At 43.0% G+C, this 111,443-nt stretch overlaps 2 protein-coding genes and 1 non-coding gene across 5 annotated transcripts; 2 read left to right on the top strand and 1 right to left on the bottom strand.

Moving 5' to 3' along the window:
- The first annotated feature begins 11,280 nt into the window (after positions 1–11,280).
- On the top strand, positions 11,281–36,513 carry SLC7A9 (solute carrier family 7 member 9). 3 transcript variants are annotated; one of them, XM_010989102.3, is made up of 13 exons: positions 11,281–11,359; positions 11,974–12,084; positions 14,094–14,241; positions 14,533–14,775; positions 15,241–15,366; positions 15,603–15,702; positions 16,455–16,499; positions 16,998–17,121; positions 17,928–18,031; positions 26,248–26,344; positions 27,335–27,484; positions 34,258–34,432; positions 36,215–36,513. In XM_010989102.3, the coding sequence occupies exons 2-13, from the start codon at positions 11,998–12,000 to the stop codon at positions 36,277–36,279; spliced, it is 1,464 nt and encodes a 487-aa protein (XP_010987404.3). In that variant the 5' UTR covers positions 11,281–11,359; positions 11,974–11,997; the 3' UTR covers positions 36,280–36,513. The 3 variants fall into 3 exon arrangements, with proteins under 3 accessions (XP_010987404.3, XP_031314421.2, XP_031314424.2); XM_031458561.2 differs by lacking the exon at positions 36,215–36,513 and adding an exon at positions 35,363–35,551; XM_031458564.2 differs by lacking the exons at positions 11,281–11,359; positions 36,215–36,513 and adding exons at positions 11,367–11,626; positions 35,363–35,551.
- A 322-nt stretch (positions 36,514–36,835) lies between these two features.
- On the bottom strand, positions 36,836–107,741 carry TDRD12 (tudor domain containing 12). Its single transcript, XM_064489209.1, has 33 exons — positions 107,613–107,741; positions 107,339–107,471; positions 98,970–99,128; positions 96,665–96,801; positions 95,052–95,171; positions 92,158–92,213; positions 90,962–91,047; positions 85,635–85,824; positions 84,999–85,088; positions 71,313–71,407; positions 70,672–70,748; positions 67,299–67,379; positions 65,885–65,945; positions 65,423–65,530; positions 63,123–63,308; positions 61,357–61,513; positions 60,736–60,863; positions 59,117–59,308; positions 58,752–58,880; positions 57,730–57,847; positions 56,974–57,113; positions 56,620–56,840; positions 54,253–54,352; positions 49,849–50,036; positions 48,886–49,096; positions 47,439–47,531; positions 45,488–45,660; positions 41,096–41,205; positions 40,006–40,066; positions 39,809–39,922; positions 39,569–39,722; positions 39,412–39,484; positions 36,836–38,969 (listed from the first exon to the last, which is right to left on the bottom strand). Exons 2-33 carry the CDS (start codon positions 107,405–107,407, stop codon positions 38,878–38,880), a joined length of 3,969 nt encoding a protein of 1,322 aa, XP_064345279.1. The 5' UTR covers positions 107,408–107,471; positions 107,613–107,741; the 3' UTR covers positions 36,836–38,877.
- Positions 81,444–81,547, top strand: LOC116155053 (U6 spliceosomal RNA). Its single transcript, XR_004139082.1, has one exon. It is a non-coding gene; the product is annotated as a U6 spliceosomal RNA (small nuclear RNA).
- Positions 107,742–111,443: the final 3,702 nt, after the last annotated feature.

The following is a 111,443-nucleotide window of genomic DNA, read 5'->3' as shown; positions in this document are numbered from 1 at the left end:
GATCACTCTGGGCAACTTCTCTGTCTCTACAAGGCTTTCCCGTCAGCAGTGAAGACTCCTCGGGGTGAGACACTTCTGGACCCCACGTTCTCTCCTCTCCGTGGAGAGCCCAGCCCCTGACGCGCTGCCCGCCTCCAGACTGGCTGCCACCCCATCTGCTATAGCGCCCGGTCTGGTGCTGCACACCCTGGCAGCTCCCAGCTCGGCAGAGCCACTGTCCCTGTGGGTTCAGGGATGCTGTGCTCTCCTGGCTCCGTCCATTCCTTAAATACTGGGTCCTCGGACCCTGTCTCGTCTCACCCCGTGCTCCCCTTGGATGTGCCCAAAATTCACACACCCAAGTTCCCTCCACAGCCCTGGTGTGCTTCAGTCCTGGGACCACTGGCCCTGATTAAATAAGAAATTTAATCAAAGATAGAAGCTGTTATGTAGACACTGAGAAAGTGTATAAGCAGCTCATGATAGAATGGACCATTCACAAAGCATTTGACAGATCTGAGCAGGGTCACCCCGTGAGGTTGCGTGATTCATGTACTGTGCAAAGGCACCCAGCCAACCAGTGAGGGGGTTGGAATCTCGCCCAGACTCCTCTCACCAAATGTGTCCTGGAGGAAGAGGCCTCTTGTTCCTCATACCTCCCCACACCATGAGCCCATGGCACTATGTCCCCTTAGAGAAGGCTCCCTTTATTTTTTTATTTTGATTTTTCAGGGGGGTGGTAATTAGATTTATTTAATGTAGGTACTGGGGGTTGAACCCAGAACCTTGTGCATGCTAAGCACCCACTCTACCACCGAGCTGTACCTTCCGCCTCAGAGAAGTTTTTTAAAAGCTGCAGAGAAATGGACCTCTTGAGATCCTGTGTCTTCCTAATCCTGAGCTGTCATATTTATTATTGTTATTTACTGTTGAAGGGAAGCAAAATTTGCCATCCCAACATATCTCTTTGGCATGAGGATTATTTCAGGCTGATTATTTATAAGAAACCGAGACTCGGGGGGGGGGGGTCTTTCTTTTTACCTTCCCCTTAGCTGCTTAAAGACTTTAGATCAAGGGCCTGTTCCAGGCACAGAGCTCTCACCAGAGATAGCTGCAAAGAGTGTGGGCCAGGTGGTGGGGGAAGCTCAGCAGGGCCTGGAGATCAGAGTCCACTGTGGCTCCCATTGTCCCAGTAAGGCACAGAAAATATTTATTTACCAAACATTTGCTTTTCCATCCCCCTGTGAATTGCCTTCCTCCCCCTTGAAGTCCTAAACCACTGCCCCCAACATCCTCTCCTGTCTTTAGCTGAAGATGTGATTTAAGGCGAGGGCTTTGAACATTCTGGTGAGTTGCTCATTTTTTCCTGGGTCTCTCCAGGTATACATGTTATTAAAATTTTGTGTGATTTTCTCCTGTTAACCTGCCTCATATCAACTTCATTCCCAGACCAGCCAGAAGAACCTAGAGGGGCAGAGGGAGATTTCTCCCTTCCTGACAGTTGGCGTAGTCGGCAGGATTCAGCGTTCCTGTCTGGACAGTAACCCAGCCTGAAACTACTGTAGCTAAGATCCTGGACACCTGACAAAAGCCGGCAGAAGGTGAGAATTCTTACCGTGTCAGTCAGTCTCCCGGATCTCTGCCCCCAGGATCCGCTGGAAAAGAGAGTGTTAGGAGTCTTTTATCTCTTTTCTAGAATTAGATTCGCAGGAGAAAACATTCATGGAGCTAGTTCCTTGGACTCAGCAACTCTTGGGAAATTTGGAAGGGTATTCATGGTGTGTTGACCCTTTTCCTCCCAGCAATGGTCCCTGTTCTTCTTTGTGTTCTGCCTTTTGTGTCCTTCGTCATAAGCAGGAAAACCATTGGTCTGATCAGGTTTTCCTTTTGTCTTGCTCTGTGTCTTGAGAGCTTGGCTTGTTGACCAGTGAGAAAACGCTCCCTGGTCTCTGCCATCCGGGAGGTGCACATAATGGTGCGCCTTTGGCAAGACTCTGAGCGGTCTCTTCCCTTGGCCGTGCTCTCAGGGCAGTTTGTCAGAAGGGGTCCAAGTCCATAAGAGGCCTTTGTCATCTCCAGCTTCCTTGCTTTGTTAGTGTTGACAGCACACCACCCTTACCACCTGTGCAACAAAGGTCTTTGTTTTCTTAGACTATTTTCGGGTATAAGTTTTCTGGATCTTGTGGGGGCTGAATCCTTTGCATTCTCTTGTGGGGCACTTCTTCACCCATGGTCAAGTCATAACAAGGCTTCCTGGTTTGAGTCACTGTTAAGATTCTACTCATCACTGGCCACACAATGGATCCTTTGAATTGGAAAAACTTAGAAATTGGTAAATTTTTTAAAGACCTCATCATAAACAGCTGTTTTATTGGTCCCTATGGAAAGACCAAATTAAAAGAAATATAATGGTTTACCTTAAGAACTCCCTGAATGAGAAAAAAAAAATCGGGAAGCCCTGTTCGGGGTTTGGTCTGGGCGAACCGTTATGGGTCTTACAAGACACTAATAAAAAAGTTAGGTTAATTAAGAGAATGGGAAGAAGCCAAGGAGAAAGGCAAAGAGACTCATCCCAGCAAGGTGGAAATTTTTTAAGAGTTGTTAAGAAATAAGGTAAATAAAGCAAATATTAAAAGTGGTAGAATAAAGAGGAATCAGAAAGGGAAGAGTTGCAGGACTTGTCCCAGCAGGATGAAAATCTTTAGATGGTTATTTTAAAATGGGATAAATAAAACAGACATTGATGGGATTAAAACAAAGGTTTTATTTTATTATCTATTTGTTTATTTATTTGTTTGTTTGTTTAAAGTATAGTCAGTTACAATGTGTCCATTTCTGGTGTACAGCACAATGTCCCAGTCATGCATATACATACATGGATTCATTTTCATATTTTTTTCATCAAAGGTTGTTACAAGATATTGAACATAGTTCCCTGTGCTATAGAGAAGAAACTTTTTTAAATCTATTTTTATATATAGTGGCTAACATTTGTAAATCTTCATCTCCCAAATTTATCCCTTCCCACCCCCTCTCCCCAGTAACTCTAAGATTGTTTACTATAAGTGTGAGTCTGTTTCTTCTTCGTAGATGAGTTTACTAGTGTCCTTTTTTTTTTTGGATTCTGCATATGAGTGTATCATATGGTATTTTTCTTTCTCTTTCTGGCTTGCTTCACTTAGAATAATGATTTCTAGGTCCATCCATGTTGCTGGAAATGGCATTATTTTATTATGTTTTATGGCTGAGTAGTATTCCATTGTATAAATATACTACAACTTCTTTATCCAGTCATCTGCTGATGGACATTTAGGTTGCTTCTACATCTTGGCTATTGTATATAGTGCTGCTATGAACATTGGGGTGCATGTATCTTTCCAAATTAGAGTTCCCTCCAGATATATACCCAGAAGTGGGATTGCTGGATATATGGTAAGTCTATTTTTAGTTTTTTGAGAAATCTCCATACTATTTTCCATAATGTCTTCACCAAACTACATTCCCACCAACAGTGTAGGAGGGTTCCCTTTTCTCCACACCCTCTCCAGCATTTATTGTTCATGGACTTTTGAATAATGGCCATTCTGACTGGTGTGAGGTGATACCTCATTGTAGTTTTGATTTGAATTTCTCTGATAATTAGTGATACTGAGCATTTTTTCATGTGCCTATTGGTCATTTGTCTTCATTGGAGAATTACTTGTTTAGGTCCTCTGTCCATTTTTGGATTGGGTTGTTTGGTTTTTTTGTTATTAAGTTGTACAAGCTGTTTTATATATTCTGGAAATTAAGCCTTTGTCAGTCACATCATTTGCAAATATTTTCTCCCATTCTGTAGATTGTCATTTTGCTTTGCTTATAGTTTCCTTTCCTGTGCAAAAGTTTACAAGTTTAATTAGGTCCCATTTGTAAATAAACAATAATTGCTCTTATTTCTATTGCCCGGGTAGACTGCCCTAGGAGAACATTGCTAAGATTTATGTCAGAGAATGTTTTGCCCATGTTCTCTTCTGGGAGATTTATCGTGTCTTGTCTTATATTTAAGTCTTAAAAAAACAAAGGGTTTAAAACAGCACTGCCTAAGGCTGGATGAGCCAAAAGGACCCCCTGTTGGTCCCCCAACATTAAAGGACCCCAAACAAGTCTGCTGTATTTACCCCAGTTTGGTGAAATTTTAAAAGCCAGAAGGAAAAAAATTATAGTGAGAAACCTGACCAGCAATTGCTTGAGGCAACAGTTAAGCCAATTAAATTAAAAATTGAAAAAGGACCTGGGTCCCTTGGCTCCATCCCTCACTGGGGAATGAAAGCCTTTTACACAAAAGTGAGTAAAATGACTATGCGATGGAGAGAAGTTTCCAGTTTCCCTTGATGCAGGAGTCCCACAACTGTGGTACCAAGGCCCACTGGTGGAAACCTGACTTTGGCTACACTTCGACTGAGAAAATGTAAAAATGTAAGGATTGAAAGGATTATTAAGGTGGGAATGTTTGAGTGGATGTTACGTGAAGAGGTTATACCGAACTGCCTAAATGTTTTATGGGAATGGATGTTCTGGCTGGCTGGGAACACTTCCCCTACCTAGTATTGTAAGGCCAAGACTTGTTGATGGGGTTCTGGTGGAAACTGTGGTTAGCGGTATTAGAGGTGATGGAATTGAGGTGACAGTTTGTAAGAGAATTAGTGTATCTGAACAGGCAGTGTGTAAGGTGTTTGTGTCTCCTTTGCCTGAATGTATTGTGGGGAAGGACATTGTGTCTCACTGGAGAATGTTTCCCCTGCCTAATGTTGTAAGATAAGGCATGTAAACCCACCCCTCAGGCAATGTTAATTGAACAAAGGAAACCTATAGAGTTGCCTGAACCCACACAGTGTGAGGTGGAAGCTAGTGACTGTTTCGATATGATAATTTTTCTACCTCTGAATGGAATTACCAAAACTAACTTGTAAAAGAGCTCTATTTAATTTAGGCTTAAAAGTAAATGCTTATCTATTCTACAATTTTGAAATCCCGTCTATCCCTTCCCACCCTCCACCCCCTTGGCAACCTGATTATAAATCAATAAAAAATGTTAAAAAAAATTTTTTTTTTAAAAAGTAAATGCTTATGAATTTCAAATAATTCTAAATCGCAGACGTATAATAGAAAGTAACCCAAATGTTTTTCAAGTTCATACGATCTAAGATTAACCTTTAGTAAATAAAAACAAATTTAAAGTTATTGGTTTAATTAAAATAGGCATGTCTTTAGAGTTATCAGTATTAAATGTAAAACTTTTATTCTACCTATGTTTACCAAAAGTCAAATAAGTTCATGTTATCTCTGTTACAAAATTTGTCAGCAAGAAAAATAGCCTGGTTGACTTTGTCTAATGTCTCACGATGTTTTCATAGATAATCTTCACGTAATTATTGGCAACAAATGACTTTGATGGATGTGAGTGAGATAAAACTTAAAGTTAGCTTACAAAATCTTTTGGTAACTAAAAACTAGAGTTTTGCTAAGTTAAATGATGGGAATTCATTGAATGTCTAGATAATTTCCAAATAAGATAAAATACTGAGACATTACTTGCTAATTAAGTATACCTACTTTTGTCTTATTATAGAAAAACTAAAGATGTTTGGGTCCATTAGAAACATATCTTGTACCACACTGAAAAAAAATTACACTATGAGGAAATATGTTTCTAGAAACTATAAAATGTATTCATAAGTTTGCCAATCAAAAAAATACTGGTATAGCGAACAGTTCATAATTGCTTCCTTTTTAGTTTTCACTAGAAATGAAGGTTTCTAAGGGTTAATAATTCTAATTATTATATGTAACTAAAACCACTAAAACTAATTCTAATCTTTATATGTAAATAAAACTATGAAAATAAATAGGAAAAATATCTTCATATGCAAGAAAATTTTTTAAGAGTATAAGGAATGGAAATGCATGTTGTGAAGGGAAAAGAAAGTAATTTTGTCCTAGAGAGGTCTTAAAAAAAAGAGAGGGAAAGCTTGGGACAAACTCTGAATGTAAACAAGGAAGTTATAGAAGGTTTATGGGAAAGGAACTCTGAGAAGTTTTGTGCATGGTCAGGACTGGTTGACTTGGAATAGAATGAATTTAATTGAGCAAATAAATTTTAATATTGAAAGTAAGCTGAGGTAAAAGTAGAATTTGGTTTTGTTTCTCTGTTAGAAAGATAAAAGTCTGCTAATGATAAGGAAGTTGTAAAAGGTTTTTCTTTACCTCTGAGTAATCTGTCTAAAAAGCAGAGATTTTGTTTTATTAAAATAATTTCTTCTGTGTGTTTTTTTAATCAGGTCTTTGATTGCTTAAACTGGGTCTTTTTTAATATTATAAGGGTTAAGTTTTTTTTAAAGAACTATTTAATTTTCTGTATGTGCCTGTGAACTCTTGTCACTTTGATTAAGTGAATAAGTATTATTTCACAGTGACTTTATTTGACCAAGTATTTTAAAACCTTCTGATATCTTTGATAAACTTCCCCAAATCAAATTCTAAGTGAAGTCATTTTGACCTCCATTGAACTTCGGGATTTTTCAGAGGACCCCTTAAACATCTCAATGGTTAGTTAAGATTAAACTAACTAGGGTTAGTTGGCATATTACATTACATGGAAGACACTGTCAAATAAATGATGATAAATCTTCTTAGGATATATTGCATGACTGAAGAATGTTATTAACATAAGTGTTCTAAAAATTATATGAAATTCAAAAAAATCTGATGTGTCCTGATAAAATGCTATCAGTCATAATTCTAGCTGTTATTTCAAAATGTTGTATGTCATAGAAATAACCACATTTCCTTGTCAACTGCATCGTAGTCAGGTCTCTAACCATACCATTTTGTCTTTTTGTCATTTATAGACAGTTATTAGTTTACGTTGATGCTTTTGCAAAACTGCTTCACCTTCAAGAAGATTTATAGAAAGGACTTTTTGACAAATATAGGTTTCTGATAATTTTCAGATTATACCACTGAACTGGGTAATATTACAGAACTCTGATGGAAACCTGATGACTTCGTAACACTGCTAACAAATGATCAAGATTAACCAGAATTAATTACATAGGACTGAATGAGCTGAGGAATATGATTATAATTTTCATGGTTTTATGGTCTGAAATATTACTGGCTTTTTAATGTTTGTTTTCCAGATTAAGAAAACCATTCCTCTTATGCTAACTATGAATCACAGCAATTTGGTGAGTTCCACCTTTGTAAGCAGAATTGAAACATTTACCTTTCTCCATGCCTCATCCCTCCAGAATTTGGAAACCCTTAGAAGGCATTCTTGTTTCCATGGCAATATAGTTATTTCTATAAATTCACTAAGAATCTGTTCTCTTTGTAACAGGGCACAATTAGAGACATTAGTTATATTACCAGTACTTTGACTGGACTGTCACATTTGAGAATTGCATAGAATCAGATATAACCAGACAATTTTAAAGAACTAAGATTGACAATGGAGCCGTAAAGCTCCTTGGAAAAATACCCTGGTTCCCTGCTTACACGGTTCCCAGCAGTCTTACCAGGTAGGTAAGGAAAGTCACTTTCTGGCAGGCAGAGGAACCTCAGGATATTTGGGGGACCTTCAAGAAGAGAAGAATTCATTCAAAGCTGTAGCTGTTATGGGCGAGTCCGATGGCAAGTCCTTGACATAGCTTCTTATCCTCAAGAAGCTATTAAAAGTTCTGGATTCTGGAGATTCCTATGAAAAGTTCCAGCAAAGCAGATTTAAAATAGGTCAATTGCTATCCTTGCTGAACTTAAATAAGTAATCAGGCCAAATGTAATGAAACTAAAGTTATTTCGCAAACAAATTAGTGTGAATTTGGCTATCTTTGGTAGAAATGAGGATGATTTTAGAGAAAAAAACTATATTTTAATTAGAAACTATAATATCCAATGAAGAACACACACAACTCAAGAGCAAAAAAAAAAATGATCTGATTAAAAAATAGGCAGAGGAATCTAAATAGATATTTTTTCAAAGAAGACATACAGATGACCAACAGGCACATGGAAAGATGCTTGGCAACACTAATCATCAGGGAAAAGCAAAATCATGAGATCCCATCTAACACCTGTCAGAATGGATGCTATCAAAAAGTCTAGAATTAACAAGTGCTTTCAAGGATATGGAGAAAAAAGAATACTTGTGTGCTAGTATTGGTGGGATATAAATTGGTACAGCCACTATGGAATAGAAAAACTACCATATGATCTAAAAATTCCACTTCTGGGTAAAAACACTAACTTGAAAAGCTATCTGCACCCCCATGTTCAATGAAGCATTATTTATAATGGCCAAGATGTGGAAACAACCAAAGTGTCTATCAATGGATGAATGGATAAAGAAGATGTGAGACATATATAATGGAATATTATTCAGCCATAAAAAGAAGGAAAAATCTTTCCATTTGTGACAACATGGTTGGATGTGAAATAAAAAAGTCACAGGAAAACAAATATGAATGCTCTCTCTTGCATCCGTGATCAAAAAAAAAAAAAAAAAACCCAAATACCAAAAAATTAAGAAAAAAAAACTTGTAGAGACAGAGAACAACAGATTGGTGGTTGCCACAGGTGAGGGATGGGCAAAATGGGTGAAGGTGGTCAAAAGGTACAACTTCCAGTTATAAAATAAATAAGTCTTAGAGAGGTAATACACTGCATGGCAACTATAGTTAATAATACTGTATTGTTTGAGAGTTGCTAAAAGAGTAGATCTTAAAAGTTCTCATCACAAGAAAAAAAAATTTGTAACTGTGTGTGGTGAGAGGTGTTCACTAGATTTATTCCGGTAATTATTTTGCAATATGTACAAATATCAAATCATTTTATTGTACACCTGAAACTAATATAGTGCTGTATGTCAATTATGTCAAAATCTGATGGACAAAGTTCTGAAGTAGAATTGCACTATTCCAATAGCTCTTGTATGTATACATACGGATTGTTCCCCAGATAAGAGTTTTTAAATTGTGCTTTCCTTGCTAATTGTTTTACAGTCAGACTGTAAATCCTTGACATTTAAAGACTTTGCACATTCCATTCACTCATTATGAGTCCTCCTGGTTGGAATTCAGGTAGGTAAGAGAACACATCTTCAAACAGCAAGCATCTTTGCAACTGGAAAAAGCACAGTTTGAAAGTGAAGGTCAAGATCTTAAGCAGAAACTTAAGACATAATGGAGTTGTCTGAAAAAAAGAAAGAAAGAAACTTCCTAGGAAATTAACTGTAAGACGGAATTGACTGCAATGAGGTAAAACTTCAGGCATGTGGTGGAAAAGCAGGATATACAATGAGCCAAAGGTCTTGAAGAAGTGGGGGAAAATTTGTGTTACTAAGACAAATCCGCATTATTTTTCTTGAGGAGGGGGGCACAGGAAAAACCTTGAGATAATTGGTTGAGCACTCACTCTGCTGGGGAACAAAACAAAAACAACAGCTTTAAGAAGAGAAACGTTTGCCATGGAACGAAAATGAACTGAAGCAGATTTCTGACGCTCAGCAAGGATCCTCATGCCCAGATGTTCCAAAGGCAGCACTTGGCAGAGGCCCAAGAAGACCAGGGTCTCCTTTGCATGAACAGAGCATGGAAACCCAATGCATCACCTTCTGTAGCCCTCAGAGTTCCGTGAAGGGGGTGTGCCAGTACTGGCCCATTTTACAGATCCTTGGAGAAAGCCTGAGTAACCCTGAGGCTGTGTGGCTGGTGTGGGCTCAGCAGGGCCTTCCCCCTCACCACCACACACTGCCCCACCCTGCTGTCCTCAGGGATTTCCATTAGAACATCAGCCACTGGGGCGACCTTGACCCAGGGAGCATTTTGTAGGGCCCTGCAAGTTCAGATGGGCCTGGCACTACCTCTGAGTGTTGCAGTGTTGACAAATACCTTAGGGGTGACTCAGACAAGCCTGTGCACAGGTCCTGTCTGGGGTGCTGTGTCCTGCCCTGGCCTCTGGCCTCCACACTCCGGAGAGACAGCCCACGAGTGAGCACTTTGCTCGGGTTCTGGCTCCAGTGGGCGAGAGGAGCAGGTGCCCTGATGAGGAGGCGTGGCCCCACTAAGGGGTCAGGTAACAGACTTCAACATCAGGACCCTGACTCTGGGACAGCAAAGGTCCTCCACATTCTCCAGAAGGCTGTAAGAGATGACCCCAAGAAATCTATGCTCCTCTCATGTCTGCCTGCCCCAACGTGCTCCCAAAGTGACCCTCAGTGACTCACCAGCTCTGTCCGGTGACCTTCGGTCTCAACCGGATATCTGGGATGCTGTTAAATCTACCCCAGTGCAAAACTGCTGGAGAAGGCAGGCAATAAAGCAACAGTGCTTCAGGATGGGTGGGCTTTTCTGTCCCAGGCCTTGATCTGAGATTAAGGATTAGAGCAGCCAGGAGGTGGCCTTGGTGGGGAGGGGTGGGTCTGCCCCCACCCTCACATCTGAGCACAACTGCAGCCCCTCTGCTCCACCTCTGACAGGAGAGGTCTCCAGACCCCCCTCTGAGGGGCTTCCTCCCCTCTGGGGCCTGTTGCCCCATCAGGTAAGTGACAGTAAGGAACTGATGGTGTTTGTGCCCCTTTTCACTCTACAGTCCGACCAGCACAGGCCTAGGCCACGTGAGCAGCAACAGCAGCAAGTCAAAGGGGCGGGTGGCCAGGGCTGCAGGTGTGGACGGAGCAGGGCCCTGTGCGGGCCTCACTGCTGGGTCTCCATCTGCCAAATTCTCTGGGTCCAGGCGGTGCCAAAACCCAGTCACTGGCAATGGTGAGTGGGAAGGATTCACTCATCATCCCTCAGACTTGGTCAGAAGCAGGTGGAAGGCGGACCAAGGACCCTGGAGGAAATTGCTCAGTGGAGAGCGAAACGTCCGCCCTGACCTGCAAGTTCCACGTGCAGTTAGTTGTTAGTTTCCATGCACAGCGGTTCCTGTTTATGCTGCCTGCCAGGAGTTGTAAATAGAGCCTATTAAGATAATAAAAGAGTAGGTTTCAAAGTTTATCTCCTCTGGTCCCAGTCTTAAGAGAGAGATTTCTCCTTCCAGGAGACAGCTGATTGTGGGAGGAATCTGGTTAATTTAAAGACAAACTGATCTGAACACAAATGAACAAAACAAAAATATTTGGGAGAGAAACTGGCTTGCCCGACCCTCCCCTTTTTGTGTGGTGTATCCAAGCTTCATTGCTTTAAAAGAAAGGTGTTTAATAATTACCTTCGTTGACCTCTGTACCTTCTGGCTTCCTTCTCTTCTGGGCATGAGACATGGCCATTCCTAGGGCGTGACTGTGCAGAGGCAGGTGGTCAGCCACACCGGGCAGCTCCCTGCGCTCTGCGAGGTCAAAGAGGAGGTAAGGCCTCTGGGTGATGGGAAGGCTGGACACTCTCCCGGCCAGGGACCCTAGCGGGACTTGATTTGGAGGAAGGGCACAGGAAAAGACCGCTACCTAGTTCATCCTTGAACTGGTTTTCCTCAGCAATGCTGTTCATTCTTTGCATCACTCAACGAAAAGAATATCTATATCATGAATCCACTGTGTGCGAGGTGACTTCAGCCTGGGAAGTAATTCTGAGAAAAACCTTCCTGCCTCGGGCTTGATTCCACTAAGTATATCCCAGTATGTTTTAATGTAGTTCTTTTTACTTTTGGAAAAAAAAAAAAAGTAGAGGTAGAATGACTTTCAGGTGTGTCATTGCTGAGGCTTAGGAGACAGAGGGCGGGTGTGGGAGGGCGGGGTGGGGGAGCCCAGGGTCTCACGGGGCAGGTCGGAAAAGAGCTCAGAAGCCCAGCTGCCCAGGGCCTGAACGGCTGTCAAAATTTTGCTGAGACTGAGCAAAAGTGCAATTGACAGCTGCACGTTCCCCAAACAGTAGCTAATCATCTGTCCGCAAAGGCAGCGCCCGCTGAACCACAGGTGCCTCTGCTGGAGCACTTGCCGAGCGGACGCCCGTGCCCTCCTTGCAGCCTCCAGGACTGGCAGGAGGGGAAATGGAGGAGGCCAACCTGAGAAAGAGGAGAGAGGAGGAGAAGTCGATCCAGAGCAACGAACCCAAGACCACAAACCTCCAAAAGGAGGTAAGGCGGTCCCCGGGGCCAGGCCCTTCCCAGGTCCAGCGGTGGCGGGACGGTGGTGGGGGCTTGAACTATTCTCCCACCCCCATCCCTGATGGAACAATTCTTTGCACCTACCTCTTTCCCTCTTGCCCATGAACTCAGCATGTTCTCATGAAGTTAATACATGTGTGCTTCTGTGTGCTGGGTAAGCACTCAAGGGGCTGGCGTTTGCCCAGACCAATAGCCTGTTCTCGGATGGTCAGAGGGGACTTCTGATGTCTGAGTCCCCTCTATGGCACCTTCACCAAATATCTGTTCCTCATGGTTGAATACCTTCCCCCAAGAGAAACTGCCATTCCTTCTTAGTGAGTCTAGCTGGGGTGGCAACTCTGACATGGGTGTGACATAGGTGATCCCTCTGGGCTGGGCTATAGGAAGGGTGGGACTTGGAGGTGCCTGCGGCCTGGAGGGGCCTGAGTGTGTGGCAGATGGAGCTGGGCCTGCAAGGAGGGGGGTGTGGGGGGAGCAGGGCAGTGCAGGTGGGATGGAGCTCTGAGTTCCACGCTGTGCAGTGATAGTCCCAGGGGGATGGGAGCAGCAGGCGATGGGAGTGGAAGGACAAGCTTCAGGCTCACAGGATGAGGAGCGAGGGCCCCAGAGCAAGGTCAGGATGGTGTCGAGGGCAGGACCTGTGGGCTGGGCTCTGGGCAGAGCCTCCGGGAGCTCCCATGCCTGGCAACAGAGGAGATGGGGGAGGGACTAGGGGCTTAACCAGGGGAACGACATGGCTTGACTGTGTGTTGGCCTGGGATCCTGGGTCCCTAGGAGTCGGCTGATGGGCAGCAATACCCTCCTTTTGGCCATGAAAACAGCCCAGCTGAGCTAACCCCCAGCATGCCCTAAACTCAGCTGGGCAGCTTCAGGCCGAATGCAGACCTCAGCAAGGAAGGATTCTGGAGAGCCTGAGGCGTTGGTGAGCCAACCTGGCCGATAGAGGAGGGAAGCGGAGATGGCCCAGAGGAATGGAAGTCGACACTGCTCCCTAGGACCCCTCCTCTGACTGTGTGTGTCCCTTGGTGGCAAGTTACAGCTGGGGTCTTCCACATCCTCTGGGCTCTAACCCCGGGTGCAGCCTCTAGCCAGACAGACAAGCACATACACGTTTCACCTCGGGCTCCAGAAATCAGGCTTCCCAGGGCTAATGTTGTAAGTAGGGGCCTGCATCAGACATTTCCTTCCTTAACAGTGTTATTTCTTGATTCATGTATAATTTACAAGCAGTGAAGTGAGATCTTCAGTGTTCAGACTGATGAGCTTGACAAATGGATCACCCCAGAAAGTTCCCTCTTGCCCCTTTGCAGGTGGGCCCCCCGCCCTGAGTGCTGTCCCTGCGGTTAGCTTTGCCCGCTCTGGATCTGCATAGGAATGGGTCATACGTGTATGTCTTGTTGGTAGCATGTTCATACTCTGCAAAATGACATCCGAGAAAGTTCACAGCCCCCGAGGGTTTCTGTCCCTGAGGCCTCGTTGCTCACCACCTACAGCCCCGCTCCCCTATGATGCCTCAGGCCAGGCCCCCAAAGCCCTGACTTCACTCTTAGTTTTGGAGGAGAAGCCCCATTCGGCCCTGCCCAACTAAGAGGCTTGTCCCGGGGGCCCTTCTCGTTGGTGATTGACGCCTTTACCATCTGGTCCCCTTTGTCGAGGGCCGTAAGGGTTGGCGCATGGAACCTGAGCCAGGTGTACCCCGCACTGGCTGTGAATCCTGGGGAGTAATGTAACCTTTCTGTTCCTCTGTTTCCCCCTGTAAAATGGGTATGGTAATGGCAGACCGGCCTCATGAGGATTAATCGACTTAATCCATACAAGTAAAGCCCCAAGAGCGTCGCCCTGGGGCTTTCCTCCACTTGGGGCCGGCCCGGCCACATCGAGGGCAGGAGGGAGGGTGGGAGAAAGACGGCTGCGTCTGGGCGTCTGAGCCCCATCCGGGCGGCAGCACTAACTCTCCTCTCCCCTTCTCCACATCCAAGCTGGGCCTGTTCAGTGGCATCTGCATCATCGTGGGCACCATCATCGGCTCCGGGATCTTCATTTCCCCCAAATCTGTGCTCAGCAACACGGAGGCTGTGGGGCCCAGTCTCATCGTATGGGCGGCTTGTGGGATTCTTGCGACACTGGGTAACGAAGGCCCCCCTCCCTGGCGAACACCCCCTGTTGAGCGTGGGACAGGCTATCAGACCTCTCTCTGCTGCTGCTGGGATCCCCTTCAACGCTTGTGAGCAAATAGCCGTAAATTGGGCTTCGCAGAAACGTCCAATGGTCACAGCTCAGGACAAGAGACACGGTGGTGGGCCCCGGGAGCACAGTTCCCACGTGGGGAGCGGGGTTCCCACGTGGGGAGCGGGGTTCCCTCAGTCAGGGCGAAGCCTCACGAGGGGCCCGGGGTCCCCGCTCCTCTCTGTGTTCCAGGGGCTCTGTGCTTCGCGGAGCTTGGCACAATGATCACCAAGTCGGGGGGCGAGTACCCTTACCTGATGGAGGCCTTTGGCCCCATTCCTGCCTATCTCTTTTCCTGGACCAGCCTGTTCGTCACAAAGCCCTCGTCCTTTGCCATCATCTGTCTGAGCTTCTCTGAGTACGTTTCTGCACCCTTCTACTCAGGCTGCAGCCCTCCTCAAATTGTCGTTAAATGCCTGGCTGCTGCTGCCATCTGTGAGTACCCGTGTGAAACCCTGGGCAGGGTCAGAAAAGTCCTGGCACAGATGATGTGGGGAGACTGGCTTGGGCTCCTGCATATGCAGAAAGAGGCCGAGTGGGCCTGGATGTGCTGGTGAGGAGCAGGGCCGGGACTGGTCTTGGCCCAAAGCCTGGTGCCCTTTGCTATCCCACCCCTGTGCTGCAGGGCCATCAGAGCTGTCAGGGGTGGAGGGTGGCAGTGACTGCAGGCTGTCCCACAAGGCAGCACTTGGCTGGGGCCTGGCTGTTTCTCCACTGTTCTTGGAGGGAGGCAGCCCCGGCTGGATTTCCAAGGTGCATTTGATGGGTGTGGTGGTGAATGGAGGAGGACGCAGGGGAGCCTGGGAGTGGAAAGGAGACTCCTTCCTGGGCCTTTAGAAAGGAGGAAGATGCTAAGCCCATAGACCCAGAACATTGCCCACTTCTGCCTCTTCCTCCCAGTGCTCATCACCATAGTGAACGCGCTGAGCGTGCGGCTGGGGAGCTACGTCCAGAACGTGTTCACAGCAGCTAAGCTGGTGATCGTGGCCATCATCATCATCAGTGGACTTGTCCTCCTGGCCCAAGGTGACCTTTGGCTGGAGGGCTGGGTGGGCTCCACACAGCACAGACCGTCTGGAGGTCTTGCTCCTAAGTATACCTGTAAGGCAGGAATTCAACAGAAGCAACCTCAGTTTCCCAACTTTTCAGAGTCTGTTTAATAACCTGAGGTCATAAGCCACCCCCTTCTTTTACCTGGAGATGATGCCAAGTCCCAGTCTGGTCGGCTGACACCCACTATTCACTGTCTGGCTTAATTACAGGAAATACAAGGAATTTTGAAAATTCTTTTGAGGGCCCAAAACTGTCTGTGGGAGCCATCAGTCTGGCATTTTATAATGGACTCTGGGCGTATGATGGATGGTAAGGCACTCTTAAGACGGCACATGCCTGGTTGTGGGTTTCTTGAAGCTATCTTACTGAAAACGTGTGAAAAGCAATGCCATCTCCTTTTGGGGTTTTTGCGGGACCCTAATATCTCCCTTTTGTCAAGCACCCCACCCCTCACCCTTCTGCTCGCCTCGGACCCCAGAGACACCGGGGTACCTGCCCCTTTCCCAGTCACGCATGTGGCACCAGCCCTGGGCACAGGGGTCTGTGGGCCCGCAGTGGTGGGGCCCTGTGCTGGAAGCATCACCAGACACAGACAGGCTCAGCCGGACTGGAGGCAGTGAGGGCTGCCAGGCACTGGACAAGGCAAGAATATTCAGTGGCACTTCTATTTCAACCTTGCAAATACTAGTGTGGTCGATGAAATTCTACTTACGTCTAGTGGCCATCCAGGACGCTAGTCTTTCCCTCATGCAAGGCATTTGCAGGTTCATTCTCTTTTCAGACAAAGAATCTTCCGCTTTTTTTCAAAGCACTCAAATTACTCCCAGTAATTGTTGAAAATTCACATGATTCCCCCGGAGGGCAAAGACTTACCAGCTGACGATGTGCAGTTTAGTCATCCCACCATCCCCAGGGCTTCCTCCAAAAGAAATTACCCTGGAATTCCTACAGGGGAATTTTCTCTATGAAGCGTAATGAGGCCAACCTTTATTATTTTGTCTTTCATAATCTTCGCAAAGAAATTCCAAGTTATGTTACTCATGTTACTTTTCTTTCTCTAGGAATCAACTCAACTATATAACAGAAGAACTTAAAAACCCTTTCAGGTAGGAAAGCTGAGTCCAGCCAGAAGGCAGTGGACAGGCGAGCGTATTTCTCTCTCCCAAGCAAAAAGTGGAACTGCGTCCTCCCGGCACTCCACCCCCGCCTTCCACACGGATGGGTTCTTACAAGCTCATTTGCACTCACGGGAGCTCGGTTTTGGATAGTGGGATGGTTGCTGAGAGGAAGGAAGAACTCTAACTTTAGATTATCTTGCTTTATAGACAAGTCAATTTTACTGCTCTGGAGTCTAAAAAGGGAGAGTTCTTTCTCATTTGAAAATGTCACATGTCCCCGCAGGTGGCTCTGCTGTTCCACAAATTCCCTGCTTCTGGGTGGGCCTCAGGGAGGGCAGCTGTGACCCAGCTGTGAGCCCACCACAGGGGGCAGGGGGAGGGCTGGCCGGGGCAGGTGGGAGAAAGATCGAGACGAAGACCAACTTGTGAGTCTCTCATGGGATGCTCTGGTCTGCCTCTGAGCACCTGGGTCCCCGCCCCTCCCAGAAACCTGCCCCTGGCCATCATCATTGGGATCCTGCTGGTGACAGGGTGCTACATCCTCATGAACGTCTCCTACTTCACTGTGATGACAGCCACCGAGCTCCTGCAGTCCCAGGCTGTGGCCGTGGTGAGTCCCAGGGTCGGGGACAGGCCAGGGATCCACGCTCACCATGAAGGAACCTCATGGAAGCGGGGGAGGGAGATAATCGTCTAGGAAATGGGGAGTGTGAACAGGTTAGAGCAACACCAGAGACCAGCACAGAGATCCAGGCCACCAATAGGTGGCAGGTGCTGCTTTCCCAGCCTGCCCGGCCCCAGGCAGGGGTGGAATGCACTTACAGGAGGGCTGGACTTAGCAGGCTTGGGGCTTTGACGGACAAGTATGAGCGAGAGAAAGCGCAAGGGAGTCGCTGAAGGACGGAGTTATAATAACAGATTGTGGAATTTAAGCCAGGTGAGGAGGGAAGCGAGGACAGAAGGATGGGTGTGAGGGACAGTGGGAAAGGTGGGTGCGGTCCACGCGCTACAGGAGGCCTGGAAATGAAACTAGAAACAGGCAGTTGACTAAGATGGGGAGCGTGGAGAGATGCAGTCTTGGTGATGAGGTCACTGAAGGGAGAACAGGCGGCTCAGGTGGGAGGGAGACCAGGTCATTCCAGGTGAGGGAGAGGCAGGGGTGTCAGGGGATGTAGCACCCCAGTGAGGTACGACAGGGGGCGGTGGAGAAGAGGTTTCCATCACCGTCAGTATTGGCATAGGAGCAAGGCCATCATATCCCCAGCTGGCTCTCCACCTTTCCTCTCGCTCTGGAGGCAGCGTCTTGGAGCCCATCCCTGGGGCCCGGGCCATCGGGGGGTCAGGGGCGTAGCTGCTTGCAGGGTCCATGGATCCTGGGGCGCGCTCAGTCTCATGACTCACCGGCTTCTCTCGCAGACGTTTGGTGACCGCGTCCTGTACCCCGCTTCCTGGGTCGTTCCACTCTTCGTGGCAATTTCGACCATCGGAGCTGCTAATGGGACCTGCTTTACTTCGGGCAGGTAGGGCCCGGCACCCACCCACGGCTACGAGGTCCTCGGGGCTTCGCCAGACTAAGTCCTCAGCACCCACAGGGACCAGAAAGCCTGCACGGACTGGCACGGGCGCTGGGCCTGGTGGGGTCCCGGGGCAAGGCGGGGCTCAGTGACCGACGGGGGACCGGGGGTGGGGGCGGGGGTGCTGGGAGGGAGAGAGAGGTTTGCCTATGGGAATCTTCACCTAATGAGCTTCCTTGAACATCTTCTCATGTTGATACACACACAGTCTAGATCAGGCATTGGCAAACTCTCCTTAAAGGGCAGATAGGACAGATTTGAGGCTTGCAGGCCATGTAAGTCTGTCACAACCACACAGCTCTGTCTTTGCAGCATGAAAGGAAACCAGCCATGGTCATGTTCCACTGGAACTTTACTTACGTAGACAGGCACAGTTTGCCAGCCCCGGCCAAGCCTCTGGCCCCTACCGGTCTGGAGGCAGCAACTGTGTTGGATTCCACTTCATGATGTAGCATAATTTCACATCACCTCCACTCATGGGCTGAGTGCGGGTGGTTTTCATAAGCACTGCGGCAGCGAACACTTGTGAACTGGTCTTTGCCCACCTGTCCAGTGTTCTGAGTAGATAGAGTTCTGAGAGTGAAACTGCCAAATGTTTACACTTGAAAAATGAAATATATACGACAAAATCATCCCTTAGTGCTAGTCCTCTCACTTCTTTAAAAGTGTTTCAGCTATTCTAGGTTCTTTGCATTTCTATCTGAATTTTAGAATCAGCTTGTCGATTTCTACCAAAAAAAAGCCTTCTGGGATTTTGATCAGAAGCGCATTGAATCTATAGATCAACTCGGAGAGGACCAGCATCTTGAAAGTATCAATTCTTCCAATCTATGGGTGTGGTCTATCTCCCCGTTTATTTAGATTTTCTTTAATTTTTTTAAAGTGCTTTTTTTAGTAGCAATTTTCAGTATACAGTTCTTGCACATAGTTTGTCAGATATACCCTGAAATATTTCATACTTTTTCATGCTATTATAAATGGTATGTTCAAAAAATGTAAAAACTTTTCAGTTTCTGATAGTTTGTTGCAGGTATCTAGAAACACAATTTAAACAACCCTATTGAGATATAAATACCATAAAACTCACTTTGTAATTCTGCAATTTAGTGATTTTCGTAAATTTATAAAGCTGTGCAAACACCACAATCCAATTCTAGAACATTTCCATCACTCCAAAAATTTCCCTCACACCTGCTTTTATTAATCTCTCCTCCCACCTCCAGTTCTAGGCAACCACTGATCTGCTTCTATGTCTATGGCTTTGCTTTTTCTAGACATTTCATCTAAATGGAATGATGTAATATGTCATTTACCTCTGGCTTCTTTCACTTAGTGTATTATTTTTGAGGTTCATCGATGTCATAGGGGGTATCAGTTCATTCATTTTAATTGCTGGATAGCATTCCATTTTGTAGATGGACGCTTCATTTTCTCATTGACCAGCCAATGGCCATTTGGATTGTTTCTAGTTTGGGCTACTGTGAATAATGCTGCTGTGAGCATTCCTGTGTATGTCTTTGTGTGGACATATGTCTTCATTTCTCTCAGGTAGATTCCAAAGAATAGAATTGCTGGGTCATATAGTAACTTTGTTACTAACTTTTAGAGAACAGCTTACCTGCTTTCTAAGTGGTTACTCCATTTTAATTTCTATAAGCGATGCATGAGAGTTCCAGTTTCTCCAATTCCTCACCGACACTTGGTATTATCTTTTTGATTAAAGTCATTCTACTTTAGTGCCTTCTTACCGCAGCAGGCAGTGCGTCAGCCTCATAAAGTCATTCTACTGGGTATGTCATTGTGGTTTTAATTCACATGTCCCTAATGACTGATGATACTGAGTATCTTTTCGTGTGCTTATTAGCCATTCACATATATTCTGGTAAAACAGCTATTCAAGTCTGTTGTTCATTTTAAAAAGTGGGCTTCTTGTTATCCTATTACTGAGTTGTACACATTCATCATATATTCTGGATGCAAGTCCTTTATCAGGTATCTGATTTGCACATAATATCTCCTAATCTATGGCTCATCTTCTCATTTTCTTAATGGTGTTTTGAACTCCAGTGTTTTTAACTTTGACAAAGTCCTGTTTCTCAGTTTTATTTTTCATGTGTCATGCTTTCATTGCCATATCTAAGAACCTTTGCCCAATGCAAGGTTACAAAGATGTTCTCTTCTGTTTTATCCTAGAAGTTAATTAGGTTTAGCTCTTACATTTACTTATATGATCCATTTTTGAGTTAATTTTGTATAATATACCTGTTCAGCTTGGGGGTTGGCCAGTGGCTTGAACTATATTGAATTATGTTGGATATCATTTTGATGAGGTCAAATCTAAGATTTTTACTTACTGGTTTCTGAGTTTTCTGTCTCACATAGACAAACTTTCCTCTCTACTTTCAATAATACCCACCTATGTTTTCTTCTAGCATTTTACTTTAGCTCTTTGATCAATCTGGAAATCATCTTGATGTGAGGCATAAATCTCACTTTTTTCCTCCCAAACCTTCACCTGTTGTCCTAATATTATTTATAGAATAGTCCACCCTTTCCCCTACTGGTCTGAAATGCCATCATTATCATTCCAATCTGATTGGTCCACTTGGTTTCACTGATAGGTCCTTTCCTGTGCTATTACCATACTTACGACATGTTTCACAGTTTGAGCAATGTAAAACCTGGTAGGACTCACTTACAGTAATTTTGTCAAGTTCCAGAAGTCCTGCTTGCATTTTGAGTGCCTGGAATTTATATATTGGTTAGACTGATGGAGCTGAAACAGTGAATTCACAGCATCATCTTGGGTCTAAGTATCCCCTCCGTGTAGCAACTCCTTTCCTCCCAGTTGCACTGACTTGTTCTGGGAATTGACTTAATACCAGGCTTATGTCTTTTCAAAGTTCAAATATGTAGTTTTAAAAAACTGGCCTTTTGGCCTTTGTATTCATGGCTCCTAATGTCACTGTATTGTCCTCAGAGCATGTGACCTTTACCATATTACTTCAGAAGTTTTAAGACTTCCCTCGTGACTTACTGCCATTTGTATAAATGTTTCCCATGGTCTTGAAAATAACATGTATTCTATTAACTTCTTATAGATTTTTATGTTATCTTTAAGCTTCTACCTTGACAGTTCAAATTTTATGCTTACAGTGGATTTGTCAAGTTTTGCCTTCTGTATTTCAAGAGCTCCATTTTTTAAAAAATTTATTTAGGTATAGTTGATTTACAATATTATATAAGTTTGAGGTATACAATGTTGTGATTCATAATTTTTAAAGATTACAGTCCACTTATAGTTATAATAAAATATTGGGTATATCCTCTATGTTGTACAATATATCCTTGAAGTTTATATTATACATAGTAGTTTGTACCTCTTAACCCCCTAGCCCTTCCTTACCCTTTCCCCCTTCCTTCTCCCCACTGATAACCAGCAGTTTGTTCTCTTAATTTGTGAGTCTGTTTCTTTTTTGTTATATTCACTAGTTTGTTTCTTAGATTTGTCATATAAGTAAAAATGTACAGTATTTGTCTTTCTCTGTATGATTTATTTCACTAAGCATAGTACCTTCCAGGTATATCCACATTGTTTCAAATAGCAAACTTTTATTCTTTTTTATGGCTGAGTAGTATTCCTTTGTATATCTATACCACACCTTCTTTACTATTCATCTGTTGATGGACACTTAGATTGCTTCTATATCTTGGCTATTGTATATAATTCTGCTATGAACATTGGGATGCATGTATCTTTTTGAATTACTATTTTTTTTTCAGATATATACCCAGGAGTGGAATTGCTGAATCGTATGGTAGTTCTATTTTTAGTTTTTTGAGGAACTGCCATACTGTTTTCCACAGTGGCTGCACCAATTTACATTCCCACTAACAGTGTATAAGGGTTCCCTTTTCTCCACATCCTTGCCAACATTTGTTATTTGTGGTCTTTTTGATGCTAGCCATTCTGACAGCTATGAGGTGATATCTCACTGTAATTTTGATTTGCATTTCTCTGATGATTAGCAATGTTGAGCATCTTTCCATGTGCCTGTTGGCCATCTGTACATCTTCTTTAGAAAAAAAATGCCACCCATTTTTTAATCAGGTTGTTTTTCTGATGTTGAATTGTATGAGCTGTTTATATATTTTGGATATTAACCCCTTATTGGTCATACCATTTGCAAATATTTTCTCCCATTCAGTGGGTTGTCTTTTTGTTTTGTCAGTGGTTTCCTTTGCTGTGCAAAAGCTTGCAAGTTTAATTAGGTCCCATTTGTTTATTTTTGCTTTTGTTTCTTTTGCCTTAGGAAACAAATCCAAAAGCATATTGCTACAATTTTATGTCAAAGAGTGTTCTGCCTATGTCTTCTTCTAGGATTTTTATAGTCTCTGGTCATACATTTAGGACTTTAATCTACTGTGAGTTTATTTTTATATATGATGTGAGAAAATGTTCTAATTTCATTCTTTTACAGTCTTCCCATCACCACTTATTGAAGAGACTGTCTTTTCTCTGTTTTATATTCTCACCTCCTTTGTTGTAGATTAATTGACCATAAGTATGTGAGTTTATTTCTGGGCTCTCTTTTCTGTTCCATTGATCTATGTGTCTGTTTCTGTGCCAGTGCCATGCTGCTTTGATTACTGTAGCTTTAGTATAGTCTGAAGTCAGGGAGCATAGGTATCTCCAGCTTTGTTCTTCTTTCTCAAGATTGTTTTGGTATTCAGGGTCTTTTGTGTTTCCATACAAATTTTAAAATTATTTGTTCTAATCCTATGAAAAATGCTATTGGTATTTTGATAGGAATTGCACTGAATCTGTAGATTGCCTTGAGTAGTATGGTCATTCTAACAATGTTAGTTCTTCCAATCCATGAACATGGTATATCTTTCCATCTATTTGTGGCATCTTCAATTTATTTCATCAGTGTCTTACAGTTTTCTAAGTACAGGTCTTTTATCTCCTTAGGTAATTTTATTCCTAGGAATCTTATTCTTTTTGATGCAATTATAAGTGCTATTGTTTCCTTAATTTCTCTTTCTGACAGCTCATTGTTGGTGTATAGAAATGCAACAAATTTTTGTGTATTAATTTTGTATCCTGCAACTTTACTGAATTCATTGATGAGCTTTAGTAGTTTTGTTGTAGGGTATTTAGGATTTTCCGTGTATATCACATCTGCAAAAAGTGACAGTTTTACTTCTTCTTTTCCAATTTGGATTCCTCATTTCTTTTTCTTGTCTGATGTCTGTGGCTAAGACTTCCAATACTATGTTGAATTAAAGTGGTGAGAGTGGGCATCCTTGTCTTGTTCTTGATCTTAGAGAAAATGTTTTCAGCTTTTCACCGCTGAGTATGATGTTAGCTGTGGGTTTGTCATATATGGCCTTTATTATGTTGATACCCATTTTCTGTAGATTTTTTTTTAATCATAAATGAATATTGCATTTTGTCAGAAGATTTTTCTGCATCTACTGAGATGATCGTATAGCTTTGATTCTTCAATTTGTTAATGTGATGAATTATACTGATTTGTGGATATTGAACCATCCCTGCATCCCTGAGATGAATTCCTCTTGATCATGGAATGTGTTGTTGGATTCAGTTTGCTAATATTTTGTTGAGAATTTTTGTATTTATGTTCATTAATGAAATTGACCTGTAATTTTTTGTGTGGATGCTACCTTTGTCTGGTTTTGGTATCAGGGTAATGCTGGCTTCACAGAATGAGTTCAGAAGCATTCCTCTGCAATTTTATGGAACAGTTTAAGGATAAGTGTTAATTCTTCTCTAAATGTTTGGTAGAATTCACCTGTGAAGCCATCTGGTCCTGGACTTTTGTTTGTTGGGAGTTTTTAAAATTACTGATTCAATTTCATTATTGGTAATTAGTCTGTTCATATTTTCTATTTCTTCCTGGTTCTGTCTTGGGAGAGTGTATATTTCTACTAGATTGTCCATTTTAATGGCATAAAATTATTCATAATAATCTTTTATAATCCTTTGTATTTCTGTGGTGTTGGTTGTAACTTTTCTTTTTTCAATTCTGATGGTATTGATTTGGGTCCTCCCTTTTTCTTGATGAGTCTGGCTAAAGGTTTATTGATTTTATCTTTTCAAAGAATCAGCTCTCAGTTTCATTGTCTTTTCTATTTCTTTTTTCTTTTTTTAGTCTCTGTTTCACTTAATTTTGCTCTGATCTTTCAGTTCTTTCCTTCTTACTAATTTTGGTTTTTTTTTTTTTTCTAGTTCCTTTAGGTGTAAGTTTCAGTTGTTTTGAGATTTTTCTTGTTTCCTGAGGTAAGCTTGTATCACTATGAACTTCTTAGAACTGCTTTTGCTGCATCCCATAGATTTTGGATCATTGTGTTTTCAGTTTCATTTGTCTCCAGGTATTTTTAAAATTTCCTCTTTGATTTATTCTGTGCTGATACAAATGTTTGTACTACGTTCGTCTTTTAACCTTCCTATTAGCTTTGATAAAGGTTGATTTTCCACCTCTACTGTATAATCACAAGGGCTCCTGTTATGTATATCTTCTTGTAGACTGTCCCCTTTTTCAGTAGGAACTCTCCTTCTTTTTGCTGTAAATTGTATTCTGATATTGATATTGCCGTCTTTTAGACTGCTGCTCTTGGTTACATGTCCCTTCCCTTTTATCATCTACTTCTCAGTGTCATGGGCTTTGGCTTGTGTCTCTTCCAATAAACCAGACCTGAAAGTCTCTAGCTGGGCAAGTGGAATCTGATCACAACTGATGTGATTACTGCTACAGCTAGATTAATTTCTAACATATTCCTTTGTGTTATGTTGGCTTAAAAAAATCTTACCCTGATTTATTAACCATCAAATTGCCTTTATCCCTGTTTTTCTTCTGCTGATGTGGGTGGAAGTTATATTTCTATTCTTTTAGCAGTTACCTTTAAATTTTAACATGAATACCTAATACAGTCTATAACTGTCTCAGTTCTCTTCCATCTCTTGAGGACTCTCCCCTTCATATCATCTTGTATATCAGCTACTTCTTGTTTGCAAACCAAACCAATTCTCCTAAAAAAAAAAAAAGTCTGTCATGACAGAAATTTAAAAATCCAATACTTATATACATACCAACTTGTTTTATTGGTCTTTCCTTAGCATTGCTTCTTCAGTCAACTCCTTCTGAATTCCAACTTTTGTCTGAGTCCTTTTTTCTTGGAGTACACTTTTTAATAGTTTTCCATGAGGACTAAAGAACAGTAAATGTCTGTAGTTATTATCTAAAAATGTATTTTGCCAGTAGTTTTGAATGATAGTTTAGCTATGCAGAATTCTAATCTGAAAACCAATTTCCTTCCATCACTTTGAAAATGTTAATTCTCATTCTGATTAGTCCTAATTTTGCAGTTAATGTTTTAAATTTGGTATCTTAAAGTTTTGTTTTGTTTTTTACTTTCCACTATAATGTTTATATCTGGGCATGTTTTTATTCATCTAGAACTGGATTCAGTTTGAAGGCTCAGGGTTTTTCAGTTCTGTGAAGTCTCTCTGCTCTTCTTTGAACTTGTCTTACGCCATTCAATGTATTTGAACGTCTTCCTCTGTTTCTTCTCTTAATTTCCTCTCTACACTTTCCATTTCTCTATGTGTCATACCCAGATCTAGCTTTCTTTTCATTTGTATCTAATTTATCTGTTCTTAATTAAAATTTTAATTATAGTAACTTTTTGTTTTTTAGGAATTCTGTTTAACTCCCCTTCCCTTTTTCTTTAATATTTTAAATATAGCCTTTCAGATTCCTGAATAATCAGAAGTTCTTAGGGGAGGTGGTGAGGTAAGCACTGGGGTCCATAGACCCTGGACTAGTTTTTACATTTGCTTTTTGCATAACTTTCAGGACACAGATCAGGTATCTCCTCTTTGAAATTGCCTCCCCAGTCCCCTCAGGTGACCCCACTGCAACAGGCTGCATTCCTCTAAGATGCATTTAACCATCTCACTTACTTCTGTAAAACTCAGTCACCTCAGGAGGCTGGACTCCTACCTGATGACAGCAGGGTCACAACTCAGTCCCTTTCTCTGTGGCCTCAGCAGCAACGCTCAGGACACACTTGCTGGGTGATGGTACTGCAGCCTGCACTCACATCGACTAACTTCCTTATTCCTGCCTTTTCAGACTTGTTTACGTTGCAAGCCGGGAAGGCCACATGCTTAAAGTCCTCTCTTACGTTAGCGTCAAGCACCTCACTCCAGCCCCGGCCATCATCTTTTATGTAAGTATGAATTCTGCCATGAAAACACCCCCTTAAGGCAGAGGTTCCTCAGTTTGGATGATGGAATAAACCTGATCACTAAGCCCAGTGATTTTCAAATGACCCAGGTCCCCCTAGTCCTCAGGTATATAAACAGGTACATTAAAAAGTTCAAGACAATTCAAATAACTTACAACTTTTGCTCCTTGTTCTGAATTTATCCATGAAACTCACTGAATCTTCCAAGCTTATACCCTCTACATGTCCTTCATGCACATTTGTATGTTCTTGATCTGTGGTAACAGACCATACAAGAACCCACTAGCTTATGGGGAAGGAGGAGAAGGCATTTTTCAAGGTGGCTACTGACAACAGCGTCTCATTATGGTCCACTAATTCAGAAGTCTGTGGGATCCTTGTGAAGTAAAGGCCCTTTGACACCTTCTGATTGGGTTTTTTTGTGGGCCATGACCCTTGATTGTGCCTTGGGCACCTATGGACCGTCCTCAGGGCCAGACTCTTCCTCCCATCCCCAGAGGAAAGCCCCTTAGTCTCTGTCAACCTTCTCCCTTTGAAGATCAGTAAAACAGACCCAGAATTATAAGGCTCTTGGAATTACAAGTCCGGAGCCATGCAGATAATGCAGTCAAGACCAGACCGAGACAGCCCAGGTTTTATAGAGCAAGGCCCTTTCCTGTGATGAAAACTCTCTGGAAGGAAAATTCATAATTAGGAAGCTGGTGCAGTAGACGTACACATTTTGTTTCTCCCCTGCTTAAAACCGCAACTTCAAAGAGCCACAGATTTCCCAAGCCCTTTCCATCCCGCCTCAAAGAGAACACCTGTCACAGCCAAAGTCTGGGTCAACCCCAAATATAATGGGACACATTGGAGGTTTCCTTCACACGAAGGTGTTTGGCCACAGGAAAAACTACTTCTTCCGTCTTTTGTGAAGTGGTAAGTACAATGTTTTCAGGTACTAATGACCTAAGAATTCCTTCTTTCTTCTAGGGCATCATAACAACCATTTATATCATCCCTGGGGACATAAACTCATTAGTCAATTACTTCAGTTTTGCTGCATGGCTGTTTTATGGCCTGACGATCTTTGGACTGATTGTGATGAGGTTTACAAGGAAAGAACTGGAAAGGCCTATCAAGGTAGGTCTAGCGCCCCAGGGGTCACAGGTGGCTTTGAGTTCTTGCAATGAATTAGGTAGAGGTAACTTTTAAATTCTAGGAGCAAGTTTTCTAGTCCCAACCCGATTCTTCTCTTGAATATCACATTTTAGAGTGGAGTTTGCCCTTCAGTTCACTTTATATTATAGTTTTTGATCCAGTCAGCCATCTCATTATTAATTTATTAAGGTTATCAAGAATACCTGTGACCTGTCTCTCTAACTGAAGCGAGATGTCCCATTCTGAGATCTCTCATGCACGCACTTTCTGTGGGCTGGTGGGGACCTCTGATTCTGGCCCAGGCCCACTCCTGTGCACATAACCACTAACAGTCCACCTCTGCAGTCTGTTTGGGGTCCTTCCCACCCCTCTCCGTGGCTGCTGTGGGTCCATATACCAGTGAGGAAGAAGAATGTATTTTGTTTCGTTGACGTTAGGGGCTTTTTTTGCTTTAAAAACATGCTATTTATTCTTATGATAATGACAAGTACAGATGTAAGAAAAAGGTAGGCAAGTGGAGGGCTTCAGCAATTAGGACAAAAATAATGTCTTCAGCTTTAGAATTTTGTTTCATAAATTTGGTTAGAAGTATTTCTGGCACGACTATCCCCAAGTCCCCAAACTCAGCTGAGACCTGGAGCAGACTGCTGGCATTAGGCGGCTCCACCTCAGTCAAGCATCCAGCAGGCAAAATCATGATGATCGTAGCATAGATATTTAAACCTGCACACAGTTTCCCAGACAGAAATTAAAAGGATTTGAGAGGAAATAACTGAGACTGAGAAAAAGAGATTAACATGTGTATAATTGGAGTCCCTGAAGACAAAAATGAAAGTAACAGAATCCTTAAAAGTTATGACTCAAGAGACATTTCCTGAGGTAGGAGAGGGGACCACAAAGGGAGGGGGAACTTGAACCAACACACTGAAAGGCATACAGTGTAACTGAGAAATCTGAGCCAGGATGGGCAACAGAGAAACATATTCTGATAAAACTGTGGAGCTTAAAAAAAATGCTTTGGGTATCCATCTCCTCTTTCCTGTCTTCCTCCACCCCCGTTCACTTATAATGGAAAGAAAATAATATAATCAGCAACACTTCACATCACAAGGCAGTGGGTAACATGCTTAAGATATTCAAGGAAAAAATGTAAGTTAAATATTTTATATCCAGTCAAACTGACCCTGAAGAATAAAGTTACCAATGAAAGAACTCAAGGGCATGTATCATTGTATGAGAACTTCCGTCCTAGGGAATCACTAGAGAATGAACTTCAGAAACCAGAAAGTCATCAGCGCAAGGTGAATATATTCAGTCAAAAGACTAAGACTGAATGATGAGAGATAAAGGTAGCAAAACAGGGTATAAACGTTAAGGACTGACAACGTCATACAAGGAAAATGGAAGAGAAGGCGGGTGAGAGTATGCCGGACAAGGAAAATATGCCCGAGAAGCTGTCTTACGAATCCATTAAAGGCAGATGCGGGGGAAAGAGAAGAATTCCTAGCTAATTTCATTGCTGCTTATTACGGACAATCTGAAAAAGAGAAGCCCAGGGTATTATATCTACTGTAACTCTCAGGATAAAACCAGTATTTATAGATACCAAAAAACGTATCCAAAACAAGTAAGTGCACACACACATACACACAAAAGGCCAGTTCATAAAAGAACCTGCATATAAACACTTCAATAGGAAGACAAATCAGCATATTTTCCTGGGTGATATTTTCTTGGTAGAATGCTTATTAGGGTTTTTTCTTATTACTGCTGTTTTTTGATTATTCGTTTTTAACATCCTGAAACTTTATAGAATCTACAAATCATTTAATACTCTCATTTCTAGCTGATAATCACATAGGGGAAAAAATGAATATTTGAATTCCCAAAATGCAACACTATTTTTAATACATGTGTGAGAAAGGTTTCAAATGGCATTCCAAATCCAACCCAAGTCAGGATCACGTGTAGGCATACTAACAAGTGTGAGGCATGTGTGTCTCAGATATTGGGAAACATGTTATTGCATTAAAGGTAACCATTTACTAAAAATCATACTAATTGATCACAAGGAAATCATTTTTTAAGCAGTTTACTTCCAGGTATAGTACAGGTTGGAGATAACATATACACTTATTAGCTTTTCGTTATATTTGAAAACACTGGTTGGAAATCTGGAGTTTCATTTGATATGTAAATTTTCCCACTTAAAATAAAGGAAGTAGCCCCTGGCCAAAGTCTTCCCATAGAATGTCATTCTTTAAGGGCAGAAAACTGACAGTAAGTAAAAGATGCCTATATATGGAAATATAAAACTACAGAGACCAGACTTACCAGTTATATAAGTAAATTGGCTTATGCAGTTTAAATGGGTTTAAATCAGCCATTAAATATTTTTTTCAGGCATGTTTACAAAGCTGTGAATTCAAAATAAAAGGATAGGCAAAGAAATGCCAAGCAAATGAAAATACACAGAAAATAGGGGTTGTGACCTTATCAGACAAGCACTCAGGCCCCAGCACAAGACAAAGACCATCTAGTAATGCTAAAGGCTAAAATTCACAATAAAGAGTTAACAGTTATGAAAACCTATTCACCAAACCACATAGTAATCATTTTTACGAAGCAGAAACGATAGGAAATACAAGGAGAAACAGACATGCACACTAATAGGAGATTTTAAAACACCTCTCTCAGTCCAAGACAGATCGAGGCACATCACTAGTAAAAGTGACAGAAAATCTAGAAAAATATATGTAACAAGGTACATCTTAGAGATTCGTATCAAACTCTGAATCCCCAAAATATCAAACACACTTTTTCAAGTGCATATGGGACATGCCTGAAATTGACAATCTTTGATGCCACAAAGGAAAACCTTGATAAAAAATTAGAAATAATATAGATCACATTCTCTATAATGCAATAAAACAGGAAATTTTAAAAATTAAACTTCTCAATCCAAAAGGAAACAGGAAATGAAAGTACATAAATTCCTAAAAATAACAATAAAACAAGACATAATCTATGATCGGTGCTTTAAAGAAATTCCACTACATTAAACACTTATATCAATAAAAATGAAAACAAGTAAACAGGCAACTCAAAAGGCCAGAGAAAGAACAAAGAAAACCAAAAGAATGTAGAAGGAATTAATAAACATAAAGAAAGAACTTAAGGTCCTTAATTGGATTATCTGATTTTTAGAATTTCTCCATGAGTTCTGATTCTGCTGGGGCTAGTTTTAGTAAACTATATTTTTGTAGAAAACTGTCCATTTCATCTAGGGGTTTGCATTTATTTGTATAGAGTTGTATAAAATAGTTTATGATTTTAAAAAACTTTGTACTGGAGATTATTTCCCATTTTTGTTTCTTATTTGTGTGTTTGTACTTTCTTTGTTTTTAGGTTAGTTACAGGTTGTTTTACTGATTTTTTCAAGTTATTTTTATGGACTATAACACTGATACCAAACTTCACAAAGATAGCACAAAAAAAGGGAAAAGAGAAAAAAGAGCAATCTCACTTTTGAATATTAATATAAAAATCTTCAATAAAATTATTTAACAAATAGAATCCAATTACATCAAAAACATATAATGATTAAGTGAAGTGTATGTAAGGATGGCTAAAGATTAGAAATTCATTAATTATGAATTTAATTCATGGTGGATATAATTCATCATATTACTAGACCTATGGTGAAAACCCCTATAATTACCTCCCACAGATTCCAAAGACAACCAGATAAAATTCAAGATACATTACTGGTGAGGATACAAGTAGGAATTTATAACAATTTCCTTGGCATGATCACACACACACACACACACACATACCCTACAGCAAAAAGCAATTAAATTGATAAGGTAACACTAGAGAGATCTGTACTAAGATGAAGACAAGAATACCTTCCTTCTATTTCTATTTAACACTGTCCTGAAGATAGTAGCAAGGCAGTTAGACAGGAGAAAGCAATGTGGAGCATGAAGGTTAGAAAAGACGTTCAAAAATCTCTCAAGCCTTCTCCTTTCAAAGAAAATAGAATTGTACATCTGGAAAACCCGAAAGGATCAAAGAAAAAAAATCTATAATGAAGTAATGATGTGAAATTAACACACTGAAATCGATAGCCTATTTATAAAATGAAATCCAGTGAAAAGACAGTGAAAGAGAACACCTGATCCCAAAAACAAAAAATTAAAAAGACCCCTAGCCATAAACTTAACAAGAGGTTAGACCTCTCAGTGGAGCTCACTAGGTCTGTTTATTTATTATTATTATTTTTTTTAGTGGGGGTACTGGGGGGATTGAAGCCAGGACCTCACGCATGCTAAGCATGCACTGTACCACTTGAGCTATACCCTCCCCCCTAGACTCTCAGTGGAAAAGTAAAACTCTCTTCAAAGACAGAAAAGGTAACTTGAACAGATGGAAATCTGTACATGTTTTTGGACAGGCAGACTCAACATCACAAGTGTCACTATTCCTTAATTTAGACATTTAATGTGATTGCAATAAAAAACACCATCTAATTTTTTTTCTGGAGTTAGATGAATTGATTATAAAGTTCATACTGAAGAAACTAATAAGAATAGCCAGTAAAAAAAAAAACTAAATAATGAGAAAAATATTAAAATCTAAAGGTTCTAAAATTTAAGTATGGTGTTGATGCATGAACATAAATTACTTAGTAATCCAAGAATGGGGAAGACCCTTCCTATGACTTAAAATCCAGAAGTAATAAAAAAGGGGGCAACCATAACCCCAGTCAAGTAAAAATTTATGCATTAAAAAAAAGTTGAAAACACATGAATATAATATAATGGGGAAAATATGTGCAGTAATATCACAAAAAAGGACCAAGATCCCTAATTTAAAGAGTTCCTAAAAATTGAGATGGAAGTTACTAACATTTGAAATGGACAATAAATATAAATGGACAAAAGATATTAAAAAAAGACAGTTCAAAGGAAAAATGCACTGACACTTCAACATGAAACAAATGAACCCCAGCAAACTCGCTTTTGTTCCTAACAAGACAGTGCATATCAAAATTCGAATTAGGTATCATTTCTTGCCTATCAGATGGGCAGAAATCCCAGTTTGGCCACACTCCCCGGGTGATGCTCTGGGGAAACAGCCTTCTCACATACCGCTAGAGGATTACAAATGGGATGGCCCTATGGAGGTACACCTGGGGCACCCAGCAAAACTAGACATGCATTTATCTTTTGACCCAGCCACACCCCATTTGAGGCAATCTAGCCCAAAGTGAAATGGACCAAAATATAAAATATACAAAGTTATTTATTGCAGCATTGATTGTAATAGCTCAACACAACCCAAACGTCAATTAATGGGAGATGAGTTGGATAAATTGTGGCACAACCACAAAGTAGAGTGGTATGCAGCAGTAAAAAAAAAAAAAAATGGCTGAGTAACTTTATATAGAACTATGACGTTGTCTCTGGAATATATTAATGGAAAGAAACAAAACTGATGCAAAACTTTTATGCATTTGCTACCTTTTGTATGAGGGAGAGGGAGATGAACAGTTCTATGCACATTTGTGCACAGAGGTGTGTTTATTCTCAAAAAGAAGGGAAGAATGAAAGCAAAAATCAAGAAAAAAGTTAAATAACAGTATTTTAAAAAATTAAATATAAAATGGAAAAATCAAATCTCTAAAAACTGAAAACAAGTGGAGATAAAGAAACCTTAGTTTATGACAAGTACGTGACATAACCACACAGGGAACATAATTACTACAACTGATATTAAAGTGTGGGGATTTGGATGGATCTCCCTAGTGGCTTATACTCTGTGGTTTAAAAAGAACTGCAAAAAAACCTTGAACTTGACACTATTGCTGATAGTAGCAGTATCGGTATGGTTATTTTCAAGTTCATTATAGGTACATTGTAAGATAAAGAAAATAATTATGTTGAAGCCATGGAGATTTTCAGAAGCATAAGGAAAAAAAACGTAAGTCTAAATAAAGAAAAGGAAGGAAGCACAACCTCACATTTAAGTCAGAACTATCAGTATAAAATTGATGAATGTTTTTCCCTTCTTAAAAAAAAAAACTATCTCTGTCCTTGCAAAAAGAACACTGAGTACTCCAATCCCGTGGATTATGGATTATAAAAACCATTTCCTACCAAAAGGGAACAACTCCCTAGAGGAATGGGGGAATCCAGATCTGGTGGCATTGGATTCCTCCCCTGAAACCATGATTGAGTTTAGAGGTTCAGGTGACGATCAGACCTCACACGCCTCATGACGTGTTACAAGAGGAAGTGCACTGCTCCAGCTACAAAGTACTCCTGCCTCCGATCTAACCACCAGCTGACAGGAAGCAGGGGGGACAGAGAAGCAAGTTGTCAGGCAAAGCTAGAATGAAGACCTTGTATAGGTAAACCGTCCAATTCATACAACAAATTAACGGCAAGATAAAGAGAAGAGGGAACAAACATGTTATAAACAGAAAGTCCTCATCTGTTAGAGGTGCAAACTGACTTTTACACATAAAATGACAGGATGGCATTTAAAAAAAAATATTCTAGAGAAAAGAAAAAAATAGATGAACTAAGTGGTAATTTTACTTACAAATGACTGAGACTGGAGGAGGGGGCACACGGCGTTCATTATATTCTTCTTTCTGTATCGGTGTTTTGTTCTGAATGAAAATTTACAAAAAGACAACAAATGCATGTGGCCAAATCATGACACCATGTTGTTTTTGCCTGCAGGTGCCCATTTTCATCCCCATCTTGGTGACTCTCTTATCCGTGTTTTTGGTTTTGGCTCCAATCATCACCCAGCCTGCATGGGAGTATCTCTACTGTGTGTTATTCATACTCAGTGGCCTTCTGTTTTACTTCCTTTTCGTCCACTATAAGTTTCGATGGGCTCAGAAGATCTCAAGTAAGTATGGGCGGAGGGATGGCTTTGCAGCAAGTCAGGCCCAGCCCCCCGCAGCCTCACCTGTCCTGACCCCTCCAGGGCCGGCTTATCACAGGAGCTCACGCAGCTAACAAATTTCACTTCCTCTTTGGGAGGACCTGTGACCCATTCCCCTCAGTGTGATACCTCTGGGTCCACTGTGGCCTCTTTTTTTGTTCCCGTCAATCCCAGTAACAAATAGGAAGAGAAAGCACCATTTTTCTACTTTCTTTAAATGTAATTTACACATAACCATCGTAACCATCTTTAAGTGTACAGTTCAGTAGTGATAATACACATTCGTGTCAGTGTCCATCCCATCTCCAGAGCACCGCCTGCCTTTGCCTGATACACAGGCGTCGTCTGAGGGGCCCAGCAGCATCCCAGAGACACCCAAACACAGAGCTGGCACAAGGGCCTGAGCCTTCCAACAAGGCTGCAGCTCTTGCCTTTTGCTCAGCAGTGCTGGTCCCTCAACTATTTTAGGACAAAAGTGTAAAAGTTTAGTTACGTTAGCCACTTTCCATTCTGAAAAAGCAAGCAGGGATGGCAAAGTACAGCAGAGGCTCAGAAGTCCCCAAGTGTGTGTCATAGTCACAGCGTGTCCCCCCCCACGGCACAGCCGACTGCAGGGCGCTTGCTCTCAAGGCCTGCCAGGCTCCCGCGCCCCTCCCCAGGCCCACAATGACCCACGGCCTTGCCTGGTCTCCCTACCTTAACTTTGAGTTCCCCGGAGGCAGGAACTGGGCTGTCCAACAGCCACTTACTACTGAGTAAATGTGATTCAAAAATCTGCCTCATCCTTTCTCCTTCGGCTTGTCTGAACAGGGAAGTACAGGCGTCCCTTTAGGCAAGCCTCTGTCGGGCATTTTTTGGTTTGGGGGGTTTTGTTTTTTTTTACATGCACCTCAGAGGGGCATACAAGGCACCAAAGAGCGAAACCCAACTGCAAGGTGGAGAAGCTGGGCCCCGCGACTGAGCCAGCTCCCTCCTCCGTGTCCTCACCTGTGCAATCTGGTACCACCCCTCACCTGACAGTGGTGTTACAAACAAGAACGAATCTGTTTCCTGCTGATTAACAAAGTGAAACCAAAACCAAAATATGGCTTTATTATTTCCCAAGGACTTTTCTCCTTTCTTGAACTAGCCCCCCCTACCCACAACCTCTTTAAGCCCTAAACTGAGGGAGGGCTTGCAGGGACGCGACTGTAGAAAGGAAAGAAAATGTATTACTATTAGAAAAGCTGCCACTTTTCCCCATGCGTCTGACAATGAATTTGGATTTGATCACACTGACAGACACTCTAGCCCGGATTACTTACAACCTAAAGTTCCAAAACACGTCTTCTTTAGAATATTTAGGCAAGCTGTTCCCTACAAGAACTGGTAAGAAGTTGGAATTCAGGATGTTAAAAGAATGAACAATGTGCATTTTAAACAAAACAGGTTTAGTGACTTCAGATTAAATACCCAACCCTGGTCAGTGGTAGTTAAAGACACGCATATAATCAAGTCATCCATTGTTTTCCTTTGGAGCAAATGGTTTGGTGGCAATAAAAATAATTAGTAGGTTCCTAATGCTTTAATGGGAAATAACGTCTCTCCCAAGAACCACCGTGGCTCCCAGGGATGCTCTGCCTCCCTCTGCCCAGCAGGGTCCCCTGAGTGTGGGCCGTTGGCAGAGACACTCGGCCAAGGAGGAAGGATGAGAGCGGCAAAGCCAGCCGTCGGGGGCGGTCTTCTCACTGCACTTTTCCGCTCCAGGGCCCCTCACCATGCACCTCCAGATGCTGATGGAAGTCGTCCCCCCGGAGGAAGCTCCAGAGTAGCGTGCTCAGCCTCCTGTGGCCAAGTCCACGCTGTGGTTAATTTATTTTTATAAGCAGTATCTGTGGTATGATTTAGCTCTCCTTAGTTCTCTGGGTGGGTGTCTGCTGAAGTCAGCAGGCGAGGCTGGGACCTGGCGGCCAGGGAAGGGCTGAATTAGAATGGCCACTACCACGCGGTGACTTTAACAAGGGGCACATCACAGCGACTTCAATAAAGGGTATTCTTTAAACTCAGTGACCAGTAAGGTGTACATATATATATGTATTTTTTTATAAAATTGGTGAAACTTGCTTTGATTGAAATAGATTCTTTAAATACTAAAGTACAAATGTTTTACTGCCATCCCCCCTCCCCCCGCCACCCCTCCTGTATTTCATCGGGGATGCACAGGGCAGGTCTTCCCCAGGCTGGATGCCGAGGCCCCGACTGCAAAGCTGACCGTCCAGGACCATCCGCAGCCTGTGTCCATGAGGGGCTCAGCGTCACAAGTGTCCCGACAGCCTTCTCTGGCATTTTGGTCAAACCAGAAAGTGTGGTGTATGAAATTCTATTTTGCATTTGGCACTCAGGGAAAATACTGTCTAAAAAAAATGGAAAAGTAACATTTCTGTGCGAACAGTGGAATTTTATTGATATGCTGCAAAGACATTCACACCACAATTAAGTATGTGAGCAATTTTAGAAGCATAGAGACAAAAGTACTTTTATCCTGCATTTCAGAAGTTTTCCCAAAACATGGAATCAGTACATATTAATAGTAGGGAACAAAAGACAATTAGTAATTGTTTACATCTCACAAGTCAGTGTCCTATGTCCTACAAAATGTTATTCAGAACCTCAAATTGCAGTAAATTTTAATGTCTGGAAAAAAGAAATTGAGATTTAAATGTGTGGCCCTCCTCTGCCCAATACTTTCATTCAGCTGTCAGTGAACCGCACGAGAATCAGCATTACATCTCTGAGAGCGGGGACCCCCCCCCCAACTTAACATGGGAAACACACACTTGTGCAGCTCTGTTACCCGCTACTATCATTTGCTCCGGCTTACGAAGGAGACAACACAACCCAGCACACACTGCAGGTGGCCAACAGCCTCAGGGGAAGCCAGTGCAGCTCAGGAGGCCTAGTCGCCAACCCAAAGGCCTCCCCAGCGGGAGCAAAGCTGTGTCTACAGAAACGGACCCGTGACGAGGATGTCAAAAGAGCTTCGCAGAGTCAGAACCTTTGCCAGCAAAAGACACCAGAACTTCGCGCTTCCCAAGAGCCTGCCCAGTTTAGCCAAGAGGAAGGTGAGTCACTCCCCGTCCACCTCACGTGCCAGTCGGACACCTGCCAGTCCACTCGCGGGAGTCCCAGGGCAGCAAGGATGCACTCCCGGCAGTGGTCCAGGCTGGACGCTGCATCATCCCACCAGAGGACAGTGGCCTGACCTGCCCCGCAGTGCCCTGGGGGCCCCCCAGAGGCCAGGCAAGACCCCACAAGTAGCAGAGTATCTTATTTTACAGATGAGGAAACTGAGAGCCAGAGGGTGACCCACACCTGCTCACAGGACACGACAGCTTGATGACAGCATTCACCTCTCGCTCAGGTGGTGGTTTACACCCGAGACAGACACAAACGTGGGCACCTGTGCCTTCTGATGTATAAAATGACTACAGATCTTGGGGACAGTCACAGCAGTCACGTCCTATTGACGTTCTCCCACTTCTGGGCACGGCTGCCGGGCCCACGGACGCAGTGCTGGGGCGTCCGTATCCCAGCAGCTCTCCTGGCCTCTTCAGTTCACGGGAGGCGGTGCTGACAACACACATGCCTCTTGATAAACCTGGTGCCCCTGGGCGCCGCAGCCTCACCCCAGGATGGGGCCGTTGAGTGTCTGCGGGGCTCACCACACACCGGTGTTCTGAGGGTTACCTCCAGGCACCCCGCACGGCCTCTCAGTCTGCCCAGGACGCTGCAGGTGCCAGGCTTCCTCAGAAGCACCGGCTTTTCCCCCAGGTGCCCGGGGTGGGGCTGGTTTTGCTGAGGCCACCCCCCCGTCTCATCCTTGGACCGCCTTGTCACGAGAAGTGAACCTACCCTGGGTAAGTGTCAGTATCTAGAGATTATCAGGTGTACTAGCACACAGACAGTTACGTGGAAACCCAACTAACCAAGCCGCGGTTGAAAAGGTCTGTTAAGCAGTGCAGGGTATGACCTGTAAGACAGAAACCTCCACTTACATGCACAGGACCAGGTTTTAGGGAATGCACCACACACAGGTCTCAATGAAAAAAATGAAACAAACTGACTCCAGATGGAACAACTCGTTGCCCACGTACACGGCGTGCCGTCCCTCCGCTTGAATATGCCGAGGAGGGCTTCGCGGGAGAGGCGGTGCGAGCGCGGCTGCCAGTCTTGCACCGCGTGTCTGCTTCCACCTTCCCTCCACAGTCTCCTCGTCAGCCCACGTGCAAATCAGTTAAGAATTTTTTTTGCCATTATTTACCCTTGAGATGAAAAAATTGTGAACATGACTGCCTGTTTTCTTAGCTTTCAGTCACGTGTTCGATTCTGTTCGGAGGCCCCTGGCCGCCCCGCAGGTCTTCATTCACATCTCATTCACTCTCACTCTCGTCTTCCTCCGAAGACTCGTCACTGGTGTCAATCAACTGTGCCGCTTTGCGGGGCAGGTTTTTAGAATTTACAACTAAGAGTTAGATATTATTTTAAAATATGTTAATAATTATAGACTAATTAGCAAATCTTTTTCCCCCATTATCTGGTCATTGCAGAAAAAGTCCCTTGGGTTCTAGCTCTATATTTTGCGGCTTATTTTATATTTTCATTATTTTAAGCAAAAAATGAGCAGGTAAAATTTTCCTGCTTACAAATAAATTATCTTCCTAGGAGAGATATTTGTAAAAGTGTTATAAGAAGGTATGTTTATAAACCAAGCATTGATGTCTCCTCAAACCAGAACATTTGGCACCGAGATCAACCCCAAGGAGAAAACGAATTCCCAAGGGCTTCACAGTAACAGACCCATTTCCACAAAGGCCTCATTTCTAAAGTCAGCTGAGTGAGGTGTCCACCCCCAGGGGGTGCCCGGGACCTACAAGTCTGCCAGGAAGTGGGGGCCCCCGTCTCACCCTTGGAGAAGTGGCTATCCTTATCCTCTTCACAGTCTTCCCAGTGGTCAAAGTCAAAAGCCACATTGGGGTTCTGTTCAATATAACAACTGACATTAAGTGAGAGAGTCAGACGCACTCAGGGTGTTCAGACCAGGCACAGCCGACTTCCACTCACCCGCTGTCTGAGCAGGCCACGCCAGGGTTCCCTCCTCTCTTTGGCAAGAGTGATGACGGGTTCATCATGCTCGATGACGCATTTGCAGTCATCTTTTATGATGTTGGCCTGCAGCTCCATATCAGCCAGGTAAAATTTCTCTCCCACCCAGGCACTAGATTTACAGAAAGAAGCAGAGTCAGCCTCCTACAAGGTTAGAAATTACTTCTATTTTACTTTATAAGATACACATAAACCCACCTGAAAACAACTCTGTCTCTAAAATATTTACATTTGTAATCTTTTACATTCCTTATTTTTATCTTCAGTATGACCGCGTCCTCCTTTTGGAACCACTTTATCTGTGGGTGGAAGCTAGAAGCAAAGGAAGAGGGTCACACACTCCTCACCGTTTGCTCACCCACAGGGAGGGGAGGCGGGGTGCGGTGACGGCTTACCTTTTCAGAGGCGCTGTGGTTTTGTTAATGGAAGCATCTCCAGTGTTTTCAGATGAAGTTTCTGTACAAAAAGCCAAATTTTACAATAGGTTATTTATATGTGACTCCATAATATATGTGTATATATATATGTATTTTTTGCATTTTATGCAACTTTTAGCTGAGGAACTACTGAGAGTATAAATTTCACAGTAACCAAAGTATCCAGCTGCAAAAAATAATTAGAAAAATTAAAATGCACATCACTTAGCAAAACTAATAAGACAAATATTACATTAATAAAACAAGTATTTGCTTGACAAATATTACAGTTAAACAACCGGGAAGGTACATCCTCTGATTAGGAAGGGCGTCATAGTCGTTGGCCACAGGATACAGATGTGCAGGCATGTCTGCTGTCTTAACCTGCTCGGACCCCAGTAAAGAGGACTTCCAGAACAGTATCCAATACATATAAGGAACCAACGCTGAACAGAACATTTTCTAAAACAATGCAATTTAAACTTCTCAGTCTGAAATGTCTGAAGCCTCCATCCGAAGACTGTAAAGATGTATCAATAGGTGACTGGATAAATAACTTGTAATACATTCATATCAGAATATAACCTGGTAATAGGAAAGTACCACTGCTACTTGCAACAATCGGGATGAACTTCACAGAAACACTGAGTGAAAGAAGCCGCAAGACTGTGTATCATGTGCTTCCAGTGCCAGCAAAACTGACGGTGGCAGACGTCGGGACAGGGGTTTCTGGGAAGGGTTACAGGTGGGGAGGGTGTGTGAGGGAGACAACGGGGGTTCTGGAAACGTTCAACAGTTTGATCTGGACACATGTTAAAAAAATTCTGACAAGCTATATACTTAAGATCTGTGCCCTGTAACTGCATAAACATCATACCTCAAATAGACATAAGGGAAAAAAAGTTACAAAAAAGAAAAAGCACTGAAAGCTGAATTGTGGAAAATAAGAAATGAGGCAGTATCGGTTTACATTACCTTCTCTATAGTTCATCTAAAGGTGGAAAGCCTAAACGTTAGAAACTTTCCAAGCATTAATGATTTTAAATTGACCAACTTTTAAATAACCAACCATGCTTTTCATTTTCTGAGTTTGTCTCGGAGTCAGCGCCTCTCTCTGAGCCCGTGTCCTCCTGCCGCGTGCTCTGCAGACAAGCACCATCTTCTGCTGAAGAAGGCATCCTGGAACGAAGAGGTGGAGGTAACTCTGAGGCGGGGAGGCAGCCAAAGTCCGGCTCTCTACAGAGACTTCCCAGCAAGAAGAGGGAGGGAGGCCGGCGACACAGGGCCTCGAAGTGCCTCCCACCACGAGTCAGACCTGCCCAGAGCTCGTGACCCATCTGTGACGGCAGGCAGGCCAGCCAGCTCTGGGCCCCGCAGTGCCCCCGGCTTCCAGCGCAGAGCAGAGGATCCACCCACATTACCCCATAAATGCCAAGAACTCATTTAACAAAACATGATTTTCAAATCACTTAACTTTGAGGTTACCCACTTCAAAAAGTATAAAAGGGCAGAAAGTTAAAGCCATCTCCCTTCCTGCCCTGGCTTCCCGGAGACACCCCTCATACCAGTGGGGGACTACTTCTGAAACATGCTTTGCGTGAAAAGTAAATACTGCCATCTGTATCTTTCTATCTCTCTCTCACATACACACACACACACGTTTAAACACGTGGGAACCTACTCTGTTCACTTTACCGCCCCTTGTTTTATTGTGCTTAATAACAAGAGATTACTCTGTATCAGTACGTAGAGAACCACCTCATTCTTGTAAAAATTCTGGGCTGTGTTTTTCTTTTGGTTGTTTGAGCAGGTAACCACATTCATTTGGTCCAATATTTTAAAATTAAAAAAAAAAAAGGTCTACATGCAAAAAAACTCCCTCTCACCCTGGTCCCCAATTTCCTTCCTCATGGGTGACAATGTAATTCATTTTTTGTGCATCTTTCCTTTTGTGAAACTCATTCAAGCCTAAAGGAGCCCACCCTTACAAACACATGTGCATGTGTACACACACACACCTGTGGGGCAGGGAGAGTGCATGTATGTCCCCAAGGGGACTTCTGACTGACACGCATGCAGCCTGGGGCGTGGAGGGCAGTGTCCCAGGGAGAGTCCCTCATCACTGCTGTGCAGCCCCAGACCCTCCATCACCCACCCTCTTCCCCCACCGTGGCTCTGACCTCACTAGACCCTTATCTTCTGGGGTTCCATTCCTTCCTCTTCTCACACTTAATTTAAACCAAGTTTCAACTCTTCAGATACCAGTAAACCAGAGCCTTCTCCAATCATTTTTCTGAGCTCTAGGCTTGTACTTTCAATAACCTACAAGTTATGTCCAAAACCCACTGAGTATCTCCCCCTCTCTGAGCTGGCTGCTGTCCGGGAAACAGCCTGGAACTATCAACCAGGCCAGTGTCCTCTCAGTCGTGAGGGCTCAGAATTATACAATCACACTCCCTTGTGCCTGTCAACCACTAGGGCCCTGTGGCTTCCAGATCTTTCAAGTCCCCAGGCTCTGCCTCCCTCCCAGTCTACTGTAAGAATGGCACCGTTCTCCTCAATTCTGATGCAGACACTAACACCGCCTTCTCATCCATCTCCTGAAATGGAGCCTTGTCTTCGAGGCTGGCTCCCTCTGCAGAATCTCACGGCCTCTGCACATCTCTACACTCCTGCACGACCGCAAAATCACGCATGCAAAGGACCGAGCAGAGTGCTTTGTACAGAGCTGAGGCTCAACAGTAGTTGTGCTTTGTTTTGATTAAACCTACTGAAATGGAAAAAAACCTCAAAAATCTACTGAACTGTAATGGCATCTTCATTTTTGAAAGAATATCTTATAAGTAAGTATGGAGTAATCTGTGTTTCCTGAAAGCGTGCAGAAACCAAAATGTGTCCTAACCCCGCGGGTACGCAACTCGATTAAGATAGAAAAGTCTAAAAACTTCAGACTATAAAGTATTTTAATCTTTGCCATATTCTTTGAAACTCCCTACTTTCAGGAGTAACTTGGGACCCTCTCGAGGTCTCCGACCATCAGTCACTGAGTCCGCTGGGCAGCCTGGCAGCACCTGGCAGCTTGTGGCTCCCAGCTGCGTGAAACCGTTTCCACGTCTGCCGTCCGGGTTGTCCCCCCTCCCAGGCTGCTCCTTCTCAGGCTCCTCTCAGGCGTCCCCACCGCCCCTACCTCTCAACGCCGAGGCCCAGGGCACAGTCCTCTGGGGCCTCATCCAGCAGCCCAGCTTTCAGCACCAGGACCTGCTGACGGGCCCCCAGGGCCACAGGCTCACGACGGTCAGCTGCTCCTCGCGCCCGGGCCCCAGCCTCTGTCACCCTGTCCCGAACTCTCGGCACAGGCTTCGCCCCCATCTCCAGTCCATTCTCAACACAGGAGCCCAGGATGTTCTGATTAAGCCATTCTCTGCTCAGAACCCTCTCACGGCTCCACGTCCTCAGGGCAGGAGCCCACCCCTTGCAGTGGCCACAGGGTCCAACCAGACCTGACCCCGGGGCTGCTCCGACCTTCACATCCAGACTCCCCTCGTTTGCTGCTCGGGTCAGCGTGCCTTCCTCCCTGTTCCTGGAACCAGGGAACAACCGAGCCTCCCCTGTGCCCACAGGAGTCTTCTCGATGCCTGCCTGGGTCAGGCCTCACCTCTGCATCCCTGCTCAGGGCTCACCGTCCCTGCCCAGAACCGCCCTCTCTTCCCCCGGCCTTAAGGGGCTCCATCTCACATACCACCCTCTGACCCGCTGTGTACTTCTGGGACCCGGTTATAGCCTCTCTGTGAGCTGGCCCTTCACCTTTCTTGTTCGCTGCTGCATCCCCAGAAGATACTCAGTAAATATTTGCTGAATAAATGAATTTTAAAACTTCAACGTTACCTAATAGCACCTTCAATTAAAAGCAACTGTTAATTAGGTCCACTGAAACAAAGTTAGATTGAAGAAATATTCCAGCATCTTGCTACCGAAACACACAGAGCAGAATGGAGGACTAGGGAGCTCCGAGTTCCCATTTCCCCGCAGGTTCACTGGAAGAGCCTCCAGGAGCTGTCGCAACCAACCTCCTGCTCCCCCAGCCCCACCCCCAAACCACAGAGGGACAGAGCAGACTGCACTTGCGAATTACTGTGTGGTCCTCTCTGTGCCGCCTGCGGATACCTGAGGGCTTGATGCAAGATGCTTGTCTCTGTTTCATAAAACCCAGAACACAGGCAAGAAAGCTGTGGGCACTGCTCGGAAAAGGGACTCCCGACCCACAGAAGCCTGGGGCAAGGGGGACACAAGGAGACACACAACAGGCCATCCAAGGCCTGGGGGAGAAGCTGGGGTAAGGCTCACTGGACACTAGGACATTCCAAAGCAGCGCGCTTGGGGGCATTTAGAAAGCTGCGTGCAAGCCAGGGCAAGACACACACTCAGAAAAGTCCTGAGAAGGCCTGAAGCTCTCACCTTGGTGATTTCTAGGTGAGGATGTGGAGAAAACAGGAACCTTGTGCACTGCTGGTGGGAATGAAACGGTGCAGCTGCTGTGGAAAAGTTAGGCAGTTCAAAACAGTAACCGCAGAAGCGCCTTATGATCCAGCAGTTCCAAAAAGACCTGAAAGCAGGAACGTGAACGGGTACCTGTGCACCCACGTTCACAGTAGCGCCATTCACAACAGCCTGATGCCCACTTGCAGCGGTTTTCGTAGGCTCTCATATATTGCTTGTGGACGTGTAAACTGGCACAATCAACCTGGAAAACTGTCGGGCAGTTGCTCTAATTATGGCTCAGCAATTCCATTCCGCCAGAAATACACTGGGAAGTGCACCAAAGCACATGCAGGAGAATGTTTAACGCGCCACCTGCAGTAGCCCAGAACCTGACAGTTCTCCCATCTCCCATCGACAGCAGAGGGGTAGACAAATCACAGCACATTCACTCAGTGAAACAGGACGCAGCAATGAGAGTTTATGTTCTAAAGCTGAGAGCACAATACGGATGAATTTCAGAAATAATGCCGAGTGAAAGCAGCCAGACATGAACTGTGTGATTCCACCCAAACAAAGTGTGAAGCAGGGAAGAGCCTGCTGCTCTGTGTTGGGAAAGGGGCTCCCTCTGGGAGGAAGCCGGAGGCGGCTCTGAGTCCCGCCCTGATTCTGATCTGGAGCTGGTTTCTGTGCTGAGGATGTGTGCACTTTTCTGGAAGTGTGCTGCCAATAAAAAGCTAATAAAATTCATTCTTTCAGAGATACAGATGAAGTAATACACTTGGAATTTGTTTCATACTACTCGATCAAAACCAAAAATGTGGGCTGAGGTTTGGATAACACAAGACTCGGTAATTAATGAAGCGGAGAGATGGGAACATGGAGACGCGTTAAACTGCTCTGCTTTCAGAAAAATGCCTCTAACACCGATGCATTCTATTTCCACAAAACCACTCTTCCGAAAGGAAGACAAAAATCCACTTACAGGGTCTGCCTTGGGCCGTCTTCGAAAGCTGGCATGTTAGCTCCTTTGCATAATTTTTTCAGTTGTTCTATGTGCTCTGAGTTATCAATGCCCATTCCCGTTGACAAAATTTCAGCCCGGATGTTGTAATCAATGACAGAAGTTTTCAAGTTTGAAAGTTTTGTAATGTGCACCTTGAATCAAAGAAAAAATAAAACGTTTGCAACAATCGCACTTTGAACTTCAAATGAATCACTCTCACATGGCGTCGCGGTCTCGCTGTGCGACGTGCGATGCTCCGGGGCCTACACACCACCACGTGCGAGGGCCTCACCCTGCAGCGTTCGCATCATTCCATAACTGAGGGAGCACCAGAACCTTCCAGAACCCAGCCCCCCACTGCAGAGCTGTGATCAGGTCTGGAGATGGGGCCAAGACGGAGTCCTGGAACAAAGCTCCAGACGAGACCGATGCGTGGTGCGGTGACCACACGCACAATTCTTACATGGCTCTGGTTTTCCCTCCGGTGCTTTCCCCTCTCCTAACAACGAGGCTCTGGGCCTTCAGGTGCCCCAAAAGGGGTCTCTGCCAAGGCCCGAAATCCTGCATCCTGGATAGTTTCCTCCACTTGTTTTTTTTCTGTAACCAAAACATTCTCATCCATTTCAACTTACATACAATTAAGTAAAACATGAACACGTGCAACAAGCTGAGTCCTATGGGCGGGAGGTGTGGCCCCAGGCCTGGACATGGGGGGTGGGGGTCGGGGTGAGGGTGGGGAGGGGCCAGGCTGGGGCCGCTGGGGCGCCTTCCCCGTGAACGTGGGACGCGCTCCCGTCCAGGACGGCAGAAGAGCCTGTCTCCACTCGGCCTGGGGACCGAGCTGGGCTGGGGGCGAAGGCAGCAGGTGGGGGATCTGGCTTCCCTCCAGTGCACCATGGACCCTGCTACACTTCGGAGCTGCGGAAGCGTGCTTGCCAGGTGGGTTTTCTTTTTCTGCTCCATCCTCTTAGCTCTAGTTTTAAAAATCCTTGCCTAATAAAGTTTCCATTTCTCTCCTCTGATAAAGAACCACCACAATACTGACAATGCAACATCAACTAAGGCCCCAAATCTCTCCATTTACCTGCGTTGTCGGTCTCTACCTTCTCTTCTACAAACTGTTTTTTCTCCTTTTACTCTTAAATCTTACACCCAAACTCCTCTTTTCCAGTGTCAAGGATTTTCTACTCATAAAAACAACTTTCAGCAAAACAGTTTTTATGAATTCCTCTCAATCTTACCGATTATCGTAACAATTAAGATTTAAGTCTAACAGAGCAAAACTCTGAATCCGAGTTCCTGGGGTGCAAGCAGAGCAGGGACAGTGTGGCACCGGAGGGGAGGCACCGAGCCACGTGTCCTGGCCTCACACTCAGCCCCGCCCACCCCGCGCCAGCCCCGAGGACTGGAGTCCTCCCCGTTACCGGCCACGTGCCGGGACTGGAAGATTATTTACAGCCAGACCCATGCACGCCTTGCTGTGAAGGGCCGTCCCGAGCCAGGGCTTCCCACCCGCGTGGACAGAGGGCTGTGGAATCAGTTTAACAGTGCACAACCGTCACTTGAAAAAGTGGACAAGAACAGAACTGTAAATGTTGGAGACCGTCGCATGTCCTAAGGATACTTTCACGAAGCTTCTATCTCAGCTCTATGTGCGAGTGGGTGTGATTTATACACATGCCCGGGGGTGCTGGGTTTCAATGTAAAAGATTCTCTTAAACAAAAAAAACCCCACAACCAATTTCAGGACCCAAATAACATTAAAAAAAACCAAAAACTAAAAACACAACTCTCCCTAACACAGAGCCCTCAACAAATTAGCCTCCATTTATGTGAGGCAAACAGTTATTCAAGCAACAGGTTCGAGTAATGGGTTCTTTTAGGGGCTGATTCAAACACAGGTTTCTCTTAAAGAGATCTGTATACTTACCATTGGATCAACCCAAACTGTATTTCCTAAGGCCAACATCACTTTTGCATCGTGCAGTTTTCCAGTAATTTTATGATGAATGTACCTAGTAACCTGAAAAACACAAGTCATTTCTCTGAAGCTTTAAGAAAATACCTTGTTCTGCTCTATAGTTGTGCAAGCAGCTTTTCTGTGCATTTCATCTGAGCCTCATAGCCGCCCCATGAGGAGGTAAGGGAGGCCATCGTGCCCCCCACCAACAAGGGAACTAGGGATGGAAGTGAATAAGAACATGCAACGGGGAGTCCCGAGCACAGGTCAGGCTGCGGACTCTGAACATCACCTGTTTCCCACTGTGGACGCGCGTCCCTCACCTCCTCCGTCCACCTGTCTTTGAAGGATGGATATCTATTTCTTCAGAGGCTCAACGAGAGTGAAGTTGAGGGTGTTTCTGCTGCTCCGAGGAGGTCACACAACAGAGCTGCTCAGCAGCAGGGACACTGGGGTTGCGGGGCCCTGGGATCCACCAACAGTGGAATTCTCTCACCTCCATCCTCTGAAGACAGGCTGACAGTGCACAGGGGCGGTGGGGACATGCGTCCATAATGGGAAACACGCGGTGTTCAGAGTCCACGCACAGGCCTGTGCTCGGGACTCCCCCTTGTATCTGTCCTTACTCATCTCCACCGTTTACAACCCAAACTTTTTACTCTGCCAACTGCAATGGCTTCTCTCACGCCTGATTAATCAGATTATACAAAATTTAGCCTTCCACTGAAGAATCGGGGCATCATTATAATCAGGACTCACTGGTCTGCGGACAAGCAGGGCTGTGTGTCTGGCCTCTCCACCCCCGCCCGGGGACAGCCACGTGAGCCCACACGGGACCACTGTTCTGGGCTGTGTCTTCGCACACGTAGGTTTCTGTGCCTTCAGTGCCTTATCTGGTCTACTTGGTGACACCCTAGGTACCCATCCTGAAGGGCCCAGAGGAAATGTCCCTTCCTTTGGAAGCTTCTCTGGTCTCTCTCTTTCCTTGTCCATCCCCCCAACCCCAATGGAATCACCTGGTCTCTCCGGACAGTGTCCATCACCTACGTTTCCCCTTTGACGGGGCGCCCGCTTTTGCAGGTGCGTACACTGTCTATTCTCCTTAAGTGAGAGCCTAGTTATTTTCAGCACAGTGCATATTTTACAGCGAGTCTAAGTCCGTGAGCACGCTAATGATAATGATGGCAAACCGAGCCCGGCCCCCAGGGGCTCCGAGCCAGGCCTACGCACCGCGGCCCCACGCACCCCTGTGCCGCAGGGATGCGAGCAGACTGTGTCTTATCCTCCCAGGAACACGGAGCATTTTACCCGAACCCAATAATCCAAATTCAAATACACCTCACTTCTGGGTATATTCCGGGTTAAACGCATCCTAAAAGGCTTATATTTGCCAAATATAAAAGCCAAAGTAACTCACCTTTGGATTCCATTCAATTTCATTGTCAGCGGGTTTCACTCTACAAACAATAAACTCCACAGCCTGCGGGGGCAGAGTGTGGAAGCGTTCCGGGAGCTGCAGCAGCTGGTCTCCTGTGACCAGTCCAGTCCTGCCTTCATCTATAAACTTCACCAGAACGTTATCCGGGGCCCATGTGTCTTCTTTTTGGCTCACCTCCAGCACCTGAACCCTGCAGGACAACACCAGCCTCAGTCTAACACAAAGACCCAACAGGGAGGTAATCACTGCCTCGATTTACTCGTTAAAAGCAAAGCATGTGAAATTCAACTGCGAAGATTTACTCCAAACCAGAAATAAAATAACTACAGTCGTCAGAAGCATTTAGCCGTGATTTATTTAATTCAAACATACCTGAGTATAAAAAGCAGTGCAGTACGTTGACTGGAGTAAACCCCTCTATCTGACAACACGGTGGAAATGAACATGGTTCAGTTTCTCAGCCTGGGCCATTACCACGCGGGGACGGCTGCAGCATTGGAGGGACGTTGGTGCAAACTGGCATGTGAGGCAGGCTGGAGCACTGACCATGCCACGTATTGAGCTGACCTTTGAAAACTCACATAAACCACCAGGGCTCCGTCCGCTTGTATGTAAAAGAGGAACGGTGCCCATTTTAAAGGAAGTTTTAAAAATTAAGTGAGTTAAAGTTGTACGTGTGTGCTGCACACAATGACAGCTCAATGGTTGTCCACAGATGAATGTCACACTGTCATCCGTGCTCTGTGCCCAGCAGCCCCGGGGGCAGGCGAGCCTCTGGTGTACAGTCGTGCTGGGCGTGAGGAGACGCCTGCCACCGCCCCCTGGAGGCAGCCAGGCTCAGTACACGCACAGTGGTCAGAGATGAAAACAGGGACCCAAGACCACTTAGTTAGTTACCTTGTGCATCACAACTTTTAGAGATGAAATAAACAGACATTTTACCTGTGAAAAACTGTTTTTTCTGCTAATCCATATAATCCAAATTTCTCCACCTTTTCAACAGTTGTTTTATCAGTGGAATCCTCAAAATACTCCTTCATTTCAGCATTAAGAGTTGCATAAAGATCCACATGCTTACCAACTATACGACCAAAGTAATTCGTTGCATTCAAAATATAAAAGGGTATTATCTGAAACATAAACAGTAAACATATCCAGAAAACAAACTCAGCCTAAAGCAAAGAGGTATCTGACCTAAGAGCCCAAAGCACCCCAACAGGGATTTAAAAATAAACTAGGAGACAAAACAAAGAAAAACCTTAGCATACTCACAAATAATTATAGTTTCACTTTAAATCTAATGGAAGATGTTTGGGGTAAATATTTTAAAACTTCATTATTAGTTGTAAGTGTTAACTTATTTTTTACCTGTATTTTATTTTTAAAAACCCTTTAATAAATAGCCTCCTTGCCTCCTGAGCTCCTTCTGATCTGTTCATGTAACACGGTGTATTTTATTAACAGCCTGCGGTGCAGGAGGCACAGGGACACAGGAAGCATGTGCTCCAGGGCCCTTCTGTAATCACGGGTGCACAGACGTGCCACAGCCAGCGTGTGGTTGAGAAAACAACTCTCCACAGACTCATGTATGCAGGGTTCCTGGTGTGTGAGGGGTGTCGGCACAGGTGTGCAAGGGTATGGAGAAGACATTCCAGACGGGGTGGGGATGGGAGGGCAAAAATAAAAATGTGCATTAGAGCAGTGAGCCCTGGCTCTGGAGCAGATGCCAGGAGTGAGAAGTGGTTACCTGGTGGGATGGCAGAGAAGGCAGTGCCAACTGGGAGGCAAGGCAGCCAAGGATGAGGTCACCCTTCGTGGCCAAAAGAGGCTTTGATCTGACAAGGCTGACAGCCATGGCTCTCCTCTGTGGCTCCCTCCAACTTCACTGAAGCTGGCTCCTGTCACACCCCACAAACATTCCACACAACTCCTGCCTCAGGACCTTTGCACTTGCTGGTTCCTATGCTTGGAATATTCGTCCCCAGATAGTCTCATGGCTGGATCCTTCTAATCATTTGGTCTTCAGTGCAGCTGACCCATCCTCAGGCAGCCCTTCCCTGCCTGTAACCCCTGTCCTCACAGCACACACCCTAGTACTTCACTGAATTTCCTCCTCTCCCTTTGTCACACTTGCACTCACTGCCAACCATCCCCACTGAAGTGGTACCATGGACAGCTACCAAGTCTGTCATGGTTCCCAAGCCAGTCATTCCCCAGCACCGTGGAGAAACTGCCTCAGTAAACCCTTGGTGCTCCCTCAGGCCCGTCCTCATCTCAGGCGGACAGTTCAGTATTCCTTCCAGCCTGACAGACGGGCTCCCCCGGGGGGTCTTCTCCCCTGTGATTCAGGGCCTCTGACAACCTGGTGGTATTCAGACAGTAGCCCACTCCGTGATGGCATCAGTGGACACGAGGTGCAGAGAATGAGAAAAACTCTCACTGCAATGCTACGAGCACCCACGACAAATAAACTTTTTTAAAAAGATGCACAAAGAAAAACGACAGAGAACATACACTAAGATGCCAACGGTGGCTGTTTTAGGAAGACAATAAAGGGGAGAGTTTCTTTACCCATATTTCCCGTGGTGGAAGGCTCTGTGTCGAGCCCAGGGGCCCAGCACACACCCACACACCAGTGAGCAAAACCCAGGCCCGAGCAGGCATCAGTCAGGACGTGCAAGTCCCCGCCGCACGGTGTCAGCACATCTACAGACATGTAAAGCTGGCAGGATGGAGGCGGAAAGCAGCAGCTTGGGGCCCAGACCCTCCTAACTGAGGGGGAGAGCATGAGGCCTCCCGACAGGTGACCAACTCGCCCTGTTCCAACACCCAACGTCTCTCATGGTGGGAAGCCCCTCAGTCCTGGGCACATGGGAGGGTCCCTTCCGGTCACACGAGACCTCCCCACTGGGTTTGGTACCACTCTCCCCAGTCATCCTGCATGTAACTAGTTCAGTCTGTTATGGCTGCAGGACACAAGGTAAGGATATGAAAATCTAGTGCATTTCTTTTATTTATTTAGGTGGGGGGAAGTAATTAGGTTTGTTTATTTATCCTTATAGGAGGTACTGGGGATTGATGCCCAGGACCTCATGCATGCTAAGCATGTGCTTTATCACTTGAGCTACACCCTCCCCACCAAAAATCAACTGCATTTCTAAAACAACTAGAAAATGAAGTTGAAGAAAAAAACAGCATTAAGAATGACATCCCAAACCATGAAATACTAGGGATAAGTTTAACACAGTAAGTAAAAGATCCACATACTGTACGATTACAACTAATGACATTTGGAAAAAGGCAAAAAACTACAGAGACAGTAAAAGGATGGGTGATTGCTGGGGGTTCTGGGGAAGAGGGAAAGGGGTGGATGGGGGAGCACAGGGGGTGTCAGGGCAGTGAAGGTGCTCTGTGTGACATTGTAATGGTGCGTATGTGTCATTACCCATTTGGCAAAATCCACAGCCTGTACACTACAAGGAGGGAACCTTAATTTAGGTAATAACAACGTCTCCATATTGGCTCATCAGTTACCACACGTGCACTGCACTAACGCAAGATGTTAATAGGGAAAACTGGTGGTGGGTGGATGTGAAGAATACAAGGGGAACTGTGTTTTCTGCTCAGTTTTTTCTGTAAAACTGAAAATATGCTAAAAAATAAAATTATTAACTTGAACAACAACAGAAATAGCAGGTGAGTAAAACCACCCATCATGAGACCTGGGCGGCACTGGTGCCTGTGCAGGACGCAGCACGGGGAGGCAAGAGCGTGAACGAGGGACCAAGGACAGGAGGTTCCACGGCGGTGGCAGGTGATCCCCGGGCACGGCGGGCCCGCGTGACCCGGCAGCTCAAAGTGGAGGGCTCCCACCCACTCTGATGGGGGGTGAAGGCTGGGCCCCTGTGAAATCCCCACACTGTCCACCCGGGGACAAGAGAGACGAAGGAAGCCAAGGGCCAGATACACGTCGGGGAAGGGCACAGAGCCCGGGAATCGCACAAGTCTCAGAAACTGCCTCTCCACATTTTTTTTTAAATAAGACATGGAAACAACAGAAACAGAAACTCTGTGAGATTAGAAAAGTTACCCTGCCCCACACCTCCCTCTTAAATTTAAGGAAAAGGAATTTTGTCTAAAAATGAGTAACAGCAAAGTATCAAGGTCAAATCCCACATTAAGCCATAAAAATAAAAAAGAGGAGAATGACAGCCGCTACAGACAATGAAAGCACCAGAAAGATGCGGCCACAAAACTAGCTGCCCTTGTAGCTTGTTAATTAAGAAAATGACATATGATATAAAAGAACAACATAAATCAGAATTTTTAAATGTAGAAATTAGGTAAAAGAACTTGGGAAAGAATCAGAAATTAAAAAATAATTTCGCTAATGAAAACTGTATTGGGTTGAATGGTGCTCCCTTTTACCCCAAAGAAAACTATGTCTCTGCTAGCTCCCAGGATCTGTGACTGTGACCTCTTGCAGATGTAACTAAGTCTCTCAGGATGGGGAGATGACTCTGGATTATCTGGGCGGGCTCCCTGTGGAAATGGCAGGGAGAGCGAGGGGAGGGGAGCGTGAGGACGCAGGAAGGGGCTGGAGTGATGGGGCTTCACGCTAAGACAGGCCGCGGAGCGCCTGGAGCCGAGGGAAGGAGGCGGCGGCAGGGAGAGGACTGTCCTCCAGAGTCCTCAGAGGGAGCACAGCCCTGCTGACACCAGGCTTTCGGACTCTGGCTTCCAGGACTGTGAGAGAATCAGTGTGTGTTGGTTTTAAGTCACCCAGGCTGTGGCATCTGTACAACAGCCCCAGGACCCCTGTACAGCGCAGCCACACAAGAAGGGGCACAAGCCCGAATGAATGTAACAGGGAAAGGGCAGGTGAAAGCAGAACACTCAAGCCCAAAAGGAAAGGAACAGAGTAATAAAAAAAATTCCAAGGGAAGTGACAAACGCTTAGCACTCAGACAGACAGCAACTCCAACTATAGCTCATAATCTCCCCCAAAGGAATGATCATGAATGTTATGAAAAGATTCGTGTAGTCACCGTCTTATTTTAACAGTTCCCAAAGGGAAACAACTTTCTTTCTCAAAATAGAACTTTAAAAAATCTCTAAATTGTTTAAGGAGTTTATTTTCCCAATTTGACCTTGGTTTTCTAAACAAGCTGGCACCTTAGAATAAGGCACATCCTATGAACTTGTGTCTATTGCCAGATTAACGGCGGTACATTAATACTGTCATGTCATAATGACGTTCTATTAAATTCTACCACTTAAAAAATGAAAAACGTTCATTAACAATGACATTAATCTTTGGACAAAGCGGCCTTTAACAGAACTTACTTTTATGTATCCTAACATTGGAAGAGCTTGGTTGGATAATCTCCTCGGCATGTCTACTTCGGGATTAACATGGTGTCGATCAGGACAGATCCTTTCGTTCCTGAAAAAAACAGTAACAAGATTTTAAAATCAGAAAAAAACATTTTTTTGAACATAGCTTTTAAAGTATTCTTCAGGAAAATTAATCTATAATCAAAATCAGAGAATTTGTATTTCAAATGCTTTAAAGTTAAGTAACCATTTAAAATCCCTTAGATGACACTAACCACGTGTGAGTACGTGGAAAGGGGTCCTAAAATTTGACACTGTGTAAACTTAAAGGACAAAGTTACTGCATTATTTCTCTAGACATTCTTAAATGCAGTATGTAAATGAACACAAAGTACTTCCCAAATAAAGATCTTGAATCAGAAACACATCACCATAACCCACAACAGAGGCCAATTAACCTCTAAACCAGGAGCCATTCTGTGACCCAAACTGAGAAACAGTTAAAGCTTCAGTTTTAAAGGTCCGTATTTTACTTAAAGGCATAGTGGAAATTGCTGCTGATAACCTATTTAATGTACCATAATTCAAAATAGTTAATGTCAACAGTTATCTTAAAATTAAGTTCAATCCAGTAGACATCTATCAGACATCCACCCAGTCCCAGAGGCACACCCATCAAGTAGAGTGATCGTGTCTGGATCCCCGGGAAGGCGCATGACTGTTACAATATCCATGCCTCCCAAATTGATTCACAGAATCAATGCAGTTGTCATTAAAATTCCAGCAATGTTTTTGAAGAAACTGATAAGCCTATTTTAAAATGAATATGGAGATGCGGTAGATTCAAAATAGCCGAAACAATCACAAAGAAGAGCAGAGGTGGAGGACTTATGTACCACTTCCCAAGACTCACTACCCGCTACTGTACTTAAGAACGTGTAGTGCTGGTGAGAGAACAGACGAACAGACCAGTGTAACAGAGAGAGTCCACAAACGGACATTGTACTGTCATCTGGTTACGTCAAAGGCACCAACTCAGTTTGAACACAATGATGTTTTAAATACAGAATGCTGGAGCACGAGATTATTCATATAGAAAAAAGTAAACCTTGCCCCACATCAAACACTGTATACAAACATTAAGTCAAAATAGATTATATGTATAATCTAAATGTAAAATGCAAATGTAAAATGTAAATAGCTAAATGTAAAAGGTAACTCGATAAAGCTTCTAGAAGAAAATACAGAAGAATGTCTTCATGACCTGGAGATAGACAAGGATGCTTGGAAACAGCAACCATAAAACACGTCATCAAAATTAAAAACATCTGTTCAGTGAAAGACTCTTAATAGAGTAAAAAGGCAAACCACGGGCTGGGAGAAGATATTCTCAACGCAGTTATATCTAGAATAGACAAATCACTCCTACAAACCAAGACACAACCCATTTTAAAAATGGGCAGAAGACCTGAACAGGCACTTCACAAAAAGAGGATGGTCAAGTGTCCCACGATCATATAAAAAGACATTCAGCATCATTAATCATCAGGGAAACACAAATGAAAACCACGACGGCTTACTCCCACACTGTCATGAATACTGAGTGTTGGTGAGGATACGGAGCCATTCAAACTCTCTCACGCACTACTGAGGGGTCGTGAAGTGGCCAACCACCTCGGCAAAGCTAAACACACGTCTAGCCCATGACCCGGCAATCCCATTCCAAAGTAAATACCCAAGAGAAATGGGTGCGTATTTCCACAAAAAGCCACGTACAAGAACCCACGGCAGCTTTGTACATAACACACCTCACAGGCCCATCAACAGGCGTGTGGATACACACCTTGTGACATACTCACACAATGGAATTCTGAGCCACAAGATAAATAAATAAAACACCAATATGTGCAACAACATAGATGAACGCCACAGACAGTAGGTTGAATGTACTGCAACTGCATTTATAGAAAGTTCAAAAACAAGCAAAATTAGTCCATGTTGATAGACATCATGAGGGTGGTTACTTCTGGAGGAAGGGAAAATTGGGAAGGGCAGGAGGGGTCTCTGAGGGGCTCCCGCAGAGCCTGGTGGAGGTTTACACGGCTGCATACGTATGGAACAAGCACCAAGCTGTCAATTTATCATCTGTGCATTTTCCTGTATGCCGTATTTCAATTAAAAAAAAAAGATGACTTGGGAGGGAGGGTACAGCTCAATGGTAGAGTGTGTGCTTAGAATGCACGAGGTCCTGGGAAACAAAAAGAAAGAAAGAGGGAGGGAGGGAAGGAAGGAGGGAGGAAGGAATAAATCTAGTTATCTCCCCCTCCAAAAAAAAAAAAACACATTAAAAAGATTTTCAAAAGATGACTGGCTTACTTGCAAAAACCAAAAGCCTTAAGATACGGACAAAGAGGCCTTCTGGCTTTTTTATCTTCTTTGGCTTCCAGAATCCCCGCAGTAAACTCATACAGCTCTGAAGGGATCTTGGCATCTGCTCGCTCCAAGTAGTGCAGGACACCAACTGCGTGGCATGCGTTTCTCTCCGTCAGCAGCAAGACAGATTTGGTTTTTTTATCTCCCTGTTCTGCAGGAGAACCCTTAAAAAAGGGGGTAAATAAAGGAAATGGATCATCCATCCCACTCTAAACAATGAAACTTTGTGGACTCTGAATTTGTCACGACATGGAAAATGACAATGGAATGTTAAAAGGTAGTAAAAATCAATCAAACCTGTTCCGTTAAACTCTGAAAATGATCGGACATGCAATACAGGCGTCCACCAAAAATTCTGGGCGAGGAAGGAAAGCTGAAGTGGATCACACAGGTGGCATCAGTGATGGCCAGAAGTGGTACACAGTCATCTGTTAAGGCTGGAGAAAAGGATTCCGACAATTTCCAACAGGGCTGGACTCTTACTTACTGCACGTGTTTTACAGAGCAATTCCAGGAGCCACATCTCAACACATTTCTTTATTGCATTTTGCTTGTTAGATGCAAAGAAACTTCTTTCCCATTTTTTTCTTTCACAAAATTCCAAAGCCCAATAGTTAAAATTCCAGAGAAAAGTGGTCCCCTTTTTAACTTGAAAAAATGCCTCTATTACAAATTAAGGCTGTCCATGTAGTTTTCACTTATTTTACACATTTTGACTTTTATATTTCCAATATTAAGTCTAACAATCACTTAGGACAAGTTTCATCATAGGCATACATACATATGTGACAGTGGTCCTTAAGCTGGAACTCCAGGGAGCATGTCTACGCTAAGGGTTCTGCCTACTGCCCTGAGACCCGGCAGACACCTGGATCCACCTCAACGTCAGAATCTCAGTCGAGGTGAAACTTTCACTTTGAAATTAACTTTACTAATAGATTCTCAATAAATCTGGGAAATGGTGAGAAATTTGGGGAGGGGATAAGTAAATGAAGACATTAATTCCTACTAGCTCAGCCTTCTCAAAATACAAGTAGAAATTAAGACACTTACCTAAAACAATGTGAGAGCCATAACTTAACTTCTTCTTCCACTGTTCTAAAACACTTTTAAAATTAAAAGCCATTTCTTTATGCATCTTCAAGCAAAATATGGAACTGCTCTCTACTACCTAAAGACGAAGCCAAAGAGGCTGGTTCACACTCCGGAACACATTGCTTGGAGACAATTTTCCATCAATACTTATCAATATAAACCATTTAAAATTATCTGTGAGGGTATTACCACTAACTCTCAGACTGAGGTGATTGCAAATTTAAATAAATGTATTTTCAAAATTCTATAGTTTCAACCTAAAAACTTGCTCCAGTGAAACAAACATTATTTTGCTAAAACCATTTTCCTTCCTTTTACAATAACGGGTACATACATATATGTACACATATATATGCCTGCATGTATGCACGCTTACCTACACAGGTGTCTGCAGGCATATGTACGTGTATACACCACATTTATGGCGCCACTGTCAAGAGTGGCTTTTCCAGTACACCTGCTAGTTTATTACTGCGGAAAGTTGGATGCACAACCGTGCCTTTTATTTTGTATCTGGCCTCGTTTCTCCGTGCTAGTATTAATTTACACACAATTAGATTAAATACACCTTTAACCAATTCATTTGGCTTTTCTGGCTACATGATGATCTATTTTAGTGTTACTGTCTCTATTTTCTTAAACAGAAGTACGGTACAGAAGATGTTGCCACTTCTTCATGAATCGACTTCTCTTAATGCTCCAGCAGGACAAGGTATAAAGCACTGTTCCCCTAGGGGACCGCTCTCCTGGATGCGGAGGCTGGCCCCACCCACCCACCTGGTCCCTCCTCTCAGCCAGGCCCCCTGCTGTCCCTTGTCACTGCCACCACTACTCTGTGCCACAGCCCGTTCTGATGGTTGCTGAACTCATAAAAGTTTATTTCCCTGTCAAATATTTAACTACCCTGGTAACTCTCTAATGATAAGATTCCACATAGTTTAAACAAACAATAAGAATGTTTAATGTGTGGAAGGGCTCACCTTACACACTACTTCTGTTTCAGCTACAGAACAGGTGAAGATCAAGGTCTTTTGTGCCTGACTTGGAATGAAATCAAGAGTTTGGAGCAAAGTAGAGGTTTTTTCGCATTCCAGGCAAAGGTGTACTACCTGGTAATAAAATGTAGTCACAGTGTGATTTTTTAAAAATGTTCAATGTGCCCCAGTTTTACTTTTCATAGGTAAGTCATAATTTTAATAGAAGATAAGGTACAGGAAACCGATATAAATACACAATTACGTTTCTGCGTATGAAATTAACACTATATCCTTTTAATATGAGGCCATGAACAAAGGTCACGGGCTCGTGTTCCTCAGCCCCTGCCGCCCATGCCCACGCCCACCACCTGCTGCACATCGCCGTAGAGGGCAGCCTCCTCCATGGCCGTGATCACGACGTAGGGGTCATTCATGAACTCTCTGATTAACTGCTCTGTATGTCGATCCCAGTGAACTCCAACTGCAACAATCTGATGTGGAGCAGATTCCCTTTCTTCAATGTCAATATTTTTTTTGAAGTTATCTAATATAGCAAACATCTGAAAAATTAGTACAATTAATTTCATTTTTATTTCAAAGTAGACTAGTAATCAGTTGGACAGAACATAAAAGGTAAAGAATGTATGGTTTCTGTTCTCAGAATGGGGAAGGAAGGCCTTTAAACATAAAGGCAAAGAAAAAAACTAAAAAGGAAAAAATGTTAAGTACAGACAAAATGAAAACAAACAACATCTGGGTAAGTATGTGTAACACAGATAACAAAGGATTAACATCCTTATCTAAAAACTTCTACAAACCAATGAGAAAAAGACGATCCCAGAGAAAGAAAATCAGCCAGGGAAATGAACGAACAGCTCACAAAGGAACGGGCACAAGCAGACAGTATGAGTTAATGCTCAGTTCAACAAAGTAATCAAGGAAACAGAGATTAAGCAAATCAGATGCCACGTTTAAATCCTAGCCTGGAAAAGAAAGCTGGACTAAGGTCCCCTACTACCAGGGGTGCTCAGAGGGTGGCCTGGCAGCCCATGGCTTAAGGGAGTGCCCATCGGTCTATGCTTTCAGAAAGGCCACTGCACAAGGCACTGGTTCCAGATATTACTTTTGCAAATAAGAACTGAGACTTTCGAGGAGCTCAGAAGCTCTGCACAGGCCCACACGGTCAGTAAGCAACAAGGCTGGGACGTGAACCTGGGGCTATCACCGCTCCCAAATGAATGCTGTGGGCCATCATGTTACACTGCTTCCAACAAATGCCTTAGAAGAATTCATAGCCGTTGATCCATTGATCCCCTTCCTAGGAATTTATTCTAAGAAAAACATGTACAAAAAAGATGTGTTTCTTCAGACACACACATATACACACAAATGATGCTAAATGTCCAAATATAAGACAATTATAAAATAAATTATGCTATGCCCAAAGGATTCACTACTATGGCTGGTAACAATCGTGCTGGAGAACCATTAGTAGCAACACTCAAAATGCTATTTACTGAAAAATGCAAGTTGCAAACTAACACATAAAATAAGTTCCTGACATTATTAATTATATGTATCAACAGACACAAGAATTACAAAAAAAAATTCTAAAATAGTAACAGTGAAAATAAAACAAAATAGTAACAGTGTAAGATTATGGATGACGGGGGTTTTTCAAGTGGTGTTCTCGATTTCTCAAATTTTCTAAAATAAAAATGATTGCTTCCATAACCAGAAAAATATTAAGAATTTTAGAAAATCTTCCTAGGAAAAGAATTTTTGCTCTTCAAAGAGAACTTTAACGTTGGGAAGAAAATTCAGATAAATGTTCTTTCTTCTTAATTATAGAAGTTAAAGGGAAAAAATTTTCAGATTAACCGGCTTCTTCCCAACTCGACAAATTTCCTACTTCCTAAAAGCAGCGAAGATTTTAGTTATGCATATATCTGAGTGGTAACAACATCTCAGTGAATGCCATACTCACTTGCTCGTTGGCTTCAGAGAACAGTACTTCCACCTCATCCAAAACGAGGTGACAGAGTCTAAGGAATAACAAGCTTTGATACTGGAGAAGCCTCAGGAGGCTGTGGGGTGTAGTAATAATCACATCGCCTACATTTGAAAAGAAAAAGCAATTAACATTTTAGGTTTCCCACAGGTTTTCCTAACATTGCCTTTGCTAAGGTTCCGCAGACTTTCTAGAAATGCTTTCTAACGAAATAAAAACCTGTTTTTCTTGCTTGGGTGGGTGAGACAGGAGGCCTGCCCGGGCTAACCCTGTCACTGTCTGATTGAACACCTGGGCTCCCACAAGACTTTCAGGTTCTGAAAGGCAGGGGGACAGTTTTAGTCAACATCTAACAAACAGAAGGTCTGTAAATGAATAAATAGTTGATAAACGAATAGACAGTTTTTTCAGTGAAACAGATGTGAGCCAAGACCAAAGCTTCACCACCCTCAGGGATCGGGACTTGGAAAGTGAGGTCTGGACTAGTGACGGCTGGCTGATCGCACATGGGCCCCGTGTCGGCGGCAGCTCCAGGCCTGCCTGAGCGGGGCCCACGGTGTCCTTCAGGGGAAACCAAACACCCTGGAGAGTGCTTACACCCTCTTGGAAGCTTCAGATTTTTGGCTTCGTCTTTGTGGAGTCCGACTGTCAGCAACATAGGATGCAGCGGCCTGGAGGATGTGCTGTAGTCTCCCAGTAATGCAAAAATAAACTGGGCCTTTTTCCAGCCGGGGCATACGATGACTGCCAGAGGCTGCAAAGACACAGAGATTCATGTAATTCTGGACAAAAGTTAGGAATCAAAGACAGTATATGCACAGCACGCATGAATATCTCCTCGCACGCAGGAAGCAAAATGCACGTTTTTGCTAACATCACTGTCATACAGGTCAGGGAGGCTCAGCAGAATGGACATAAGCACGCTGGCTCGCATTTTGCTAGGACAAGTTTAACGACGCACAAGTATTAAGTCATTTAGTCCTTAGAGTTCCCTTATAGAGTGAGGCTGATTACCACCTCGTTTCACAGATGAGGAACCTAAAGCACAGAGAGGTGAAGTCAGTTGCTCAAGGCTGCACAGCTATGTATGGTATAGCAACAGGATTTACAGCCAGGTAATCTGGCTCCAGAGCACCTACTCCCAAGCACAAGGATGAACTAACAGCCTCCTAAAAGGGGACTTTAAAAAGGTTAACCTCTCTTCCTTAGGAGATGAGGGTTCCTACTGCACCACCTGAACCCTGCTCTCCACTATCCCACGCGTATCACCTGAAGGTGCACTGCCTGCCCAACACCTTCCTGGACACACGGCCTCAATTAACTCAAGACAAGAACGAGTCTCCTCTTTCTTTGATGCAGATCCAGGCAGCTACCAGCTTCAAGGGCTCACACCTAAATGCAGGTTGACTGCGGAGAATCAGAAAAAGCAAGATGGACACAAGGGGCAAAACCCAGACATCCCCTTCTGGCCCCGCCAGGGTTCTACCTCAGCACAAGCTGCGGCTCACCAGCAGCGTTCAGCTGCTAACTTACTGAGCAATAGAAATGAATCCATCATAACACAGCCGATGCAGATTTCCAGAGGGAACTCATTAAACTACATGGCATAATTAGAAAAATAAACCAGTATCTTTCCTAAAATGAAATTCTAAGTGTCTTTTAGTACTTCCATTTTTCACCTAATAACGAGTGGCAGAACTATCTGTATGTAGTGTATCTTTCGAGATAAGCCCAAGACAAGGGTCTCACACACGAGTTCACACGTGAGTTCACCTAGCAGCCGAAGCCCAGCAAAGCAGACGTCACTCCCCCACCACCATTTGATCCTCACACCCGGTTTCTCTCCTTTCCATCACCCTTCTCAGCTATTTTCCAATTCTTACACGTGGGAAGAATAAAGCAGGATTATAAAACAGTGTGGGGTGCTGTGAAAATAATTTATAGAGGACAAGATGGCAAAAAACTGAAATTTGAATCCCATTTCTTGTCACACTCGTCAGCTTTTAAGAACTTTTACCAGTGACTTCTCATGAGCTTAACGCTCTCATCTATCAAACACTGAAAACAATACTGTGGCCTGACCATCTTAAAGGGCTGCCATGACAATTAGATGAATCCAATCAATGAAATAATTCTATAAACTGTATATTCATCCCCCAAAAGCCAGGATTCTCCTGTCCCAGCCGATGGCCCATAACTAGGGGCTCTCGACAAGAACCAGTGACTGTGTTAAGAGTTTCTCATAGGACAATTTCTGCCCTGCCAGTTTTAATGTAACGTATGCTTTACCAAAGGTTAGGTGTCAAGATATAAAGTAAAAATGTAATCCATTTTATTGCAAAACAAAATTGTCTTCAACTTACTCCGTTTCTGCTTGGTAGTGACTTGTAGCAGGCCCCAGTTTGCAAAATTGTAAGCAATGGTGGAAGGTACAACAGAGGATCATTTCCACAATGAGAAACGACCACCACATCACAGCCACGTGCTATGGGAGGCCAAGAGTAAGACTCAGTGTGGCTGGGTCCCGGAAACTTATTCCTTTGAAGAGCCTACAAAACAGCAATCACAACCAAAACCACAATAAAGCACAGAAAACCAACAAACGCCTGCTCAGCGTTCACTTGACCCCAGTGATGAGTACACACTGCTCAATCTGGTATTTCCCAAGACCTAACTTAAGTCCCCCTGAATCTTTTCTAGCACCGGACTCCTGCTCAAAGGCTCTTGCTTTTCTGGGCTTCAAACTTAAAGGATCTAACAAGCAGCCTGTTGATGGACCAGGTGCTTAAAGCTCACCAGAGCAAGGATGCAGCTTCTCCTCTTTCTTCTGATAATCCGCTGATGCATCAGCTCCACTCATAAAGCTTTTTAAAAACCTGCCTTCGCTTGCTTATTTTTCTGTGTAATTTGTCACCGAAACCTCCCAAATGTTCCACAGAGGAGAGCTGTCCATCCTCACTAGCTTCCAAAGGGCTGGAGCCGTCAGCACCGTTCTCTCTGGGGAGGCCCTGGACCCAGCTGCCATCCTGGGATCCTCCTTCATCACCCTTTTCTCTGCAACTTTCTCGGTTGACTTCCTTGGTTTGGTGGAGAACAAGTTTTGGCAGCTTCTTGACAAAAGGGTACAGAGGGAAAAAAAAAAAAAAACTGAGACTAGAGCATGTCTGAAAATGTTTCCGCTCTACCCTCACATGTCACTGATGGTCTGAGTTTAGACCTCTATGTTGAAAATAACTTATCACCAGAATTTCGGAGCCAGGGTTTCTCTGAAAAACTGTGGAGAAGCTTGAAGTCATTCTGATTCCTGACCCTGCTGCGGGACCAGTTTCTTCTTCCTGGAAGCTTTCATGCTCCCAGAATCCCAAGTTTTAGATGCTTCACAGCAACACGTCTATTCGCTCGTGCTCCTTCCTCCGTTGTGCTGGATCTGCGGTCGGCAAACTTCTAATTTTACAAAGTCATATCCACTAAGTCTAGGAAGTGTTCATGTGTTATTCTTCTCAGAATTTTCTGCCCTCTTTCGTTGTTCTTTCTGGAAATCCCATTGAGACGTGAGACCTCAAACTGACCCTCAAATTCTCCCCCCCACCCCATTTCCATCTCTTTGTCTTTTTGTTCTACTTTCTGATAGTTAGCTTCTATCTTACCTCTCACATCTTATGTTTTTTTATTCCTATAGCATTTTGAATTTCTAACAACCCTTTTTCTGGCTGTTCCTTTTTTACAGGACCTTGTTATTATTGCTAAATCCACGCAGTATCTTCTCTTATCTCTGAGGATATTTGTTTTCTTTTGCTCCTTACATTGTTTCTTTCAGAGTTTGTTCTGGTCTTTGCTTTGTTTTGTTTTTAAGGGGAAGGTTTTCTTCCAGTGTGCAACAATCCCAGATGTCTGTTCACATTGAGGAGGACCCTAAAAAGCGGTCTAGATCTGCAGGCAGAGCAAAGCTCGCCACCACGTGGGAGTCACATCACTGCAGGAAAACAGGCGGCAAGCAGGCATTTTTATTTGCTGGGAGGATTCAAAACAGCATCACCTGAACGTCATCCTCCAGGGCCATTCAGTTTCTCTGAACAGAGCCCCCAGCCCCCCTTCTGAGAACCTGGCTGTGGATGTGCAGGAAGCAGGCTGAACAAGTTCACGCCCTTCCGCACATCACTCCTCCCTCAATGTGGTCAGCCATCTCGGATGCCTGTTTCCATCTTCTAAGAGCCTGCAGGAATTTCCTGTCCACTAAAGACTTTGCGCTCATTCTATTCATCCTTGTGGTTTTATTTTCCTTTATTAAAAAAAAATACTTGTTTTTATATCAAGAGGGAAGTAGATCTAAGTGAAACCACAGGGCTATAATAAAGCAATTTTGAAAAGAATGCTAAGTACACTCTAACTGCCCTGACAATTTTCTGTTCTTTCTAAGCCCCCTTCCAGAGGCACACCAGAAAACCCATTGCAGAAAAGCACTTAGGTTTCTCTGCAAAAGAATTACACACTTATATAAGAGGTTAACCTGGACTTACGAATAAATGAGGAATTAACACAAGCTTAAAAGAGAACTCCAAAAGCAAAGAAATTATACAAATGTAACCTCGGAACCGTTTATTAAAATCTTTCTACGTTAAGACAGGTCAGCACTCCTCCACGAGTCTGGTCTGAGCACCTTCACCTTTCTCAGGTCTGCAGAGAGTGGCGCCGTGTCAATGGATAAGCAGGGCTGGATCTTGTTCCGCAGCACCACCAAGGGCTGCCGGGAGCCCGACTTCAGCTTCTGCAACTAAGATCGCAGGCGTTAGACACCTCTGCCCTGCGGTGTTAGCACAGCACACCAAGAGCGATATGGAGGTTTGATACAAGAAGATACAAGAGCTTGATTCCAATGTAAAAACCTAGGTTTATATGATTATCAAAGAAACCACCAAAGCTACCAAAATGAAAGCAAGAGCATCCATCACCCAAACAGAAGAAGGGCCACGTCTCTAAAGCCATTAATTCACTAGATAATTTCCAGAAGGATGGCATCAGGAAAAGTCCTCCACGTAAGAAATTTCTCATCTAGTGGGAGGAAGATGAGGAGTTTAAAGAGTAAACAGTTTTCTCTCTTTTTTGGGGGGAGGGGGAGCTACAATACCTGCTGCAGATCAGAGATTCCATCAGCTCTCAAAGGATCAGGATTTAGAAACTGCAATAATCTGTAAAATAGTTAAAAGGGTAATTTGACTTTTGAAAAAAAAAAAACGGTTCATTTTAGTTCTTCCTTGACAGAGGCAAAATGAACTATCTATCCCAAGACATGGCTGCGACATTACTGCTCGATCTGTTTGGCCTTGTCTATTGCAGCACAAGGACCGTGGTGGTCTTGCCAGTCCCGTGCTGCCCCTTCCCCCTCTGAGCCCAAGCTGTGGACAGAGCATCACCAATCCCAGGACCACCTTCTCTGGACAAGGAGAAAGGCTGCATGATCACGAGGTCATCTCACGTTTCTTCAAACAAACCCATTGTCTCCTTCCTTTTCTGCTGTTTAATTCTGAACACCTTCCAGGTTTCCTGGAACCCACAGAATGATACAGCAACTGATGTCGCTTAATCAGGGAGTTCTAAGTCAAGGGTATTTAGCTGAAAGAAATGAGCTGCATGGATAATGCAAGGTCTTTTACTCCTAGGAAAATAACCTCTTGTAGTACCACAACTTTCAGGTACTAGGGGGACAGATGCCCAGGGAGGAGGATGTCAACTCTGGTGCATTAACAGCCACTCCCAGACCCATAGGCTCCATGGCAGCATTCAGAGCCCTCAGCCCTGGATATGGTGAGGAGCTCCTGCTCGGGGAGAGGATGGCACAGGGCCACAGAGTGGCTGCAAGGTTAATACCACCTCCCCAGTCATCCCAGGCCAGCTGGTGGATACAGCAGGCCTAAACCACTTATGAACTGTCTTAAACACACTGTCACTCTGTGGCTTCTGAGCAGCCGTAGTTACTCGGAATGTAAGAGTGTTTTTAGGTTGGAAGGGAAAGAAATCATAAAAACTGGTATGAAAATATTTTGTGTATTAAACAAGTATAAATTGAAGTTATCATCCTATTATTAATAACCTGTAAGTGAATACTTTGTGAATCTGGCAGGACAAAACCAAACCAAACCCCCCCACTTCCACACTGCAAATAATTAAATAGTTTCTCCAGCAGGAGGCAGACCTATTTAACATCGGAAACTGGGAAGCAAGCTAGCACCAGCCCATATAAAACCAACAGCCTCAAAAGATCAACTGTATCTAATTTGTTTCATAAAACTGCTCAGGCTACCAAGAGAAGCGGGAGGGGGAGGATGACTGTTTACAGCGGAACAAAGCTTCAAACAGGAAAATCAGTGAATGGAAAAGAAGAAGCTTCAAAGCCTACAGAAGACACTGTGTATGAATATATTTACTTACTTTATGGGAATGCAGGTTTGAAATTAATAATAAAGTCATACATAAATTCTTCCTGCTTATAATTTTATTACAATTATTTCAATAGAACATTTAGGCCAAGAAAAACCCCATACTTCACACAGCCATTCTTCTCATTGTGCTCCCTCTTCTCAGCCAGCCTCAGCGGCTTTGCAGGTGGCTTCTGATAGGAAGCACTAGAAAGAAATCAAAAACCACTTATTAAAGCCTTTAGAGCCCATTCACCCCAATCCTGAAAATATGTTTACTTTCTGGGAGAAAATTTAAGAAGTACCACTGAGGAACAAGTTGATTAACTGAAGCACATTTTGCGAGAAGTGAAGCGGAGCCCGAGTACGAAAACCGTTCTGCAGGTCCTGGTGCTGCCAAGAGGAAACAAGCCCACTACAGCCTCCCTCTACGAGCAACGCAGGACGAGGAACAAAACTACAGGGAGAGAAGTCAAAGCACGAAAGACCAGAACCGTGGAGCGTTTCCTGGCTGCCACTGTCTTCTATTCCTCGGTGTTCACCTGAGGGTGGCCCGAGTCGCAAATCTGTGTAGCGAATGTAGACTTCAAAACCCCACAGTCGCCGCCCTCAGTATCTGCAGGGGATTGGTTCCAGGAGCCCCTCGGGTACCAAAATCCGAGGATGCTCCAGTCCTTTGGTAACACAAAAGAACAGCTCTGACTCCGTATTAGATCTGTTCCTTTGGCTTTAACCCTGTGCCCTGTTTTCTAGGCTTAGTCTTGCTAGCTCTGCACCTTTTGTAAAAAGAACATTGCCTTTAGCCTGAAATATACAGGAGAGCCTATTCTCAAGGCTCTGACCATTAAGGATGTTAACACTTTTGCGCTTATATAAAGATAACAAGTTGCAGAATGGAAAATAACATTTGTTTTCTTAGAGGTTTACAGGGACACCACAATCTGACCCTCGTGGACAGCTGCAAGAACAAAGAACTCCAAGAACAAAGAATTCCTACACCAAGAAGTCTGCAACAACCAAGCACACCCCCCACCCCCTTTTTAGTATAAAAGGAACCTGAATTCTGACTTGAGTAGGATGGTTCTCCAAGACAGCAGTTGGCCATCCTCTCAGTCCACTGGCTTTCCGAGTAAAGTCATTATTCCTTGCCCCAACACCTCGTCTCCCGATTTACTGGCCTGCTGTACGGCGAGAGAGTAAGTTTGGACTCCGTAACACTTTGTAAGATGGTGCAGTACAGTCGGCCCTCTGTACCCGAGGGATCTGTGTCAGTGTGGATGCGTAGCCAGCGGACAGGGAGAGCTGACTGTATTTCAAGCCAGAGAACCAGGAAGAGAAGCCTTAGACCAGGGTGTAAGAAATTCTACTTTCCTCTTTCTGTCTCCTGGCCCTGCCCCCCAAGACCAGCTCTGAACTCGAGAGAAAACCTCTCCCTCCCTCTAGGGGAAGCAGGTAATGGGGACTGTATGAGAAAAATGTCCATCTTCTTCTCTGATTTCTCTGGCTGTTTTGCTCCACAAGCAGCCCCAATCACACAGAACTGCATGGCAGCTTCTCCACAAGAAACCATCTATCTGATCAGAGGAACAAGGAGAGGGAGCATCTAGAAAATGGTGAATGTGGGGAATATCAAGGGGGGAAAAAAACAGCTGGAGGGGAGGGGGACCCTCTATTTCTGTTTATGACCCAACATAAACCCCTAAACCCCCTGGGGCTCAACCCAAGTCGAGCACGTGCAGGACAGACCTGAAGCAGCGTACCGAAGATGGGGAAACGGCACTGCAATCACCACCCACAGCAGGGGAGACCGAACTTGAGGTCTGAACCTTCAGGGGGTGATGACCTCCTGCTAAAACTAACAGCAAAAACAACAGAAGCAGCGCTCTCCAGAGGATTCTAACAGAAACAAGAGTCGCACACCATAATATTCAAAACATTCAGAATACAATCCAGAAGTACTTGTTCATACAAAGAACCAGAAAAACTAGATGGACTGTAGAGGGAAAAGGCAATGGACAGGTGCCAACCCCGAGATGGCTGTGAAGTGGGGATTATCCAACACCGTGAAGTAGGCATTATAACCATGCTCCGTAAGACAAGGGAAGGTGAGCACTGCTGAATGGAGCAATGAAAGCTCTCAACAAAGGAATATTAAAAAAACACATGAAAATTTCAGAACTGAAAAATAAATAAGAAATTCACTAGATGGGCTCAACAGCAGAACAGAGATGACAGAAGAGACAGATTAAAGATAAATTAGAATTATTAATCTGCAGAATAGCAAGAAAAAAAGAGGTGAAAAAGTGAACAGAACCTCAGGGACATTTGTCTCATCGGAGTCTCAAAAGGAAAGGAGAAAGAGAGGGATGCAGAAAAAATATTTGCAGAAAGACAGCTAAATGTCACGTACCAAATGTGATGAAAGACAGAAACCTACAAATGAAGAACTCCAAAGAACCCCAAGCATAAGAAACATGAGAGAACCTACAGCAAGGCATATGATATTTATGTTGCTCAAACCAGCAATAAAGAGAAATTCCTGAAAGCAGAGGAAAAAGCCATGTTGCAAACAGAGGAACAAAGCAAAAAGACAATGACAGATGTGGCACTGGGAGCAACATGAGCAGGCAACGGTGGACTGACATCTTTAAAACACAAGGGAAAAAGAACTTTCAACCTAGAATTCCATACCTGGCAAAGTTGTTTTTTTTTTTAAATGAAGCTAAAATAATTTTTCAGACATACAAAAGCTGAAAGAATCACCAGCAGACCCACATACAAGAAACAGTAAATGAAGTCCTGCAGGTAGAAGGCAAATGATACCAGATGGAAATATGGATCTACACAGAAAGTGAAAGCATTGATGGTAATAACTACATAGGTAAAAATATAAGGTATCTTTTCCTGTTATTTATTTAAGTCCCTCTAAAAGAAAGCCAACTGTTTAAATACAAATGATAATAGAGTCCCGCATTTATAACAAATGTATAAATAAAATGTATGACAACACTAGCATAAGGTCCTGGAGGGGAAAAACAGAAGCATCCTAATTTTAAGGTCTTACACTGCACGTGAAGTATGAAATAGTACACCCTTTCTGTGGTTTCGTTAATATCACTGACATGTCTTGATGAGGACAGGGTTACAGTCAAAGTCTTTGATGCTCATCTTCAAGCATGTAACAAATGATTCTCTGCTTTTTACTAACTTGTACTGCCAGCTGACCCACATTTACCTGTTCTTTACATCAAGACAACTTCATGGGACCTTACAGAAACAGCTTTGTCCGACAACATCACCGGAAGACTCTAGAACCACTACCAGCTTTTGGTCAACATGTGCTACTTAGCCAGTTGTCACAATATTTTTCTTTTAAATTAATATACGTTAAATCAAAACTCCCAGGGCCACTCTTTTTTTGAAACTGAATATTTTCCTGTCATCAATCTTACAGAACACGCTGTAAGACAATGTATTACGCTGACTTTTCACATCATACCTTGCTGCTGGTGTATCTGGATCAGCATATATGGTTATGCCTCTTTTTGACGGCCAGTACACTGAAGATTTCACATACTGTAAAAAAAAAAATTGCAGAAAGCATATGCATTCTAACAAGATACATATTCTTGAGGAATCGAAATTCCATTAGAGTTAGTCTCACAGACAACCATCCCAGATAATGTTCCGGCAACACGGATACAGAGAGACAAAGAACTGGGTGATCATGCCACTGCTGTAACCACTGGGTTGTGTCTGTCCAAATAACAGGCAGCCGGCATTTCAGATAACCAGTATTTAAAACGTCCTCCAATTACTTTTACCTGTCTTGTCGAAGGGACTGGAGGAACAGGTTAAAACTTGAACTATCAGAGTGTCCCATAATCTCCGATTTTTACACCCTTGTTAAAATGCGAATATATACCCAATTGTGTGGAGAGGCCAGCAGGCCAAGAACAAAGTCTTGACAAGAGGGGAGCTGGAGTTACTCTGTTATTCTGAAAGCGATTTAACGTGCAAACTTATATTTTCGTGAATGAAATCATCGTAGCCATATGGTTCCTAGTAGATTTTAAAGGAGAATATTCTAAAATGAACATTATATGAACTTTATATTTAATGAACATTTACAAATACAACCTTATTTACATCTTTTAAAGAGATGCACTGCTGGTTCTTTTCAGGTGTTTTTTTAGGTGAACTCAGTGAATCCGCATTACATTTTATAGTTTTACCTGCAAAATAAAAAAAGTAATAAAAACTATCTTAGAAAACATTATTAACTAGAAAATAGGACAAAGAGGATTATATGAAAAAAGTACTACCATAAAAATTTTTTTTAATCTCAAACTCCCAATTCACCATAAAATCTTAATACATAAAATTAGGGAATAGGGCTTTGTATTAAACTTTACTTGAGGTGATTAAATTTTAAAATCTTATTTCAACCCTCATTATTTAAAAAAGTTGAAAAAAATTCCTTTACTGGCTTAGTAAGAATTAAACATAATTCCCAGTTTGGCAGACTCTACTTTTCAACACCCACGCTCTTCTTACAATGTGACTTTCACACGTCTCCCACTGAGAGATCGGCTCATATTCCGTTCTCAGAAACCTGGATGGAGTTATAAACAAAGAAGTGGTGCTCTGTGACTTCTAAAGCTAGACTGCAAAAACATCATATATTTATGACCTGCTCTCTTTGATGCTCACTCCTGAAACCCAGCCAGCACGCTGTGAGGAAGCCCAGGCAACCACAGGGAAAGGCACAGGTGTTTCAGATGACAGCCCCACCTGAAGTTCCAGACAAAGCCAGCATCAACTGCCAGACATGACCATCCTACAGGCTTAAATCTGACTTTTGAAAAGTGACAAGTTTTTTTAGTGAATAACATGGATAATCAAGCTGGGTAGTTACACTTGGATAAAAATTGAGGTATGACCTCAAAGAAAAGAACAACAAAAAAAGCTCAGTCCAGCTATCATTTATTAGGGAACAACATAGGCAATCCTGGAAAGGTGCTCCCTGTAAGTCTCAATTAAAGAAACACAAATTGAAATGACGGGGAATACTTTTCACCTATTAAATCACTGAAATAAATAGCTGAAGCTGCAAATGTATGATGATATTGTAAACTGGTCTAATCCTTCTTTACAGTAGTTTGGAGCCTAAGTAATTTGCACCTGTGTGACCTGGGGTCTGGAATTATGTCATCTCTTCAGGGGAGGACCTTACAGCCAAAAATACAAACCCTCATCTGGAGCCAGGAGTGCAGGCAGTAGATGAAATTCACCAACGGAAAATGTCCATACAACACGAGCTTTCAAACAGTATCTCAAGTAGTTCAGCGCAGTTGTAAATGTTTTTATTTAAAAAAAAAAAAAAACCCACAAAGGTTTGTGAAGGGGCGGAGATTCACATTTGTGGATATGGAGATAAAAACAGGAGTCTGAAAAGAAGCCTAAAATAAAACCATTTAAAATACCCAAGAGATAAAGAAGGAATAGTATTCATGAAACAAAACAGGTAAATATGAAAAGAAAGGCAGACATAAATAAAAAGAACCAACGAGAACACTAAGCAGTAAGAAACAGCCACCATCAAATTGAAAACTCAAAAGATGAGGTAGTATTGGGCTAGAAGCAAAGAGGAAAATGGCAGTGTAACGAGTTAAAGTAAAGAAAACCTCTCAGAAATCAACTTAGAGAAATAAAAAGAAAATGCAAAAAAGCAGCTAAAAAAAATGGGTGATAAGTAACGAAATGACTTAGCTATGTCTAATAGATTCGGGAGGAGGGAGAAAAAAAAAATCTCTGAAAGCATTAACATCTAATACTTTTCAGAAACTCAAGTTAGACCTGAATTCTGTAATTGAAAAACTCCCAAGTGTTAACAGAATAAATTTTGAACCACTCACTCTTAGACACACTGTAAGGAAATGGCAGAATATCAAGAATAAAGAGAACATCTAAAAAGTCATATCAACAGAACACATCAATTACTTAACAAAAGAATAACCAACAGATTGACCGACAAGAAGAAAATGAAGTACCATCTTCAATGTTGAAGGAAAACAACTAAGAACCTAGAATACTGTATCTATTTTAAATAGCACCATATTTTAACATACACTACCCCTTGCCCCACAGTGAAAGAACTACTAAAATATGTACTTAAGAAGAAAAATAAACCAGCAGTGCAATAATAATCCTAATTAACCAACACTTTCTTAGTGCTTATTATGTATCAAGAACTCTTCCAAATGCTTTGCATGAATTAACTAATTGAATTCTATGTGACAGGTACCAGAATTACTTTATTGACTCCTCTATGGTTCCTGTGTGGTATAATTATTTCTTCCTTTTTCAGAAGAGGAAAATGAAGCACAGAGAAGTCAAATAACTTACTAATGTTTATTCGGCTAATAAAGAGCAGATCTGGAATTCAAACCAAGTAGCTCAGTTCCAAAAAACTTAAGAACTGAATGCAAAATATTTATGTACAACAAGTTAAAACTAAAATTCTAGACAACAGTGAGAATAGAAATGGAAGGGAAGGTTTAGAAAAGAAAAGGTAAGGTTCCTGACGTAAGAAGGATAAATATTGATTACCTTGAAACTTTGTTAGAAAGTCTAAGCATATAAAAAAAATTAAGACTAAGAGGAATGAAATGTGATATATAAAAGCATCAAGGAGAACAAGGAAAAAATGCTCAATTCAAGAGGACAGGGAAAAAGGGCCCAAGAAAAATCACGGTGAACTGAAAGACAAAATGAGATGATAAAAATAAGTCCAAATACATAATCACAATAAACGTACCTTATTTGCTAAAAAACAAAATCATAGGTGGCACTTAAGAGTAAGAGAAATGGAAACTACCCTCAGATACTATTTCTCACTTGCAAACAAGAAAATCCAAAAACTTGAAACACTCTCTGTTGGTGAGGCTGTGGGCAAACAGGCACAGTGTCTTAGATTCCTGGTGGGACACCAGGATGATATGGCTCCTATGGACAGGTACCTGGCAACATATTTCAACATCATCATTTGACCCAGAAATCCTTCTCCCAGGAAATCTACCCAAGAGATGGATCACCACAAATGCAAAATAACACAGTGGGAACAACAGTACACTCACACGGAAAAAAATGACAAAGCTGGATATTACCTCACATCGTTAACTTCAATGGATCATGGAAAACTAAATGTAAAAACCAAATGTACAAAACACAAGGATAACAAAGATTTCCTAGACTGGACACAAAATCGTAACAGAAAAAAGCTGATGAATCGAATTTAATCAAACTTAGAAACTTTTGCCCTTACAAATATACCAGTAAGAAAATGAAAGGCAAGCCACAGACTGGGAGAAAATTTACTCATGATACATACACCTGACAAATGGCTTGTATCCAGAACATATTTTTAAAAACTCTCAAAACTTCTAATAACAAAAAACAATTTAAAAAAATGGCAAAATATAGACTAGTAGGAATTTTACAAAAGAAAAAACACAAACTGCTAATAAGCACATGAAAACAGGCGAAACATCATAAGCAATCAGGAAAATGATTTTCAATCCAGAAGTCAATCTCTGCTAACGCACCGAGAACATAAGAGGGCAGAACACTCGAGAGGCATCTCAGGCATACACAAACCAACACACCTTCTCCTTAAGAAGTAAACTGAAGCTGTGCTCTAGCTGAACAAGTAAACCAAGAAAGATGATGGCACGGGACTGGGCGCACAGGCTGCAACCCCAGAGAGCAGTGAAGAGTTACATGGGAACAAGCGCTAAGAGGGAGACAGAACAACATCATGTACCAGAGAGATTCGGAAAAAATCTGAGTACCCAAGTCACCCATAACATTTGAAGAAATAAATGAAATAAGGGTAGGGAAAAATGTTTATGTTCTTAACACCGCAAAGGCAAAGGTGGCATTTAAACAAATGGAGCAAAAACTCCAACGGGGGCTGAACTGTGCACGTCCCACTCTAGAGGGAGAACAATTAGCACATGCAGTGCAAGTCAACATTACTTCAAAGGAGAAGCACTTAGGAGGAAGGGCTGGGGGAAGGCTGGGATGGGACTGGTCTGAGCTCCAGAAGACTTTGCCTGCTGGAGGAAGTGTCTGCACACTGCCGACTGCTGCTTCCTGCACTGACCAGACAGGTCAGATCGTGCAGGTTATAAACCAGCTGTCTGCACCTGACAGAAGAAAGATGTACTGAGAAAAAGGGACAATTTTAGAGATACGGTAGCACAGACACTGCTGCTTCCAGCCAAGACAAAGTCACAGGGACTGAACTTAAACCCTTTCAAATTGAAACAAGTATGAAACCAGACGAAACATATAAAACAGTGCTTTTCAGATCCTAGGTATCACACAGTGCAGGACAGTGGTCTCTAAGAGGGGGGAAAATGAGATGAGTACTATGATTGTCCGGGCTTACTGTGTAGACAGAGCTTCCAGGATGCAGGGACGGGGGGGCCCAGATGGAGCCTGGCAGTCTTCCTGAATCAAGGACTCAGACATGACAGTCCGAAAAGGCCAAGGTGGCCTGAGTACAAGAGAGGACAGAGCAGCAAGGAGAGCGAGCCGTGACAGTTCCCAGGGTCACTCAGTCCACCCTCTACTGAAGGGGCCAGCACACTACTTCCATAAAGGGTCAGAAAGGAGGCACTCACTGCAGGCTTCGTGGGCAGGATGCTCTCTGCTAAACTACTCAACTGTGCCACTGCAGCACGAGCACAGCCACAGACAGCACATAGATGAACCGGCACGGGTGTGCTCAGGAAGACTTTATTTGTGGACACTGAAATCTGAAACTCCATGTAATTTTCAAATGTCACAAACTATTCTCATTCTTTAGATTTAGACCATTGAGAAATGGACAAACCATTTTTAGCCTATGGATTGTACAGAAACAGGTGACAGGCCAGATTTAGCCCTTAGGTTGCAATGTACTGACTCCTACTCTAAGATAATAAAAGCCCTGATTTTTAGCTGGGTACGCAGCAGTCCAAAAGAAGGATGTCTCCCCGACCGACCTTCCTCCCCACTGACATGGCCACATGAGAAAGCTCTGGTCGAAGAAATGAGAGCAGAAGCACTGTGTGTAACCGCTGGGTCTTGTCTCCCTTTCCTCTTCCTTCCAACTGGCTGGACTGGAGACAAAGTGATAGATCATCGTGGACACGAGTGTAGCAGCAAAACCCGAAGGAAGCAGGGTCAACAAGACAGAAAGAGCCGGACCCCAAAGACCTTCCTGTGCTTGTAGGACACACTGGGGAATTAAACTTCTCTGTTGTTTCAAAAAGGGACTGGGGAGGGAGAGGGGGAAAGAGAGGGAGAACTGACTCATCAAAACTGGTAATGTATTGTGGGATTTATTACACGCAGAATTAAAACACGTGGCAACAACAGAACAAAGGTGGGCAGGGAGAGAGGAGATGGAGGTACACAGCGTAAAGCTCTCATACTCCCCAGGAAGTGCCCCGAGAGCACTCAAAGGCAGAATGTATTGGGTTAACATATATACTACAAACCCTAAGGCAACCACTAAAAGTACAACATAAAAAGGTTTTGCTTATAAGCCAACAAATGATGTAAAATAGAAGTGCAAAAGGTACTTAATCTAAAAGAAGTCAGAAAAATCAGCAAAGGGAACAAAGAACAGATGGGACAAATAGAAAACTAATAGTAAAATGGTACTTTTAAACCCAACCACATCAATATATTACATTAAATATAAATTACAGAGATTAACAGGTTGGATAAAAAACGCAAGACCCAGCTTATATGCTGCCCACAAGAAACCTCCCTGAACTATAAAGAGACAAAAAGGTTAAAAGTAAAAGGATGGAGGGGGAGGATATCACTCAGTGGTGGGTATCATTCAGAGTGCATGAAGGACATGCTGGGTTCAATCCCTAGTACCTCCATTAAAAAAAAAGAGAAAGAAATTTTTTAGAAATGCCTTTAAAAAAAAGTAAAAGGACAGAAAAATACACACAATGCTAACATTAATCAAGAAATCTGGGGTGGCTACATTAATATCAGACAAAGAAGACTTCAGATCAAAGAATATTAACTGAGATAAAAGGGTCATTTAATAATGACACAGATCAATTCATCAAGAGTACAAAAAATTCTAAACTTCTGTGTACCTACGTAACAGCTTCAAAATATACGGAGTAAAAACTGATAGAACTGAAATAAAACAATTGTACAGTGGGAAATCTCAACACCTGTCTTTTAGTAGTTGATAGACTAATTACCAAAAAAAAAAAAAAAGAAATCAACAAAGCGAAGAGCTGCACCACACTAGCAACATGACCTAACTGACATTTACAGAACATTCTATGCAACAACAGCACAATACACAGTCTTCTCAAGTACACACAGAACCTTTTCCAAGGGACCATGTTCTGGGTCATAATACAAGTCTCAATACATTTTAAAAGGTTCAAGTCATACAGATACAAGATACCAAATTGAGAATCTGGAACAACTTAAGGAGCCAATAAAAATAGACAACATAGGTAGAAAAAAGAAAAGCGATTAGAATCACCAAGAAGAAATAAATGCTATATAGTCTTATATTTACCAATTTTACATATTAAAACTCAATTTAACTTCCAGTGTCTATTCCAGCAGGTAAGGAGGCTGGAAGTCACCACTTCATCCTAACACCAAGGAGAAAGCTAATCAAACTGAAAATTACCACCTCTTCTTAGATCTGACATAATAATGAGGTCACAGCAAACCACTTCCCCTACATTTAGAGAGACAGACGGTGGGGGAAGACGGTGAATCACAACTGATGTGAGCAGGAGTCTCCATGGGAACCAGCAGTGGAGCAGGAAAATCTCAACTATAATTGACTGACTGCTGGAGGCTCAGTGTGGAAAAGTAAGTTAACAATTTCAGGGGCCCTGTATACTTTGAGTGAATTTTATCTACTGCAATTCTACCAGGTTCTCACAATAAAGAGCATAAAGATCCCCTTGGGGCTTCCGGTTAGGGGAAGGGAAAGTTAACCACTTTGAAATGTGCCAGAGCATTCTGTTCTTTACAAGGCTCGCCCTCAGGAGAAACTAACCAGAGCCTAAACTTACTATTGGGGTTTCATCAGAAAATAACCACCTTGGGGTAAGGGAAATACCCAAATCTACCTACCTCCTTCAGCCATCCTGTTCTTCCTAAGGCAGTAGAGGTGGAGGACTAGAGGTCCCAGCCCAGGGCGCAGGCTTGCGAAGACAGAGAACTAATCAGAGCACCACAGGGAGCTTCCCCACCCTCTACACCTTACCACCATGTCACTAAGGCCTATCTACTGGAGTTCCTTTCACCCAGTGTATCATGTCTGGCTTTAAAGAAAAAAAGGCAGACTGAAAAGCAAAAAACAAAAAAAAAAACAAAAAAAACAAAACAGGATAGTCTGAAGAGACAGGGCAAGAATCAGAACCAGAGTCAGACTTACTGTATAACCCAGGAATCCCGCTCCTGGGCTTATATCCAGAAGGAACCCTACTTCAGGATGACACCTGCACCCCAATGTTCATAGCAGCACTATTTACAATAGCCAAAACATGGAAACAGCCTAAATGTCCATCAACAGGTGACTGGATAAAGAAGATGTGGTATATTTATACAATGGAATACTATTCAGCCATAAAAACTGACAACGTAACGCCATTTGCAGCAACATGGATGCTCCTGGAGAATGTTATTCTAAGTGAAGTAAGCCAGAAAGAGAAAGAAAAATACCATATGAGGTCACTCATATGTGGAATCTAAAAAACAAAAACAAAAAAACAAAGCATAAATACAAAACAGAAACAGACTCATAGACATAGAATACAAACTTGTGGTTGCCAAGGGGGCGGAGGGTGGGAAGGGATAGACAGGATTTCAAAATTGTAGAAGAGATTAACAAGATTATACTGTAAAGCACAGGAAAATATACAAAAGATCTTATGGTAGCTCACAGAGAAAAAAATGTGACAATGAATATATATATGTTCATGTATAACTGAAAAATTGTGCTCTACACTGGAATTTGTCACAACATTGTAAAATGATTATAAACCAATAAAAAATGTTTAAAAAAAAAAAGAACCAGAGTGATATATGGCAGGGATGTTGGAATTACCACACCAGAAATTTAATATAACTATGATTAATATGCTAAGGGCTCTATTAAAAAAAGCAGACAATATGCAAGAACAGATGGGTAAAATAAGCAAGACATGGAAATTCTAAGAAAGAATCAAGAAAAAAATACTAGAGACCAAAAATACTAATGGAAATGAAGAATGCCTTTGATGGGCTTATTAGCAGACTGGACTCATCTGTGGAAAGAATCTTAAGCCTGAGGATGTGCCCATTAGAGAAGGAATAACTGAAGGTAAATTAAAACTTTAAAACTTTTTCTTTTTTTAAATAGATGTAACAGACAACAGTTTGTTCAAAATAACAGTGACAATGTATTTACTTATACTCATGCATGCTTGCACATAAGTCAAACAAATGACAACAGTGATACAAGGGACAGGAGGGAGGAATTATGAACACGTCATTATTATAAGAGATTAGCACTACCTGTGAAGTGGTACAGTGTTATTTGAAAGTGGACTTGGCGTGGTTGTAAATGTATATTGCAAAATTTAAGGCAACCATTTAAAACAGTGAAAAAAGAAGTATAGCTAATATGCTAAGAAAGAAAATGGAATCATAAAAAATGCTTAATTAAAGCTACAAATGGCAAAAAGTCAGAAGACAAAATAGGAACAAAAAACAAGGGCAATGAATAGAAAACAATAACCAGTATGGCAGATATTAATCCAACTAAATCAACAATCACTTTAACTAGTAATGGTCTAAATAAATCAACTAAAAGACTGAGATTGTCAGAGGGGATCAAAAAAGAAAACTCAACTATAAGAAATCTACTTTAAAGACACATACAGATTAAGTGAATGGAGAAAAGATACACTATGCTACTAACGCTAATCAAAGAAAGCTAAAGTATAAAATTTGTATGGAAACACAAAACACCCTGAATAGCCAAGACAATCTTGGGAAAGAACAGGGCTGAAAGTATCACCCTCCCTGACCTGACTGTACTACAAAGCTACAGTAATCAAAACAGTGTGGCACTGGCACAGAAACAGACACATAGATCAAGGGAACAGGACAGAGCGCCTAGAAAGAAACCCCCACACATAGGGTCAATTAATCTATCACAAAGGAGGCAAAATATACAACGGAGAAAAGATAGTTTCTTCAATACGTGGTGCTGGGGAACCTGGACAGCTACCTATAAAAGACTGAAATTAGAACATTCTCTAACATCATGTACAAAAATAAACTGTAAATGGATTAAAGTCCTAAATGTAAGACCAGAAATCATAAAATTCCTAAAGGAAACATGGCTCACTCTTTGACATAAATCGTGGCAATATTTTTTGGATCTGTCTCCTAACGCAAAGGGAACGAAAGCAAAAAATAAGCAAATGGGACCTAATTAAACTTAAAAAGTTTTTGCACAGCAAAGGTAACCACCAACAGAACAAAGAGGAACTACTGAATGAGAGAAAGTATTTGCAAATGACATGACTAGTAAGGGATTAAAACAATATAAACTCAACATTAAAAAAAACAAACAAGCCAATTAAACAATGGGCATAGGACCAGGATAGACTTCTCAAAAAGAGACATCTAGATGGCCAGCAGGCACATGAAAAGATTAGCAACATTGCTAATCATCAGAGAAATGCAAATCAAAACCACACTGAAGTATCACTTCACACCCATCAGAACGGCTATCATCAAAAAGACCACAAATAGCAAATGGCGAGGATGTGGAGAAAAGGGAACCCTCATACACTGTTGGTGGGAATGTAAATTGGTGCAGCCACTGTGGAAAACAGTATGGAGGTTCCCCAAAAAACTAAAAATAGAACTACCACAGGAGTCAGCAATTCCACTCCTGGGTATATACCCAAAGAAAACAAAAACACTAATTCTAAAAGATATGTGCATCCCAATATTCATAGCAGCATTATATACAATAGCCAAGATACAGAAGCAATGTAAGTGTCCATCAGCAGATGAATGAATAAAGAAGATGTATATACATGTATATATATATATGTGTGTGTGTGTGAGTATATATAAATACGTATCTATATGTGTGTGTGTATACACACACACACACACACACAAATGGAACACTATTTGGCCATAAAAATAAAATTTTATGTGCTCACTTTGGCAGCACATATACTAAAACTGGAACGATACAGAGATTAGCATGGCCCCTGTGCAAGGATGACACATAAATTCGTGAAGCATTGAAAAAAAGTGAAAATTGCCATTTACAATACCGTGGATGAACCTGGAGGATATTATACTTAGTGAAATAAGTCAGACAATGGAAGACAAATACTGTATGCTATCCCTTATATGTGGAATCTAAAAAAGAAAACAAACTAGTGAATATAACAAAAAAGAAACAGACTCGCAGATATAGAGAACCAACTAGTGGTTACTAGTGGGGAGAGGGAGGGGGAAGATTAACAGGTACAAACTACTATGTATAAAATAAACAAGCTACATAGATTATCTATATTGTACAGCACAGGGAATATAGCCAATATTTTACAATAACTATAAATAGACTATAACCTTTAAAAATTGTGAATCACTACACTGCACACCTAAAACTTATATATTGTAAATCAACTGTATCTCTATGAAAAAAAATTTATAGCTTAAAAAAAGTTGAAGTAGCTATATTAATTTCACACAGAGCAGACTTCAGAACAAGGAAAATTATGAAGGACAGAGGCATTAAATAACAATAAAGGAGCAATTCTACATGAAGACGTAATAGTCCTTAATATGTATGTGCTTAACAAGAGAGCATCAAGATACCTGAGGCAAGAAGTTGTAGAATTTCTAGGAGAAATAGATGAGCCCTTTATTATAGTTGGGAGTCGTCAATACCATTCTATCAAAAATGAACAGATTCAGCAGGAAGAAAATCAGTAAGGATACAGCCAAATTCAAGAGCATCACCAATCCACTGGACATACATGCTGTCTACAGACTACTTCATCCTACAGCAGAATATATCTTCTTCTTAAGCTCAAATGGAACCTACACCAAGACAGACCACATTTTGGGCCATAAAACACACCTAAACAAACTTGAAAGAACAGAAACTACACAATGGCTCTCATACCACGATGGAATGAAACCAACTTAGTAACAAAAAGACAGCTGGAAAATCCCAAAGTATTTGAAGATTAAACAACATACTTCTAAATAATACATGGGTCAAGAAGAAATCTCAAGAGAAATTTTAAAATATTTTTAACTAAATGAGAACAAAAATACAACTTATCAAAATTTGGGGGATGCTGCAAAAGCAGTACTTAAAGGGCAACTGATAGCATTAAGTGTTTTTATCAGAAAAGAAGAAAAATCTAAAATTAATAATATAAGCTCCCACTTCAGGAAACTAGAGTAATCTAAAGTAAGCAAGAAAAAAAGGAAACAACAAAAATCAGAGCGAAAATCAACGAAACTGAAAACAGGAAATCAGTTGAGCACGTTCTACAAGAGAACTGGTGCACAAGGTTCAACAGCGTCGAGGTCAGCGAGGTCAGGGACGACTGGCGGCTGCTGCAGGCGGAGGGGACTGAAGGGGCACGATGAGACATGCTGAGCTGCGTCTGCCTGCCGCTGTCCCTCCTTTATTAGTGGGACAATTGGCAAAATTTGAGCGGTGTCTGAGGGTTAGATGCTCCCATGCATCCATGTTAATTTTGAGTCTGACGGCTGTATTGTGCACATTTCTGAGAACACCCTTGTTTCTAGGAAAAACACACTCAAGTAGTGGGGAGAGATGGGGCATTCCAGGCAAATGGTTTAGGAAAAAATTTTTTTTGTTATGCTCGCCAACTTTTCTGGAAGTTTGTGACTATTCTAAAATAAAAATTTTATTGAGAAAATAGAAGTAAACTCCAGGAAAACAGAGGCTTTGATTCTGTTTCTGATGAATCCCTAGAACTGTGCCCAACACTGAGCAGGTGCTTCCTGAGTACCTGATGACTAACAGTGTGTGGACTAGGGGCACACGAGCTAGTCAGGACAGGGTCTAGAATGGACAAGCCAAGAAATAGTGAATAATCATAATTATTTTAAGATTTAAAGATGACTGCCAAAACAAACAGCTAAGAAAACAGGTTCACCTCTAGGGAGTAGCCTGGGGTAAGAAGAGGCTGAACAAGAGAAAATTATTTTTCATTACAGCCTTTCTGTAGTATTCAATTGTTTAACCAAATATTTAAAAAGCACTACACTTTGATACAGCAACTTCAAAGTACCAAAAATTTATAAAAATATAGTTGAAATAGCTTCTCACAAAATGAACGAAAAAAGGATATCTTTGCTCAAATATGTAGCATCTAGTAATTCTGCTTCTTACGTGATAATCCCGTCACATCTCACACATTAGTTTTCTTTTGTTTACCACCAACCTTTTCCTTTTCAAAGATACGCACAGCTCATTCCATCACTGATTGTCATAAAGAAAAGTAGGAAACAATGACTGCCCAGCAACTTGGAGCTACTTAAAATAATGATGACAGATTCCAAACACTAGAAAGCTGTGCAGTGATTAAACACGACGTAAATGCATGGCATTTTTCCTGCTCCAATGGAAACGGAAGAGATACAAGTGGAAATAACACATTCCCATCAATAATGGGAAGTCCTATCTGGGACCCCTACAGGAGGTGCATCAGAACACGGGTGGGGGCCCCACACGTGCCCCAGGAAGTCTCTGACCTGGAAAGATGTTCAGCCATGTATTACGTGAAAAACATCACACAGAGGTATGTATAGTAGGATCTCATTTTTGTAAAACAGAAATTATATACACACCCTCACATCTAGAAAGCTCTGGGGAAAAAAAAAGACTTAAAATTCTAACAAGTATGTGTACTAAAGATGACAGGCTTTTAAAATTCTGATTATCTGTATTTTTCTATGATAAACAATATTACCAAAGTAATTAAACAATTTAAAGTACAGGGAATATTTTAGCTAACTAAAGCTTTACTTTCTTGCTAGGTTCCAGTCTTTTTTTCCGATGGCTGTTTCAGCAGTCAGTTGTGGTTCTGTTGAGGTCCCGAGAAGAGATGAGCTCGTGGTCCTACTACTCTGCCACCTTGACTGGAAATCCTAGCATTAGAGGTTACTTGTGGTTTACTCTGGGTATATGTGAAGTATTATATCCCCAGGTATACACACATTCAATGTAGGAGTGAATCCTGGGGAACCACCACAGAGGGTGAGCCAAGTATCAAAGTGGCTGGTACATTTCACCCCTGCCAACAATTCCAAGTCATTAAATAACCTGGAGATATGGAATTAAAGACTGAGTATTTCTAACTTCATAAATGCCTCTTTCTTATTTTTGTGCATCCTACTGCTTAAAGTAAAAATCAATCATAAATCCATATGCATATTCTGAGAACAAATAATAATCACTGGCCTACGGCTGGGCTGAAATAAATCAGTCCTACCCATGAAAAAGTGCCTGATATGTTCTTTACATTGTGGTAAAAGCCTGAGGACCGCAACACAAATTATGTTTGTCAGCATCTACATCATAAATTGGTGCCACCAAATTAACGGAAAAATAGAGAATTATCCCAGTCCTTCTAAGCAGTCCTCATAATGTTTAGGCAGTGAAGAGTGTCCTTTTACGTGGCCTATGAAGTGAAGCAAGAGAACAGAACTCACCCAGGAGACCAGCAGTTGGCCTGAGGTCACCAACACCGTTGGGCCACGGATGCTGGAGAGACTTCGCCAGCAAAGTTAAATCATGTGAATCTGAGAGAGAGAATACATTTCAGGATCAGTGCATGAAATAAAACCCAAAATACAGCTGAGAGCTTGCTGGTACGCCTCTGCTCTCATTTAGGCTGTAAGGTACAGGATACCTAACTCGGGGCAGGGGAGCAACACGAGGGCACTAAAGAAGAGTGGATGGAGAGCGATTTAAAGCTGTTCCGTGACTGACTCTTCTCATATTTTCATGCTAATAAATGGCTCTTTTAAACACCAAGCAAACAAAAGTTTGTTTTCATAGTATCTTTTGATTATGAATATATGGACTCTTGAAAATATAACTCCATGTTAGTAAGAAATTCACAATAGTTTATCTTCTCTTCTCGTAAAAACAGACAGAGGCAGCTCTTTTAGAATCTCAAAACTTGTCACAAACTCATTAGGATTAAAAGTAAAATATTAAATTCATAGCCCAAGTCTCTGCCTCCATAAAAGGAAAAGTTTGTACAACAATTCGTATCCATTCACTAAGATTTCCCATAAATAAGGCGGTTTAAAGGCAACATACACTGATGAGAATCCACTCACTTTCCATCCCTTGAGAATCTTTTCTTTGCAAAAACATTGGCCAGAGAGTAAGTGCTGGATTGAGTTTATTGGAAAAGGATGCTGACTTCATATTCAATCTTGGTTTCTCTAGAGCGTCAAGGTTTTTATTTTCCATAGGTGATATGTAATATGCGAAGTTCTTTGCAACCAGATCATCATTAACACAAACCTGTGTAATTTTAAACATTTCATGAATAAGGCAAACATAGAGAAGTGACTATTAAGAAAATATTCCAAACTTAACCCCAAATTTCAATCTTCATAAAAATTATTTTATAGAACATAATCTGACAGAAATTGATCTCTTGACTTCTGCTCCAGTAATGGTGAACCAGAGCCCTTTGTCCAACCTTCCTGATAAGAAAAACAGTAAGAAACTGTATGAAATTAAAGAAAACATCTTCTTGAAAGCACTAAAGAGCTAATATGACTTTGCCAGACAAAGACCTGGGGGGAGGGCGAAGACAAAACAATCATGAAAGGAAAAACTGATAAATTAGACTTTACCAAAATTTTAAATTTCTGCTTTTCAAAAGATACTATTAAGGGCAATCACAGAAAGGGAGAAAATATTTTCAAATAGTATCTCTGAATGGACATGTATCCAGAATAAACAAAGAATTCTCAAAACTCAATAAAAAGAAAACAAAATCAATTTTTAAATGGGCAAAAAATAGTAAAGAAAACAGTATGGTATTGGCATAAAAACAGATTTATAGATCAACTGAATAGAATAGGGAGTCCAGAAATAAACCCACCCATATATGGTCAATTAAATTCTGAAAAACGAGCCAAGAATATATGGGGAAAGGACAATTACTGCAATAAATGGTTCTGGGAAAACTGGACAGCCATATGCAAAAGAATGAAACTGGACCACTTTCTTTCATCATACGTACACAGAAAGAAACACAAAAATAAACACAAAGTGGATTAAAAACTTGAATATAAGATCTGAAACTATAAAGTTCCTGGAAGAAAACACAGGTAGCAAGCTCCTTGACATTGGTCTTGGAGATGATTTGTCGGCTTTGACACCAAAAGCCAAAGGCAACAAAAGCAAAAATAAAGCAGCAGCACTCCATCAAACCAAAAAGCTTCTGCAGAGCAAAGGCAAGCACCAACAAAATGAGACGATTCTGATTAAGAGAAAATGTGTGTATCATGTATCTGATCTGATAAGGGATTAATATCCAAAATATACAATGAACTCATACAACTCAATAGCAAAAAACAAAAACAAAAGCAAACTCCCTAAATAGTCCAATTAAAAAATGGGGTGAGGATCTGAGGATCTGAATAGACATTTTTCCAAAGAAGACATTCCGATAACCAACAGGTAACATGGAAAGATGCTCTAATCCACAAAAATGTATCACTTCACATCCGTTACAATGGCTACTGTTAAAAAGGCAAGATACACCAAGTGTTGGCAAGGATGCAGAGAAAAAGGAACCCTCATGCAATGTTGGTGGGAATGTAAATTGGTGCAGCCACTATGGAAAACAGTATAGAGGCTCCTCTAGAAATTAAAAATAGCGCCACTACATGATCCAGCAATTCCACCTCTATGTATTTATCTGAAGAAAATAAAAACATTAACTTGAGCTTTTCAGGGCAGCGACGGGTCTGTGGAGCTGCCCCAGGAGCTGAAGCTGTCATGTCCCCTCTACTTCAGCTTCCCACTGCACACAATAAAGGCCGTTTGTACCACAAAACAAAACAAAACAAAACAAACACTAACTTGGAAAGATATATGCATCCCCATGTTCACTCCAACATTATTTACAACAGCCAAGATATAGAAACAATCTAAGCATCGATTGGTGGATGAAAGGATAAAGAAAATTAAGATGCATATACACACATACAATGGTATATTACTTGACCACAAAAAATAATAAAATCTTTCCATTTGTGACAACATGTATTGACCTTAAGGACATTATGCTAAGTGAAGGAAATCAGAGAAAGACAAATGCCATATAATTTCCACTTATATATGGAATTTTAAAAAAAACCCAACCAAGCTCATAGATACAGAGAACAAACTGATGGTCGCTAGAGGCAGGGTAGGGGGCAATGTGTGGGGAAGGTGGTGAGATGGGTGAAGGCAGTCAAAAGGTAAAAAATTCCAATATAAAACAAGTAAGTCATGGGCATATAATGCACAGCATGGTGACGATGGCTAGTTATACCGTACTGCACATTTATTTGCAAGTTGCTAAGAGTAAATATTAAAAGTTCTCATGACACAAAAAAATTTTTAATTATGTGTGGTGATGGATGTTAACTAGACTCACTGTGGCGGTCATTTTGTAATATGTATATACAAATATTAAATAATTGCACTTCACGCTTGAAATCAGTATGTTGTAAGCCAAACTTCAAAACAACAGTAAAATGAAAAAAATGGGTAGAAGATCCGAATACTTCATCAAAGACATACGGACAGCAAATAGCACATGAAAGATACTCAACGCTGTAAGCCATTAGGGAAATGCAAATTTAAACCGCAGTGAGACAGCACTACACCCCAGTGAGAATGACCACACAAGCATTGAGGATGCGGAGGAACTGGAACTCTCATTGTTGGCGGGACTGTACAACGGTCAACCTCTTTTGAAAACAAGTCGGTAGTCTCTTAATACCTACAATACGACCCAAAAGTGTGACTCCAAAGTATTTACCCAAGAAAAATGAAAGCTCAGGTCCAAGGGAAGACTTGTACATGAATATTCATAGCAGTTGCATTCATAGCTGCCCCAACGGCTACAACTCAAATGGCCATCAACAAGTGAATAAACACACTGTAGTATATCCAGACTACTGACAATAATAGGAGCAACATGGGTGCAACTTAGAATAATTCTGAGGGGAAAAAAACCAGGCAAAAAATAAAAGCAAACACCCTAGGACACATCCTTGTGCTTCCTTTGGAACTTCTGGCCCCATTTTTTTTTCCTGGCAATTATGACCTCATGTATTCACTAGGAGTTCTCTCTGCTAAGCATGCCTTCTGTACTTCACCGCCTTGAAGTAAGAGCAAGCTGTCATCCACAGACAGCCATGTACGCAGAGACAGACCGACCTGTGAAAAGCAGGAAGAAGCAGGTCAGCAGAGAACTTGTTTAAAAGATGTTTCACAAGATGCGTCCAATAGCCAACATTTTGGCATTTTTACCAAGTTGTAAAATAAGCAATGAAAGGTCATAGGGGAAATCAACAAGGTTGTGGGGGATCCCCAAATGCAATACAAAGAGTAACAAACGAACCCGATTACAAATGAACAACATAATGACACCGAACGGGGTAGGGAAGAGAAGAACTAGTCTACGTAACTTTGCATCTAGGGCTGCATGATGCAATACGGCTAAAGACAAATTTCTTTTTCACAGGAATGTGAGTTAGCAATTCGGAAATTACCCTCTGTGAATACTAGGATTAATCACTTAAACATACTGTAAACCAGGTTTCTTACTGTCAGAGACAGGTATTAAGAATGAGGAGAAGGGAGGGCTAGCATGAACTCTGTGGCCCTGGACTGAAATTAGAGGTACCAGAGCTCTTAATATACATACAGAAGAACAGATCTAGGCATGCATGCAGACGTGTGTGCACGGGGCAGTGTACACACATGCATTTCCTGTCTGTCTGCTGGCAGGGCCTGTAATCGATGACACCCCAACAGTAATGAGCACACCCAGGGCCCTCATCTTGGTATCTGAATACCATTCTTCAATAAAAGGAACCAGTTCTTGGAGAAGTAGCTGACTCCAGGGCTGAGGCTGGAAAATGACAAAATTAGCCTGGAGCATCTTGTGGTACCAGAAAGTAGGGAGTTTTCAACAACGACGGGGCACACTGAAAGGACACACGAGCCACTCTAATATCCAAATCTGCAACAATCTGAGCAAGAAAATACTGACAATAATGGATTGTATCTCCCAGAGTAAAATAAATATTCGAGTCTATATGAAGATAAATTACCAAATCAATCAATAAACGAGGAAGAAGCATCAGTTCTTCCTCGTAGAATTCCAATTAAAAATGTAGGAGGCATGACAGAAACGGGCCAACACCACAGAAGTATGTTTTGCAGACAAGCATCACTGATGCACATCTGCACAGTCTCAAAGGATCTCCCCGTATGATACTTAATAATTTCAGAAATGAAGAAACAGTAACTCTGTTGAGGAACAAATCTAGCAGACACCAGCTTAACCAGGTGATCAGGTTTAACATGACTACGAATCAGCATGGGGAACCCGAGCCATGATGTGTGAGAAGGGCAGAGTACCACTCCCGGAGCGTTCCTGCTAAAGTGCTCAACACCTCAAGCTAATCAGATAAGGCCAAACTGAGCAGCAGTCCACAGATAACTGGCTGGTACTCTTCAGAAGTGTCAGGGTCTTAAAAGATGAGGAAAGACAGGAGCTGTCACAGATTGGAGGAGACTTGACAATCAGATGCAACGTGGGATCTGGGATCAGATCCAAGAACAAAGGGAGGTAATTAGTGAGAAAGGTGGCAAAATTCAAATAAGACCTGTAGATTTTTTAAAACAGTATTTTAGCAGTGTTAATTTTCTGGTTTTAATCATTGTACTGCTTGTCTGTACAGTTAACATTAGGGGAACCCAGATAAAGCACATGCGAAAATCTCTGTACTATTCTGGCATCTCTTTCATAAATGTAAATTGCTCCAAAATAAAGTTGTAAAATAAATCCATGGTTCAGATGCCCTCCGTGGGCCCCAAGCAGGCCTGGATCTGCATCTCCACCCACCTCCACACAAGGTACAGAGCTGCACCCTCTTGCCACTCTTCATAAAGGGCAGCCAGCCAACAGTGAACAGGCAATAACTGGGGTGGGGTCGGGGAGGAGGGCTGTGAGGCCCACTTTCTTTCTACCTATGTTATCTGAATTCTTCACAATGAGCTCGTATTACATACAATGAAAAACTTCTGGGGGTAAAAAGCAGGGAACTAAAACCGCACCAAATGTGTGTACTCAAAATTACGTCCTCTTATAAGAAAGTAACTTTTCATACTCAGCACTACAGGAATAATTTCTTGTTTTTTACTAAATAGAAGAGTGTCTAAATAACATACTAAAGGAATTTTTTTTTCAGTAATTAAAAGAAGAAAAACAGTCCTGGCTAACTTCTGATCTAAGCCAGACCTTGAAAGATTAAGAAAATTTCTATACTACGTGAATGACACCGTTCCCCTTGGTGTTTACTGTTTTATTAAAAAATGTTTAATAATGATAAAGCATTTTTAAAAATACAATTCTTTCACTTACCTTTTCATTTTTTATAGTTACATAGAGGTAAACCTCAAAAGTATCTTCTTCCACAGCACACAATTTGGCTTCCACCTGGGTAGCTGCTGAACAGCATAAATGAAAACATAAATTAGCTGATATTAAAAGTACACTGGATGTGAAGTGACTATACGTCAATAAAAAAAAAGTACACTTGAAACAACTACAACCATTTCTCACCCATTAATCTCTGCTACGTACTTTCGATTACCAGCGCCACAACGTTCCCCCTGCAAAAGGGGCCTGGCGTGGGTGAAGGCTCTCCGGCACGGTCAGTCACGTGGCCCCCCACGTGCAACCCCCCCACAGCATCCTCCTCTCCTACCACCCTGTGACACCATCTCCAGCACAGTTCCTGGCCCTCTCTTCTCTTCCAGTGACCCACCAGAGTCCATGCCACCATGGACTTAATCACCCAAAGAGCATCTCCACGTACAGGTACCAACAGGCGCTCTGCCCGGTCCTCTACAGACATACTTCACCGCACTCTGACCACAACCCTGGAGGTAGTGCCTGTGTCACCTTACAGGTGAGAAGCCAGGCTCAGAGAAGGCAACACAGAGCGGCAGGGCAGGTAGTGCAACCGGGGCACTCTGCCTCCCAAACCTGAGTCTCCCAGGCCCCAAACTCCAAAACGCGAGGCTCTCTCGACCTCCCATTTCTCCCAGGTGCAATGCATCTGGCAGCAGAGGAGAGGGGCCAGGAGGTGTCAGGCAGCACTCCTCAGAACAGCCCCAGTGGTCAGCACAGTTATCTGGCTCAGACTCCAGTGGTTAGGACAGATGCCATAAATCAGAGCGTTTTACAGTCAACAATATAAAATTAAAAAGAGCACACTAATTAGGTGCTAAGACATTCTACACAGCTTAATTAGCAGCGATGGTGATCACACAGCAAGCATCCATTTACTACCCCTTGTTTGCTTAAAAACTGTAACAACTAGGCTTTCCTTAGTTATTGGTTCAATGAAATGCACGTAAGTTTATTCACCCTCAAAATTCCAAGGGTGCAGTCACTGTGACACTTGGGGTGGAAGAAGTGCCAGGTAACTTATGAACACACACGAGGGGGTCAAACAGCTAAGCGTGCATGCCTCAAACTCCCTGATTCACAGAAGGCGAACCCACCTTGGGCGTTAGTTCAAAGTGGCTGCAGCGATCACGCGCCTGCCTTACCTTTCAGAAGGTTCTGAAAGTACTGGACAGCTGCACTGTCCCACTTCTTGGCGGGTCTAGAACAGTGAACAGATGCAACTTCATTATACCTTTTGGCTGAGGCTAGTATGCTAACATCATGTTGTAAATTACACGCTGGATGTTTCTGTTACATGAGGAACGTACGACGCAGGTGACACAGACGGAGCCTGGCTCAGCTGCGCCCCGCAGCAGGCTGCCCTCCCACGGCCGCCGCCCAGGGCAGAGACTCGCCGAGGACCGGGCCTCCACTGGGGCTTCCACCACGCATCCTGTGTCCCAACACCATCACCCCACTGCCTGCGACAGTGATTCTGAGGGTGCAGGGCTGAGCACAGGCGGGCACGGAGTGAGGGCTCCACACATGTTGGTTAAACCAGCTTTCTAGGAGTGGCCATGGGAAACCCAGCCACTGGTCTCCTGTATTCCTCACTCTGCTGACTCCCATCACTGCGTCCCAGTTCTCCCCATCACCTCGCCCTTCCCTCTGTGTGATACTGTGATCTGTGATGAGAAGTATGTATTTGGTCATTGTCCCTGTTTCTGACACACAGCTCAGGGACCACAGTGATCAAGGTGTCTTTTGTTTTGTTAATGAGGTGACGAGTGGAAAGCACGTAAGTAATTTAGCGATGGGGGCTGGTTGCCAGGGGAACTAACTTTGTCATTAGAGGGTGAGAACTTTCAGTCCCATCCCCTTGACCTCCTGGGAGGGGAGAGGGGCTGGAGGCTGAATCAACCATGATAGATAATGAAGCCTCTTTAAACACCAAAAAAGGACTGGGTTGGGAGTTTCTGCGCTAGTGAACACATGGAGATGTGGGGAGACTGACGTACCTGTAGAGGGAAGGAAGCTCCGTTCCCCAAACCATGCTCTACGCATCTCTCCCATCTGGCTGTTTCTGAATTATACCTTTTATAATAAACTGGTAATCTAAAATGTATCTCTGAGTTCTGTGAGCCACTTAGTAAATTAATCAAACCCAAGGAGGGAACCTCTCATTTACAGCCATCTCATCAGAAGCACAAGTGACAACCCAGACTTGAGACTGGCGTCTGAATTTGGGCGGGGTACAGAGGGGTTCTTGTAGGATGGAGCCCTTAACCTGTGGGATCTGATGCTCTCTCAGGGTAGACTGTGTGAATTGCTTGGTGGTGTGTGGCGTGCACACACACACACACACACACACACAGACACACATACTGGAATCAGAGTCATATGATGCTTTGGAAAGAAAATCGTAGGAAAAGCCACAGGCAATGGAGGATCATGAGAAACCAGTATTTGGAAGCATGGAACAAAAATAAAATAAAGTAAGTAAGGTTAGAATGGTATGTTTTGTTTCACCACTGGTTTTATTTATCAGAGATGCCACCACCATCCTCCAAGAGTTGTTTCAAAGATCAAATGAGGTAATGCACATAAAGTACTTAGCCTAATTATTTTTATTTTTACCAAGAAAGATACTAACCACACTCCTTCAAGAGAATCACAGAGAGTTTCCAAAAGGAGGTATAAATAAACAAATAAATACAGTGGTTCCAGAAACTTGCTACACAAAGAATTACCTGATCAGTTTTTTTTTTGTTTTTTTACCAAAAGTGTTAGCCCTTTTGGAGGGAAATTTGATGAAATCTGTCCAAAACTGTAATATACATATTGAGACAGACACTAGATGAGGTACAAACACAAAGCACCACAAGTCAAAGAAGGTGATCAAAACCCAGTAAGATCACTTCCTGCAAGCCCTCCTTTGCCTACACTGAGCCCCCGAGGAGCACTGTGGTGGTGCTGGGAGGGGGCGTGAGAAAGAGAGGGGGGCTGCCTCTGAGGAAGAGCCAGACATGGACAGCTGGTTGCTCTGAAAGAGGAACAGGGAGGAGGCAGGAGCTGCAGGGGGCCTGGTGGAGTCCAATGGCCTTGGCAGAGTCCAGATGCCTTAGGATTTTATTAGTGTGGATCCCGAGGCAGCCCTGAGAAGGGTGCATTCATCATCCCAAGGGAAATGTTGGTGATGGGGGCTGGGGGACTGGAGATGGGAGGGTCTCTGCAGATCTCACAAAACCATCCATAAGAGAGAGGCCGCTTCTAAGTTCAGAGAACACAATGCAGCATCACCAGGACACGTAAGCTGAGTCAGAAATGTGCTGCTTCCTACAGCTTTTCTCCCACAATGTCAGTGCTGGAGGGGAGGGAAGGCAGAGTAATGGGAGAGGATGGGGCTGCCCCCAGGACCTCAGGTAGTGCCCATTCCAAACAGCAAAGATCACAGCCATACCCCTGACACAGCCCTGCCCAGTGCAGGGACCCGTCCTGTACAAACGCTGGCAGTATTACGGCCAAAGGCGGGATAGACGTGTGCGCACAGACGTGTGCGCATGTGACTGTGTGACAGTTGTGTGTGCATGTGCCTGCATCACGTATCCATCTCTACATCTATACATTTTATCTACATTCTTAGGAGAACGTACAGTGCAAAATGGTTTGGAAACAATCTAGCTGGCTACCAAGAGAGGAATGGTCACATACAGTAGGCATGCCAACGACAGTCAACTGTGAAGACTGAACGTACAAGGGAGTACACGAAGCAACGAGCTTCAACATACACTCAAGTTAAAATCGCCAATTCTTTTACACACATTAAATGCTGAACAGCACGGAGCTGGGGCCTCACTCTGAACCCCTCATGCCACAGCCCCTAGAGACGGGGCTGCACCGCCGGGTTTGGCACAGACTCATAAGACACCTCCCGAAGGACAAAGAGACCTTTGAAACCGCTTAGTGCTTCTCAAGAGGACCCGATTCCATGCAAACATCATGCACTCAATGTAAGGCTTTTACTACCGATTCCGCAAAGGCCAGAGGCTGTACTTACGCAATCTCAGAGCTGTCTTCACAGAAGTCAATGTGCAACGTGGCAGGTTTTGTGCAGTACAGTCTGAATTTTTTTGCTCTGTAGGGAAGCTGCATGAAAGCTGCTACTGCAACTCGGATGCTTAACAGTGAGACAGAAACAGTCCCATGATAAAGAAAAACTATACAGAACGTATTTTTTAAAGTACATCTACATAATTAATACACTTAATATAAACAAAAACCAATTCCTTCTGTTTCTATTAAAGCTACCAACAGCAGCAAAGTGCTTGGAGATATTTGCCCAACAAGGTGAAAATTGGTTCTTGGGGGCTGAGAAAAAAATCTTACTTTTTTATGCAGAAAGCACAGATATACATATAGTACATAAAATAGATTCGGTGTACCTTCAGCATTAAAATGTCATGGCATCAGGGCAAGGAGGGATTAGAAAAAGTGTCTACTGGGGTTCCTCAGACTGAGAAATACTGGGTAAAAACAAACAAACCTGGAAGCAAATTCTATTTAAGATTTTTAAACATCAATTCCAATACACAACCAGAATTACCTTGAAGTTTCTGTAAATTGGCAGATGTTTTAAGAACTAGGATTTGTCAGCTCTGCACAAAAGAGCTGGAGGACTGAGATTTGATAAGGTAAGTCCTTCAACATTTTTATTTCCATTTTTCTTCAGGCAAACAACAGAGCACCTGAACTTACCATTTTGACACCAACGGGCCCCCAGGTGCCCTGGGTGGGCGGGGCGGGTCGCAGACAGCTGAGAAAAAGTGACCGGACTGACTGCCCCTCGAGGCCTCCCTGGGCTCTGAATCACGTGATTCTCTTGCCCAAAACAAACTAAACTTAAAACTCCTAATACTAAAAGAAAATCTCCCCAACCAGCTAAATACGTTATTTTAAACACCAACTATATTAATAAAGGTGCAGAATCACAAGCTAGTCTTAAAGACATGCAAGCTCCGGGTGTGCGAGCCCTCCCTCCCGCTGCGGATTCGACCCTCAGGGCACACGCATCTCTGCAGCTGGCACAGCTCTTTTGGAAGAAAGGTCCTCATATTTACTTACTTCTTTGTTACAATGATATCCTCTTATTCTAGGACAGGAAACTATGTAAAAATGATCACAAACACCAGTGGTTTCCAGTCAACTGTGACATGTGGTTCTAGAAGCAGTGAGGGCTCACTCTGAAGCATCCCCAGTCTTCTGTGACAGTCACGCCTCACTCCACTAACAGAACAACCGGGGGTATATGCCCTGAGGCTGTGCCAGCAAACTGTCCCTTCTGTGGAGACGAGGAGGGCTCCCAGGAGGCAGAGAAGCCAAGTCTCCCTAGGGGACCCATTCTGTCACCTGAACAAACTGAGGACTGAGAGCACACCTAACCCTCCAGGCAGGAAGGCGGAAGGGCCGAGTCCCCTTGCTGAGTCTTCATCCTGACCACCTGCTCTCACATTCACTGCTCGTAAATGGGACCTGCAAGTCTCCCCTTCTGGAAGCTAAAGATATCCCAGTTTATGACCTCTATCTCCTTACCTGGAGAATGGACACCCTCCTTTAACACTGACACTTGTCTCCTTAAAGAGCAGAAGGCAGAGTAAATATGTACGTACGTACTTTTTGGATTTCACTGGAATGTATCTGGCAAAATCCACAAGGAAACACCCTGCCAGGTAATGGTCTGCTGAAGACACAATCGACTTAATAACAGCCCGGCACCAGCACTTTAGTTCCTGACAATAAACCACACAAACCTGCAAAATAAAAAGAAAACTGCAGCATTAAAATCGCTAGTCTTACGTTGGGAGAACCAAAAGGTACTCTCAAGGTCACCCCAGCCTACCTTCTGCCTACAGGTGCGAGGAGGCTGCAGCTGCCCAAGCTAAACGCTGCCTGACGGGAAAGAACACAGGGCACCTGAGCTCTCCTGCACCGTGTTTCTTACTATAATCATTTTGACTCCTTAACTAAGGACCATTTTTCGAAAGTAAATAAGCAAAATGCACTACTTTATCTCCTTAAATCAGAAAAGCAAAGCTTGCCACAGATTGTCAATCACGTGCCAGGCCGATGTGAAACTGCTACCCCAGACTCAGCTTCCCTGCTCACTGTTCACTATCTGCACGGCTGGACGTCCACACCACGACAATGGGGATTTTCGTCTTTTTGTTTACTGCCATGTTCCCACCACTGAGAACAGTGCTTGGCATGTACCAAGTCTTCAAAAACTACTCGGCAAATGACTAAATAAGTAAATGCCTGCAGCCCGTCAGAGGGAAATATCCTTGCTGCAGTGACAGCGCTTGGCACTCGACTGTCCCACAGGACTGCTGGCCACAGACAGGCAAACTTGCCCCCAGGCTCATAAAGTGGCCCAGTGGACAGAGTTGTGCCCAACAGGACCGAAGTGGACCACTGGAGATCCCTGCCCTCGAGACCTGAAGTTGGAAAATACAGTGCAGACACTTCTGCAAGGAATGGTTTCTTGAGAGCCTCATATAATTCGAAACTCAAATAATCCAAGAGAAATTCTGCCAAAGGATGGAGGATGTTTCTGTTTTAACACTTAAATCACAAAAATTTGTAGTTAATAACTCACACAACCAGTCAACTTTGAAAAGGCAACAGACCAGGGCTTCCACTAGCCAAAAATGAGATAATTTAAGCACCAAGAACAATGATTATAACTGATGAATATTAAATTAAAATTAAAAGCCAGGAATTCAATATGGTACTTAAAAATGACAAGAAAGAGGGGAGAAATAAAACAAATCTCTGGACACCGATACAGACAACGAGGCAGAAAGCACCATGCTGAAACTTGACAAGGGAAAGGGTCAGGCAATCCTTCCACCCTTCCAGGGTGAACGTGTTATTTCCGGCAGCCAAACCACCCAACAGATGAGGGAGGGTTCTCTAAGGAGAATTCCAGGTCGTGGATGCAGAGAGAACGCGTAAATGACCATTTGCCAGCTTTTAAACGGGAGAACCGATCTGGGCAGTGGTGTCACTGGATGGCACAAGTGTTACATGAAAAGCCGAAGGGCACCGTGAGGGAGGGCTCGGCTGCCACCACCTGCCCCCCACCAGCAATCTCAGTGTCACCAAAAGTGACACACTCTCCAATTCAATACCAGGTGATCCTCACAGCTCCAATCATTCTTGGGGGGAAAAAGTGACCCTGAATCAAATAGAAGCTTTATAGTTATCAGTCCACAGGAAATACAGGGGACACAGGGAAAAGTTCACCACCACCACCACCACCACAAGGAAGCAGTCAGGCTACCCAAAAGGTGGAATATTTTAAAGGGACAACTGACCTACTAGTTTCATTTCTTCAACAAGTCAATGGCATGGAAAAAAAATAGTATTATTAATGACTATTTGGGTGAGGAATTCAAATTATTTCTAATATTTCTCATAAAGAGTTGATAAATCTCCTATCATGCTATTATAAAAATCCACTCTTCTGAGAAATGACTGACCTGCAGAGAGAAGCAGACACTGAGCATGGAGCTGAGGCTACAGGAAAGGAAGGAGGGACCACGACGCAGAGGGTGGAAAACAAAGCAGCACAAGCTGGCCAAAGTCATGGGCAACCGAAAGGGACGCACTGGCCCTAGACTGGAAAGCCCCACGCTCACTGTGCTAAGCTCCCTACACCGTGATGAATCTACAATAATCCTCTGGTGCCCAGCCCCAGAAGGATGGCCCCATTGCCTGACTTAAGATGACATTCCATCTCCTGTTACACAGCTGCCACTCTCCATGACCAGCCCAACTCCTGGGCAACCGAAAGAACCTACATAATGCAATGATTGTAAGCAATTAAAACACTCTAAAAGTTATCGTCTTAGTTGCCAAAATATTCTACATTTTGAATGGTATTTAAATGGTATTTAAAGCACATTTAGATACATACCTGTCCTTCTTCCAACATTAATGGTTTTATTTCTATATCTTGACATATACTGTTATAGAAGTCATTCATGGCACTATTGAGTTTTTGATAGTCAACTTCATGATCTAAAAAGGGACTGCACCCTTTTATAACAACCCAGAAGCAACCTGGATCTTCAATCTGTAAAATTTTAGAAAGACAAAACAATGCATGATTTAAAAGTAGAACCATAAGATAATGAACCTTAGAGTCATGATAACTGTTCCTAATTTAAGCAATCTAACAAATTTTTGATGAATACTTCTGTCTTAAATGGTCAGACCGAGGATAAAAGGCCCTCAATACAAATGTATATCAAATCATCAGGTTGTACCCCTTAAACTTACGTTATGTGTCAATTATATTTCAGTAAAGCTGGAAAAAAGATAAAAAGACGCAAGGACAAAATTCTAAAATAAGTAATCAATAATATGTAAGTAATTTAAAATTACGTGCTGTGACTCAGAAAGCAAACAGAAATCAATGCCCTTGATCTCCCGTATTTTGGAAACACCTGTAATATAATACAAACACAAGATTCAGAGCAGCGTTTTTAGTATTTGTCTTTCATAAGAAAGAGAAGGAAATACGAATATACATACATTCTGTTCCCATTAACAGAAAGAAATTATGGCAGATAAACCGAAACGACTCCTCCCTACAGAGGAGCCAGGAATGGGGTAGGAGGGAGGGGGCTGAAAGCCTGACTTCTCTCAATGAATCTTGTTATCTCTTCTAGTCAATCTTCTTCATCGTTAGAGAAAAGATACAAGCATCATATGAGAAGTTAAATTTGAACTGAAATTATTAATAAGAACTCATGATTTTTCAAATGTATTTCCTGCTGACTGAAAGGGCCTGAAAGCAATGGTATCCCAAGATTTTGGAGCCCAGACAGCAGGGGACAGGAGTACTGGTGTTCACAACAGTATTCCTTCTATTTTTCAGAATGTGTGAACATTTTTATAATAAATAGTTGGAAGAAAGAACGGCTGGCCATTCTAGTTCCAGTAACGGCAGAGTGGTTTTTATGGACTAAGCCACCTGCAAGTCACAATGATAAATCTGGAAAAAAAAATCAGAAAAACAATTTGAAGGCACTGAAGAGAGACCAAAAGCAGGTAGGAGATTCAGTCCTTGGAAGGAGGAGATGTCACTGTAACAGAAAAGAACAAATCTGACTCCATATTAGATCTGTTTCTTTGGCTTTAACCCTGTGCCCTGTTTTCCAGGCTTAGTCTTGCCAGCTCTCCACCTTTTGTAAAACAATGTTGCCTTTAGCCTGAAATATACAGGAGAGCCTATTCTCAAGGCTCTGACCATTAAGGATGTTAACACCTTTGCGCTTATATAAAGATAACAAAGTGCAGAATGGAAAATAACATAGCTTTCTTGGAGGTTTACAGGGACACCATGATCTGACCCACATGGACAGCTGCAAGAACAAAGAATTCCTACACCAAGAAGTATGCAACAACCAAGCACACCCTCTCCCTTTTTAGAATAAAAGGAGCCTGAATTCTGACTTGAGTAGGATGGTTCTCCAAGACAGCAGTTGGCCATCCTCTTGGTCTGCTTGCTTTCCGAATAAAGTCATTATTCCTTGCCCCAACACCTCATCTCCCGATTTACTGGCCCGCCATGCAGCGAGCAGAATGAGTTTGGACTCGGTAACATCACTGGGTGAGACCCATGTGTATATACAGCTTTTTGCTGAGAAAAGTCCCCAGTCCAGGTGGTCGGAGCACAACTCAAGCAGAAAGCCACCATATTTGTGGCTTCAGGGACCTGAGAACAGAGCTGGGGCTGCCAGAGCAGCTGTAAATGAAGGGGAGAAATTCTGAAAAAGAGCCGCAGAGGGGAGAGCCCTGAAGTCTGCATACAGAAACCCCTCAAATCCTTGGCAGAGCCTGAACAGCACAGGTGAGGCTCCAGGGAGTCCTGAGAGAAGAGATGGCGGGAAGGCCCAAGAGAACCGCAGGGCTCTGGACACCAAGAGGCCACCCAGAGCCAGCAGAATCAGGCCGCGTCCCTCCTAAATGCCGCCTGCTGGGAAAGCTCAAGGCTGCTGGGAGAATGACTTCTGTCCCAGCCAACACCCTGACCTAGGTCCCTGACCTTCCTTTCCCACAGCATGTCCTAGAAGGGCTTCACTTGTGGATCCTCCCTGTCCCTTTGTGATTTGCATCTATCTCCTACTACTCAGGAGCAGTCCTTCCCGGGGACCTGAAAGGACAGGCCGGGTCTCCCAGGCTCTGTGGAAAGCCAGAAGCCTGACGTCCACAGCGAGCGGACACAGCTGCTCATCACTGACCCGTCCTCTGTCAACTTCCCACTGGAGCCCCCTCTCACCCCCACTCTCCCTTTGACGTGCCCAGTTACCTCTACACGAATAAGAATGGAGCTCAGCTCCCTCCCCTACTGTCAACAGTCACTGACTAAAATCTGTTTTCACTGCTTCAGCCAGTGTCCAGCTTTGATCCTCTCTGACACCCATCACAGGAAAATGGAGTTTGGAGCAAGAGTCCTGCCAAGTTAAGAAGGCTCTGTGAGCACCTCAGGGTCCCCACAGAACCCTGCAGGGCCAGGCCTAAGGAGTAAAGACCGTGTTGCAAAACAAAGAGAAAGTGCTCTATCAACAAGGCAAAACCGAAGAGGTGCTCCACAGCAGGCGAGGCAAACAGTGGCTCCCCATCACCATACCCAGCATAGCATGGGCAACGCCAGGCAGGCTGAGAAAGCAGAGTGTGCTACATGCCCAAGGCATCCAGCCGACAGAAAGTGAACCCAGACTGCCCGGATGTTGACCTGAACAGGCAGGACTTAAAAGCAATTATAAATATGATGTTCAAAAACTTAAGGATAAGATGGCTACAGTGAGTTTGTTTTTTAAAAAGGAGAATCTCACATAACAAATGGAAACTATAAAACCAACCAACCTTCGGAAAAGGTTAATTCTACAACTAAAAACTGAAACACTGCCCCAGCCTGGACCCATGGGGCCCAGATTGAGGTGCGGAGCCCCCAAGTCAAAGCTGTTATGTTTTTGTTTTGTTCTATTGTAGCTCTTTTTCCCTTTCCTGAAGATTTATTTTATTTAAAAAAGTAGCTCAAAAAGCCCCGGAAACCCTGGAAGTGCGGAGGCAGGGCAAGGAAGTCAACTAGCTAGGGAGGGTGGGTATAGCTCAGTGGTAGCATGCATGCTTAGCACGCACAAGGTCCTGGGTTCAATCTCCAGTACCTCCATTTAAATAATAAACAGATCAATAAACAAACAAACAAATCTAATTACCCCCAATCCCCCCAAAAAACAAATAAAATGCATTTTTAAAAAAAAAGTCTGTAAGACATGGGGGAAATCTTTGTGACTGTGGGCTACAAAGATTTCTTAAGATATAACACCAAAAGTATAATTCTATAAGCAAAAATTAATACATTGGTCTTAATCCAAATTTAAAACTTCTGCTCTTTGAAAGACATTGTTAAGAGGGAGAAAAGGTAAGCCACATACTGGGAGAAAATATTTACAAATCACATATCCAATGAAGAAACTTCATCCAGATTATATGAAGAACACTACAAACTCAATAATAAGAAAGCTAATCACCCAGTTAGAAGAATGGGCAGATCTGAAAAGATACTTGACAAAAAAAAAAAGACGGAAGGATGGGTGGCAAACAAGCACGTGCTTATGGGAATGCAAAATGGTACAGTTACTTTGAAAATGTTTCTCACAAAATTAAACATACAGGTAACCTTACTTATTTAGCCATGAAATGAATACTTACATTCACACAAAAATCTGTTTGCAAAGTTTCCAGCAGCTTTATTTATAATTCTCCCCCATCCAGAAACAAACTCAAAAGGCCTTCAACTGGTGCCTGCATAAACTGTCACATATCCATTCAACGGAAAACTACTCACAGTGGCTTAAAAGACACTGACACGTGCCACAACACAGATGATTCTCCAACGCATTACAGTAAAGTCAAAGCAGCCAGACTCAAAGGGCTGCAAAATACTGCATGATTCCATGTGTATAATTCCACTTTCATGACATTCTGGAAAAGGCAAAACTAATAGGGACAGAAGACAGATGAGGAGCTACCAAGGACTAGAGGTAAGGGAAAGAAATGGCTACAAAGAAGCACAGAGTCACTCTGGGGGGTGATGCAACGGTTCTGTATTTTGATTGTGGTGATGATTACATGACTATGCATTTTTCAAAATCATCACACAATTCTACGTTAAAAATAATTAAAATTTATGGGTAAAAAAGATGTGAGGCAAATATGGCAAAATGTTAAAATCTGACAAAAGTAGATGTGGATGTCCAACTGTTTATAATATTTTCCATACTTTTTTGTATGTCTAGAGTATTTCCTAATAAAAAGTTAGACTTTTTAAATTGTTTTTAATCAAAAGTAATGATTTTTTAAAAAAGCTTCTTGTCCTCTGATGTGTGCAGTTTTTACTAAAAATGTTGAACCTGACCACAACCATGAGAAAACAGAAAAATCCAACTTGAAGGATATTTTGCAAAGCAACTGCCCCTACTCTTCACAAATTTCTATGACATCAGAGATACAAAAACAAAAACAGGGAACTGACCCAAATTAAAAGAGACTGAAAGGCCGTGACAATTAAATGCAATATATAATTTTTGATTGGATCCTGGATCAGAGTAAACATATTATAGAATATATTATTGGCACAACTGGAGAAATTTGAGTATGGACTATATACTAGAAAATAGTGTTTTATCAGTGTTACATTTTTCATGTGTGGTAATTGTGGTTATGTAAGAGAAAGTCTTTGTTCTTAGGACACACATGCATAAGTATTTGGGGGCCACCACTAATTCTCCAATGGTTCAGCAAAAGAAAGAAAACACTTTTATATACATATATTTATAAAGAAATATGCAAGTACGATAACTGTTGAATCTAGGTGTAGAGTATATGGTTATTCTCAATACTTGTTTTATAACTTGTTTTTATGTTAGAAAATCTTCAAAACATCAAGTTGAGGAAAGATGTTTATAAAAAATTTTTAAGGGATCATAGATACTTTGAAGTTGCTAGAATGTTCCATTAAAAAAAAATCTGCTTGTATCAGCAACCTCACTTCTGGGTATATATTCAGAGGGAACTCTAATTTGAAAAGACAGAAGCACCCTAATGTTCATAGCAGCACTATATACAATAGCCAAGACATGGAACCAACCTAAATGTCCACTGGCAGATGACTAAGAAGTTGTGGTTTATTTATACAATGGGATACTACTCAGTTATAAAAGAGAATAAAATAATGTCATTTGCAGCAAGATGGATGACCCAGAGACTGTCATTCTATGCAAAGTAAGCCAGAAAGAGAAAGAAAAATACCACATATCAGTCAGATGTGGAATCTAAAAGAAAAGAAAAAAGAGGACACTATGAACTCATCTACAAAACAGAAACAGACTCGCAGACACAGTAAACAATCTTATGGTTACTGGGCATGGGGGGATAAACTTGGGAGTTTGAGATTTACAAATGTTAGCCATTATATATAAAAACAGATTTTAAAAGAGTTTCTTCTGTATAGCACAGGGAACTATATTTAATATCTTATAAGAATCTTCAATGAAAAAGAATATGAAAACATATGTATGTATGGTTGTATGTACAGGCATGACTCAGACAGAGTGTACACCAGAAATGGACACATTGTAATTTTCTGTACTTCAATTTAAAAAAAGAATCTGCTTCTAAAACCTAAAAAAAGGAGGCCAGGTTCAGTTTCAGTTCAGAACAAGTGGTTCAAGTTGCAATTTCTTCCGTGCACTTTACCAGGTGGGGATGGGCTCACAATTTCTCCCACCGCAACCTCTTAACACCACATTTGAAGCCTGCTGCTTACCCTCAGCACCACAAGGCAGTGTGGCCCACACTGCGGGCATTAGCTTTATAGATTTTTTTCCCCTGGATATCTAGATTATTCCAATTGAAAAATACTACCCACATAAAATTTTGGTCCCCTTTCTTTTCTAAATAATACTTGGCCCATTTTTGGCCACGCTGGCCTGAGAAGTCCCTGGACAATTACTGCTTCAATCACAACCCAGCGTCCTCTGGGCAAAGCAGCTACCTGGTAAGCAGGAAAACCACTCCAGAAATTCTGTGATTTCACTGACAGTACTGAAGTCACACAGGTCAGCCAGCAGAACAGCTGTTTTCACACGAGTGAGGTCACAGCCTGCAGTTTTCAGGATTTCATCTGTGTTTCTAAGGCTTCTTTAGCTTCTTCTGCCACCCCTCCTGGCACAAGCTGTCCCCTGGAAGGGTTCATGCCTAGCTGTCCTGAACTGCAGATGGTCCTGTCGCAAAACAGGACACACCTGAACCTATCCTGTAGTCTTGACTGGAAGACTAATGGTCTTGAGGCTGTCCCTGTGCTGACCACCTTTCTGATCAAGGATGACGTAGCTAATTCTTTTCTCCTCTGCAGCCCCTCTGGGTCTCACTGCATTCTGCCTTCCTCACTTCCCGACCCAACTGCGTATGGCCTGGGCTGCTTCTTCAACACACATTTTTAATCAACACCTTCTTTAGCCTCATCCCCACAGGTTTGCAATGCTAGGCGTGATGTTTTTATTTCTAAAACATGTTACAAATACGTAACTGTCAAACTTTCTTAATTTATTTTTGATCGTGATTAAAAAAACACATGAAATTTACCATCTTAACCAGAGTCAGTGGCACAACTACATTCATCCTGTTGTGCTACATGGTCGCCATCCATTTCCAGAACTTTTTTCATCCTGCAAAACTGAAACTCTACACTCATTAAACAGTAACTCTCCATTCTCCCCTACCCTCTGCCCCTGGCAACCACTGTTCTACTTTTTGTCTTTATAAATTTGACTAGTCTAGGAACCTCATGTAAGTGGAATCAAACAATACTTGTCCTTTTGCTTCTGGTTTACTTCACTTAATATGGTGTCCTCAGGATTCATCCACGCTGTATCAGGTTTCAGAATTTCCTTTCTTTTTAAAGCTGAATACTCCTGCCTTGCATGTATACTACATTTTACTTACCCACTCATCTGTTGTCAGACTCTTGGAGGAAAAAAATTTATCCCTGTAAAAGCTAAATTAATCTGGAAAATTACAGCTAGTACCAGTACCACACTTGAAAAATACTCCTATATTGCATAGAAAATTTGCTGAGTGTGAGCACGGAAAGAACCGGCAGTGGGGGCAGATCAGAACTAAGAGGGTAGAGAAAAGGGTTCTTGGGTCTAGCTGAGTAAAAAGGGGTTTCCAAACTAGAGGCAGTGAGAGTCCAGCAACTCGTTCCAAAGTTCTGCCTCAGTGGATTTGCACATGGCAGCATCTGCATCCCTTGAAAGAGCTTTGTGTTTCTAAGGAGAAATCGGACTAGTGTATTTAGGGAGGATGGTAAAGAGGAGCTTGCCACCTGTATCTGAAAATCCTAAAGGTCCGAGAGCAAATCCTCTGTATGAATCAGTTGCTTCAAACGCTTGTGAATCTCTGCTGGTATAAATTAAATAAAACAGGAGGAGAGTTGATGCTTTTTTAAATGCTATCATGTCTCTGCTCTACCCACTTAAATGTAACCTTTTTTTAAAAAAAGTTATTTATATTTCCTTTTCCCAGTACCCAAAATCCACCCCCTTTGCTCAGGTTTGCGAAAACTCCTTTCTCCAAGAACATCGTTGAAGGCACTACGCCTTCCCAATCTCCAGCACCACTGCGGAGCAGCTCTCAGCAGACTCAAAGAAGAAGCTGCAGCTGTCCGGGTAGCTCTGCAAGCCCCATTTCGGGCGAGCCCCGAGGCGCCTGCGTAGGGAAGGGGTGGCCGCCAGCGTCCTGCGGCGCGAGAGGGCACGGGTCCCCACGAGTAAGGCCGGGACCGGCATGTGCTTGGATGGAAAATACGCTGTCCAACGGGGTTGGGGACCCGCCGGAGAGGATCTGCGTCCAGGGAGGGAAAAGGTCAGAGTCTCCGTGTCCGATGGAGCGGGCGCGCAAAATGGCCCTCACCCAGCGCCGACCCCAGACAGGGTGCGTGGGAGAAGGGGTCAGAGCCCGTCCCTCCCCCTGAGGTTCTAAATACAGGACACTTAGTTAAATCTGAATTTCAGAGAAACAACGAATAACTTTTTACTCTAAGTATGTCCCAAATACTGTATGGGACACACCTGAACTAAAATTTTTGGTTGTTTATCTGAAACTAAGAGTTCGGGGTCTCATCCGGCACCCCTTCCCGCGGGTCCGCACGCTGGGCGGACCCTGAGCGGGAAGCCGGTGACCGGCCGGGCCCCGGGCTTTGCGTTCGCTCACCTTCAGCACCAGGACCTGGAGCATCTTCCCCGCGCCTCTCGGGCCACCGGATGAACTCGCCCCGAGCATATGCGCACCGCCGCGGCCGCGCCCCTGTTCTGGCCTCCCGGTTGCTGCTCACTCGCAATGAACTCTGAGAGTGAAATCAGGGTCTCATGCACTGCCGGCCTCCTCCCTCCGTGGAGACCGCACCTTGTCCCCAGGTCAGCACCGCGGAGCCCGCGCGCCCAGCTTCAGGCTCCAGCCCTGCAGCCTCCGCCCGCACACTACGCACCGCAGACGACGCGCCGTCCTCCAAACTAGACGCCGCAGCGGGCACGCTCGGGCTCCCGTACCGCGCCCCAGCTGCCCAGCCTCAGCTCGAGCGAGCCTCGAAGATTCCACAAACCGCGTGGTGAGCCAACCGCCCAGACAACTGCCGCCGCCCCGCGCAGGGGACAGGGTGGGGCGGGGTGGGCGGAGCTGCGGGCCGGGCGGGGCTGCGGGGGCGGGCTGTGGCGGAGCCGCGGGGCGTCACGTGGCTCGCTCCCGGGCCCGCGACCCTCAGGGCGCACAGGGACGCGCGCGTCCAGATCTTACCCGTCCCGTGGAGCCATGGAGCTGGGTGGCTGCCTAGGAGACCTTACCCTTTCCTTCTTGGCCAGCGTCCACATGGCTACCTTGGGGGTGAGGAAGAGTCCCTGATCCCCGGCCTTGTGTATTTTTTGTTGTTGTTAAATCACTACAGGGTTCTCTAAATTTTCAACACTTGGAGACCTGCGGTTTCTCACCTGAAAATTGGGACTCCGTAGTTCTCAGAATTAGATGAGGTCACACTATGTGAAACAAAAGACACCCAAGAAGCGCTCAAGGAGGGTTAGCTTTTACTACAATCTCAGGACTCTCCAACACTTGAATAAGCTAACAAACAACGAAGTGAGAGAATATTTCTTAAAAGTCAAAGGAACCCATAGTTTTTTTTTTAATGTGCTGGGCCTAGGTGGCCTAGATGAATTCTTTAATATTTCAACTGTGAAAAAACAAAATGTCTTAAGCTCTTGTCAAATTGTGTTAATTTGCTAGTAAAGGAACCAACAAGACGGCAAAAGATTGCTCCCGTTTAGAAAGAGCATGGCAATCGTGAGGTTATATACTTGGGAAACAGAATACTCACAAAAGCAACCAGTTTTAAAGTAAGTTTGAGTTCACAAGGTCAAGGAAACGTGCTTAAAGTCTCAGGCAGGAGAGTTGGAGAGGAGAGCTGTGCTGAGTGCCCATCAGGAGGAAAACACAGCTGCGAAGTATATGAAATTCACCTGTTGCTGAATTGGGCTAACGGAGCCTCACCCCCAATCAGGCACCTGGCAGGACCAACTTAACTGAAATCTCCAGACCTTATTAAAAAATGGGGAAGGACCAGATCCGATTTAAACGGGAGGTCCCAGAGACATTTCCCAAGCCCCAAAGAAGATGCAGAATACAGCCCTCTCCCAGTTTTTAGTATGGGGTCAACACTTTTTTCCTTTGACTAAATGCCATGCTACCATATGGTGTTTCCCAAACGTTTTCACAGCATGGCTCACAGAAAATAAAAATATTTATACATCTTACTGGGATGTGGAGTCAAGACTGCTGCAACGGGGGTTCACTGTGCTCCAGCCACTTAGGCCTTCTGAGGCTAAAGGGGGTCAATATCTCTACCTGTCCCCCTCCCTGCAACTAGTGGGAAGCACTTTGAAACTGGTGAAAAGATAAGAATATGAAACATAAAAAGATGGAAAGATTCTCAATGCATTTGTATAAGATGGTTAAATTCTGCTACCAAAATCTGACAAAGATAACACAAACAATTACAGACTAATTTCATTTACTAATGTAGGTGCTGAAATCCCAACTTTAAAAGACTTTTGAAGTTTTGTCTCTTACACATTTTTGCATAAATTGAGAGGGAATGAACATTGCAATTATGGCATTCAATCCAAAAACTGAAGCCCGGTGTCTGCGCAGGGGTTTTCCTAGACACCTCAGTTATCTCTTACGGACTTGGTCTATCAGAGAAGGCCTTGTTCATGGTTCCCACTAATATTATACATGTCACATTATCCTCGTTTCTAATGTATTGTTTTCATAGCCCAATACTGTGCTATTCACACAAGATTCTCGTATCTTCATTTTTAACTGTATATTGTCAAAGTCCATCCCTTCTGATTAATACTCTAAGCTCTTCTTGCTTTGTGTTTCCCTCTTTTTATTTTTAGCCTTCTTGCAGAATTGTTTTTAAATAACTTTTATAACTAGAGCTTAATTTTCCAGTTTTAGTTGAGAAATAATTGACATATAATATCTAAAGTGTACAACATAATGGTTTGATCTATGTATATATTGTGAAATGATTACCATAGTAAGTGTATTTAACATCCACCACCACACAGTTACAAAATTTTTTCCCCTTGTGATAACTTTTAAGATCCACGCTTTTAACAGTTTCCAAATACACCATACGGTACTGTTAACTACACTCATCATGTTGTACATTACATCCCTAGAACTTATTTATCTTATAACTGAAAGATTAAATCTTTTGACCACCTTCACAACCCCCCACTCCTACCCCCATCTCAGGCAACGATAAATCTGATCTCTGTTTCTATGAGGTTTTTTTTCAGATTCCACATATAAGTGAGATAATACAGTATTTGACTTATTTCACTTAGCATAATGCCCTCAAGGTCCATCCATGTTGTCACAAATGGCAGGATTTCCTCCCTCGTATGACTGAATAGTATTCCATCATATATTGACATGTATATCTCACACGGTCTTTGTCCAGTCATCTGTCAGTGGATACTTAGGTTGTTTCCATGTCTGGCTATTGTAAAGAGTGCTGCAGGGAGCATGGGGGTAGGTATCTCTTTAGGACAGTGATTTCCCTCCCTTCAGATACACACCCAGAAGTGGGTATCATATAATAGTTCTTTTTTTTTTTTTTTTGAGGACTCTCCATACTGTTTTCCCTAGTGGCTATACCAGTTTACATTCCTATCAACAGTGCACAGGGGTTCCCTTTTCTCTACATCTTTGCCAACAGTATTTTCTTTTCTTTTTTTCTTCACATAACAAGCAAGTGGTGAGGAGTCCAAGTCTGGCAGGCAGTTCTGCCGACATCTGGCTTCTGTCTCTGGGTCCAAGGTAGCTGTTCCAGTTGCCACCACCTCCGGCCAGTGACAAAGGAAAAGACAAAGTGCAGGGCAAGCAGGTTCCTTTTTAAAGGACATGACCTAGAAGTCACTTACATCACCCTAGGAGAGAAGAGGGTCTGAGAACAAGTACTGGGGTACCCTCACATCTAAAGGTCAGTTACAGATGAAATTAAAGAAGACAGAGGAGGAGTGGCTAAGGGGGAGCAAGCAGGAGTGGAAAACTGTCAGAAGCTGCAGAGAAGCTGAAAAAACAGGGGTTTGAGGAGAGAGGAGAAACTATGAAATAACTATATGTACCCATACATGAGGTTCCCCCCCCAAATTATCCCTCAGAAGTCTCCTTTTATTTGCATCCCCTCATATTATAGGGCACTCCTGTTTTACTTTTATTAACAAAGAACTGGAAGGACAAAGACACATTAGCCTGAAATATTGATGCCAGCCCAGTTTTGGATTCTTATGGAGGTCATTCAGAAGCTAACCTTACTCTGCCTCCTCTGTGTGAGTAAAGCACTGTCCTACCCAGTGCCTGGCTGTCCTGTGGTTTCCTTAGTGACTATAATCCCAAGATGTGATGGGCATATGTGTTCAGACTTCTGCTTTTGGTGACAGGCAACATATGCCACCTGCTGGAAAAAGAATCCGGTCCTGCTCCTGGCTATGGCACTAACTAGCTGTGTGAATCTGTTTCTCAGTTTTCTCACGAGCAAAGTCATGTTCACTGAGGTCTCTTTCGACGATGACATTCTATTTTCTGTGAGAATGAAAGAATATTAGGCCCCAGGCCAAAAGTCAGTAAGGAGAACTATAGATTCAGAAGCCAGATGGAATGCCAACGGATTTGTGGTTCTCAAATTTTATATGTTGGAACCATTTACTGAAGACAACAGACTTTCTTCTAGATCAGAATTTCTCAACCTTGGCCA

The sequence above is a fragment of the Camelus dromedarius genome, chromosome 9 (assembly GCF_036321535.1).
Source record: "Camelus dromedarius isolate mCamDro1 chromosome 9, mCamDro1.pat, whole genome shotgun sequence".
NCBI lineage: Eukaryota > Metazoa > Chordata > Mammalia > Artiodactyla > Camelidae > Camelus > Camelus dromedarius.
This window is presented reverse-complemented; position numbering and strand designations above follow the sequence as displayed.

Excerpts from the sequence above, each read along its gene's own strand:
- SLC7A9 (XM_031458561.2), top strand. The coding sequence starts at position 11,998 with ATGGAGGAGGCCAACCTGAGAAAGAGGAGAGAGGAGGAGAAGTCGATC. Across the intron at positions 12,085-14,093 it reads CCACAAACCTCCAAAAGGAG|CTGGGCCTGTTCAGTGGCAT; the intron begins GTAAGGCGGTCC and ends TCCACATCCAAG. Across the intron at positions 14,776-15,240 it reads CCTGGCTGCTGCTGCCATCT|TGCTCATCACCATAGTGAAC; the intron begins GTGAGTACCCGT and ends TCTTCCTCCCAG.
- TDRD12 (XM_064489209.1), bottom strand. The coding sequence starts at position 107,407 with ATGCTCGGGGCGAGTTCATCCGGTGGCCCGAGAGGCGCGGGGAAGATG. Across the intron at positions 59,309-60,735 it reads TCTCTGAAGCCAACGAGCAA|ATGTTTGCTATATTAGATAA; the intron begins GTGAGTATGGCA and ends CTAATTTTTCAG. Across the intron at positions 40,067-41,095 it reads CTCAGAAAATGAAAAGCATG|AAACTTCATCTGAAAACACT; the intron begins GTTGGTTATTTA and ends CTTTTTGTACAG.